General features: G+C 41.2%; 7 protein-coding genes and 2 pseudogenes across 18 annotated transcripts; 5 read left to right on the plus strand and 4 right to left on the minus strand.

The window, feature by feature from the left end:
* Positions 1 to 12,904: 12,904 nt before the first annotated feature.
* Positions 12,905 to 14,184, minus strand: LOC103722679 (Pentatricopeptide repeat (PPR) superfamily protein). Its single transcript, XM_088705705.2, has one exon. The coding sequence runs from the start codon at positions 14,086 to 14,088 to the stop codon at positions 13,048 to 13,050; it is 1,041 nt and encodes a 346-aa protein (XP_088561831.2). The 5' UTR covers positions 14,089 to 14,184; the 3' UTR covers positions 12,905 to 13,047.
* An 8,207-nt stretch (positions 14,185 to 22,391) lies between these two features.
* Positions 22,392 to 24,983, plus strand: LOC103722692 (laccase-11-like). Its single transcript, XM_039125551.3, has 6 exons — positions 22,392 to 22,514; positions 22,624 to 22,775; positions 22,851 to 23,095; positions 23,181 to 23,309; positions 23,544 to 24,467; positions 24,590 to 24,983. Exons 1-6 carry the CDS (start codon positions 22,416 to 22,418, stop codon positions 24,718 to 24,720), a joined length of 1,680 nt encoding a protein of 559 aa, XP_038981479.3. The 5' UTR covers positions 22,392 to 22,415; the 3' UTR covers positions 24,721 to 24,983.
* A 6,122-nt stretch (positions 24,984 to 31,105) lies between these two features.
* On the plus strand, positions 31,106 to 32,406 carry LOC103722693 (laccase-11-like; annotated as a pseudogene). Its single transcript, XR_015968928.2, has 2 exons — positions 31,106 to 31,957; positions 32,121 to 32,406. The product of XR_015968928.2 is annotated as a laccase-11-like (transcript).
* A 1,527-nt stretch (positions 32,407 to 33,933) lies between these two features.
* LOC103722682 (putative glucose-6-phosphate 1-epimerase) lies at positions 33,934 to 47,685 on the plus strand. Of its 11 annotated transcripts, none has more exons than XM_089925252.1 (15): positions 33,934 to 34,296; positions 34,411 to 34,524; positions 35,229 to 35,342; positions 35,961 to 36,012; positions 38,257 to 38,394; positions 41,349 to 41,447; positions 41,548 to 41,656; positions 42,078 to 42,185; positions 42,294 to 42,375; positions 42,459 to 42,648; positions 42,825 to 42,941; positions 43,031 to 43,630; positions 46,550 to 46,881; positions 47,114 to 47,189; positions 47,302 to 47,685. In XM_089925252.1, the coding sequence occupies exons 1-7, from the start codon at positions 34,070 to 34,072 to the stop codon at positions 41,566 to 41,568; spliced, it is 765 nt and encodes a 254-aa protein (XP_089781378.1). In that variant the 5' UTR covers positions 33,934 to 34,069; the 3' UTR covers positions 41,569 to 41,656; positions 42,078 to 42,185; positions 42,294 to 42,375; positions 42,459 to 42,648; positions 42,825 to 42,941; positions 43,031 to 43,630; positions 46,550 to 46,881; positions 47,114 to 47,189; positions 47,302 to 47,685. The 11 variants fall into 11 exon arrangements, with proteins under 11 accessions (XP_089781378.1, XP_089781377.1, XP_089781371.1 ...); XM_089925242.1 differs by having other exon boundaries at positions 33,941 to 34,296; positions 41,559 to 41,656; XM_089925247.1 differs by having other exon boundaries at positions 33,951 to 34,300; positions 41,559 to 41,656.
* Positions 47,686 to 48,689: 1,004 nt separating this feature from the next.
* On the minus strand, positions 48,690 to 51,801 carry LOC148715377 (pentatricopeptide repeat-containing protein At5g66520-like; annotated as a pseudogene).
* A 1,569-nt stretch (positions 51,802 to 53,370) lies between these two features.
* Positions 53,371 to 71,284, minus strand: LOC103722683 (adoMet-dependent rRNA methyltransferase spb1). Its single transcript, XM_088705715.2, is given in 11 exon segments — positions 53,371 to 54,660; positions 59,370 to 59,496; positions 59,638 to 59,783; positions 60,824 to 60,913; positions 60,993 to 61,179; positions 69,261 to 69,322; positions 69,444 to 69,600; positions 69,872 to 69,918; positions 70,013 to 70,168; positions 70,257 to 70,296; positions 70,749 to 71,284. Coding segments are annotated over 11 exon segments (2,517 nt in total). The 5' UTR covers positions 71,231 to 71,284; the 3' UTR covers positions 53,371 to 53,637.
* A 9,570-nt stretch (positions 71,285 to 80,854) lies between these two features.
* Positions 80,855 to 92,673, plus strand: LOC103722684 (Peroxidase superfamily protein). The gene is made up of 3 exons (XM_008813326.5): positions 80,855 to 81,334; positions 81,460 to 81,660; positions 91,988 to 92,673. The coding sequence occupies exons 1-3, from the start codon at positions 80,867 to 80,869 to the stop codon at positions 92,564 to 92,566; spliced, it is 1,248 nt and encodes a 415-aa protein (XP_008811548.4). The 5' UTR covers positions 80,855 to 80,866; the 3' UTR covers positions 92,567 to 92,673.
* Positions 92,674 to 95,947: 3,274 nt separating this feature from the next.
* Positions 95,948 to 97,592, plus strand: LOC103722685 (ethylene-response factor C3-like). The gene has a single exon (XM_008813327.6). It carries the CDS (start codon positions 96,248 to 96,250, stop codon positions 97,046 to 97,048), a length of 801 nt encoding a protein of 266 aa, XP_008811549.4. The 5' UTR covers positions 95,948 to 96,247; the 3' UTR covers positions 97,049 to 97,592.
* Positions 97,593 to 103,119: 5,527 nt separating this feature from the next.
* Positions 103,120 to 103,722, minus strand: LOC103722686 (pathogenesis-related genes transcriptional activator PTI5-like). Its single transcript, XM_008813328.6, has one exon. It carries the CDS (start codon positions 103,720 to 103,722, stop codon positions 103,120 to 103,122), a length of 603 nt encoding a protein of 200 aa, XP_008811550.4.
* Between the last annotated feature and the right edge of the window lie 19,537 nt (positions 103,723 to 123,259).

Here is a 123,259-nt window from a genome sequence, read left to right on the forward strand (position 1 = left end):
TATTGTCTACTTAAAAATATCTTTGATTTTATAGTTGTAAAGTTTAATTATCTAAATTATATTTATTTTTATATTCATATTTTTAGTATTTTATCTGCATCTATATTTGAATTTCTACTTATGGCTAATATTCGTATTCTCAAACAAAATTGTTGGGGGAATACGGTTTTCCCCCAGTAATACAATAACCCTTCCACCGGAAGACTATGTAGTCGACGACCCCGGACGACTGAGGTCGGCGCCCGACCCCAGAACGTCCGATCCCGGATCATCCGACCTAGAGGACTTCCGACCTCAAAGGCTTGTCTTTGTCAACCACCTGCCGCGGCCGTACCTCTCCGAGGTCCGGCCAAGGGCCATATCCTGCCACTGCCCCAGCATTTATTACACATGATCCCGGCAAATCCCCAGTTCACGCAACAATTAATGTGAATCTCCGGCCTACGCAACAATTAATGTGAATCTCCGGCCTACGCAACAATTAATGCGCGTGGCTCCTTTCATCTACGGATCCTCAGCTCTCCACGGCAAATCAGCTCGGCAGAGTCCTGTCCGCCATGATAAGTCTGATCCCAGCCTCACCGCCGACATCAACGCAATGATTCACCCGATCGCGTGACGGCTCAGGTCGTACGACGGCCTTACCTCCGACATCAGTATAATTATCTACTTGTCCGTGCATCAGATCAAGCAACGTGCCGAGCTGTACGACGGCCTTGTCCGGTCACATCGCAGGTAAACCCCCCTATAAAAGGGAACCGTGCTTCTCAAGGGCGGGGGGGGGGGGGGGGGGGGGGGGACAGAGAGAGAGAAAGAAGAAAGCACTACTGCTCCCATTTTCTTTGAACACTATTTTGCCCCCTCTGACTTAAGCATCGGAGGGCCGGCGCCGGAAGACCCGGCCACCGGCTTTTCTGCAGGCACCCCGACAGAGGACGCCGCCCGCCGACGCATCGCTACTCCCTCGCGTCCGCCGACAGCTCCCCCTCCTCGACGGACGATCGCCCCCGGGTCCAATTTTCAGCAACAGTTGGCGCTAGAGGAAGGGACCGAGTAGCGATCATGAAGTTGAGAAGCAAGGGAGCCTCCAACATCTCCCGGCGTCCCCCGCAAAGTCCTGGACGCTCCGTCCAGAATTCTCCAACTCCGGCTGACCCAGTTCCTCAGGTCCAGCCGGAACAGTTCAATGCCCTGGTACAGCAAGTCCAGGCCCTGGCCGCCGCCGTCCAAGGCTTACGGCGCGAGGAGGCTTTACCAACGCTTCCCCCGCAGGCCCAGGTCCTGCCGGAATTTCCTCCCAACGGCCCGGTTCTCCCAGGCCAGAATTTGCATGGCTCCTCCAGAGCCAACAACGAAGAGCGGACTTCCCCCCAGAGGGAGCTACCGGGGGAAGATTTCAACAGAAGACCCCAGCCTTCTGAGGCTGAGTCAGCCCCAGACCACCGCGAACCGGCGCAGATCACGGCGACAATTCCGCGGGCGGGGGAGCTCGACCGAAAAGTTGAGCATCTGGAGCTCCAGATTGCGGCGCTCCACAGCAAGAAGGCGAGGCAAGAGGGAGACTTTGAGTTCACTACCAAGTCCCCCTTCTCCCGCCAGATCGAGGACGAGCCGGTTCCCGCGAGGTTCAAAATGCCTCAGGTAGAGCCCTATAGCGGAATCACCGACCCTCTCGACCACTTGGAGAGCTATCGGGCCCTCATGGCCCTACAAGGGTCCTCGGAAGCCATGCTTTGCAAGGCCTTCCCAGCAACCCTCCGAGGGACCGCTCGGCTTTGGTTCTCTGGGCTGAAGTCGAACACGGTATCCTCTTTTGAGCAACTCAGCAGGCAGTTCGCCACTAATTTTGCTGCCAGCCGACGCCAACGACGGACGTCAGATTCCCTCTTGGACATCAAACAGAAGGAGGGGAAATCCCTTAAGGAGTACCTGGACCGCTTTACCGCCGCCACCTGGGAAGTTCGCGAGCTAGACCAGTCAATAGCCATGTCGGCTTTGAAGACTGGGGTTCGCTCCTACCGATTCCTCTTCTCCATCGAGAAGAGCTTTCCGGCCGACTTCACCGAGATGCTGGCCCGAGCCCGGAAGTACGCCAAGGCCGAGGAGGTCGTCGCCTCCAGGCGGGGAGCAATTGAGCCCGCCTCAAAGAAGCAGAAGAAACGCCGCGAGGAACGCGGCCGACAAAGAAGTCGATCTCCCCGTCGAGAGAAGAATCTCCCCCGGCTGAGGAGCCCGCCCCGGCAGCAGGGACGACCTCAGCAGAGGACCCCCCCTCGACCGAGGTCTCCACCACGGCCTCGGACGTACACGGGGAGGTACGAGAACTACACGCCTGTCAATGCTCCTCGGGCCGAGATCCTGATGGAAATCGAGGGTCGGGACTTCTTCCGACCCCCGCCTCCTATGCGAGACACGGGAGTTCCCCGTAATCCCAGGAAGTACTGTCGCTTCCATCGGGACCGTGGGCACGACACGGAGGACTGCTTCCAGCTCCGGGACGAGATAGAAGCACTCATCCGTCGGGGAGTACTCAACCGGTTCGTGAGGAACCGACATGAGGAAAGGAGGCCGGCGGAGAATACCATACCGTCCGAGAATCTGGACGGCAACAGGCCCATTGCCGGCACCATCAACATGATTGGGAGGGCCTCGGCAGGAACGGCCGCCCAGAGAGCACCTCCGAAGCGCCCACGCACTGTTGAAGTCATCTCGTTCTCGGACGAGGACTTAGAAGGGGTCGAGACCCCTCATGATGACGCTGTGGTCATCTCTATGATTATAAATAGGTTTGATGTAAAGCGTGTCCTAGTTGACAATGGAAGTTCAGCCAACGTTTTGTATTATCATGCCTACCAAAAAATGGGGTTGCCAGAAGGACATCTCCGGAGAATTAATGCCCCACTGGTTGGGTTCACTGGGGATTCAGTCCCAGTTGAATGTGAGGCTAGCTTCCTTGTCACGGTTGGCCTCGCTCCCCGGGAGAGCACTGTGAGGACGGACTTCCTGGTGGTCCGTCTGCCCTCGGTCTACAACGCCATCCTTGGGCGCCCGGGGCTAAACACCCTTCGAGCCGTAGTTTCAACCCGCCATCTGCTCATGCGGTTCCCCACCGGCCAAGGAATAGGCGAGGTCCGTGGAGACCAGCTGGTTGCCAAGCAATGCTACATGGCGGCCCACGGAGTAAAGCGACCAACCGGAGCAACGATTCAGCCGACGGACCCCTCATTACCCATAGAAACCCTCGATGCGAGGGACACCCCTTGGAAGAAGCAAGTAGAGCCCGGTGAGCTTCTTGTTCAAGTTCCACTACGAGAAAATTTTCCTGAGCTAACTGTGCAGGTCGGCTCCGGCCTTGGCGCCTGCGAGAGGGACCACCTCGTCAGCTTCCTGTGGGACAACGCTGACGTCTTCGCCTGGTCGCCCGCGGATGTGCCAGGAATTGACCCTGAGGTCATGGTCCATCGGCTCCAGGTGAAGCCAACTAGCAGACCTGTGAAGCAGAAGAAAAGGGGCTCCGCCCCAGAACGACAACGGGCTGCGGCTGAGGAGGTGGACAAACTCCTCGGAGCCGGCTTCATCCGGGAGGTCTCCTACCCGGACTGGCTCGCCAACGTAGTCCTCGTAAAGAAGGCCAATGGGAAATGGCGTATGTGCGTGGACTACACCGACCTGAACAAGGCCTGTCCGAAAGACAGCTTCCCCCTCCCGAGCATCGACCAGCTCGTCGACTCCACCTCAGGACACCAACTGCTAACTTTTATGGACGCCTTTTCAGGGTATAATCAAATCCGAATGGCGCCGGAAGACGAGGAAAAGACGGCCTTCATCACCGACAAGGGCACCTACTGCTACAAGGTGATGCCCTTCGGCCTGAAGAATGCTGGAGCCACCTATCAGAGGCTGGTCAGCCAAATTTTCAAAGATCAGATCGGCCGAAATATGGAAGTCTACGTGGACGACATGCTGGTAAAAAGCCGAGCGGCGGAACACCATATAGCCGATCTCAACGAGACATTCACCAAGCTCAGGAGATACCAAATGAAGCTCAACCTGGCGAAGTGTGCGTTCGGGGTCACCACGGGCAAGTTCCTGGGTTTCATAGTGACCCAGCGCGGAATTGAAGCCAACCCGGAGAAAATTCGGGCACTGCAAGAGATGTCGCCTCCGAAGACAGTTAAGGAGGTGCAGCGGCTCGCAGGGCGAGTTGCCGCCTTGGGAAGGTTCGTCTCTCGGTCAGCCGAGCGCTGCCTCCCTTTCTTCAAAAGCCTCAAACGGCCGAAAGACTTTCGGTGGTCAGAAGAATGCCAGCAAGCCTTTGAAGAGCTCCGGAGCCTTCTGGCCTCTCTCCCGCTGCTCACCAAGCCCCAGAAGGGCGAGGTTCTTTATCTATACCTGGCCGTCTCCCCGGCCGCAGTGAGCTCAGTCCTCGTCCGGGAAGAGGACAAGCTCCAAAAGCCGGTCTATTACACCAGCCGGGTTCTCAGGGATGCTGAGACCCGATATTCTAAACTTGAGAAGACCATCTTCGCCCTCATCATCTCGGCTCGGAGACTCAGGCCTTACTTCCAAGCCCACACAATAGCTATATTGACCGACCAGCCTATGAAGCAAATATTGCAAAGGTCGGATCGTGCGGGGAGGATCGCCAAATGGGCGGTCGAGCTCGGAGAATTCGACCTCGAATATCGGCCCAGGCCGGCTATCAAGGCCCAAATACTCGCCGACTTTATCATGGAATGTACCCTGCCGGACGACCCCGAGTTGCCACCCGTATCCGCGGAGGAAGCCCCGAGGCAGCCATGGGTCCTGCACTCGGACGGGTCTTCAACCTCGGGGGGTAGCGGAGCCAGACTCATCCTCACCAGTCCAGACGGAGTGGTGGCCGAGCAAGCCCTGCGCCTCGAATTCCCGGCCTCGAATAACGAGGCCGAGTATGAGGCTCTCATCGCCGGGCTCAAGCTGGCGAAAGAACTGAAAGTGGAAGACCTGACGGCCTTCAGCGACTCCCAGCTGGTAGTGAACCAGATCCAAGGAGACTTTGAAGCTAAAGAGCCATCCATGCAAAAGTATCTCCAAAAGGTGCGGGAACTTACGTCTGTCCTGAATTCTTTCAATATTCAGTACATTCCCAGAGCGGAAAACCTCAGGGCAGACCAGCTGTCCAAATTGGCAACCTCCCGCATGAGCGAGCTTCCCAAGGGAACAACGCTCGAGTATCTTCAGATCCCCAGCACGGAGGAACCCGAGCCCACCATGTGCATCGACTCCGAGCCAAGCTGGATCGATGGGCTCGTCTGCTACCTCCAAGACGGGACCTTGCCTCATGACGAGATGGAGGCTCGCCGAATCAAGCGCCAAGCCCCCCGGTATGTCTTGTACGAGAATAGGCTTTATCGACGATCATTTACTTCTCCCCTTCTCAGATGCCTCCGCCCCTCCGAGGCGGACTATGCCCTCCGAGAGGTCCATGAAGGGATCTGCGGAAATCACCTGGGGGGTCGGGCACTGGCCCATAAGATCCTGCGGCAAGGATATTACTGGCCCACGCTCCAGAAAGATGCGACGGATTTCGTCCGGAGGTGCGATCGGTGTCAACGAAACGCCAATATCCAGCACCGACCTTCGGCCCTGCTGACTTCCATCATCGCCCCCTGGCCGTTTGCCCAATGGGGGATCGACATCCTGGGGCCCTTTCCCCTAGCCTTCGGACAAAGAAAGTTTCTGGTCGTCTCCATCGACTACTTCACCAAATGGGTCGAGGCCGAACCCGTCGCCCGGATTACCGAGCAAAAGATGCGGGACTTCGTGTGGAAGTCCATAATTTGCAGATTCAGACTACCCCGTATCCTTATATCCGACAATGGTCGGCAATTCGATAATGTCCATTTCAGGAAATTTTGCTCTGAGCTCGGCATCGACCACCGCTTCACCTCGGTCGCTCATCCCCAGACAAACGGGGAAACCGAGGTAACTAACCGCACTATTTTGCAGGGACTCAAGGCTAGGCTTGATCGGTCCAAAGGACAGTGGGTCGAGGACTTGTACAACGTCCTCTGGGCGCATCGGACTACTTTCCGACTGCCCACAGGAGAGACTCCCTTCAACCTAGCATACGGCACTAAAGCCGTCATCCCGCTAGAGATCGGCCTTTCTTCTCCAAGGGTGGAGCACTACGACCCTGACACCAATTCCTCCCAGCTCAGGGGCAACTTGGACCTCGTTGAAGAGACACGAGAGGTCGCCCGGGTTCGTATGGCAAGATACCAACAGAGAACGGCCCAATACTACAACTCCAGAGTCAAGTCCAAGCTCTTCAAAGTGGGGGACCTCGTCCTCAGAAGAGCCGAGGCTTCTCAACCGACCGAGCAAGGAAAGCTCGCCCCAAATTGGGAAGGGCCGTATCAAATCGCCCGGGTACAACGACCAGGGGCGTACAAATTGAAGTCCCTGAAGGGGACTCTGATCCCGCGAAGCTGAAACTCTGAGAATCTACGAGTGTACTACCAATGAAACCCCATGGGGTTTAAGACAATCGGGACCATAGATTCAATCTCTTTTCTGCGAATGAATCGCCTACTTCAATGATTACAATTCTCTTCTAATGTTGGGTCGTTTTGTGATCCTCAGATTCCTCGACTGAGATAGGGATGCCCCGAGGTTCGACCGTAGAGTCCCAAACTCTCTCGACCTCGGGAAGTATCGCAGGACGATGAGACATCGGCTTGGCGCAAGATCCCTCGACTAAGGTCGGGATACCCCGAGGGTCGACCGTAGAGAACCAGACTCCCTCGACCTCGGGAAGCGTCGCAGGTCGGTAGAGCGTGCCCAGACCCACCGGTCTGACGAACGATCCCTCGACTAAGGTCGGGATGCCCCGAGGGCCGACCGTAGAGAACCAGACTCCCTCGACCTCGGGAAGCGTCGCAGGTCGGTAGAGCGTGCCCAGACCCACCGGCCTGACGAACGATCCCTCGACTAAGGTCGGGATGCCCCGAGGGCCGACCGTAGAGAACCAGACTCCCTCGACCTCGGGAAGCGTCGCAGGTCGGTAGAGCGTGCCCAGACCCACCGGCCTGACGAACGATCCCGCGACTAGGGTCGGGATGCCGCGAGGGTCGACCGTAGAGAACCAGACTCCCTCGACCTCGGGAAGCGTCGCAGGTCGGTAGAGCGTGCCCAGACCCACCGGCCTGACGAACGATTCCTCGACTAAGGTCGGGATGCCCCGAGGGTCGACCGTAGAGGACCAGACTCCCTCGACCTCGGGAGGCACCACAGGTCAGCAAAGCGCCCACAGACCCGCCGACCTAACGCGAGATCCCTCGACCAAGGTTGGGGCGCCCCGAGGTCCGACCATAGGGTCTCAAGCCCCCTCGACCTCGCAAAGAGCTACAAATCAATAAAGTCTCCCCAAATCCTCTCAACCTCGGCGGGTGCCGTCGGGTCCGTGAGAAGCCCGAGCCCCCCTTAAAGTCAAAAATGACTCCGGAGGTCGACGAGGAAGGGAGGCAACCTACTCCGCCATGTGAAGCACAACTCTGAAAAGGCAAGAGGTACATCTAACTCGACGCCCTCCTTGTCAAATTTTATCTACATACTGCTAAGCGAAATCTCATCCAACGTTGGAGTCTTATCTCGCCCCAAAGCCGGGCTTCTCCAATGGGTCGGCTTAAGACCGATCTCCTAACCACATTATGCATGCTCCGCTCATCAAGTCTCCACAATTTGTACAAAGTCTTCATAAATTAGGGCCCAACACAGCCCCCATGCCCAGACTCTGATGTCAACTCGTGAAGATAACCTCAAAGGCCGAGGTGTTCCTTACAGGCCCCAACCCCGCTCGCCTGAATCTCGGCAGAGTCCGAGGGCAATGACTATGAAAAACCTGGCGACGATGTGACTATTGGCCTAAGCTCCCCTTTAGGGGACAACTTTCTTACGGGCCTGCGCCCCAAGAGCCAGGCTCAAAAGCTTGGCCGAGCACCTCGGTAGCGACCCATGTAGGTCTAGCGCGGCCCCACTTGGGGGCCCGAAGCTCGAACCCGGTGCCATGAGAACCTAAAAGCCGAACTTGGCAACCTCTGCAACCTACGAATCCGAGCTACAAGACTTGGTGAAATTTCCTAAAGTCTAAGCTCGGAGCCCCCCCTAGCTAGCATAATCAGAGTTCGGACACTTATACACACCAGAAGAAAGGTAAGACATGGCCAAAGAACATGTCTTTATTAATATTATCTGAAGGCTCGGATACGAAGTCGAGAGTCGGCAGAAGTACCGACCTCGTTTGTGAGTGAAAAAGGCAGAGAAGAAGAATAAATGTAGAAGTGAAAGAAAAAGCTTTCATTGATGAAACGCCAAAAGGCTAAGTACAAAACTAGAGGCCGGCCTTTTACAAAGTTGTAGGCCGACCTCGTTTACAATGAACATAGAAAAAACCGAAGTCCTAAGAGGCGGCGGCTTCATTAGCATCGCCCTCGTCGTCTACAGGAATGACCTGCGGGTCTTCAGTAGGCGCGGGCTCAGGGTCTTGAGCGGGCGCGGGCTCAGGGTCTGCGGCAGGGGCCTCGGCCGGCGCCGCGGGAACAACCTCGCTGGTTTCATGAGGTATGGCCTCCGCCCTCACCGGTTCAGCTGCCACGGCTCCGGCCTCAGCAAGGTCCTCCTCGGACATGAGGGCAGCGGGGATATCGTCGTCGTCGTCGGAGCCGTACCCGAACCTCATCCTCGGACGGATCGTCGAGAGGTCGAACTGGGGGCATATCCGAGCCATCTGCTTCCGGTAGTTGTCAAAGCCCCGGAGGAACCCGTCCACAGTCTCCTCCTCTAACATATCGCGGAACTCTTCTGACTCCTTGAAGAGTTCCACTGCGTTCTCGGCCCGCTCGAGCGCCCTCTTCTCCCGGGCCTCGAGCTGCTCGATCTTGAGGCGGAAGACCCCAGCCTCGTACTTCAGACCCGCGACCTCGGACTGGGCCTCCCCCAGGCGCGCCTCCGAGGCACGCAGGGCCGATTTCGTCAACGAATGGGCGACCCTCTCCTCTTCGAGCACCTCGACCATGGCGAGTCGCCCGGCCTCGGTGGCTTCCCTTCACGCTTCGGCTTCGGCCAGCGCGGCCTCCAGCTCAGCGACCCTCTTCTTGGCCGGCTCCAACTGCCGGCTGAGTCGTCGAGTCTCCGCCTGACAACTTTGGGCAATAAACACCAGGGAGTCGACTTCATGGATACGCTGCAAAAGAGGAAAAAAGAAGAAGAAAGCAACTATAAGTAAAAAGCAGGCAGTGTATGCATAAGTTAGTAGCCAATGAGAGGCAATAGCTCACCCGAACAGTATTACAGTAGGTACTGTCGACGATCTCTTCCAGCGACGCCCTCCGGAACTCGGCCCGGTCCGCTGGAAGCATGGCGTGCCGATATACCGCGCGCGCGGTATCGGCATCGTGGAAGGCCGAGCTCCCCTCAAGGATTGGGGACCCCGGCTCGGCTGACCTCCCCGCCTGATCCCTCGGGGAGCTCGGCTCGCCCGAGCTGGGGACCTCGGGGCCCCTGCTCGGCCCGGGCTCTGAAGGCCGCAGTCGGATCACCATCGGTCCTCCCCGCTGGGCGACAGGGGTAGGACGGAGTGGGGCTGCCGAGCCCGCATCGCCGGTATCTGGCGCCCGCAGAGACCCCCGCCTCCGGGCCTCCCGTCCCGGCCGAGGTGGAAGCAGCGGCCGACTTCGACTTCTTCCGGGGCTGAGGGATGGCCCCGCCGGCCTCGGCCTCTCGCCTCTTTAGCCGAGAAAAGAGGGATGTGCTGCTAGTCGGCATGTGGGGGATGTCTGAAACCAAAAAATTTTTCGAGTGTCAGACCAGTGTTAACGAAAAGAAGAAATAGGTAAAAATAGGACGAGACAACTATTCTTACCCTCGGGGCGCGCCGAGCTCAAGCCCACGCTCGCCAAGGCGGCCTCCCGTAGGAGCTCGGTTAGGTTGAATCCTTTCCCGAGGGCCCGTAGGGAGTCCAAGACCCTCAGCTCCCTCCCCGAGGGATCGGAGAGCCTGTTGAGAGTTTTCAACCGAGGATGCCCCCACCTCGGGTTGAACCCCCACGGCACCTCGGATGCAAGAAAGAAAAATTTCCCCTTCCACTCATGAATAGAGGAAGGGGCACCCTGGAAGAGCGACATACCGCCCCGAAAGGCGAAGTATAGCCACTCTGCATCCGTCGGGTTTTTCTTTAATAAAAAACATCGGCGGAAAATGCTCACCGAGATTGAAATCCCGTGCGCGAGGCACAAGGACAAGAACCCGATGATAGTTCTCCACGAGTTCGGAGCAAGCTGTGCTGGGATGAGTTGATACTCCACCAGCAAGTTGTTCACGAACTCGTGAACAGGGAACCGCAGGCCGGCCCAGAGCGTCTCGCGGTAAATCGCGATCCGACCTGGGGGCGGCCGCGTCACCCTGTCTTCCGGCCCTGCAGTTTCGAGACGAAACCCGGGCTGGAAGAAGAACCGGGAGCGGATTAACTCCAGCTCCTCCCTCGATAAGCTCGACCCTACCTCCTCCGGACCAAGACCCATTTTTTTAGAAAATTGAAGTAAACTAAAAGATGAGAGGAGTAGGTAGGAGAAGAAGGGAAACCCTAAATAACACGGGGCAAGAACCTACGGAAAGAGTCGCCGGAAACCGCTCCGGGGACCGTCGGCAAAGTATTGTTAGGAGAGAGAATGGAGGTAGGGACGACAAAAGCAAAGGGCGACCAAATAGGACTATTAGGGCAGACTCGAGGGGCTTATATAGACCCCCCTAACGGCCCGGATTGGCGGGCTTAGTTCCCATCCCCCGTCCAGATTGCGCCAGGTGTCAACCTCGGAACCCGAAGCACCGCATTCACTCCGGATCAATATCCCGGGTACGCAACCGAGGCGCCGTCCCATCGGATCTCACGGCCTCATCATAGGCCCACTGAACCGGATCACCTTAAAAGACGAGCGGACATCACCTCCGCTCCCTTCATTTAATAAGCCTTAGGGACACGTGGAGCGCCGAGATAACCCCAGCCTCCCAGATCGTTATTCCGCCAATACGAAATCGGAAACGTCCGACCTCAGATCATGCCACGTGCTCATTTCGAAGCGCGAAACGGTGTACCTATTTAAGGAGGCGGCTTCGATTATAAGGTCGAGGCGCCACCTCATCGGGCCTAGGGAGCCTCGTTATGAGCTCGCCGTACAAAGCGATCTCGGAGATCTAAAGGGCGTAATCATCATGGCTGCTTCGAGATACGTAAGGGTGCAGACCCCGTCATAAGTCCGCTGTATAAAGCGATCTCGACGGGCCAAAGGGCGCAGCCCACGCCATAACTACCTCGAAATGCCTAAGGGCGCGGACCTCATCATAAATCCACCACATGAAGCGACCTCGAAGGTTCAAAAGGCGCGGACTTCGTTACAGAAGCTTTAGGGGTGCGGGCGTGATCCCCTTCGACCTCGATAACCACGATAACAACTTCTACTTCCCACGTCCGAGCCTGCAGCTCGAACTCGGAAGTCGGGGGTAGTGTTGGGGGAATACGGTTTTCCCCCAGTAATACAATAACCCTTCCACCGGAAGACTATGTAGTCGACGACCCCGGACGACGGAGGTCAGCGCCCGACCCCAGAACGTCCGATCCCGGATCATCCGACCTAGAGGACTTCTGACCTCAAAGGCTTGTCTTTGTCAACCACCTGCCGCGGCCGTACCTCTCCGAGGTCCGGCCAAAGGCCATATCCTGCCACTGCCCCAGCATTTATTACACATGATCCCGGCAAATCCCCAGTTCACGCAACAATTAATGTGAATCTCCGGCCTACGCAACAATTAATGTGAATCTCCGGCCTACGCAACAATTAATGCGCGTGGCTCCTTTCATCTACGGATCCTCAGCTCTCCACGGCAAATCAGCTCGGCAGAGTCCTGTCCGCCATGATAAGTCTGACCCCAGCCTCACCGCCGACATCAACGCAATGATTCACCCGATCGCGTGACGGCTCAGGTCGTACGACGGCCTTACCTCCGACATCAGTATAATTATCTACTTGTCCGTGCATCAGATCAAGCAACGTGCCGAGCTGTACGACGGCCTTGTCCGGTCACATCGCAGGTAAACCCCCCTATAAAAGGGAACCGTGCTTCTCAAGGGCGGGGGGGGGGGGGGGGGGGACAGAGAGAGAGAAAGAAGAAAGCACTACTGCTCCCATTTTCTTTGAACACTATTTTGCCCCCTCTGACTTAAGAATCGGAGGGCCGGCGCCGGAAGACCCGGCCACCGGCTTTTCTGCAGGCACCCCGACAGAGGACGCCGCCCGCCGACATATTGCTACTCCCTCGCGTCCGCCGACAGCTCCCCCTCCTCGACGGACGATCGCCCCCGGGTCCAATTTCCAGCAACAAAAATAAATATGGATATAAATATATCCAACTTTTAGCTCTATCCTTTGTCCTGACAAATCCCGCGGGAATTCTTATCTTCTCGTAGCTCTGTGCATCCTGTTACGCCAATACAAAATCATTGAGCCTTCTAAACTCTTAGCTAGAGTAGTTCTTCAGGGCTTTTAAAAATTGAGATTTCTAAACTCGTATTCTCCTGAATATACATAACTTTATGCTTTCTAGATTTGAGAGGAAAAAAGAATATTGTTACATGAATTGTTCCAGATGCTTGCTACCACGTAATATATGTTTCTAAGAAGCTAAATTTTATGATATCAGTATCTTTTACGGGCTTCTGCAACCAGTATTCTTGTGCTTCAGTGCAAACATGGCGGGCAGTTTCTTACTATTTTTCTATGTTTTTTTTTGGGTTGTATAAAAGCAATAGCCATGGTTACTGGATGCTCCATTAGTCAGCTATGCAAAACCTTGTTGCAAAGCCACAAAAAATAAAAAATGTTTCTATGATTTTGTGTTACAAATCTTCATGATACATTGCGAATAATAATATCTGCCGTTAAACAAACTCCCCACTATTCTACCAAAAAAAACGAAGTCCCCGCTAGCTCCTTTTCCTTTCTCCCCAAAGCCTCAAGACCCGATTTCCGCCAGTCTCTGCCTCACGGCGCCGGCGAGCTCCCCCTGCCCGATCGCCGCCAGTCCCTCCACCACCCTCTGCCGCACGCCGACGTAAGGCACGAACCCCCTACGCGTCATTTCCGCTACCACCCGCGCCGCCAGCACCATCTCCCCGCTCTCCACGCACCCCTCTACCACCGCCTCGTACGCTTCGAACCCCACCGCGCACCCCTTCCCCTCCAGAAACTTCACCATCTCCGCCGCCCTCCTCACCTCCCCCTCCGCCCGCATCGCCGTCACCACCCGCGCCACGGTCCCCTTCCTCGGCGTCATCCCCTCCTCCACCACCATCTCGATTAGCAGCGCCTCCGCCACGGCCGCATCATCCGCCTCCTCGATCACCGTGCAGTAACTCTCCGAGTCCGGGTCGATCCCGGCGGCAGGCATGCCGCGGAGGACGGCGAGGGCCTCGGCGGGCTCGCCGGCGGCGCAGAGAGATGAAAGCAAGTAATTGAGTGTGTTGAGGTCGAGGCGGAAGCCGAGGGGGCGGAGGGAGGAGATGATGCCGGCGACCGAGCGGCAGCGGCGGCGGAGGCGGAGATGGAGCCAGGAGAGGGGAAGGGAGACGCGGGTCTCGCGGGGAGGGGGAGCGCCGGAGCGGAGGGTGGCCTGGAGGACGGCGAGGGCGATGGAGAGGAAGACGGAGGAAGGGAAATTATGGCCGGGCTTTGGGAGGAAGAGGGAGAGGAGGGAGGAGTAGGCCGGGAGAGGGAGGGAGCGAGGGCGAAGGGGGAGAAAGGAGTGGAGGAGGTCGCCGACGATGCGGGCGGCGAGGGTCGGGGGGAGAAGGGAGAGGTAGGAGAAAGGATTAGGATTAGGGTTCGGGTTGGAGTGGAGGAGGTTGGGGATTTGGAGGTAGTCCCGGGATCCGACGGCGGACCGGATGGAGCGCTGGAGAGGGGTTTCGTTGGCGGTGGTGGTGGAGGCGGAGGAGAAGCAGCGGCGTTGCAGATGGCGAAGCAAGCAGAAGGGCCGCACCGCCGACGCGGCCATTAGGTACGCATTTCCTCCTTGTACTCCGCCTCAGGCCTCGGGGGCGTGGTTTTGGTACCCTGGCGTGATTGCAATATACCGGGGACTCATAGTGACGCCTGCTTCCGTGATTATTTTCGCCGCACGCTTTAAACCCGAACACGGACTTTAAAGTGTGCGAGGATCGCACCAATGTCCAGGGTGTTACACTTAGAACTCATGTCCACGCGAACATTTTGGTTGCACATTACCCACTGCCTCATTACTCCTTATACCAATGTTTCTTCGGGCATTTTACGAAATGGCTGGGGGTGTATCTTTCGCTCCAAAGAAGATTCACCTTCCTTATTTCGCTTTGCGATCTATACCAATGGATGGATGACAAAGTTTTGAATGGTTTGATATTTGTGTAGTGCGTGGAAGGAAGATGAATCTTTTTATTAGCATGAAAGAAACAATCCAGTCCAATATCGTAATATAAACTAATTTTTATTATTTTTTTATTATATGTTTAATTTGTACATGAAAGTAATATATTATATTTAGTTAATTTTCCATGTCCAAAAGTCGTTTGTAAAATTTGATGGGATTGGACTGGATTTTCTGTTGGAGTTATGGATTGCGCCGTTTATTTGAATAGGACTAATATCAACCTCATATTCTAGAGTTCAAAACTTTGTAGACGGAAAAAATAAGGCCTTTGTCGTTTTTTTTTTTAAAAAAAAAAACTGCAATCAATAGGCTCAGCGATAAGATTTAGCCTAAGACTGGGATGGTCATTTAGAAGAATATGGGCTAGCAGGCATAACAGGCCCAATTCCAGCATGATATTCCTATAGGCTATGAGAAAACCGAAACAGGCATTAAGTAATTGTTTTGACCCAATGTCCAAATCTTATAGTCCACAGAAGATCAAGCTGTGCAAGCTTTAGATGTTTCTTCAGCTGAAGACTTGAAGCTGACATAATCTTTACCCAAGCGGGCTTCTATCTTACAAGCCTCAGCTGGGTTCAAGCTAGGTTGATGTTGAGCTTGTAGAAAGCTAGGTCGAACACCGAACAGCTATTTTTTTTTTCTTTTTAGTTTTTTGCGACTCTGGCGCTAATTTTTTTTAAAAAAGATAAAAAAAATATTTATTTGCTTTGTGTTTTTTTCTATTTTTTTAGAATAGTTTTTTGCGAGACCTTCACATTTTTTGCAGTACTTACACTCGAAAAGAAAAGGCAAGATGATATTTTATTTTATATTAATTACCTTTTTTTCTTTTTTTAATCACGTTGGGTCCAAAGCTCTAGAAGTTCTTGAAAAAAATAATTAAAAGTAGGGATAAAAATAGCTATTTATTTGCCATTGTATTTTTCATTGTTTTTTTGGAACATTTTGTTCCGAAACTTGCCGTGAGTGTACTCCAAAAAAATTAACGTGGTATTTTCTTTTATGTTAATTGTTTTTTTATTTTTTAATAAGATATTTGCTCTACTACTAAAGAATAAATGTTAGTTTTTCTCCCTTTTGCTACCATAGATTCCTACTATTATTTCTTTAGGTGTATTATTTTTTATTTATTGGTTATCTATTGTGTTTTTTTATTGATGTTTGATTATATTATCCTTTCTAATTGTAAACATGGCTTTTATTAAAGCATCACCAAAATTAATGTTGGATGAAGTTGTCCATACATTAGCCCTTCCTCTTTCTATTTACTTAACCTTCCTTCAGAAAAATATATGTACTATACCAGATATATATCATTAACATATGTTCCCATCAATTAATAAATATTTTATTTTTTTTTATTTTTCAGACCATCCTTAAAAAATAAAGAAGTGATAGATGAAGATGAGGTAACAAAATTATAATCATCATAAAGCACTGTTGCACAATAGCATTTGTATTCTGCATGTCTATGGAGTTTTGAAAAATTCAAATATATCACAGATAGATATAGAGGTTGGACAAGTAGGAATTTGTCCAACGTTGCACGAGTATGTTGCTAGTATTACATTGAAGCACAATCTACAAAACAAAAGATCCATTATCAAGACTTTTATATATTTTCTACATAAATATCATTTCATATATTAATAAAATATGATTCAAAAATATATTACAAACTTGAGTTTATTTACCTTTATCTTAACATTTTGGATTCCACTTGCTTAAATCCGGCTCATACCCAATATGTTAATCACTTGTAAACAAATTTATTGGTCTTTATAAATCAAATTATTTTTTTTATCTTTCATCTTGGGAATTGATGAATATATTTTTACTCTATTTCTTTGCAAAGCATTAACTATAAATAAAAGGAGTTGCACTTAAATTCAAACTAGCTTGAACTTTGATATGTTAGATGTAACAACGCAGGGCCTCACCCAAAATGGCTAGTTAGAAAGTATTATTTGGGTTTCTTGATCCTGTATAAGCACCCAAGATCTCCTTGGTGAATAATCGATGTGGGGACTAAATACATGCCCGCACGGGTCCTCACATACTTCCTTCATTTAAGTGCTAATTTCTTTATTAGGCTAAGAGTTCAAATCCATTCAAATTTAATCACAAATACCACGATAGGCTTGTGATCAACCTTCATGAACCCGGCTACAGTGTCTCCTAATGCACATAGGCTATGGGTCGTGTTCGATACCATTTAACACCCAAGATCTCATTCAAAATGGCTAGCCGGAAGATATTATTTGGATTCCTTGATCCTATATAATTACCTAAGATCTACCCAGCGAATAACCGATGTGAGACTAAACACACGCCCGCACGGATCCTTACATACTCCTTTCGTTCAAGCTCTAACATCCTCGTCAGGCTAAGGGTTCCAATCCATTCAAATCTATTCACAAACACCACGATCAGCCCGTGGTCAGCTCCAATGGATCCGTGTTGCAGTGTCTTTTAGTTCACATAGGTTATGGGTCGGGTCCGCTCTGATATCATTTGTAACAATCCATGACTTCATCCAAAATGGCTAGCCGGAAGGTATTATTTGAGGTTATTGATCCTGTATAAGTACCCAAGATCTCCTTGGTAAATAATGGATGTGAGACTAAACACATGCTCGCACGGGCCCTCACATACTCCCCTCGTTCAAGTCCTGACGTTCTTATTAAGCTAAGGGTTTAAATCCATTCAAATCTAATCATAAACACCACGATAGGCCTATGATCAACCTTCATGAATACGGTTACAGTGTCTCCTAGTCCACATAGGCTATGGGCCGAATTCGCTCTCATACCATTAAATGTCACGTCCTGGATCCGGACATGATTTTTTGCGCCACAAATTCGACCCATGATACAGCCGTGCTATTGTAGGTTGCTGTCAACAATAACACGAAGCCCGTGATAACAATTTTATCTCATGAAATAAGACAAAATCTGATCAAATTTATTTACTAATCATAAAGAAGAAAGTACAGAGCATCTAAATCAAATACTTAAGTTTGCAATATTACAACCCAAACTTATTAATATAGATACTTTTAAGAATGCCTGTAACTATGCTTCAACTCTATTTTCATTCACTCTTTTCCACTCCTAGCAGCCTTAGTTATCTAAAATAAATTAAAAAAAATAGAAAGAGGATATGAGCTTGCGACTCAGTAAGTAACCATGTACTATCTTATTGGATCAAGCATAATTTTTCTAATGCCAATGCGTCATTTAGAGAATATAACAGTTATAGCAAAATAAAGCATTTCATAGATGATATACTCAAAACAAGTCATAAAGCAATGTATGCTCCAGCTATGCAAGTTCATAAACATGATAATGCAAATCATATAAAAATACTGCCATCTATCTATACTTTATAAATCCTTCTCTCAGACAGATGTGCTGCTATGATCACTATAATCCCGTAATAGAGCCGTTTTCGTAATCGACGAAATACAAACTTTAACCCATTGGCAGAGGGTCGTATTCGTTGGATGCTAGCTCCAGAATGTCGACTGGCCTCTATTTCTAGAAGCGAGTATATCTATCTGAGAGTTCATAAATCATTATTCTTTTTCATAAATCATACCCTTATATATAGGTTGAAAAGTAATAAATGGCATCATTATGCATAAAATTCATGATCATGCCACAGATATCATTTCCATGCAATTTATCATATTTATAATTCATGCCCAATTAAATATTCATGCAGGATGCAATTTGATCAAATTCATGAATCACATACAATCATATGCTTGATCCTACTTTTAAGAAAATACATCATAATAAATATAAATTTCTCGATTTCACACTTACAATTAAACAGTGATTTGAAATCAAGAAGATTTGTGCCAGGATAACTTACTTTGATTCACTTACAAATCTCTAGACCTAGATGACAAATTCACTGTACCTATCATCAGCATAGAGGATAGATTATTTACCACTCATTCATCATTTTTAATTTTTATTTATTTATTTATTGTTATTTTATTCATTTAAATATATTTATTTATTATCTTAATTATCTATTTATTTACTTATATGCTTATTATTATTATTATTATTATTATTATTATTATTATTATTATTATTACTACTATTACTACTGCTATTACTATTTATTATTATTTTTATTATTTTTCTCTTTTTATTATTTTTCTTTTCTTCTTTTTCTTCTCCCCTTCCTTTCCGAAGTTTCCCCTCTTCTTCCTTCTTTTTTTTTTCTCTCCTTCCCTCTTTCTTCTCCCACGAAGGGAGATTGGGCTCGGGAGGACCGGGAAGCGGCCGGCGGCGCCCCCGGCCGCGACTGTGGAGCGCCTGGGGCCGCCCCCGGCATACGGCGCCCCCCTGCGGCCGGCGCCCGCAGCCACACGGCCGCGCCTGCGGTCGGCGCCCACGGTGAGTCCCCCTTCTTCTTCTTCTTCCTCTTCTTCCTCCTCCTATTCTTCCTATTCTTCCTCTTCCTCTCTTCTTCCTCTTCTGCTCCCTCCTTCCAAGAAACATGGTCCTTGGACCCTGTCACCCAAAGGAGAGGAGAGACTCTTGGCCCTGCCGCATGCCTGTTGGTCTGGATGAGGTTTATTCTTCCACTGTTTTTTTTTTACGAGCACCAATATTCTCTGTCCTAATTATTAGACACTTGATTTGAAACCATTTAGTTTCTTTTTCTCGCATCTGTTCATCTCCTCCCTTGACAATGTAACTCATCTCTGCCCCCTCAGTTCTATTGTAAATATGATTAATCTTCAATAAAAACCGGATGGTTCCTTTTGCTTCTCTTTACATCAAAGAAAAAAAAAAAAACATGCTCACCAACAATTTTAAACTTTGCACCTTAATAACTTGAGGCCATACATAACAATCAAATTCTATGATTAAAGGAGATGAGCCTTTTTTTTTTTTTTGTATGTGTGTGTGTTGTGGGGGTGGGGGGATCTTTTTCTTGTGACTCCAACACTGTAATCATAATTTTGTCCCAGGACGGCGTTCTACGGGTAGTACAGGTGCTACGGTCCTGGCTTGGACCTCTCAGGTAGAGTTGGATGGTCTCGGCAGCTTTCAGCGCGTGAAGCTTCTCATTTCATAACCAAGTCTTGGATCAACCGCCGGGATTGGCTCAGGTCTCCTCCGACCCATTTCAGAAAGTTTTCTGCTTTAACCGTGAGAAGTTCAAATGATAGCGGATGGCTACAACAGAAGCTACTCAATACGATCTTGTAGATATTTTAATTCTTCTAAACTTTGATTATTTTATTTGTATAAAGTGGTGATTGTTTGATCAAATGACCGAAAGGAATATATTTGATCGATTTACTTGTGTCATGTCTCCTTTCCCTGCTATGTTAATTTTCTAGTTCCGGACCTCATCTCCAGAATAATTCAGCTGGTGTCTACATGGATGTATATTCTCTACAAGCATGTGGCAGATTTGTGTTGATTGTGTAAGTTGGGCATACATCTAATACATTGGGAATGTTGGGATGGTTGGTTTTAATTGGATAATAAATCTCGACTTTTTTTTTGAGTATGTAAAAAGTCCTACTTGAATTGCCTGACTTTTCAACAATTTTGGAGTTCGGATCCTCTATTTTACGCTTTTTGCACCGTAAAAGGTTCTACTCTTTGATGACTACCATGTTATCCAATCATAGAGATGGATGGCTATCGAACATGTCACGGTGGGTCACATCAGGTTGTATGTTATATATGCCGCATCATCCTTAAATTTAATAGCTTTCCATCACCATGATTAAATGATGTGGTGGCTATGGAGAGATGTACATATTTATGGGGTACAAAACACACATGGATCCTGACTCCAATTTAGGCTGTAAAGAGTCTGCTGCCTATTCAGAATGGATGTTTGACTAGATGCTGGCCTCAAGTTTCCTGAAAGAATCAGCATACATCATGCCTCTCTGGTCTAACCTAACCCTTACAGTCAAAATATTTTTCTTCAGTTGTACAAAAGATTAATAAAACAAAACACGGCGCTCAAGGGTAAAAATGAGCCACGCCAGGTACTAAGCTGCCCATCTTGGTTTTCCATACGACAAGGATACTCAAGTCCGACTTGAGCTAGAGTGGTTCATTTGTTAATGAGTTCAATAATCAAGTGAACTCACTTGAACCTTGTCTTATCACAAAAAAGTAAGAGAAAAACACTCAAGGGCCTATTGTTGAGCTGAATATCTTGGTTCCTTTGCAGCCCTAGTCCAAAGGAAAGGTGGTAGAAAGATGGGCAATATCTGGATTCAATGATACATATTGTGCTCCTTTTGGTGTGATTTATAATTTACCATAGCTCAAAAAAAAAGCCCCTTGGAGAGCCTACTTTTTTTAAGAAAAGACTCGAAAAAGGCTTCTAATAGTCTTGTGTACATGCTCCGGATTAGCAAAAGATTTGGCTTAAAAAAAACAGTGTGACTGAAAGCATCTACGCAAAAGACTAATTGAAAACATCCTGAGAAGTGCGTGAGAATTGGAAGATAGGAAGTTGAGATAAGCAAATAAGAGATGCAAGTCGCAAAAACGAGCAGAAGGTTGAAGGCACTGATCAAACAGCTACATTTTTTGTTGTTTCTTTTTTCCCCCTGTTCTTTCTTAATTGAGAATCTAGGTTTTAATTCTGTTTTTGTAACTTCTTGGTTTTTCTAATTGATTTTCTAACTTTTTACCCCTCTTGAAGAGAGAATGATCTTGCAACTGCGATCATTGCCGAATGGTCCTAAGATGGAAGCTTATGGTTGGTACACAGTCATGCAACTTGCTATCTCTATGTCTAGGTTGAGAGGAGTTTCTCTTACTTCATTGTATACAAGTTGGTTTGGAGGCTGATCAGGTATACCCACCATATGCATATGGCCTCCAACATTTTGGATGTGAATTGCAAAAGAAATCAAAACCATTTTCAGAAAAACAGGAACTAGTCCTGTTCATCGGATTTCTAACGTTCTATTTTAACAATCAAGCATGGTTGGAAGTAAAATTTAGAAGTAGCCAAACATTTTCCTGAACCATTTGTTCCGCTTCCAGGATCTGAGAATAACACCATCATTGAAATTGAGATCAGGATTGAGGTAAATGGGAGCTGACATGAAGTTCAAGGTAATGTCAATATCAAAATGGGATTAGCATCAGGTGGGCAATGAAGTGATTATGAAGGTCAAAATTGCATTGAGAATTGATTGGAAATTGGGTTGAAATCTGGGTTATGATGGAGATCGAGGGTAAAAACAAAGATCATGATGAGGACAAAATTGATATTCACATTAAACTCAATGATTATAGAATTAATTAAACCACTCAGATGCTATTACTGATGCATCCATTGCTTATCAGATATAAGCATCCTTCCTTCTCATAGAAGGCTTTCTCATATCCATATGAATTTTCCAGACTTCACAAAATTGTAATACAGATAAAGAAATCTACTTCGGTGACGCCTCAACTACAATCTCAAATGAACTACAACAATCTGAACTTCTCTTCGAAGCAACTCAAATACTACCTCCAAAAACACATCCGTATTCTCCACTTCCCCTCTCTCCCTCCTTAAAAAAAAATCAGAAACATTCACTATTCCTTTGTCTTAACGATTGTTCCATTTCTGTTGAGTTCTTGGCCTAACATGACTCTCAAACCTATTAGCATATAGTTTTTAGCTCCATGCTTCCTTGGCCTCCTACCACTTTCCTCCTTCATGGTCTCCATCATCACTTGCTTCCAAGCATCAGTATACAACCCAGTGGATTTCCTTACGTAAATTTGGCTCACCTCACCAACAACCTTCTCTCTTAACAAACCGATGGCGCCTCGAGCCCCTTCCACATATATAAGAACCAATCAACCCCATGTCTCACCAACATTCAGATCTACTCATTTTTAATCAAAACTATGGCCTTCTCCTTCTATGTATCCTTTCTCTTGCTGGCGGTGTTTCTTACTTTTGGCTCGCTATCCGCCGAGGCTGCCATAAAGAAGTATCAGTTTGATGTGAGTACCTTCTTGGCCATAGCAGTAAACACCATCAAAACTCAAAAGAAAAGGGAAGTTGCAGCAATAAACTCTCTCAAAATTTCTGCTTCTTCTCTCTGTGCATCAGGTTGGAGTGAAGAATGTGAGCAGACTCTGCCATGCTAAGCCAATAGTTACAGTTAATGGGAGGTTCCCCGGGCCAACTGTCTATGCCCAAGAAGGGGATAGAGTCATCATCAACGTCACAAACCATGCACAATATAACATCTCCATCCACTGGTAGTGTCATTTGGATCGATATTCTAATGCCTTATGCTCTGCTTAAAAGGTTAACTGGGGTTTTTGTCGATGCAGGCATGGATTGAAGCAATTCCGAAATGGATGGGCTGACGGTCCAGCATACATTACTCAATGCCCGATCCAGAGTGGTAGAAGTTACACCTACGATTTCAATGTTACCGGACAGAGAGGAACATTGTGGTGGCATGCTCGTATCTTATGGTTGCGTGCCACTGTCTATGGTGCAATCGTGATCATGCCAAAGGAAGGAGTTCCGTACCCATTCCCACAGCCTCATGCAGAGACGGAACTGGTGTTAGGTGAATGCAGCTAGGAGTTGCAGCATAGCTGGTGAGCTCTTTGTTCTTCTTTACGTAGCGAGCTAATTCTGATACTGGTGTGCAGGAGAATGGTGGCATGCAGATGTTGAAGAGGTTGAGAAGCAAGGCAACATGCTTGGGCTGCCTCCAAACATGTCGGACGCTCACACGATTAATGGAAAACCAGGACCTCTCTTCCCATGCTCAGAGAAACGTAAGATCATACGCTCAATAGCCTTGGTCCCATTGCGCACTAGCTTCATATCTCTGTCTTGTTCAAGCGACAAACTATATAATTATTATATTAATTATAAAATACTCTGGTGAAATGGTAGGATGAAGATTTTATTCAAAACCTAGAAGATCAGAACACATAATAGAATCGTGGTGCAAATTTGACCAGGAGATGCTGATAGCATCTCATTTCTTCTTCCGCTTCTTGTTTCAGATACATTTGCGATGGAAGTTGAATGGGGTAAGACCTACCTCCTTCGAATTGTCAACGCTGCTCTCAATGACGAGCTCTTCTTTGCAATTGCCGGTCACAACATGACGGTGGTCGAGATTGATGCAGTCTATTGCAAACCTTTCACCACCAGCGCCATAGTAATTGCACCTGGTCAGACCACCAATGTTCTTGTTAAGGCTGACAAAACCCCCGGAAGATACTTCATGGCCGCTAGACCCTTCATGGACGCCCCGATTGCCGTAGATAACAGAACTGCAACAGCTATTCTTCAATACAAAGGCGTCCCAACCACTGTGATCCCAATGCTTCCTCGACTGCCCGCGCCGAATGACACCAATTTTGTCAATGATTTCCTTGACAAGCTCAAGAGTCTAAATTCTCCCCAGTTTCCTGCTAAAGTGCCTCTTAACATCGACAGGCATCTCTTCTATACAGCCAGTCTGGGGATCGACCGGTGCCCAACTTGCTTGAATGGAACCCGGCTCACTGCATCCTTGAACAACATCACATTTGTGATGCCCAAAATTGGGCTGCTCCAAGCTCATTACTTCAACATCAAGGGAGTGTTCAGGCCAGACTTCCCCGACAAGCCGGCGGCAGCGTTCAATTATACCGGTGCACCCCTCACGGCGAACCTCGGAACATCGTTGGGCACCAGGCTTAGTAGGATTCCTTACAATTCAACGGTTGAATTGGTGCTGCAGGACACCAACCTCCTCGCAGCCGAGTCTCATCCTTTCCACCTCCATGGTTACAACTTCTTTGTTGTGGGGAGGGGGATCGGAAACTTCGACGCAGAGAAAGATCCGGCGAAGTTTAACTTGGTTGATCCACCGGAAAGGAACACTGTTGGTGTTCCTACAGGAGGCTGGACTGCAATCCGATTTAGAGCTGACAATCCAGGTTAACTTAAAAATTATTTACATGCATCCTTTCATTTCACCATCAGTTCTAGTGATCTCTTAAGCTTGTTTTATGTCCATCAACATGCATGAAATGGACTCATACGTAGCTTCATGTTTCAGGTGTTTGGTTCATGCACTGTCATCTAGAGCTGCATACAACCTGGGGGCTTAAGATGGCATTTGTTGTGGAGAATGGAAATGGACCGGAAGAATCCATCTTACCTCCTCCGAAGGACCTGCCGCCATGCTAGAAAGCTGCAGGATGAAGCGTCTACTTGCAGTCTCGATGTCCTGCGAAAGTTGCAGGAGATTTGTTTATGACGAGTTTTCAAGGATTACTCATCGTCCATTTGTGTAATTTGAGCTTGTCCTGAGGCTCTGTGCAAGAGGCCTTTTTGGGTCAATAAGATGCCCTACCGAAGATAACCAACAAGTTTTACGTATTCTTTTGTTATTGACTGTAAGGCTCCAAGTAATTATTTGCAGGACTACAATAAAAACTGTTATTCATTTGCAATTGGTTGCAGAAGCATGAGGTTGATATGTAAAAGATTGTTATGCACCTGCGGAAGTTGCAATTAGCTGAGAAATTCCATCAATGGTTTTCCTTTAGTTCGTTTATCTGACGTATTGCAATTACTCTAATAGCGTAGGTTTGATAATGTAAATAACTCTGTGCTCTAAAAGATAGCATACAAGAACATCGCTAGGAAAAAAAATCTGATGAGGCAGTAAATCATTCATTTTTTATTTGGATTCACTTTATGAAAGGCGAGAACGAAAAATGGAAATTGTTCATTCCCAAAAGTGACATACTTAATTGAAGATCCATATGTGTGGCTAGGACGACATAACTTTTATGCATGCTTATTCCTAGCACCATTTTTTTTATATATTTTAGAGGTTTTTATTGGAAAAAAAAGTTGTAGAAGAATTAGCAAATGCTAAGAAGTGCTTATTATCTTGCACTGTAACAATTCAAGACCTCACTCAAAATGGCTAACTGAAAGTTATTATTTGGATTTCTTGATCCTGTATAAGTATCCAAGATCTACCCAGTGAATAACTGATGTGGGACTAAACACACGCCTGTAGCCTTGGCGTCCTTGTTAAGCTAAGGGCTCAAATTTATTCAAATATAATCAAAAGCACCACGATCGGCTCGTAGTCAGCCCCAATAGATCCATGCTGCAGTGTCCCCTAGTCCACATAGGTTATGGACTAGGTCCGCTCTGATACTATTTGATGCAACCCATTACCTCATCCAAAATAATTAGCCGGAAGTTATTATTTGGGTTCTTTGATTCCATATAAGTATCCAATATCTACCCAGCGAATAATCGATGTGGGATTAAACACATGCCGGCATGGATCCTCACAATTACAAGATGGGATTACAAGTAAGGTACTTCCCTGAGTGAACACCCTTGTGGCACGAGCTCCAAAAGGACAGTTGGCTGAGGGGAGTATTAGCACTGCTAATGTTAACCAATGACTTTCATGTATTTTTTAGATCTTGAGTATAAGGCTTCAAGTAATTATTTGTAGGACTGTGATTAACAATTTTCTATCCATATGCAATCGGTGGCAGACTTTTGAAAAATCTGAGAGGGACAATTAGTTGAGAAATTCAATTAATGATTTTTCCTTTTAGTTTGATCATATGGCATTGCACCTATGCTAATTGTGTGCCTCTGATAATGTAAATAACTATTTTGCTCAAAAATATAATATAAAGAAAGTATAAAAACAACCGATGGAGGCATTATTTTATTCACTTTTGATTTGTATTCATTTCATGAAAGTCAAGAGATGGATAAATTAATATTCTTCATTCCCCAAGGTGATATAGTTCAAAGATTCAAAGTGTGGCTTGGACAAATTATCTTTTACAGATACTAGTTTAATCTTAGCACGATTGTTTCGTTCAATTTTCTTTTCATGAAATTTTTTCTAGGAGTTTCATTGGAAGAAGATCATAGGAGAGTTAGCAAGTTCTCTCAGCTGCTTATTATCCTTGCATGTTTATGAGATTTTTTCCTCTGTGATTGCCCAAACAAATTTCTTAAATATTTAAATTTACAAGATAACACAAGGCATTTGTCTTTGGAGCAAAAAATATGGAGGACAAAGTATTACGACTTCACAAAAAGCTCGGGCTTGACCTAGTAATGGCTCATTCAAGATCTATTCGTAGCTTGGTACATAAATAATTTGATCTTAAAACTAATAAAGACTTGATCAGTTTGATAACAAGCTCATTCATGATGTACCCTATCAAGTTCTAGCTGGATTAAACTATTCTTGCTTGAGCCTTTTGAGCAGTATGCGCGAAAAAACTAAATATTCTTGATTAGATTGGTACGAGAATAACCACAGATGTGATGATTCTAACAAGATTCGTTGTTTTGGTATCAGATTTCATACTGATGTCATATTAGTATAGTATTGGTGTGGTATGATACAGAAATTTTTTTTTGATACACTAAGCATTGGTATGCTATTTATATTAGGTATCGATATGGTACGGTTTGGCTTAACAAACTTTATGGGCATGGACATCGTTGGCGGCCTCTGGACATTCCACAGTCATCATGTGCATTGCACGTGACCGGCATATTTCTCGGTAGTTGACGCCTGAGAATCTCTCCAAACCAACTAAGTAATGGCGACGAGTGTTTCCGTTGGCCCTACTCTTCCTTCCTAACCCTAACTTCATCCAGTCCCAATTCCCATTGCTGCCGATTTTAGGTAATGTAATTGCGCAATCTTAAGCTATTCCTTTTGCTTCGATCCCAGATTTCGGTGGATTATTGGTAGATTAGAACACCTACATAAGTTCAATTGGTGGAGATGCGCTGGAACCGCCATCGCAAGCTTAGAAGAGAGAATGGATTCTCTAGGGTTCCAGATTTCCGAAGGTAATGGCAGACTTCTTTACGTTTTTCCAAACTCCACTTCTCTCTTCTTCTTCATCTTCGATTTCTTGATATTAGATTGTTCTAGGTTATTCTTTTCTTGGATTTTAGAATTTTTGATTGTTAATGCTGCTTCTTTGTGATTTTAGGGTTTCTTTTCCAAAGAAGTAACCTGGCAGTGAGGTACAAAAGATGGAATTATTGTCGAAATATTGTCCATAAAGAGATTGGAGGAGCATAAGACGAATCTAGATAAATGGTGATCTTTGAGGTGGATGTGTGGTGAAAATCCGATTGAGAGCTCATTGAGATTGTATAGTATGACTGCGAGCAAGAGATGGCCTTGCTGAAAAGTCTAAAACCCTAAGGACTTTACGCACTTTTTCTAGCCTAGTCCATATGATTAATAAAATGATCAAATGGTTCCTAAATAGCAATCAATGAGGAATATTTGAGGTGAGTGGTATTTAGTCTTCTCAAGAATTTATAATTCACTATTGTTCTAAAACTAGAGGCTCTTAATTCTTATTACTCAGACTATATTGGAAGATCTATGCTGAAGGTGTCGCTGAAAGTCTTTTCAACACTAATAAGTTATGATGTGATATATTTAGGAGAGGTCATTATTGTTTAGAATTAGAAAGAGTAAATATCTATTCCTCTTTATATGTAGCATGATATACTTAGTTACGAAAAAGGATTTAGAAGAAGGTAACTATGAGTAGCTACTATGCTGGCTGATCCTTTGGACACTCTCTTAATAACAACATGAGGTGGGATCAGAATAAATGGTAGAATTTTGAGGGGATGGCATATCTCCTTCCTTGATTTGTTGAATAAAAATAAGTCATTTTGTGTTGTATGATATTAAGAAAAAGTTTTCACTCAAAATAGCTATAAAAAAGGCATCAAAGAAAGAAAGCTGCTGTCATTAATATCCTAGGAAGTGCGTGAGAAGAAAAGAAGTCGAAATGAGCAAGTTAAAGATACAAGTTTCAAGAATGAAAAAGTTAGGGCATTGAGAAATCAGCAAAAACTATGGTATGGTTTTGCATTTCTTATTTCAGAGTCTAGTTTCTTCAAGTTTGTTAGCTTGTTGAGGTGTTCAGTTGATGTTCAAAACTTTTGATCTGTTTCTTATTTTTTGTTTTGAAGTGAGCATGGCCTTATAATCATGATAATTTCCAAAGCAATCTTAAAATTGGTAACCTATGAGCTGTATTTGTTAGATACTTGCTAGGTCTTTGTCTAAGTAGGTAGGACAAGATGTCTATTTAACTCCTGGATAGTATTTGGTTTCGACACGAAAGATTCAGTTGTACCCACCATTGAAAAAAAAACTTTTTTTTTTTTGTTTTGGCAAAGGCAGGCAAGTCTTGCATTTCAAGGCATTTTATTACATATAATTATAGTATCTCATAAAATTTACTTGCACATACTCTCCCACTTTTAGGATGTGCCTTCGCATATTAAAAGAATCACAAATCTAGAGGAGTCAGCCTTGTCCATGGTTTAATCATCTCCTACTAACAATCAAGCATGATTGAACTCGAATTGGGAGATGGCTCAACTTGAACCTGACCAATTAGCTCAGGCCTTTGTGCAAGAACAAAATCGAAATTGAAATTGTGATGAGATATCTTTCTCAAAAAGAAACTGAGATAACATTTAGGTAAGTTAAGAGGTAAAAAGGATATCTTAGTGGCATTAGCTTGAGGAGGGGCTTGAAGTAATGATCAAAAGTTTCATTTAGAAAACCTAGTTTAAGTAACTTTTAATGTTTTATTTAGAAAAAAAGGTTGGCGTAGATCTTGAATTTATAATTATGGTAGAGACTGAGGTTGAAATCAAGTTCAAGATCATGACCAGTACTCATGCTGAACTAAATAACTAGAGCATTAATTATATCCATTTAGCTACTACTATTGAAGTATCCCTTGCTTGTTAGATATATGAATCCTTTCCTCTCTTAGATGGATTCCTCATATTCCTACAAATATCTGACCTTGAAAAACTATGACATAAATAATCCATTATGGCGACTCATCACCTATTGAAACTCATCTGCTCTTCGAAGTAAGCCAGTGTTGCCTCCAAAAGTGCATCTGTATTCTCCATGACTCACCTCTCTTCCTTTTAAAATGAAAATCGAAACATTTACTGTTCTCTAATCTTAATGATAAAGATCAAGTTCATTTGAGGTTTTGGTCTAACATACTCTCAAGGCTTTAATCTTTTTTCAGAAAAATTTATTTTTAACCTGTATACTTCTCTAGCTTCCTTCCTTTTTCCCCCTTGAAGGTCTCCATCACTATTTGCTTCCAAGTATATATCAGTGGTGCAACCCTGGATATCCTCACCTAAACTAGGTTCACCAACATCCTTCTCCCTTAACAAACTGATGTTACCCCAAACCCTTTACACCCATATAAAAACAAGGTACCCTTCTCTCACCAGCTATCACTTCTATCTTTTTTGACAAAAAGATGGCCTCTTCCTTCTATAGATCAATTCTTCTTCTTGTGGGCTTTCTCGCTTTCATTTCATTTCAAGTTGAATTTTCCATTTGATGTGAGTTTATTTTAAGTTCTAGCAGCAATCACTTTCAACTTATGCATTTTCTTCTTTATTATGAATCATATTCTCTTTGGGAATCAGATTTTAGTGAGGAATATGAGAAGACTCTGCCAATTGTTACTCTTAATGGGAGGTTCCCTGGGCCAATTGTTTATGCCAGAGAGGGAGATAAGAGTCATCATCAATGTTACAAACTACGCATAATATAACATCTCCATCCACTGGTTAAATCTCTTGGATCAATTGTTTGATGCCTCATTATCAAAATAGCAATTGTTAAAAGGTGATCATGGTGCTAATGTAGACCTGGATTGAAGCAGTTCTGAAATGGATGGGCTGATGGGCTAGTCTACATAACTCACTGCCCAATCCAAGGTGGCAACAGCTACACCTATGGCTTAAAGCTCACAGGCCAGATATGAACATTGTGGTGGCATGCTCATATATTGTGGCTGTGAGCCTTTGTGTATGGTGCACTTGCGAATCATGCCAAAGGACGGAGTTCCTTACCAGTCCCACAACCTCATGGAAAAACTGAGCTTTTCTTAGGTAAGTGCAGACTAATAAACATGGCCTAGTGAAGAACAGAAGACTTCCGTGCTCTTTTACAAATTGAGCTAATTGCAGTTTTGGTTCTTGGCATTGTAGGGGAATTGTGGAATGTGGATGTTAGAGGTTGAGATGCAACATGCTTGGATTGCCACCAAACATGTCTGCTGCCCATACAATTAATGCGAAACCAGGACCTCTCTTTCCATGCTCAGAGAAACGTAAGATTAGATGGCTTAAATTCAACCTTAATGACTTTGCTCATATAATTGGTTATCTAGCTTCATGATTCCCTCTTCTTTTAACACACTTTGTATGGGATGGGTTTCTTCGACAAGTTGTTTCTAGAAAGGTATAAAGAGCTTAAGTAGGAGAAGATCTACCCAAAGCATTCAAGAGAATGTATGTTTGCACCATGAATCAAATTCCATGATGAGAAGTTAACATCTTACTATTCTTCTTTTGTTTTGGATGCATTTGCAATGGAAGTTGAATGGGTAAGACCGTAAGACCTACCTCCTACGAATCAATAATGCTGCCCTTACTGATGAGCTCTTCTTTGCTATTGCTGGTCACAACATTTCACCACCAAGGCGATACTAATTGCCTCTGGTCAAACCACAAATGTTCTTGTTAAGGCTGACAAAACTGCAACAGCTATTTACCGCTATTTACACCTTCAGGTATGCCCCAATTGCTATAGGAGTACTTCATGGATGCTACACCTCCATGGATGCCCCAATTGCTGTAGGAGTACTTCATGGATGCCCCAATTGGCAATTGCTGTAGATAACACAATTGCAACAGTTATTTACAATATGAAGGCATCCTAACTACTGTGGTCCCAATTCTTCCTCAACTACCTGCACCAAATGACACTAAATTTGTTAATGACTTCCCTGACAAGCTCAAGAGCATAAATTCTCTGCAATTTCCTGATAAAGTGCCTTTTGATATTGACAGGCATCTCTTCTATGCAGTCAGTCTAAGGATGGAACCATGACCAGCTTGCTTGAATAGCACATCACTCACTGCATCCTTAAACAACATTAATTTTGTGATGCCTAAAATTGGGCTACTTCAAGCACATTACTTCAACATCAAGGGAGTGTTCAGGCTAGACTTCCCTGACAAGCCCGTGACCACATTCAATTATACCGGTGTACCCCTTACGGCAAACCATGGCACATCCTTGGGTACTTGGCTTAGCAGGATTGCTCGCAATTCAACACTTGAATTGGTGTTTCAAGACACAGACCTCACAGTTGAGTTGCATCCCTTCCACCTCCACGGTTACAATTTCTTTGTTTTAGGGAGGGGGATCGGAAACTTTGACCCAGTGAAAGACCAGCTAAGTTTAACTTGGTTGATGCACCAAAAAGGAACACTGTTGGTGTTCCTACAGGAGGTTGGACAACAATTCTATTCTAGGCTGATAATCCAGGTGAGAAAGATCCGGAGTTATGTGCATACAGAGATAAACAGGCACTTGGATATATGGATGTTTTGCATGATTTTTTTCCTTCTTTGTTAATTCTCATGCTCTCTTAAGCTTAGGTCAGTTCCATCTTAACCTCTTTTCACAATTGACTTGTTTATCATTTCAGGTGTTTGGTTCATGCACTGTCATCTAAAACTCTGCACTACTTGGGGGCTTAAGATGGCTTTCATGATGGCTTTCGTTGTGGAGAATGGAAACGGGCCAGAAAAATCCATCCTACCTCCTCCAAAGGATCTCCCTCCTTGCTAACTGGTAGGAGGATTAGGTCTTTCCTTGCAGTTTTATGTTGTCCTGCAAAAGTTGCAGGAAGGTGTGTGGATTACGAGGTTTCGGTCTACAATCACTTTTTGTCCATTTGGTGTAATATAAGATTGCTCTGATACTCTTTTGTAGAGGCCTTTTGTGTGAATAAGATGGCCTCCGAAGAATCATTGCTTGCTTGTGTTAATGATCATCTTTCATCCGTTGTTTTGTTCTTACCCGTTAGGCGATTCATAGAAATTTTTGAGACGGTTTGGCAAGCTATATGTAAATGTACATGATTATAGATCATGAAAACAAGTTACAAGGTCATGAAAGATATCATGAAATCTAAGAATATACTGATCATGGAAGGCATTATATTGCCTGTTTGTTTTCTGTGACTCAAATTAGGAAAGTACATAAATAAAACAGTATATAATGTCAAATCGTGAAGGTTAACAGTTACACAACCATATATTATTATTATTATTATGAGATACTCTGTCTTTTACTCACCTCAAAGATTAGCCCTAGAAAAATTAGTACGGATCATATATTGAACTAACTTAGAAGTTTCACTTCATCGGTAAATTTTTCACAAACTTGTATGTTGAGGAAAGTTTTACAATGCAAAGTCTGATGTGAAATGTGGGTCTATACAAGATTTGGCAGGCATGTTATTTGCTGTCATTTTCTGCTTATCTTCAACATGTTATTAGGCTTAATACAATCAATTCTGCGCTGATAATAAAGGAACAGGAAGTCTATGTTAAGAAGATAAGTAGTATTTTTGTTGTCCTAGTTTTACATGAGCTACTCTTATTATCTTGACAACATATAGAGATCTTCATGCATGCATCTAGTGATGGCATGCATCTTTTCTCTGTTTTCATTTTTCTCCTTGATGACAGTGGGAACATATTTATTTCCTATGTAATCTGAAAGTGACAGCAGGAGCACCACCATGCATCTTTTGAATACAAATTCTCTTTCCAATGCATCAATTGCAGGAAGGGTGCCAAACCTGTGGACCCAAATCCTATTAGTAGTGATCTCATGCATTGTTTTTTTTTCTTCCACTTGCATCCGTGAATTGATGCAACTGTATAAACTGTAATTCCTTGATGCCTATCATCAAATACCAAGTTACCGAAGAGTGCACTAGGGTTCATCCCATCTGCTCAGCAATTAGATGCTCTTGATTTAAATCTTGGGTATTGCATTACCTGAATTTGATAATTATAGTGCAAGTGAGAAGAGAATTAGAATCAATTACTCGTAGTCTGAGACTTAAAATTTGTATTTGGTTGGAGTTTCATTATTTCTGTAATCCTTAGAAATGGCTAGAAAATATTATTTGGTTGGACTCAAAACTACTCAAATTAGGAGTCAAGGCTGTGATTAGGCCGATTAGCTAACCATCCTGAATAATTTTAATCATTCTATCAAAAGAATAACTTTAATCATTAATATTCACCCCTAATCAACTGACCAGCAAAAACTTTTACTCGTTATTTGATTGGTATTTCCATAATAAGCGGAATAAAGCTGTGAAAAAGGTGAAATAGTAAAGTGAAGGAGAGGAAGAGTTTTTGATGATTAAATTTATCTGACCCACTTTAGCCGATAATTTTATTTTTCCATTCTTTAATCAATATCCAAACATATTCCGACAATCCCTGCTTATCCGTCCGTCTACGATGATCCTGGATAGCGGTGCCGGTAGGTTTTCTTCGTCCGCTATCGCCTCAGTCATACACATCCTGGAGAGCATATCCCAGGATAAACATCCTGACATGACAAACCTGTCGTATGCGGCTAAATAGCTATTCCGACGATCTTTCACTGCGGCCGGCAGTCGGACCAAGATTAATTGGAAACGGTCACGCGAATAAATTTAACCGGAATAGCGATCCAAACGAAATCTTGATCCCTCGGCACCTGAGACGTTCTTCAAACCAGGCGAGAAATGGCGACAAGCATTTCCATGACCTCCTCTTCCTTGATAACTCCGTCCAATTCCAATTCGCGGCGCCATCGTAGGTGATCAAGCCAAATCGATTTCGAAAACTTTTGTTTTGTTTCTCCCGATCCTGGAGTTCTGTTGAATTTTTAGGGGACTTGGATCTCCTTCTTTGATTCTTTTGGTCCAGACCTTTTAGAACTGCCATGGCGAGCTTGGATCAGAGAACTTATCCTCCAGGTGTCCGGATTTCGGAAGGAAACGGTGGGCTTCCTAAGGTCTCTTTGAGCTCCCATCATGGCAGGTCAATCGAGTTCTTTGTCCTCCATTTTCTGTTGTTGATATTGTTCATGATGTCTTTATTTCTTGGTTTTACATTGTTTACCGATCTGCCTCTTTTTTTAGAAAAAAGGGGATACAGGATCCTGCAGAATTGTTAATGTGAAGATATGTGGTGCTGTATGCTCTGTTTATATGCTGTTTTTGAGTGTTGTGTTATCTTAATATCCTGGTTTGACTTTGGAATCCCTTTATTCTAACCAAAAAAAAAATTAGTTAGCACTAATGTGTTATGGATGGTTGGATAAAAGTAGTGTAAAATAAAAAGGAGAATTTTGTTTTGATGTAATTTGGTAAAGTTTTAGGTGTATTGAGTGTGTTTGAGGAGTGCTACAAGGTTCACATTAGAAATTAAGTGATGGACGATTTATTGAGATGGTGGTCAAACAAATCGAGAGCCATATATGGCCATTGTGATGCAAAAAGACTTGTTTACAAGTGGAAGCGTCTCAAGGTTTTTCCCCCTTTTTCATGGAGATGGAGGAGTGTTGTGGTTTCAGAAAAACCACACTGATGAATGATGATGATTATGGCCTGTGAGATTAACTAGTGATTGGAGGAGATGGATTTAGTTATATGAAAGTGAAACAATCAAAATAATACTTTTGCACACTAGTGATTGATCCCCCTCCTATACACTACTGTTGATAGGCTGTTTTTTATATGCAGTGAGGCAGAGATTTATCTCTTTGGAGCCTGTGTCACATCTTGGAAGGTTTCAAATGGAAAGGACCTCCTCTTTGTTCGTCCAGATGCAGTATTTGATGGGAAGAAACCTATCAGGTTATATATGACTTATTTTTTTGTTGTAGCTTCAAAATGTTCTTCTATTGTAGCTTCAGCATTCTCTTTTGTTGTAGCTTCAAAATGTTCTTTTATTGTAGCTTCAGCATTCTTCTTTATTTTTTATTTGACTACTCTTTTACTCCCTACCTTATGTTTTTTCTTAATAAGAAGTGCACTTAAGTTTCACTTTTTAGCCTTTTATTCGTGAGGTAGGCAGTTCACACACATTGTTGCAAACATTTGGAAGATGCAAAATGGGTTTCAAGTTTCAACTATTTTTCAATTTTTTTTTCTTTCATTGAAATCAGAATCACAATCATCTGGCCATTTCTCGACCATTTGGGTCAGCTTTATGGATCTTCATTCTCAAAGTATTCCTATCTACGGCCGCCTATGATATTATTTCAAGTTTCTCCATATCCTTCTTCACAATCTCAATCCATGTTAATTTAGATCTTCCTCTTCTTTTCCTACAACCTCCAACATAAATATTCTCATGGTTTAGCAAGCCATATGCTGTCACAATTTCTTGACAAATCTATTCAATTTTATTTTGTTTGTACCTACTTGAATAAGGCATGAACTAATGATTTCTTGATTTATGTTTGGAACCAGTGGAGGAATCCCACATTGTTTTCCGCAATTTGGACCTGGTCCTATGCAGCAGGTATGGTTCAGATTTCTAAACTTGATTTTAGTTTTTCATAAACTAACTTTGAGGTGCATGTATTAAAAGGAAATCTGTTATTTTTTTTATTTCAATAATGTTAGTGACATGTTGAAAATACATGATTGGCATGTATAGAAGCATTGGAAAGTTTTGAAAAGAATGGTTACATCAGGAATTCGAAAATGTTATCTGGGGTTAGATTCTATAGTTTTATGATTTTTAGCATACCTTGTAATTACTCAGGGTTGGGTTCTAAAATGTCGGCCAGATTTTTACGTGATTCGGTCATATTACAATTTCTGATATTTTTATAATGTTCAGAATGAAAGCCTTATTTTCAAATTCATTTTTCTGATTGAAATTTGCTTTTCATGGTTAAGAAATTCTAAGTCGGATGGAAAATGTTTAGCTTTACCAGAGCATGAGATCCCAAACAATGGCAAAAAGATGATATAACATTGGAGAGCGCGCGGGGGGGGGGGGGGGGGGGGGGGGGGGGGGGGGCGGGGGGGGGGGGGGGGGCGATGCTGCAGAAATTGTTCTTTTACTTTACCACTTTCTTGGGGAAATTGAGAAAAATAGCCTTAGTAACTGGCTGGCCCCTTTTGTATTACATCATATTGCTATATTGCTTTTGTGATGACATGTAGCATGCATATAAGCATTAATTAACATTAAAGAAGCGCAAGAAATATATGAGATATTTAAACTTTATAGGTAGTTTGCCTTTGTTTTTGGCACATATAGGTAATTTTCCTTTAACAAGCTTGGCATGTATTATGAAATGAATGTTTAGTTACGTTTAGTGTATCATTAAAGAACTAGATGATCTGTTGTCTATATTCATTGCTTAAGCTATCTATGCTAGTTGTTTCCATTTGTCAAAACAACTCATTATGTTGATTGCCTATCACATTGATAGAGTCTCCCTAGGTGACTTGTGATTTGTCTGCAAAAATTTCCTATTTAATGTGCCTACAATGTCAACCACACAACCAGGCCTTGGCTTTGCCTTTCATCCCTAAAGTATGTCCAGTTGAACTATTGGACCAAATGTTAATAGACCTAATATGTACAAACTAAGCTGCGGGAAAGGATCTATACCTATTAACCTCTGTGTCTGCATTTGGGATGCGCATAATGAGGAAAACTGTACCCTGACCTAGCCAACAGCGCCTATATGGACTTTTAGCCATAGAACAACAAAAACATGACTATAACAGGTTTCCTGACAATTTGAATAGATCTTACTAATCTTTAGTGGCAATTATTTCTATTAAAGGATACAACTATATGCTTCAAGGATCTGTCTTAGACCTACCTAGGACTCAAAGGGGCTCTCGAAGTCTTTCATGCCCTTCCGATGCCGAGAAAAATAACCAGAGTACTATATGTTCTTTTTTCACCCTTTTCTTCTTCTTCATTTCCTGTCCTTTTGTGAAAATATGAAAACTTTTGCTTGACTGTATCATGAAGTTTGTGCTTGCTGTTTCTCCCATCTACTCTACAACTATGTACTATTCACCATGAGTTAGAGAAAAGAGGGGCATCAAGCGCATGAGTATGTGTGTGTTGACGCACAAGCAATCATATGCTTGTAGTGGAAGCTCTTATTAGAGCATATTATGTATTCCATTTTTATCATTTGTCTTGATAACACCACCACTTTTTTTCTTTGTGCATTTTGGTCTATCACCTTCATGAGTAAAAATGCTCAGGGTTTTACCAGTTTGCTTATGAAGTCGGTTTCTCTTTAACTGGAAGGTAAACTTAGATAAATTAGCCCCTGTTAAAAAGAAAGAAAATAATTAAACCTCAAGGGTAGATTATTTTTCAGCACCAAACCAAGGATAATTATGAAAGCCCCTTTTAACATCATATTCTCCCATCATCATCATCCAATACTAAGCCACATGTTTACAGTTTGGCTACAATCTGGTTGTTGACTTCTTACTGATCATGCGGTGGACTGGGTTGTCCTCACATCATTAGATGTTTTTTCTTTTGGCAAGCCAAAACTAATTTGTCCCTCTATGGTGGATTCTAGTAATAATTGGAAGCTCAATAAACAAGGGTCTTGAGTTCAGGTTATCCAATGCTGGTTCTCTCCTGACATTTTGACTTCTATGATATTTTGAATGGTGATGCTAGAAACATATCTTTAGATCTCTAAACAGATCGACTTTAGATCAGTTTCTTTTCCTCGTCCATTGATTAGAAGTTTATAATCTTGTTTGACAGCATGGATTTGCAAGGAACATGAGTTGGTCTATTTCTGACTCACACAATGTTGAAGGGGATCCTGTTGTAACTTTGGAGCTCAAGGATAATCTCTACAGTCGCTCAATGTGGGATTTCAGCTTTCAGGCTTTATACAAGGTTAAATTAATCTTATGTCCCAACCTTTGCCATTCACTGCTCTTTTACATCCTATCACTCTGAAATACAGAAATCTATGTATCCTTTATTACATAGTTCTCTCTACTATGGATATTTATGATTTATAGTACAACTCTTCTTTTTTGTTAAAAAAAATACAATATTCATATTATATTTTGTTTGTCAATAATCATACGAACATATTATCACATGGGTGATGGGGCCAGAATCACATAGGCATGTCATGACTACCAAACCAAAGACTGAGAGGTGATAGCACCAAGATCTAAGACATGGCATATAAATGGGCAGATGCATCTATGCATGCATGTTCTATGTAAACTAGTTCAAAACAAGTAGTTTTGTCAAAAGTTGCCTCCATGCTTGTGTGTGTTATATGTGACAAACTTAGTATTTAGTATCATATATGCATATTTCTTATACTCATTCATTTATTCAATATATGCATGTGCAGGAATAAAGGGCTCGTTTGGTTCGCGGAAAAAGAAGGGAGGAAAGTGTGGTCAACGGGAAAGTAATGAAATGCCTCTTGTTTGGTTGGAGTTTTCAAAGGAGAGAGATGGAAAAGTTGTATTCCCATGGGAATATGATTTCCACATTTCATGGAAAAGTCTTTTCCATGAGAAACATGGGAAAGTTACTTTCCCGCCTCTTTCCCATGAGAAACATGGGAAAGTTACTTTCCCATGAGGTAGGAATCACTTTATTTTTATTTTTTTTCCAAAAAGACCCTTCAGCATTAAAGAAGCATTAAAGAGGCATTAAATACCTAATTTTTATTAAGGGCATAATAGGAATTATACACAACTTTTCCAGAAAAGTGGATGGCCAACCAAACATAAGCACTTTGAAAATTTGTCACTTTTCCATGGTCAACCAAACATGCCACAAGCACCTTCCTAGGCATTCTCTTCCTAGGAATTTGTTTTCCAGAAATCATATTCCTAGGAGGAAAAATGCTTCCCGCGAACCAAACGAGCCCAAAAGGAAAAGTGGGGATTGTATTTTCAAAAGGTGTTTGGTGTGAACTCTGCCGGGGAAATAAGGAACCATTATTGGGTTAATGGAAATCCAGTATCCAGTATGGATGCAGAAAGGTGGACACTAAGACCAAATTGAATATCCATAAAGCAACTAGAACAATTTGCCAGCTAGCTTAGTTGTTGAGATTTTAAAGATAAACATCATATGATGGAAAACATGGTCAATGATGGAAAACAAGGACACGAGATGTATTTTGGAATGCAAGAACATCAAAATAAAAAAAAATGGTGGTGAAAATAGTAAGTATAAATATGATGCAAAGCTTGGCTTAGCATTAATGGGGGTTAAGATCATGGCAAATTGATTTAGATATTATAGATGTGCGATGACTAGAGGTGGCCAGGAAGGACTTAGATTTGTTAGAAAGGATTGAAAGTGTAGGATGGGACCTTAACCCTGCATGGAAGTTATAGGAAAAGATTTTACAAATGTTGGTTTAACTAAACATTTAACTCCAAAGATTTTTAAAGATGAGATAAAAGAGAGGGAAAATCTGCATAACTTGTCCTCAGGTGCGATCCTCCACAGGCAATAGAGGATTTCTAGCTTTTATAATATGCCAATTCTATAAGTATCATTATTTTAAACATTATAAATCAGCAATAATTGATGATTTATAGGCCATATATTAACAATATTGCAACAATGAAGTTGAGGGAAATTTTTTGGTACTATGATGTAGATAGGGTGAGTTGTTGACAGGGGTAGATTCTTGGAATTTGAGGTGAATTACTGATTAGGAGCAAGGTTTGCCGTACCGATGAGTATCGCTCTATACCAAGCATACCATATGGTACTAGTACTGAACCAAAACTCAAACAGGAGAGAGGTATAGAGTCTCGGGATGCCGAACCGACCCCTGTACTAGGTGTATCGTCACTGTATCAGCATGGTACCATAACATGGTCCAGCACCGAGATTGTAAACCTTGGTTAGGAGTATGTCTTATTGTTGTCCATATGGAGTAGCTACTGTATTCTCTTTAATTTCTGAGGTATTTCATTAATCCTTTTCCTAGCAGCTCATAGTTTGTAGAAGGAATGATGCTTGTTCATTATTCGAGGCTTCACACTGATCACCGTAACACACCATTTTTCGAGTGTCAGCCAATGTTTTTTCCACTTCAGACAACTAGAAGTTTGAAAATATAAGATGAAGCACTTTTAGGTTTTAATGGCTGTTGGTAGCTTGAAATTAGTTATCTAGAGTAATGTGTTAAGTCTTACAAAAATTATTTCCCATCTCCTTAATAGCTTAAGCTTTCCGGGTCAAATGGAAAGTAAGCATAATATAAGAGATAAGGTTTCTTGAGGTTGTGGGTTCAAATCCCCTCCAAGTTAGTTATTTGTTTAATTTTTTTGGTTAAAAAGAATTATAACTTCTTGGAATCTTTCTATCCTTCCACGTGTATGGGGTCTGTTAACAGGATGATCATTGGAATAGTAGGCTAACTCCTTCGAAATACAGTTGTAGTCAATGTCAATAATGGAACTGCAAAATGAGTTCTAAAGTGAATATACTAATTAGGTTTGCCATGGTTACATGATAATTTTCCTTGGCTGCATAGAATCTTTATTTCTGTAACGAATTCAAGGAAATTTTTAAGAATGCTAATATGATTGTATTAAGATCCAACCTTGTATCATTTTGTGATTTGTTACTTACTTTGGAATGTTGGTTTCTTTGATCTTTATTCCATGATGGCTTACATTCTCAGTGTCAAAATAGTTTTTATTTGCTACGTTAACTTGTAAATAGGTAGAAATGTATCCTATGTGATTCTTTCACTTTGCAGGTTGTTTTTGGAGTTCACCTTTGCTTCATCATATTACTTTCCCATGCTATCAGTGATCTCTTATTATTCACAATATCCAGAAATTGATATGTAGGTCTCACTACACTCCAAGAGCCTCTCAACAGTCTTAACTATTACCAATACAGACAAGAAGCCCTTCTCTTTCAGCACCGCATTGCATACTTACTTCTGTGTAAGAACAAAATACCTTCAATTCATGTTAGCTTGTGCATTTGTTAGTTATTAACTTAAAAGTTCTAATAGCTCAGTCAATTCATAGTAAGCACTTCTAGTCGTTATGCAGGCTTCTGTAACAGGAGCATCAGTGAAAGGTCTAAAAGGCTGCAAGATGCTGAACAAAGATCCAGACCCTTCTAACCCTTTGGAGGGTAAGGAGGAGAGGTATGTACCAGTTCCTTCCCAATTTATGTCCCTAATAATAGCTAAAATCAAGAAATCAAATATAACAAAGTTAGCATGACTCGTCATATAAGCATGCTCTTTTTTCTAGAACTGCTTGCTTCCAGGCATCATTAGCGGTCAAACTAAAAAAGAAAATTGGAGGCAAATTTATATGGATGCTTGTTTACTTGTGTATATCTGTATATGTCCACGTTCGTGTATGTGGTATCCATGGGCTTGTTCTATGTATTATGTGCATGTTATTGTTGTCTGTGTGTGAACACATGTATAAAGGAATGCATTTGTTTGTGTATGCACATAGATGTGTATTTAATGTTTATGTGCGTATATACGTGGAAGAGTAAAAGCAGGGAGGGTACCTGATGGCTTTTCAGTTCTAACCATTATTGTTGCAATTTAGGGAGGTGATCACTTTTCCTGGATTTGTTGATTGCATCTACCTTGATGCACCTAAGGAACTTCAACTTGACAATGGGTTGGGTGACGTGATTACTATCCGAAACACAAAGTATGCACTTAGTTTTCTCCCTCTTATTTATTTCATTTAGTTTGTCATCCTTTTAGGCTATGTCTAAGCTTGCTAGTAATTGTTTCGTAATGCTTACTGCCTGTGCAGCTGGTCAGATGCTGTTCTGTGGAATCCACACTTAAAGATGGAATCCTGCTACAAAGATTTTGTGTGTGTTGAAAATGCAAAGGTGCTGACATCATATGTTCATATATATGCAAACTGCCCTATGGAATTGTTTGGCAATCTAACCTTGGTTGTTCCTCGTGTCAGATAGGAAAAGTCCAACTAGAACCTGAGCAATCTTGGGTTGCAGAGCAGCAAATTGCAATTGGTTGAAGCCAGGCTTCAGTTTTCCGAATTTGTAAAGCAATGAAGTGAAGAAAAAAAACAATAAGATTTTTAAATAATCGAAGCAAAATCAACAAGAAGACTGCTGTTTCCTTCGAGCTGTCCAGATGATGTAATTCTTATTGTCCCCCCTTTTCTCCTTAAATTGATTGGCTTACGTACGCAGAAAAATTCCAATATTCAGCATCTGTTTAATTTTGAACAAATATAAATCATACGAGTTGAACATTTTCTGTACTCACCAATGAAATAATATAATATTGGTGCTTGTTTTTGTTTACATGGTAGGGATATCTTTTTAGTCATCCTACTTACACGAGGCTGGAGATAGGGGTGGCAAAATATGACCCGACCCGTATTCGAACAGGTTTGGGTTTGGCCTAAACAGGTTCGGGTCATAAACAGGTCGATCCGTTTAACCTGTTTATTAATTGGATCAGATACGGATTTTAGATGTCCGACCCGTTTAACCCGTTTAACTGTTGGGCTGATAGATAAGGGCCACAACCCACAAAGCCCAGGGTCGGCCCAACTTTTTGCCTCAGCCCGATTTCACCGCATCGGCCCAATTACTCTCCGCCTCCGCCCAACTTCAGCGCAAGGTAAGGTCCAAATCCAACGTCCTGACGGTTCGTCCGCGACTTCTCACTTCTCCAGGTCTCCTTAGGGGGTGTTAGGGTTTGCCGTTTGTGCACCGCCCGAGCCCTATTCCTATTTCTCTCCCTCTCTCGAGTCTCTTCCCTCTCCTCTCCTCCGGATTCTTCGCCTCCCGAGCCCTCTCCTCCGGACGGACCGGACCTTCGCCTCCCGAGCCCTCTCCTCCGGACGGACTGGACCTTCGCCTCCCGAGCCCTCTCCTCCGAACGGACCGGACCTTCGCCTCCCGAGCCCTCTCCTCCGGACGGACCGGACATCCCCCTTGCTGACAACTTCCGCCTCCCCGTCGACGGCGACCGCGGCGACTCGACGGGTCCTGGGAACCAAGGTTGAAGTTGAACGGAAGAGCTCATAAAGAGGACCTGGTCTTTGGATTTGTTTGGCTCCCGCCGCCTTCCCTCTCATCTACGCGAGGTCAGATCCTCTGCTCTATCGAGGTAAGAAAGATCCTAGCTTCTCCTTAGTTAGGGTTAGGGTTTATCCTAGCTTCTTCTAGTAGTTTCTTGTATTCTCTATGGGATCTGAAATTTTGGCTCTGTTTCCTTCATTTATTTTTTAAAAAATTCTTTTTTCGTTTACAAATTTGAGTTCTTGTGGTCCTTTGAATGCTTTTTACAGATCCTTTGAATGCTTTTTAAAAGAAAAGTATTTCTCGTTTACAGACCTTTGAATGCCTTTTGGTATAAAGAGTCCAGTAGTTCTTGTGGAAGATTTGGAGGTTTTTCATTGAAATATCATGGAAAGTTTACATAGATTCTGCACGAGAATAATTGTTTTTAAGTAAGATTTTTTTCAATGCTTTTAAAAACACAAGATGCATGCCGTCATGTCATACAAAATACTGTAGTTTTCTTATAATGAGAGTGTCATTTTTGTGCTGTTAATAAAGTTTTCGGACAGCAGCTAATATTACTTGCTAGTTGCTAGCAACAAGCATACCCAATAAAATGGCATGCTAGGTCTGCCTTTGTGCTTTTGGTCTGTGGACATGTTTTAAGCTACATTTGTACTACTCCATTGTTTTGGTTAAGCAGTGTAACAAAGAGTACTTGCAGCCAATTTGACATGAAAAACCTTGGGCCATTTGTTTTGTGGCTTTTAGGTGCTACCTCATTGTTGGTTCCATCATGTCTTTTGGCTAGACATTGCTTCTTCAGTTCATGGAGTCAACTTGCTGTCTTCCTCTGCACAATATTTTGGTATTTCATATATTCCAGAAACTTCTGGACACCATTGTTTGAGCTCTCTTATTGCCAACATGATATTGATCTCGAACCATCAATTATATTACTCTGTGCTTGTAGTATGCTTGTGTTTTCTGGAATAACTTGCAATAGTTCAGTTATGAGAGAATCAAGTATTCCTGAATCAATGCTCTTTATTTATTTAAGTATCATGCTTAATTTATACTTCCAAACTTGAATCATGCCTTATATCTTGTTAATATTGCCTCTTGCTCGCATGTGCAATTAACAGACCATGTGTAGAAGATGTTGTGGAAAATCAAGGAATAAGCATCTTTCTTTTAGCTAATCATTTTCTTTCGAAATTGGTATTCTGATATAATTTTAAATTATATGATATAGATGGATAAACAGTTCGTGAATATAGAGTTAGAGTGTGATGGTGATAGGGCAAATGAATCGACGCCCTTAGGTTCTAACTTAGTTGTACGCGACTCCACACATGGAAAACGTAAAAGAAAGTTGGCTTCCCCTATTTATCAATATTTTCATATAAATGAAGCAACTGAAAAATGCAAGTGTATAAAGTGTGGTGCAGAATATTCATTTGGTGGTAAGGTTGGGACCGGAAATCTGAAACGTCATTTAGAGAATTGCAAAAAGAATCGTGACATAGGACAGATGATCTTATCACAAGCTCAAGGGTCCATATCAATGTGTTCTACTAGGTTTAATCCTGATAAATTTCGTGAATTGCTAACACTTGCAATTATTAAGCATGATCTACCATTTCAATCTGTTGAGTATGAAGGCATTAGATCTTTATTTGCTTATGTTCGTGAGGAGGCCAAGTTAGTATCAAGGAATACTGTAAAGCCTGCTTTGTTGAAATTATATAAAAAAGAGAAGGAAAAATTAGTATTGTGGCTTCATTCAATTACTTCTAGGATAAGTTTGACTTTGGATTTGTGGACCTCCATTACTACCGATGGGTCTTTATGTTTAACTGCCCATTTTATTGATGATGAATTGGTGTTACAAAAGAAAGTTCTTAACTTTCGCTTCATGCCTCCTCCACATAATGGCATATCTTTATGTGAAATAATTTATAGTTTGTTGATTGATTAGGGGATTGAAAAGAAATTGTATTGTATGACTTTGGATAATGCATCGGTAAACATCATTGACATGCTAAAGATCCAACTTAATTTGAATAATGCACTTTACTCAGATGGTGAGTTCTTTCATATCCGATGTTGTGCTCATATTCTTAACTTAATTGTACAAGAGGGATTAAAGGAGATAGATGAATCCATCTTTAAAGTTCGTGAAAGTATTAAATATGTGAGAGGTTCACAAGTTCGGAAACAAAAAAATTTTTGGAATGTGTTAGACAAGTTTCTTTGGAAAGTAAAAAAGGCTTAAGGCAAGATGTTTTTACAAGATGGAATTCAACTTTTTTGATGCTAGATAGTGCTCTCTTTTACCGTCGTGCCTTTCTCCATTTGAAATTAAGTGACTCTAATTACAAGCATTGTCCATCTGAAGAGGAGTGGGGTAAAGTTGAGAAGATTAGCAAGTTCCTACAATGAAACTCAATCAACTCAATGCTCGGCCAATGTTGAATCCAGTTTATAGTGAGATGAATCATGATCATGGATACTCCTTTTTGGTTTTGGTTTAAATATGGATGTTGTTATAGTTTGGGACTTTTTTTAGTTTTGCTTTGACTGTGGATGGTGTCATTGGACTTAATGTGTTATGTGTGGTTTCTTTTGATATTTATAGCTATTTGGTAGTTTCTTTTGATACTTCATGCTATTTTTTCCCCTGAAAAAAAAACTTCCATGATCTAGGCGTGCCATATGCTATTATTCTGAGTTAAAAGAAAATGCTTGATGTATGCAATGCTGTTTTTATTTTTATTCAATAATAGTCTAACTCTTCTTGGTGTAAGTTTTCGTTTGTTGTGGGTCCTTCATCATTGATACAATAACTAACTGGTTTGGGACCCAAAATTTTCTAACTTGGACCAAACCAGAAGTGAAGAGATTGTAAGTTTTTTAGACATTGCAGTGTGGTGAGTTAGTACCTTTCATTAAGTTATTTAAAGGAAATCATTTTAAGGTAGCTCTGGCCCATGTGAATTTTGATTCATGTATTTTGCTTCAGTTATTTTAAGGGAGAAGAAGCGCAATTTTACTGAAACCATTGAGCTACAAATTGGTCTGAAAAACTATGACCCCCAAAAAGATAAGCATTTCAGTGGATCTTATGTTTACCTAATATGATTTTTAATGGCAAACATCAAACAAATAACTTGTCTAATGCATTTGTATTCAAATCCTGGTTGTTCTTCTATTGGCTATGGAGAGGCAGAGGAACTTGGACCTTTCTTAATGCAAAAAGGTGTGCCAGAACTCAAATTCAACAAGCATTCTTGGAACAGTGGCAAGGCGAAACAAGATCAGAAAAATGATCTGCATCTGCATATTATTATACTGGTAAGCTCATCAATTTATTAATTTCTGATTCGATCAGATCAGATCAGAAAAATAATCTGCATCTACATATTATTATATTGGTAAGCTGAGATTTGCTGATGGGGCAGCATCGATGAAGATACCTCCAGCGAATTATCTGATCATTTCGGTATCCCTTACTATTTTACTTTTTTTATGGGACAGGTAAGAAATTTACAAAAATGACGGTATCTGCGTTGCTTTTTGATTGTAGGAGTATCACAATGCATGCTTGGGTATTCTCAATGGCACAGAAAACGAGCTGCACAGCAAGATAAATTTAATTGGAGGTAGGATTCTTCTAATTTTGCCGACACTGGCAAGAAAAAAAGTAGGGTTGCCGTAGGAGATGATTCTCAGATTACCATTGACTAACTTCATCCCGTTGCTGGACGATTGCAGATATATCGATGCTCGACCTCTTGGTTGTTTATGACAATGATAAGCAGCGGATTGGATGGGGCAGCGCACTGCAGCAGGGCTTTCAAGTCTGTAACTTACCCGCTGGAATGATTTACGTCCTTCTTGAAAGGGTTGACAATAAGACAAAGACATGAGCATCCATTCTCTGACTCGATGTTTGCATGCATACATGCATGTAGAAACATCCTACGTACGATTGTAATGTTTACAAGCGATGGCGCATGACAGGAGGATGGATGTCGAAGGTCTTTGTATTGGGGGACACCAGATTCACACAATTCTGTAGAAACTCTTATTGCATTCTCCATGTTGGCAGTACTACAACTACACCACCCATTGATAATAGTTGTAAAGGTTACAACATTTGGATGGATCTGTTTTTTTGATTTTTTTCTTATGCTGCTTAATGTATAAAATAGGTTGGGTTTTGGGTTGGGCTAAGGCCTAAGGCTAACAGCCTAAGAGGTTATCTATTTATTAAACAGGTTAAACAGGTTTGGTTGGGCAGGTTAAACAGATCTAAACAGGTTAAAACGGGTCGGGTTGGGCAAGTTAAACAGGTCGGGTTGGGCAGGTTAAACTGGTTAAACGGTTAGGCAAACAGGTTAAACAGGTCGGGTCGGACTGAGCAAACAGGTTAAACAGGTCGGATTGGGTTATCAGTTTATTAAACATGACAGGTCAGGTTCTAATTTCTGATCCGTTTAATAAACAGGTCGGTTCAGGTTTATGATTTTCTGATCCGACCTGCATGTGATCCGACCTGTTTATGACCCGATCCGACCCGATTGCTGCCCTTAGCTAGAGATAACCGATATAGGTCTATGATTTTGAGCGAAAGACCTTTTGCATTGCTTATGTAAAGTGGCATACATTAGATTGGACCCTATATAAATATCAAGTTGTGTTGTCTATACAGTGTCGCACATTTACATCCATTCATTGGTACATGCAGATACACATGAAAAACACACTCATATAACAATAAGCAGCCACCGTGGTAAAAAAAACATGTCATCTAGATGTTGCGAATGCACCAGCCTAGTTGAATACCCAAAAATCCAAGTGGTGCTACTTTTTGGATATATTTGTGTTCTAGTTGAGGGACTCGGAGCTTGTTTGGATATTCTTGTAAAATTGGACCGAAATTTCTATAGGAATTGGACCTGTTGGCTTGTATAGTTTATCCAAATCCAGTTTAGATTCTAGCCTTCTGGCTACAGAAAGCAAAAGAATATCTATGGAAATCTCTTTTTTTATATATGATTTGGGCCGGATGGAGTTTGGTTGATGCATGACCATGCTTAAATAGACGATCCAATCTATAAATTCTACAGAATTTTCAACCCAATTATATAAGAATAGCCAAACAAACTAGCCTCAAGTCGTATGGACTCTGAAGGCCCCAACCAAACTGCCCAATTTTCAACGAGATACATATGAAAGCCACAATTTTCAACTCTGCTCCACGTAGCCAAGCAATACTTTTTGCTATCTTCACCAATAGTCCCCGCAAGAGCATTGCCCATTCATCAAAACATGGAAACGAGTCCTATCGCGCATGATTATTTTACAACTGTAAACCTCGCTGATGAGCTTGCTTACGACGTGGCAGTCGGAGCACACCCTGAGATTCTTGACGATTCGAATTGTTGCTCCTGGTTTAGTTCTAATGAATCCAAATGCAATTGCCAACTTCTCACTGTGGCAATATTATGTATTGCTGTTTCTTTCTCCTCCTCCTCCCCCAAATCCAACAGCAAGTTTTCAGTCAATGGTATGGAACAAATCCTTCTTTCTTCAATCTCCTCAAAATATTGTCCCACTCGAGATATATCTCTTCCGTCTGTCGGTGTGACCTGTCTCCCGCAACGAACTCATGGACACATCCACTCAGGCTGGTAGAACTGCATCCCGGAAGCTTTGCAGCTCCCTTTTCTTTCATCAGATTCCTCACCGCCGCTGCTTCATCCCAGCATCCCTCTGCTGCAAGAATGCCGGCCAACTGTACATATCGCCCGCTTCGCTTCGGTTCTAAATCTATCAGGATCTTTCCTACGCGCCTTCCCAACTCATAAAGTGTCTGTGAACTCGACAGGCATCGAGCAGTGCTCCCCAGACTGCAGCATTTGGCTTTACAGGCATCGTTTTAATCATCTCTTCTGCTTCCTTCAGCAGCCCCGCTCGGCCTACAAGATCAACCATACAGCCATAGTGCTCGACCGATGGGCTCATATTGCGGTCTTTTGCTATTCTCTCAAAAATCGATTTTCCTTCCTCAACCATTCCCGCATAACTACATGCTGTCAGGACTCCGGTGAAAGTGATACCATTCGGCTTAATTCCTGTTCTCTCCATGTCGGCGAACAGATCGAGGGCTTCTCTTCCTTGCCCGTGCACCGCAAAACCGGCGATCATCGCCGTCCACATGCAAACATTTCTCTCCTTGGTATTCCTGAAGACGGCTAGAGCTTCATCCAGTTCGCCACACTTTGGCATACATGTCCATGAGAACCCACCGCAGCACCGGATCCAATCCAATTTGTTTCTTCTTTACGTAGGCGTGGATCCATCTCCCTTGATCCAGAGCTCCAAGATGAGCGCATGCTGTGAGCACACTGGCGAGGGCAACTGTATCAGGTTCTATATCCATCGCCTGCATTTCTAGAAAAAGTTCCAAGGCTTCCTTACAGAAACAGTTCTCGCAATCATCGTCGTCCACGAGATGATGTTCTTATTCTCCATCTGATTAAATAATTCGCGCGCCATCTCAATTTTGCCACTTCTTGCATATCCATTGATCATCGAGTTCCAGGAGGCCGTGTCTCTGCATGGGATCGAATCAAACAGTTGGCTGGCCGAAAGAATGCTGCCAGATTTGGCATAGACGTGGAGGAGAGAATTGGTGGTGCAAGCCTCCAAAGCAAAGCTAGTCTTAATTATATGACAGTGGATCTGTTGGGTCTCGGCTGCGGCCGATGGCAGATTAGCACAGGCCTTGAGCAAGAAGGGAAAGGTGTAGGAATTGTGTGGAATAGCTTCTTCTGCATTGCTACCGTTGGACAGGGCTCTGATCATAGTGTTCCACATGAATGTGTTAGGATTCTGAATTCTTTCGAAAACCATCAGAGCATGGATCAGGCTGCCGGCATCGGAGGCACCACACAGCGCAGCCCAGGGGCGGCCCAATACATCTGGGGGCCCAAGGCGAATTCAGTAAATGGGGCCTCTTTTTTTTAAATAATAATTTTTTTAATAAATATAAAATATTTAAAAAAATGTTATGGAAATAGATTGCTGTCAAGTACACTATTTCAACAAAGATGCATGAATCTAATAAAGGTCGACAAAAAGCCTCTTCAGTTTAATATAATTCTTGAATGAAAATATTAAAAAAAATACTTAAAAAAAAAAGGGCCATGGAACTGTTCTTGGCAATACTGTTTACCATGTGAAGCAAGAGCAGAATAGGAAAAAGGCCATCCCATGGCGCTTCACGGCCAAAAAATTTGTCCAAAAAAAAGTAGGGTCATTATGGAAAATTCACTCCATCTAATTAATAAAAGTCCCATCCCACCATCTTCCCTTCAAGTGAGTACCCAAGCAGCCCCTGCAACATCACGGGACAGCAGCCATTCAACCCCCCCTCCCTCCTTCTCTTTCTCTACCCTCCTTTTCTTTTGCTAAAGACCATCTCCCCCTTCAAGTGAGCACCGAAGCTGCAACTGCAACATCACGGCACAGCAGCCATTCAACCCCCTCCCTTCTTTTCTCTCTCTACCACCCAAGAGGGGAGAAGAAACCGAGAGGAGAAAATTAAAAGAATCTCCACCCTCCAAGAAGTCCATCTCCAATCCCCCTATCTTTCTTCCTGATGGCCCAGCTGGATCAGGAGTAATGTGAGGGAAGGAAAACCAAGACCAAAACCAAAAAAGAGAAGGGATGAAAGATAAGAGTGGCTTCAGGTGTGTATGAAGCCAACCAAATCCCTCCTCTCTCTCTCTCTCTCTCCACCCAAAACAAAACTACTGTCCCCAACTTCCCCGATTGCCCTCTGCAGGCCAGGAAACCCTCCACCTCCCTTCCATCAAGGGGGAAGACTCGTAGCTACTTCTGCTCCCGGAGGCCTTCCATTGGCCCGGGGCCTTAGGCGACCGCCTCAGTCGCCTAGGGCTCGGGCCGGCCCTGGCGCAGCCAATAGTCTGCTAGCTGGAATGGCATCTAGAATGATGCCAGTTTTGATCATTCGGGCATGAAGTTGCTTTTGTTCTTCCTTTTCTGAACATTTATCCAGCGAAGGGATGCATTCTGCCTCTGGCTTCAAGGGGATATGGCTCGTAGGGGAGAGCAGCAGAGCTGACATTGGTTTCTTTGCCAAAAGGAATGCAGCAGCTTCTGAAAATGGAGTGCAAATTTTTTAAGATATGTATAGCCCATCCGTAGTATATTCTGACAAAAGGTGTAGATAGATATTTTTTGAATTGTGAGGTGCTCTGTGGAATTGTTTGGGTAAGGTGGTTTTGCTCTCAATTTGAGAGGCCACCCTTGGAGTCCATCCGTAGTATATTTCAAACCGGCCTCAAGTGGGGGCTTCCGGGGTGATAGACTCGTGGTGGTTGGTGTCAGGTATTCCCGGACCCGCAATAGCTTGGTAATATATCTCATTATTTTAAGTAACAAAGAGGTTTGCAGGTTTTGTATATATAAGTTTTTCTTAGTTTTACGAGCTACTGAAAAAAAAAAAAAGGAAAATGCATTGGTGTTGATCTGTCTTTCCCAATTTACTTAGATTGAAGCTTATCTCAGCTTGAGGGAGAGACAATATTCCTGTACCATATATTGTAAACTTCATCATAGAAAATACTGTGAGTTCAAATTTATAATAAGACACATCCGATTCAGGGTTTCTTATTTCCTTTTATCATTTCAGATATTAAGGTCTGATTCTAAAAGGCCTCGATCGACCAGCGAGACTGTGGTCGTATTGGACTCCAATTCACTTGGGTAATACACAGTAAGGCAACCAAAGATTATGAGTTGCAGGAATTTGAAATTAGGCACCTCTGCTAAGTCTTTATAACCTATTATATCTCCAGAAAAGTAGGATAAAAATACAGAAAAAAGGAGACTAAAACTTCTAAGTGAATCCTTTTGTGAATCTTGAGCTACACTGCCTCATCAATCAACTTTTTTAATTTGTGGCCTCATTAACAAGCGGCTCACTACTGTTCTAGATGCTGGATTCTCGGGCATATATCGTTTCATTAAATTTAAACTGTATAAGTTTTGGCTACTTGATGCCATAGCTAGAGATCTCTAAGTCACATAATCATTTAGTGTGTACACAATTTAGAGATGGTAGATATATCCAATATCTTAAATCATAAATGTTGGACCTCACCCTTGGCCAATATTAACCTGATCGGATCTAAGATCAAGGATCTTAGTTATATATATATATATATATATATATATATATATATATATATAAAACCGATCTCCAATTTACGTTTGCCAAACGAACGACGGGTAACCTGTAAGCTTGCCTGAAACTAGGCATTCGAACTTGGTTTGATAGAGAGCCCAAATGGTAGCAAGACCCAAAATGAAGCTGAAGCAAGTTCTCACAATGACCCAATTTAGAGAAGAAATATCCAAAACAGTTTTAGTCCAGGAGAATGACAAACCCAACGAAATGAACAAAGAAAACTTCTTCCCCGCCCGGCACTGCCTTGCGGAGTAATTCAGCAAGTCAAAGAGAATGACCAATAAAGAATCAAGTCATAAAATTTACCAGTTTTATACAGCTGCAGGCATACGGCAAAGCATGAGGGCCCAAAAAGTGAAGGATGCAAAGAGCTATTTGCATCTTTAATTGGTCATGTAACCAAGTTGCGGGGATCTTAATAAATGTTATATCCATAATCGATCACGGTGAACCCTGTACACAACTGACATGTCTGGGAGATCTATCCTTACAACTTAATCAGAGCTCAGGTAGTAAGTAATAAGTGAATGAAAGTTCTAAATCACAAAAGCCATTGAGTATAGGTTGAACCAAAACCAATTTTCCGAGAGATGCATTAAAATCTGCACTACCAGTCATTCACATGTAGCAGCAGTTACAAACATATGATGATTAAGAACTTAAATTAGAAAAATATGCTTTGACCAAAATTGATAACGGAACACGATGAGAATGGGGTAAATAAGTTCAGAAAGCCCATGATTATGGCCTGCAAGCTTCTCCACTCGCAATGTATAGGAAAGAAGGCGCCCGGAACCAAAGTGCACATATTAGTTGGCACCACCACCTCAGCCCTGCACGGCCCCCTTGCTTCCCTTCTGCCCTTTCCCTGCCTTCTTACCAGATGATTTTGCAGAGTTTTTGCCTTTGGAACCCTTTACTTTCCCCTTCACACCTTTACCCTTCTTAAATCCACCCTTTCCGGGCCTTCCCAACCCACGAGACCTTGAATCCTTCTTCATGCGCCTGTCCACTAGCACCTTTCCTTTACCTGCCTTATTTTGAACCCTCTTCTTTGCAACTACATACTCTTTCTGAGGCTTCTTTGGCACTGCCTTCCTGTAAATCTGATCGATCATCTTTCTCTTTGATCTTTCAGATATGTCAGTCTGGTCAGCAACGGAATTTGCCTTCTGGCGAGCCTTCTCCATCTTCTTCATCACAGCTCGCTTCTTACGTGCTTTGGCCTCTGCTACTTTCTTAGCTGGGCGCGCATCAATCTCCCTAAACTGGGCCTTCAAGGCAGCAATATCCTCTCGAGTCACTGGCTTCATGGGTTGACGGTGCCCCTTCTCCTCCTCCGCAAACCACTTAGGCAAACCTTCATCATCAAACATGTACTTGTTGTAGGCATCATCAAGAATTTGTTCCCTCTGCTTCTTTCTCAACATCTTCTTTGCATATGCTAATATTTCAGCTTTTGTGTCCTCATCATCCTCGTCCGAATCATCAGAGGATGATGACGAGTCATCACTGGTTTCCATGGGCTCTGCTGGGACGATCTCAAAACCATCATCTTGTTGAGAGGGTTGTGTTGTAGGGAGGCTTGAATCCTTTGGGAAGGTGAAGATTTTCTCAGGCTTTTTAAGAACAAGTGATTTCTCCTCCCTCTCTTCTTCACTATCACTTTTTTCAAACACACCTTCTTCTGCCGCTTCAGTGAATACATGCTGACTGAACCACTGCTCCATAATTTGCTCTTGAGTTGGCTGCTCCTCCTCATTCAAAGGTACCATGAGAGGATTCTTCTCTTTGTCACTCTGATATTGATCAGAATCTTGATCAGAATGAATTACATTGTCATCACCTCCCTGCAGTAGGGTTATATACAAAGAAAAATGATTAGAAAAATGTAAATTTTAAAAATGATATTCTCTAACATCAAGGACGGCAACTGTGTAGAATCAATAGCTCGCCCTTCCAACACAGACACACTACACTCAAACAGAAGAAAAATTCCATAATGTACATCTTCATATAATATTATTGTAATACAACCAAACCTAAAATATAACAAATAGAAACATCCACAGTTTCGATTAGAGGATAACCATACCTATGTCAAAAATTTACATTTTTCCTATGATTATCCTTGATATCTGATATCATACAGCTCCCAAATGTTCTCAAAACTCGCAAAATTAAAGTTGGTATAGAGTAACATTTCTCAATATCTAAAAATAAAAGAAGAAATGCAAACAAATAAGATATAGAGCCAACATATAGCTTGGTTCCACCTGGTAGTCTAGATCAAAACTGGCTTCAGTTCAGGATTGTTTGACCAAGACCAGAACTATAGAGTTCAGTGTAGGAAATCCAATGAAACTTCAAACCATGGTCAAAAAACAATCAAGGCATTAATTGTATCAAACAGGTGAGATACAGTCACAGTAAAGATTGCCAATCACGACAAATGTACAAACTAGGTTGAGTTGGGTTTTAAAATGTCTTGAAGAAGCAAGTCTTTTGTTTGGAAAATTGATTATTTTTCATTTCTGAATTGATACATACATCCTTTCCTAGTAGAAACAGTCCAACCCCTTACTATGATTAAAAAAACAACTCTGTATTTAGGACTCATTTGGTTCGCAAGAAGATGCGCAGGCAGGGCAGGGCGATGGGGGGAATAAAGCAAAGAGATGGGAAAGTAGCTTTCCCATGGAAATAAGTTTTCCTCATTTCATAGAAAAAAAACCTATGTGGGACATAAGAAAGCCACTTTCCCACAACATAGAAATTATGGTATTTTTTTCAAAAATGCCCTTAAGCTATCATCATCTTCTTAATAGCTATTTTTAATACGTAATCTTAAACTATTAAAAATATACAATAAATATTACCCCAGTATAGACAAGTTGTGGTAATATTAATATAAAAATATATTAATAACTATTTAAAATTATCACAATATAAAGAAATTGTCTAACTATTAACGAAAAACTCAACCCAAAAAAGATTTTAATAGCTATTTTTAAATATTTAAAAATATTTTTTGATTTAAAAATATTTAAACATAGCTACTAAAAATATATTATGAATTGTGGTAATTTTAATAGTTAAAAATATAGAAAAACAGCTATTAAAAATATATTCTTATCTTTTTGGTGTTGAACCTTCAAAACCTCTAGAACTGGATGTTCCAAGTATCTGATTCTAAAAATTAAGCATATGACATTTTTTCCTTGTAGACCTTTTATTAAGGGCATAACAAGTATTTTACACAACTATTTTTTTCAGAAAAATAGATGTTTAACCAAACATAAGTCACTCTGAAAAGTGTGTTTCCTGTGCCACTTTTCTATGGTCAACCAAATATAAAAAAACCACTTTTCTAGGTATCATATACCCAGGCATCAGCTTCCTAAAAAAAACATTCCAGTGAGGTAAAATTCTTCCCACAAACCAAACGAGTCCTTAGAGAAAAAATTGAAGTTTTCCCTTACAAATGCAAGGTAGAGACTCAAAAGGCTGTAAATAACATAGAAGAAGCCTAAGAGTGTTATAGAGGCATCAAATAAATAATTAAACATAATGAAGTGAGTGAAAGAGTGATTTTGGACATACATTAAGTCTAAATTATCATTCTACTCCTACATGTGAGTTTTGAGAGTAGAATTTGACCATCTATTTGCTATACTTGTATAAAATATATGAAATCAGTGGTACACGAATTTGGGCATGGATGATATGTCTTTGCAAGATATGCAGGCAGGGACAACTCGTAAGTTATGCTCAAATTTTGGAGTCTTTTTGTTAACTACCTAGGTGCATACTCCGGCAAGGCATATCCCAAAGCATTTTGCCTAGGGCTAAGTGGCCAAGGCCCTTAAAAGGGCATCAAAGCAATCCCCTCAGCCTAGAAGAGGTGCCTATGTGGCCTAGGAAGCACAGGTGTGTCAAGTTGGTTTTATCATGTCGAGTTCCAATGACCGAGTACCTGATTCGTTAACTTAAACTGCAAAATCCACCATCCCACCCTGGTCTCTTGTCCCTTGAAGAAAATGGACGAGGAGGAAAGAAGAGGGAGCACAAGCTTTGCCTTGGCAACTAGTGGTGGCAGTAAGAACTTTTTTTCTCTCCCTTTTCTCCTTTTTTTGCTATTGGCAACTACGAGATGCATTGCAATCGGTTGTTGCTACTGCTGCCATGGCTACAGGCAGTTATTGCTACTACTGCAACAACTTTCAACAATGAAATGATGGGCATTTGAAAAGACATCAGCTATATGTGCAAATCCTTACTTCTTCCAAGGTTAATATCCTTGACCTTTGGGTGCTCACCTAGAGCTTAGGCATTGGGAGGCCTCACTATCATGTCACTCACCTACCAACATTTAGCACATATTATGCACATGATTTGTTTCAAGGAAAAAGAAATCATAGTAAAAGTGGAGAGATAGGTAGAGGTAGACTTACCCTCTCTTTCCTAGTTAAGTGGAGGTAACATAAGCTCTGAAGACCTTTTTATTTCGCTAATTTAGTTGTCTTAGGGCTCTATTAAATTCCCTTTTAATTACATTGGCACTCTACACATGCCCTTTCAATAAAAAAGTATAGCTAGATAGAGAAGTCCAATCGCAAAAGGAGAGTTCAGCTATGTAAGCTTTTTCCATTAAATATGGTAGACAGATAAATCAAAATGCCACCACCTTACTCTCCAACATTGGCTGCCTTAAGCTTCACCTAAAACAACCGGTCCATTAGTATACCATCCGATTTCCTCATGACATTGATTTATGGGCCTGTAACAAACTGGTCAGCAACGACCAACCAGGAAAGCATGACCCGAATCCAACCCTATTTTATTTTCGATCATGACTTCAGACCCAAAACCAACCCCATGCATTAGTGACTGGGTTGAATCTGGCCTAGGTTCAAGTCCATTATACGATAAAACAGTAAAGTATTTATTTACATTTAGAAGAAAAAAAATAACATAGATAAAACGGAAAAAAGAATTGGAAAAGGGTGTTAAAATGGATTGCTATTACTACTGTAACAGACAATAACTTGGTTCGCACTTATCAAGTCTTCAACATACGCAAAGAAAGCCTTGATACACAGCCAACAAACCTCGATATGGCAATTGGATACTCATATAAGATTTAAGGGATTCTAAAATTATGCATTTTTGGGTTGAGCAGAATCAAACTAGACCAGGCCGGATAGTGCCATCTAATATTTGACCTGTTGATAGACCTAATTAGTATACAAGTCGGATAGGAAAACATATGACCAAGGCCCAATCCAATTATTCAAACAATCGTATCTGTGTCCTAGACCCGACCTGTGGGTCCCAAAAAAAGGGTCAAATCAGGCCTAGACAGGTCGGGACCAGGTCAAGTTATGACCTGGCCCATTTGCGGCCCTAAATATATGATAAAATATACAATAATACAACCACTCACTTTCAATTATACTGCTCATACCATTTGCTTTAAATGATTCAATCTGGTCGAGTGGGTTGTGCAATTTTGTGATAATAAATCATTATGAGGAATATTTTGACTATCCACTTCGCTGTCTAAGCCGTAGTTTGCTATGCGAACACAAAAGGGAATAGAACCTCGAATAGGACCCCAAAGTGTGAAACAGGAAGCTATTTTTTAGCATAGAGAAAGCTCATAGGAAACTAGGAGCTGCCAAAAGAAACTCAATATTTGAAAAAGTTCTCTGCTGCTTACCCTTAAACTTTGAGCATTTTTTGTATGTTTCATAAGTCTTTTTCTCCACATTTCCCCAAGTGGAAAGTGAATGAGATCTATTTGTCATATGCATTTCCCAGTAAACATTATGTTCCATAAGAAATAGCTTCCTACGAAACTAGGAACTACTAAAAGAAACAGTTTTATCAATATCTGAACAGGTTTCTCTGCAGCTTTCCCTAAACTTTGAGCATTATTTGGGTGTTTCCGAAGACCTGTTCTACACATTTCTCAAGTGTAACGTGAATAATACATCTTTCTCATACAAAGTTCTCAGGAAACTATATGTGACATAAGAAAACAGATTTCTAGGAAAGTTCAATTCTGTCAGATTACTACATTAATCCTTCATTTTTATGTCAATTGCATCATCGTCATATCATTTTAACTAGTCAAAAGAAAGTACTTACCAAAGCAGTACATTAACTTACTATGTAAATGCAGGTAATAGTTAACACTTACTATGTAAGAATTTTTTTCTGTCTCAGTGGGCCAGGGTAAATAAAGTTCAATGAACTCAGAGGACAATATAATAGTTCTAAGGATGATATTTCATCCATATCCACCCGTAATCCTACCAGAGCATTTTGAACAAGAGGTTCAATAACCAAAATTCATGATTCATGTCGAGTACCAACCAAGATATCAAAATACCCAACCTTAAAAACCATAATACATGAGCATGCATCAAAAAAGTTTCATGCAAACCACAGCCCTCATTCTACAATGCATGAAGAAATAGCATTTGTTGTCTTGTAATCTTATTTCCTCCACATAAACATGTTTTATGCCAAGATCTTAAGTTGAAAACCTTACCTCTAACAACCCGTCATCACTAGAAATAACCAATTTTGCACGTTTGCGTTGTTTAGTGCTTCCTCCTTTTCTACTCACATATCGTTCATAAGCTTCATCAAGCACTTCCTCGAGTTGTTCATCGTACCTGTTAAGAAGTTATAATCTTATCAGTAGTAAGATTTGCTTGTAGGTGGGAAAGAGAAGAATGCATCATTTACTGAAATGAAGAAGCATAATAAAGACAGCCCACACCACCACTTCATCTCAACAGAATTCTCAACTTTACCTCCTCTGTTCTTCATCAGAGTCCATTTCACTCGAAGAATGCCCATGACCAACAGCTGCATGAGTTTCCTCACTTTCACTGTCTCGGATATCATTGCCACCTTCTTCAAGTTCTACAGAGTCAATTGCATGCAGTTCTTTCTTCCCCTGTACATGGAAGGAATGATAATAAAGCACCAGAAAATCCTCAGCCTCCATGACATTTAATTAGTTGACATGTCATCAAATCAACTATATTTTGAGCTAAATGTGTCAGAAGCCAAATTTCCACCCCCAAAAAGCAAGATGAGAGGGAATATTCTAGCACATGCTGTCTCGTGCAAGGTGGAAAACAGAGTCCTGATAGCAGTTTGGGTGGGGGGTTGGGAGGGGGGCAATATGCACAAATTAAATCCAATAGCAGCAAACATGCTCTCTATATTAGGTCGAAGGCAGACAGACCAACCTACAGTGGACCATCAAAGTACAGGTGCACATTTTTATAATCAGGTGCAAATTTTGAAGTAAAGATGGTCATATCATCAGACGTGCAAATTTTAAAATAAATTCAACCCACTAATTACCAAAACTAAATATAAAAGAGGGAAAAAAAATATTCCTAAATCCTAAACATTGTATTAAAGTGCACTGGCATTGTATTAAAGTGCACTGGCAACATATGATTACAACAGATGCCAAAATTACAGCTGAGTTAATAAAACTCAGATCTCACTCCGTGTTGATACTAGAACATGAGCCAGTGAAAGATAAGAGAGAAGCCCATGCAGAAGGCGAAATCAGGGGAGAGCCACATTGATGGCTAATTGTTAATAACAAATTTTGTCAACTGCATTCCAATATATTACTTAAGAAGGCAAAAGAACTTTCTTCTGAAATCACATTATATATGCACATATCTCTTGTAGTTCAATGATTTAATTTGTCATCATTTAACATATCTGGCAAGCCTTATTTCTTTACTTCTCAAAGATAAGCCATTCAAATCATCTGCTGCAGTGAAGGGATAAAAAACATTATTACATTGTTCCTATATACTTATATTGACAGAACAATGAGAGCTTAAAAAAAATCACTATACTTGAGTGGACTCTAACATACAAGACTATCAGAACATACACTATGCACCATCAGAAGTTACTGCAGTGAGCATAAAGAGACAGTACAATCATATGGGTGCAGTTACAGACCTTGATAGAGGAAAGAGAAAACAAATCTTGGTCAAAGTAACTATCTTCAGTAGCATCAATTTGCATTCCCATTGCTTTGCGTGCTTTATCCTGCAAAAATACAAAATATGGAAAGAGATCAATAGACAAAAGATACAACACATTACCTAAAACAAACCAATCAACCAACCTTGGTTCGGCGTTTTGCAAGACGCTTTTTTGCTTTCTTATTCTTTCGTTCCAAAGCATATGTTAACTCTTCCATTTCATTTAGTAGGCGGTCATCCTCATTGCCCTTTGTGTCATCTTCAACATCTGTAGTCTTTGCAGCAACCTTCCCAGTAGATGACAATGCCTTTCTTATGCGTAGGCGCCACCTATTAATAACAAGATGAAATTAAAAAAAAAATCCCAATTAAACTCTAGGGAATGCCTTTCTGCAAAAGGATGACAGTGACCAATAAATCAAACCAAAAATAAAAGCTGAAGTACTATATCATATTCAAAGTTATAACAGATTTATTTAGCATTCCTCTCACTTCTATGCACCTTTCTCAAGAGTATTCACACAGAACCAGGTGTCTTATCCCAACATCCCACCCCCCCCCCCCCCCAAAACCCCCGCCGCCGCCCACCAAATTAAAAAGAAAGGAAAGGGGGAAACAGGAGGAGGGGGCTCCAATCTTGAAGTTTTATGACACATGTCAATAAAGAAACCCAATCACAACAAAAAACATCATATATACTTGAGACAAGAAACAACCATGACTAATAAAAATTTCTATCCGATAGGACGTACCAGCATTCTGTTTTTTACATAGACATGTATGCTGGAACATGTTTATGCTCATTCACAATTACACCCAGCAGCCAAATTATTCCTTTGGTGCAAGGGCATATAATACCATAATAGATTCACATTGAGAGACATGATCATAGAAAATAAAGTTACCACAAGATCATCAGCTTCGATTTAATTAGATACTAAAATAACTATAACGCTACTACGATATCCTATGAATCTCATCCAACGACCACAGCAGCTAGCTTCTGTTTGCCAGAGATTCAATACCTCTTAGTCCAATAATTCTTAAAATTCTTCAAGCCATCTACCCAATACCAATGGGTAATCTGCGATCAATGTAAGTAAACCAACAACAATTGTCAGTCCATGTTAATTTATAGACATGTATGCAATGCAACACTCTAATATTGCCAGTACTTAGGTACTCTTTGGCTTGACACTTGCATAAAGAGCAAAGTGAAAATCTTCTTTATTATGCTCCTGCCCAAATTAATAACGCCAAGCCTCTAGTACCAAGAATAATTATTGGCATAAAAAAGAAAGGTTTCTAGCAACCTTTCATTTATGATAATGTTACTAGTTGCCATTTCAAGTGCAAGACAATTGGCCACTAGTGAGAAGATTATACTTGCACCAAAAAAAAAGAAGAATATACTCATCTGCCTACAACAGAAACGGATAGCATTAATTTATTCAATTTGCTTTCATCAGGGGTGTCTAAAGTTTGTGAACAATGTGTTGAAAAATCTAACCATTATATAGGTTGTAGATTGTTCGTAGTAGGAAAAAGCCTGCAGATGCACTCCAGAGTTTGTTGCCATATGATGCTGGACCTTCGACCTCAAACACTAACCTGGCTTAACCAGCTTCTGCGCGGCTGATTCAAGAGAGTACAAATCACTCCAATCAAAAGGGCAACCAGAGTGGAAAAAGGTACTATGCCTTCTCATAAACTAGCCAACAAGAACAAGCAACCCTGGACTCAAAAGCTTGCAGAATTTGGGTCTCAATTTGCTTTCCAGTCCAATACAGTGATTGTGGAGCAACCTAAGCAATTGTTGATGACATTCCAAAATAAGTGAAGACTATAACTAGCCTTTTATGAAATCATGGGGTCAAAATGAGCAGCTCTTGCTCTCAGACATAAAAAGATTTATTCATAAAAAAAAATCCACTAGATAACGGAACAGATCTCAACAAGAGGATATTCCCACAGTTACTAATGATGAAGACAAGCAAATGGGTGAAGAATCTCATTAACCATGAAGGACAACATGTAATTCCAGAATTGGACTTGCAAGACCAATGTGTTGTGCCAAGGGAGGGGTATGAAGTGGCTTTTGACTGATTCTTCCCCTCTACTTTCGAAGATCCTCCTTGTTTCTAGGCATGCCCTTCTAAAGGTGGACAGCTCTAAATCGAATGAGTTTGTTAAGATAATCTCTAATAGCCTTGCTGCCTCAGCCTTCGGTCTTGATTCTCCAAAGCCTATCTATCTACCCCTCTACTGCTCATGGCTTTTCTAAGAAAGACCTACCAAGGGGCTAATAAACCCTCCTTTACTAATAAACTCAAATTTGTGCTCTTTAAAACTTGTAATGTTAAGTGATTCTATTTCACAGTTGCATCACGTTCTTGGTATATATTCAAGGATCTTTTCCATCCCTCCCGTTGGGTTTTGAAGTCATATTCTTATCATCTTAAAAGAGCATTTAGTGGAGGTTGGCTACTTGATAAATTCCCAAGAAGCAGTATATTGTATCAATGATCCTAGCAAGCAAACTACCTGGTTACTTGGTATTATTTTTGTCTCTACGTCAAGTTAGGAACATAGAGACCTTCACAATGAAGCTCCACACATTCCAGATTGCAATTGTCCAACTCTTTTGCTTTGGGATTTCAACTATATCTCAAACTGAAAAGATTTTCCTCAACAATTTGGAAGCAAGAAAATTTAAAACTTTTCTTTAAACTCATGGTATTTTTGATCTTGGCTTCAAAGAACTGCAATTCACATGGTGTTATATTTAAGATGGATTTGCTACCGAGTGGGAGAGACCCGACAGATAAGTTGTCAATCATGCTTGGATGGACACCTTAGCAACCGGTAGTGTTCACCTGCCTAACATAGGCTTGGATCATTGTCCACTCTTGCTACTCTCAATTTGATTTTGTGCTCCTAGAAAGGTCATCTTTCAGATTCAAGACCTTTTTGTTTTATGAGTATTCATCTGCTTTGCTGGAGGTAGAATAGGCATGGCCTTCTACTGCTAAAAGCTAACCAGGATATAATTAATATAATTTAACCAAACATGGTTTGCATTTAAGCAATGGAATAAATTAGCAGGTGCTGATTGCATTGCTAAACTTCAGCGGAAGGAAATGGAAGAAGGCGAACTACCTACAGCTTACACAGAACCTTCAATCTCTTCTTCCCAGGCATGCAACTATTTAGCGCTCACCAAAACCTTTTGGAGCCAATTTCATATCATATGGCTTCCCTGTGGTGATTATAACACTATTTTTTTTTAGTTGAAATGCTATTTTTCCTTGTCAATCTAATAAAGTTACTAGTCTTACCGATAATGATCATGCGCAACTCCAATGTATTGCAATATCTTCTCCCATTATTTCAATGTGCGTTGAATCCTCCTTGAGACATGCTTCATGGAGACTTGGCACTGATTATTTTCATGTCTCTAACCAAAAAAATGTTCACCAAACCCTCCAATCAACACCAATGAAATCGAATCAACTCTCAGGTTTCTCCACCATGATGATGCACCTAGAATTCATGGATTTCCAGCTTCTTTTTTTTTCTCAAGTTATACTGGCCTTATTTAAGGGATGATATATATATATATATATATATATATATATATATATATATATATATATATATATATATATATATATATATATATATATATATACGGTTACCTTATGGTTTATTCAGAATGGTCGCATACCTTCTGATTGGAAATCAACTTTAACCCATATCCCTAAATTCTTTAGTTCTGCCAAGGAATCCCTCTTCTAACCTATTAGCATATGCACCATTCTTCATAAGATTATGCCTAAAATATTTGTTAATAGGCTTAAAGCTCTCATTCCCAAGCCAATTGCTATCGAGTAAGCTAGCCTTGTTGCCTTGAGATCCATCTCAAAAAAAAAAAAAAAAATGCCAAAACAGGAGATAATCTATTCACTTGAATCAACTAGCCCTCCTAATGCATCAATGGCTATTAAATAGATATAGAAAAGGCCAATGACAGGACGAGGTGGGACTGTGTTAAGAGTGTCCTTTTCATGCCAAATGGATCCCCCCATCAACACTATCTTTGAAATCCTAAATTTGTGTTGTTCGTTAATTGCTCCCAGTGCCAACTTCCTTTCTTCTGTGGACATGAAACGAGGTAATACTTTATAGCCTTATAATTTCATTTTATGCTCGGAGATGCTCTCCTAAACTTTCCCATTTGTATTACAAAGGGAAATTTTAAATCTTGGGATATTCTTTAGGATTCTATCAACTCTTTTACAAAACATACACTCCCCTTATCTAATAATACTATTCATTTCAACCAAAACAAGGATGGAAACTAGCTAATTTCTCTCCCAAACAACGATGGAAACTAGCTAATCTCTCTCCCCCAATATATCTCACCCTCTGTCTCATTAAATCCTCCCAAATTGTGGATGGACCTCCCCATCATCTCTCCTTCTCGTTTGCCTACTCAAGATGATCTTCTAAAATCATCACAAAATCCAGCCATTCTTAGATAGAAGATTGTACTGGAAACTTTTCCAATTTGTTCTTTTTTTAATTTCTTTATTTTTATTTGATACAATAGTTTGATTTATATATAATTTTTATCATTTTTACCATTTTATTTATAACTTTTTATTTTTTTCTAATGCCCAGTTGTTAGTACATCTAAAATTAGTTTGTTGATTATTTGAGAAGGGTCAATCTTCTACCTAGTACTAGGCCAATATTCCACCACCTTTATGCAGATGATCACCTCCACTTCTCCAAAGCCAAACTTGCTCGATGGCATAAGCTTCTAGATGCCGAAATTGAATAGTTTCCATGTTGAAGCACAAAGTAACCATAAGAATTTATCACTTTTTTTCTCCTAAGCTTCACAAGTGTTTTTAGAAAATGTTGGTGGTCATCAGCTTGACACCATGCCCTTGGAAATATTGGTTGTTCACATATCCAAAGTCAGAACCAAAAGGAAAAACATGGCTCATCTTATTGAGAAAGTAGATGATCTCCCATCCTCATTAAGCCTAACTTAGAATGCATGTCACATTCTTTGAGACAGGGCAGAATCTACTGAGTAGGATTCGATAATGGGCCTGAGTCAATGGTTACTGTGAGCATAGTTTTGACCAACAAAAACTTGTTTTGGAGTCAAAACAATCATCACAAATTTGGAAGAAGTTAGACATCTAGAAAGAGGAAAAACCAATGCCTTTGCATGCAAATATATATGAAACACAAAGGAACCTTAGAAGAAATTATATTATAAGTGCCAACAACTAGAACTCTGCTAAATAATAGTTGATATGAAGCCGAGATTGAAAAAAACAAAGTTTATTATGCACATATACAAATACTTAATAATATTGATGATATATTTCTCTTTCTTTGCCCCCCCCAACTTGACTTCACCATCCTTTGCAAGCTACACGACACAATTTATACTTTCCAACATAAGGAACTCAATTTTTGCAGTGCAAAAGATCCAAGATCACACATATTTCATGTCATTGATAATTATTCAACGCTTATTGACTAGCAAATTGAAGGAAAGCCTAGATATACAGCTAACCTTCCAAAACTTTAAAATGACTGTCCACCTACATTCTCATTAGGCATGTATTTATTGGTATCATTGCTTGAGGTAAGAAGAGATAACATCTTGCAAACCCAACATTAACCTTGATCAGTTGATTATAGAACGTGGCATAGACCAAAAAATAGGCCAAATACATGATATAATAAGAACAGGTAGTAGATGCTCTACGCTCCAAATGAAGCTCAACTTCTAGTAAAGCAAAGCTTTGTCCACTCTAACTCCCCAAACATTCCGAAATAAAATATCTCCTGACTCTTTTATATTACCCTCCTAGATCTCCAACTCCAAGACCAAGCAAAGTATTCTTTATGATTTTCACACTAAACCATCCTAATAAACAACCTATCCACTTTGAAGAGCTATTTAGATTTGACATGATTTAGAACATGTTGCTAGTTTACTCACACTACCCACCTAAAAATAGACTCTCGTCCAGCGATGCTTTTACCTCAAATAGGCATCTCAAGCATATCTAATGCTATTGATTTGGCAATGCACTTGTCTAGACCAATACGTGGGAAAACCCTGTTTGAATTTTTTTTTTTAGCTTATTCAAAAGGCAGGGCACAAGAAAAGCTTTTGTAATAAAAGATACCCTAACTTTTCCATGCAAAGAATACTTTGCTCACCTTCATGGTTCATTATATTTATGACAATTGGGCTTGCTGGAAACCCAAAGTCTTTACTTGATCCAGGATGTGTGATGTATATGCCATTCCGAAATGATCTATTAATCTGCTAATAAGTCATTTCATAGCAGTTCCATTTATCACTTTATTGTGAAAGATGATGCATCCATAGAATGGAGCCATTTCAAGCTTCAAGCTGCAATACATGCTACAAAATGCCAAGGCAAGATGCAATTCTAGGAAGAGTGCATACAAGGAATCCGGCAACGAGCCAGAGAATCTGAGATCATACTCCAAACATCACAGGCTGAATACATGCTACTAGATTTCTTTGAGTGCAAGAATTTTGGTTCCATTTATCGGTAAAGACCAATGCTGCCTCGTAGCTCACAAGACATGGTGAAGACAAATGGAGAGGACAGTTTTCAAGATATATCTGTATGAACATATGCATAATAAGCTTTTCTTCATTCAATCATGGCTTTATATCAACAACACCATGGTTCTGGTTAGCAATCATTAAATAGTTTATTTCCAAGATTCACTTTCTGTTATTATATATTTGCATGTATATTCTAACATTTAATGTCTAACCCATCTTCAGACTTGTGCTTGCTCCTTTAGCTAGCCAATATTAAGTTTTTGTTGGACACAAAGGCCACCAAGTCAATTATGAACTGTCACACATCTTAGGATGGGTTAGATAGCATTCTTGGCTAGCAAAAACAAATAGTCTTGTTAGCTAGCAAACCCGACCATTTCCAGATGGATTGCCCTACATCGAAGTATATGGCGAATAAGAGTGCCAATTTGCTAAATGATCTAAAATAGCTAAGTTCTTGGGCTCTTTCAGAACCAGTTTTCTCGAGTACCCAAAATGGATCCAATTATAAATAGGCTGGATCACATCTTGCACTTGAGATTCTTATGTCATAATGGTCATACTAGGCTATAGTTAAAGGAGAGGTTTCAATGTGTTTGAGCTCCACTGCCAGTAAGCACCACATCTCTTTCCAAAGTCTCAAGTTTTCTTCCTTTGTTTCCTTAAAACACAATGCCCTTAACTCCCAACCCTTTGTGCATATATTTCTCTGCTCTCTTGGCGCCTGTTCTTATAATGCCTCTAGGTTACCAAGAACTAAACCTTTCTCAAAGCCCCTGACAAAACAAACCTCATGTCTCTCTCCATTTCCCACAACACTCCCCTAACACACCTCTTCTTCCTCTCCTCTTACATCTATTATGAACACTAATCCATCTCCAAGTTCCCAACCCACCACCATCTTCCCCAGTACACCCAATAACAACCACTAATGGAGCAAGCCAACTATAAGCCGACCTTCTAAACACTACATAAGGTGCCTTGTTTGCCTCGGTGACAACTACTAGCTCTATTAGACCCTCTCCTTCAAAAAAATATTGACTTTAGCAATGCACCGGTACCTATTTCATTTCTCCAATCCTTCCAAAAGGGTGGATGTTAAGGATCAAGTGCATAAATCAAACCTTTAGTACAGATGTAATAGAAGAGGTCTTCTACAGGCCAAAGTTGATATGTTGTTCCACAATTGAAAGATGAGACATCAATGATTGGGTCATTAGTCCATGTAGTCCATGGATTAAGAGGTCAATGCTGATTTATGATTAACCACCAAATGTTGCTTCAAAACATGCACAGGCAGGATCATATGTATATAACCATATTTACATAATTCAACCTAGCAGTGGCATTTTTGAAATAATTAAACACATCACTGAAAAAACTCATGTATTGTCATACTCTCGCACTTATGAAAGATTAAAGATGATACATATAGCAATTTTTGATTCTCACTCAGAGTCCCTTTTCAACTCAAGAACTGATCTATCTTGACTAAAAAGATAAACTATGCATTGTCAGATTGTAGAAAGTACCTTAAATTATTAACCTTCAAGAGTGTTATAGTCAAGATAGCTTGACAACCTAGACTAAGACACGTAGTGATATGAATACATGCACATACATGTGTGCATGCTGTATATATCAAATTTCTAAACTGAAGATTTGAAATCATGCTCCTGCACATAATAAGCTTCCATATTTTCAAGATAATGTTTCAGTGCAAGCTATATTCATAATAGTATACTAGAAGTGGATAAGTGGAGTATAGACTTACTTCAAGAGATGCTTGAAGCTATTTTTATCCAGAACATACAGATCCTCGCATAAAGATTTAATCTGGTATTTTTATAAACAAATAAATAAGTAAATAAATAAATAAAATTCCATAAGACAAAAAAAAAAGCATCAAAACTGACCAACTCAAGTAACAGCTAGCAATAAGTGAGAGTGATATTACCTCATCTGTAGTCAATTCATGATCTTTGATCGATAAACAAGTTGGATCATCAAATGATAACGCATTGACTGAACCCAGAAACTCCAGTGGTTCTTCTGACCATATAAAGTCTGAAGCTAAACCCACCTTCCACAAGGTAGTATTTCCCTCCTCATACCTATATAGAAGAGATGAAGCATAATATCAACAAAATAGAAAATGAATTTGCTAAAAGGATCTTTTATCACATCGATATTGACAACAATGCACTGCCTCAAAACCAGAAAATACTTAAATATAATGACTAGAAGGAAGAAAGAAAACTAAGGTAATCTTAAAGACCGTAACAAAATAAAGTCAAATGATGGATTGCAACAAAAGTTATTGCATGATTATTTAATCTGATATGATCAGTGCAAAGCATGACGCCAACCTACAAGAAAGCTTACCCTTCACGATTTCTCTTTTGCTTTGATCCTCTAAGAACATCTACAACCTACATCATTGAATACCAATGCAGAATGATAAAAACCTTTCAAAGACTGTTGAAACATAACAATATTTATAACAGAAAACATGCATCTATATACCTTAGGGGGCTCAATAGCCCCTTGAAACAGGTGCTTCATATCAAGAAGACGTGGATCAATCTTTGCAGGGGCCTTATACCTGGAACCAATAACATAAATTTCTGCAGATGTGGATCAACTAGCCACAGGTTTAGTCACCTCAACTTTCTCAAAAAGCTGCCATTCAAATTACAGACTTAGATATGTTATTATCAACACGTGCAGGAGATGATAACCTAGGTGAGGGGGAATAAAAAATCTGCACCTTCTTGAGACAGTAGATGATGGCACTATAATCCTGTGACCTGAAAAGACATTACTTTTGGTAAGAAAAAGTAACAGACATTAAGAAACAAAAGAAAGTTCATCAGAATAGGTTAACCGATGCACCAAAATTCAGTTCTACCAAGATTAGTTACAAGAATCTCAACCTAAAGGGCAAAGAAATCAAAAATCAAGTAATTTCTGTAAATTTTTTTTCAGAAAAGATGAGTTGAACATCAAATTCACATGAAACCAGCTAAACGTAGTTTTTTTTTTCTGAGAAAAAAGAGCATCTTTTGGATATTTAAAACCAATCAAGACAAGAAAAGCACCAAAAGATCCAAACTTCACCCTATTTTACAAGTCCTATAGAAAGATTCTAAACGCAAATCAGCCCATATTAAGCAAAAAGCACATCGTGGCAGAATCCAATTATACATCAAGATCGTAGGGGAAACTTTAATTTCAAGAACCAAATGAAAACGATAAACACATAAGTACCTTGGTGACGAAGGTGCCCTTCGGGGCGAGGAAATTGGTCGCCAGGCGAAGGGCATCGATGACGAGGGACGACTGGGAGGTGGCCTCCTGCGCCCAGGCACCACCAACGTTGGGGGAGCCATCGTGGAGGACGACGTCGAAGGCGGAGCACCCGTTGGTGTCCATAAGGCGCTTGATGGCGGCGCAGCATCGCGGGGTGGTGATGTCCTCGACGAGGGCGTGGGCGCCGCGGATGGGGCAGATGGGGAAGAGGTCGACGCCGATGACGAAGGATCCGACGGGGGCGTGGCGGACGGCGACCTGGAGCCAGCCTCCGGGGGCCGCGCAGAGGTCGAGGATGGAGCGGGAAGAAGGGAGGAAGCAGTACTTGGCGTCGAGTTGGAGGAGCTTGAAGGCGGCCCGAGAGCGGTAGCCCTGCTCCTTGGCGAGATGGTAGAACTTGTCCTGCCGCTGCTTTCCCTTTACCTTCCCCATTGTCCCCTGCTCCTCCTCTCTTCTCAACCAGGGTTTAAGAAATAAATATGGAGCACCCGGCGGGGTTGTATTTGAGGGACGGCTGTCATAAGGCTGCAAATGGGTCGGGTCGATCCGTGACCCGACTTATCCGCATAGATCCGATCCGACTCGATTCGATCCGGTCCGAATTTTAGAACCCGCGGATTCGGAATCCGAACCTTTTTCTGAGTCGGGTCTGGTTTACCGAATCTGAACTCGACCCAATCCGAACGATCCGAAAAGAATGAGCAAAACAGAAGGAAACCCAAACGCCGAGCTCTCAAGCTTTTGGTTTAACTCGGGACAGATATAGCAGCAAGAAAGCCAGATAAGCAGACCCAAGATGGTTTCTTTAATGAATGGGATCTATCTCAGATATGTTCTTGTGCCAGAAAGAAGAAGAAGAAGAAGACAGGTGCTCCACACATTTGTGCTCTGAGACAGGACTGCTGGTTTGAGTTGGAAAGAAGGTGGCTTGTCTAAGGACCAGAAATGATGCTAAGTAGGTGGCTTTAACAGCACTGAGTTGGTGGTAATGGAAACAGAAAAAGAGAAACAAAATCAGGATAAAGGCTGCACAAAGCCACCTAAAATCCAGCAAAAGCTCAGAGAAATGAGTTGGCTTTGTGATAACAAGCAAGAGAGTCTCTTCGTTTTTTTGTGTGTGGGTGGTGGTACTATTGGTCGTTTTTAAGTGAATTTATGGCGGGTTTTCAAGGCAGACAGGAAGGAGATATGGGTTTCCTAGGAGCTTGTTAGCTTGCTCCCATGGCTTATTATTCTCTAAGGGATGGGAAATGCCAGCCAATGAGGAGGAAAAGCCCTAAGGGGGGTAGGGTTCAAGTGTGGAAGGATAGCAACAAGCATAGGTTCACAGAATCCAAAGGAACCTCGGCCCGTCAGGATTCTATTACACCGTTGATGCCGCTGGTGTCTCGCCGTCTCGGTAGCCGGTCTGTTTTTTTGTTTTTGTTTCTTTCTAACTTTTGAAGGGAGAAAGTGAGGGAACAGTGAACTAAATGGGCCATGCGCCAGTTTTCTGCAATGGAATTGAATTTTGGACGAAGGTCTGGGATTTGTTTTTGTCCTCCTGAGAGGGGAGCAGGGAGACACCGAGTTCCGTCCAATCAGTCATATAGATAAAAAATAGTGTGAGATGAAATTTGGCTTGTACGCCCGATTTCGAAGCGCTGTTAGAAGTAGAGCTATCTGAAGTAGAGCTTTTATAAAAAGTTGTTTGATGTTTAGCAACTATATTTCTAAAGTGATGTGGCACTTTAACATGTGTTTGATAAACAAACTGAGAAATTACTTTTATATGACAAAATTACCATAAAAGACATTGCATAATATTATTATACAACAGAGCATAATAAAACATAATATATATTGATGGAGGGAAAAGTGGACCATCCCACAAAATACAATTAAAGCACCTGAATCCGACGGCAGGTGTAATCTCAATAAGAATGGTCTCGACAAGCACGACCTCGACAAGCACGACCTCGGCAGGCATAACATGACCTCGGCAGGTACAATCTCGGCATGCATGGTCTCGGATGAGCAAAGCCCAATTAATCTTGAGCCGATCTCGACTCCACCAACAGTCAAACCGGTCCGCCTAAGGAAAGGACCACCAAATCCTCCATATCCGGGATCAAATCCCGCAATCTCCGCTACAACGGCTGTCAATATTTGAATCCGCACAATCTCAACCGATCGCCAGCTAACCCGAAATCTCGAGCCATCTAAGATAATTCATTTAAACCAAGATTTGCGCAATTACGTCCGATTGCGTGTAACCGCTACACCCCCTCCTATAAAAGGGAGGGCTCTATGGAGATTAGCTTCTCCCCTCGCCAGAAAACACCTATCCATTAAAATATCTCCAAAGTCCCTCTCTGACTTAAACATCGGAGGGCCTTCACTGGATCCCCCGGCTAAAGGCTTTTTGCCGGTCCGCCGGAGACAGTCGTCCGCCACCGCACTGCAGCGGAAGCTCCTCCTCCTCTGTTCGCGGTCACCCTCGGGTCTATTTTCCAGCAACATATATTAATACATAATATATGATATAGTATAATATTACTGTAATGTAAAATAATATTATTATAATATACTAATATGACATTGTATAGCATAACATAATAGTAATATAATTATTAGAGTAAATTAATTTTTCATAACATAACATAATATTAAATTATTTAACATAACATATTAATGTATTATGATATAATGTAATATATATTATATTTATAGTATATGTTGGGGGAGTATGGTTTTTCCCCCAGTGACATAATTACTCCTAAGAAGTCGCACAACCGCCGACCTTGGGCAGCCGAAGTCGGCGTCCGACCTCGGAACGTCCGACCTCGGAACATCCGACCTCAGAACCTCCGACCCGGAAAACTTCCGACACTCGAGGTCTATTCTTGTCGACCACCTACTACGGCCGTACCCCTCAGAGGTCCGGCCGAGGGCCATATCCTGCCACTGCCCCGGCATTTATTACGCATGACCCCTGCAAACCCCCAGTTCACTCAACAATTAATGCGGATCTCCGGCTTACTCCACATTTAATACGGATCTCCGGCTTACTCCACATTTAATGCGGATCTCCGGCTTACTCCACAATTAATGCGGATCTCCGGCCTACTCCACAATTAATACGGATCTCCGGCTTACTCCACGATTAATGCGCATGGCTTCTGTCATCTACGGACCCGCAACTCTCCACGGCAAGTCAGCCCAGCAGAGTCCAATCAACGATGATAAGTCTCTGATCTCGGCCATACCTCCGACATCAATGCAATGATTCGCCCGATCGCGTGCCACCTCGGGTCGTACGACGACCTCACCTCCGACATCAATGCAATGATTCGCCTGATCGTGCGCCGATCTGAGCAACATGCCGAGCCGTACTATGGCCTCGCCCCGTCACGTCACAGGTAAACCGACCCCCCTATAAAAGGGAGCCTTTGCTTCTCAGAGGGGGGTTGGAGACTGGACACTCTACAAACACTGTTCCTCTTCTCCTACAATTTGCCCCCCTTCTGACTTGAGCGTCGGAGGGCCGGCGCCGGAAGACCCGGCCACCGGCTTTTCTGCAGGCACCCGGACGGAGGACGCCGCCCGCCGACGGACCGCTGCTCCCCTGTGAAGACCAGCCGCTCCCTCTCTTCGACCGAAGATCGCCCCCGGGTCCAGTTTCCAGCAACAGTATAATACAATAATAAAGGTATAAAATTTTATAATTATTAGTATAAATAAATTTTTCATAATATAACATGATATTAAATTATTTAAAATATCATATTAATGTATTATGATATAATGTATTATAATATTATATTTATAGTATAATACAATAATAAAGGTATAAAATATTATAATTATTAGTATAAATTAATTTTCCATAATATAACATAATATTAAATTATTTAACATAACATATTAATGTATTATGATATAATGTAATATAATATTATATTTATAGTATAATACAACAATAAATATATAAAATATTATAATTATTAGTGCAAATTAATTTTTCATCCTTTTAATGACCATTTATCTTTTTAACAAATTATCTCTTTACTTAACTATTTGTAATGGTGACAAATTCACTATACCTATCAATATCATAAAGATCAGATTATTTGCCACTCACTTATTATTTTCTTTTTTATTTATTTATTTATACATTTACTCGTGTATATATATATATATTTTTTCTTTTCTTTCTTTTCTTTTCTTTTCTTCTCCTTTTTTTTCCCTTCCTTTTCTTCTTTTTTTCTTTTCTTTTTCTTTTCTTCTTTCTTCTCTTCTTCTCCTTCCTTCCTTTCCCCTCTTCTCCTTTCTTCTCCTCCCGCGCGGCCGGCGGCGCCAGAAGGAGCCAGGCCGCGGCAGCCGCGAGAGGGGACCAGGCCGTGGCCGATAGCACCTGCGGCAGTCTCGACGGCCGTGGCCGGCCCCCTAGGAAGTGTTCTCCTCCCGCGAGGCCGACGACGCTGGAAAGGAGCCGAGCCATTGCAGACGCGGGGGGGGGGGGGGGCGGGTCATGGCCGGCGGCGGCCACAGGAAGCAGGAGGGCGCCCCCTTCTTCTTCCTCTTCTTCCGCACCTCCCCACCGTGGGGACCTCCTTCTTCTTTAGCACCTCCCCATCCATGATGGGGACATCGTGGCCGGCGGCGGCCGTGGGAAAGGGGAGACCGACCCATCTTTCTCTTCTTCGGCACCTTCCCATCGTGGGAGCGGGGGCATGGGGGGCGGCGGCGAGGGAGAGGGAGTGGGCGGCGGTGGCGGGGGAGAGGGAAGGGGGGTGGGAGAGGAACAGGCGGTGAGATGAGCATTTTGGGAGGAATTTTTTTTTTTAAACGGATGTATTTTGGTCAAAAATAGAGCTTTCCGATAAAGCTCAAAACAACATTTTCGGAAAGCTCCAAAATGGAGCTTCTGCCAAAAAGTTGTTTTCCGAAAAAGCTGAAACAGCTTCACAAAATTTTTACCAAACACCATTTTTTATCTAAAAGTACTTTTGAAGGGCTAGAAAGTGTATTTGGCCCTCCAAAAGCTCCTCCAAACGGGGCCTTAGTAAGTCATGGGTCGCCTGTCTTTCAAGTCATGGGTTCACCCAGCACCTCATAATTATGATATGACCAAATTAAATTTGCCCAAATTCTTTTCCAAAAGCATAAAAAAAGTGGTAACATCGGACCCGGACACGGACCGACCCTAGACCCGAACCCGATCCAACCCGACTCAACCCGATCTTCAACCCGGTCGGGTCTAGGTCCAAAATTAGGATCCGATCAAAAAATTGGATCGCGTCGGAGTCACTCCGGACCTGACCCATTTGCACCCCCAACGAGACGTGTTCTTTTTTGAGCCGCTGTTGTACCAAAATAAATAAATAAAAAAAGCTCTCCCATGTTATACTATTGTCTTTTTCTCCCCTTCTTTCTATTATTGTTATGCGGGCTCCTCCAAACCTCCATAGTCTCTCAACCTAAACTAAAAGCTCAAACTCTTTATCACCTATCTCATGCTTCTCCTATCGATGGCGGGTAGAAGGGGATCTTATTTCAATTTTCAACATTTATAATTAGTATTTTGATGAATTCACATATAATATAGCCCCTCTTTTAATTTAGGGTTCTGTTATGAAATTTAGTTTCACAAATCTCATGCTTCCTATGTCAATGGAATCTGTTAGGGATATTTCAATGGTTGTTGAACATCATTAAGGAGATTTTTTTTCTCACAAATAAATTTGCATTTACAAAAGCATGTTTTTTAAAAAAATGATATTGACATGTAGAAGGAAATGCATATATTTTTACTAATAAGTATTTTTTAGCATGCACCAAATGTATATTTGTTTAACAGCCCACGCATATATCTTTTGAGCACGCTTGCATATTCACAAACTAGAATGTCTTCAAAGGATTAGAGAGAGAATACGTGAAAAATTCAAAACTAATCCTTTTATTAAGAAAAAGAAATATATATATATATATATATATATAATGATGCTTATTTGATGCACATCATTGTGTCAATTGTATGCTAAATGTAATCTACGAATTTGAGTAAATTCTATTATTGCTTGGCCCTCCCTATTCCTCTCTTCTTCGATCTTCCTCTCTACCCTTGTTCTTTTACTTTGTATTATAGTGCAATAATAACAATGGGGTTATGGTTTATTTGATCTCTACTCTCTCCAATGGCACCGATGCGAGCTCCAAACCAGGGAAAGGAGTCAAAGGGTAGAGTAGGGTGAAGAAGGAGAAGTAGTGGATCTCAGATGCGGGTCAATGGCAGAGAAAGAGGGGGATTTTATGGAGGAGGAATTGCGATCCTCTAATCTGGCCTCTCCTTGGGCCGGGGCTGAAGTCGGCTGGGACTGCCAGCTTCAGCCCAAAACGACCCTTGTAGGCTGGGCCTCACATTAGATAACTGACCACTCCTTTCAATAATTATATTACCCATCCTCCCAATACTATATCACTATAGTTATTTTTGATTTCCTCCATTATCTTAGTTTTGATTTGTATTTTATTAAGATGAATTCTTTTAATTCAATCTAGATCACTTCTCTACTCAAACTCGCTATCTACTAATTGTTTCCACAATCAAAACACAATTACGATTATATATGATAAAGAGAAGCAATCAGTCACTCACCTATGCATAGTTTTTATAAAAAAAATCAAAGAGTATAGATCTATGCCTAAAACATCTATAGGTAGGATTTCTCTCGATCATAGCATTTGTATTTATTGCTCATACAACATACATGACTTAATTGGTTATGCTATAACAAGTAGCAAAGAAGTTCCCTCACCAATCAACAAGCAAGAAGGTAGAGATCTCATGATTAAATTACTTAGAACGAATTCGGGGCTATGACTACTCACAATTTCGGTTCAATCACTCACAATACGATCACATCAATGGTTACAGATCGTATATAGCAGGACAAATTTGGATGGGTCCCACGGCATGTAATTCTGGTCAATTGCTCGACATTGGTATCTCTAGCATGAATTCTAAAATTTCACACTTAAAATGACACAAAACTGCCAATAATAAGATGATTAGAAATTTTTAAGGAACCCCTTGCATAATAGACAAATCAGAAACCATCTGTGTCCAAGTGGGCTGTCATCATTTAAACAAAAAATTGGATCTAACATTTCAACTAAATCGTATTTTTCCAATTTTTTCCTTGCATAAATCTCACAAGATTTTTTAACTCCTTCATATCTTAGAAGATTTTTAACTCCTCAAGCGATCGCAACATTGCAACCTAAATACATTTATTCAAGTCACTAAATCTGGCTAGCTACATTAGGGCTTGGGCTGTATCTTTTGCGCAAAAGAATAATTTCTCTTCTTTCGTGTTGCTAATCATTGGATTTTGCAATCTTCATTTCGAAATTTGTACAGGCACATAGAAAAAAAAAAGGTTGGATTGCTTTGAAATATGTATAAAGTGCAATCTAATAATTGAAGTCATGAAAAAATATCAATTTTTTTTTTTTTTGCGCCAAAGATACAACCTGAACCCGCTATGGGTGTGACCAATGGAATATTGCCACTTTTCAAAGTCCGGGTAGGAATGAGTAAGGTTGCAAAGATAGGTTGGGTTGACCCATGAGCCCGCTTACATCCGATTTAAAGGTCCATGGGATCGGATTGGGCTCCAAATTTGGACCCATTTCATATTTTGGATTGGATCAATATTTATTCAGTTCCAACCTGACTTGATTATTATTTGGGTCTAATTAGGTCTTCTGACCTATTATCTGATCTGATACAAGTTTTATGGTTTTTGTGTTAGTATATAATTGAACATACTTCAATTGTTGAATTGTTAAAAGGGAAAAGTAGATTAAAAAACTGAAAACCATAAACGATGAAATTTTTAATTAGCTTTGTTGTTAGATTTTTTTACCTTGTTTCTTGTTTTACTCTATGATTTATAAAGCACTAATCATATAATAAGTTGTGCAAGTTTATTTTAATTGATGGTTTAACCCACATGCATCTCTTAGTATATAGAAAATCTTTAAACTATATTTATAAACTTCATCTATGCACAATACGGTAGAAATGAAAGTTATAGTGCTCAGAAGCATTAGAAATTGTGCTAAAATTTTTAGAACCATTTAATGGTGGCATCTATCATCAATTAATTGGTTTGAAATAAATGATGCCATTATCCCATCTTCCAAGCTTCGTGATACGATTTTATTTACATGACATAGGAAATATTGTGGCAAACTAGGTAGTTGATTGATATTTTTGGATGAAAAGTTTGACTTTTTTATTGTAGATTGATACCGTGATTGCCTTAGCATTCTATCATGCTCTATTTCAATCTATTATATATCTTTAAACATAATAATTCTTATAATTTATAAGGAATGTTCGATTTTTGAAACTCTTTTTAATTGTTTCTAAGCCTTGTTGGAAAAAAAAATATTATGCTGAATGTATGATAAGATGCTTCTATAGAGATATCCATAACTTATGATGAAGCTAGGATTTTTCTTTTTTGTCTAAATTTAACTCTCACTTTAGAACTTTATATATGTAACTCGAATTTGATCCGAATCCGAATATTTCAGTTTGGGATCAGGTTATACATGGACCTGATCCGACCTAAATAATTCATTGGGTCAAAAATTTTAGATGTGGATCCGACTCGATTTTCTATGAGGTGTCTGGGTCCAACATTAAGATATAAACAAAGAACTGGATTGTCTTGGGATCACTCATGACTCGATCCAACTTAACCTATTTGCACCGTAGGAATGAGCATCTGATTTAGCTTCTATGGATCTTCTTGTAGTTACAAGCCAAAATGTAGCAAATAGACCTTCGAAGCAAAAAGAAAAAAAGAACAATATTAAGATTATCCGATGGTAAAATTTATCTCAATTAAATTATCATGGATTGTCACAAAGAAGTTAAATTCAGTGATATTCAGACTACTTCAATCTCTGCAGGTACGTTCTAAAACTTTGGTTGGGGAAAGATTTTTATGCACAATTATACTATTTTCGTTCCTATAAAATTTCCAATATATTGATTTCCACTATTATCTTACATACATTCTTTTGCAGCAATCTTAGTTTTGACTTAGTTTTCACTTAATCACAACATTTCTATTTATTCTCACGGAGTACATGATTTAGTTTGGGCATGGATCAACGGTTGACAAACGGCTAGTCTCCCGTCGTTAATGAATCGACGGATGGTGCGGGCACTTTAACTGCGAGTCGACGCTTTGGCGTGAATTCTGAAGGATATACACATAAAATTACAAAACCACCATCATTTTTAGAAACAATAAAGGGAACCTTGCTTTATAAATTAGAATCCACCTTTTGGTCCTTTTCTCAAGTGGGTTGCAATGATTTAACTAATGATTACACCAAACATTCCGTCTAAACATACTCTATTTTTTTTTTTTTTGTATAATGGTGCCTCACACACAATGGATGCGAGTGCAGCCCAAAAAATCAAAGAAGACAAGAAAATACAAGGACTCCAGAACCAAGGAGTAGTTGTCCCAAATAAATCCTTCGGAATACTTAGCTAACATTTAAACTAAACATACTTAGCTAGTGCAAGATCTCATGAGATTTTAACTCCTCCGTTAGCAATAGAACAACCTCAACACACTCAGGCTAGTCACCCACTCCATGCCATTCGTTAACTTCTACACATAAAATTACCTTAAAATTAAAAAAAAAAATTCACACATAGAATAGTTTCCTTCCGTGCCTTTGGTTCCACAGGCTACATATTAATTTGGTCCCCTCCATGCCACCGCCCACCAGGCTATGCGTGGAGTACATGTTCGTCATTCAATAAAAAATTCTAACCAACGCCCGTGATCCTTCTTTAAATCCCCAACAAATAAAAAGATCGATCCTTCCAGCCGTAAAATTTTCTCAGAGCAAAACTGCTGAAAAGTAATTTTTGTAGTATGTTATACCCTTCTACCTCCAAACGTCAGAACTGACCACCCCGCCATCCGACACGTGGATCATTTTCAGGTGGGCCCCAGGAGAATACACATCGTGCGCACCCTCGCACCCATGGCAGCGACACCATCCCCCCCTCTCTCTCTCTCTCTTTTTCCATATTTCTACCTTTCTTTGTTCACGGGCGGCAGATTCTCCTGGCAGTGGCCAACTCCTCCTTTTATAAACACAGAAAACCACGGTTCCCTTCGGCTTGCTTGGCTGTGTTCTCCGGAGATGTTTGTTTCTTGTGCTGTTGTTTCTTCACCGGGAGGCCATGTATCCGCTCGCTTCCATGTTCCTCAACTGTTTCTCTTCTTCTTCTTCTTCTTCTTCTTTCTCGTCTCTTTCTTTGGAGTTGCTCACTCTTCTAACGCCGCAAGAAGAGCCCCGGTCCAACACCAGCTCTCTCTCGACTTCTACTCGAAGACCTGCCCTCAGCTCGACCAGCTCGTCTCCTCCGTCACTTCCCGACGCTTCAAAGAGACCCCCGTCTCTGCACCCGCCACCATTCGCCTCCTCTTCCATGACTGTTTTGTCGAAGTAAAGCCAATTCGACCTCGCCGCATCTGAAATCTAGATGTGCGATGTGGCGTACTTTAGCAGAAATGCGTTGGATGGGCTAACATGCGCCCTGATGGGTTGATGTTCTTGGATCTGGATTGCAGGGCTGTGATGCGTCGATATTGATTGCACCGAGCTCGGGCGGCAAGGTGGTGGCGGAGAGGGACGTGGTGGATAACAAGAATTTGGCTCCTGAGGCGTTTGAGACCGTTGATATGGTGAAGGCAACGGTGGAGGGCAAGTGCCCTGGAGTGGTGTCTTGTGCCGATATCCTCGCCATTGCTGCTCGAGATTTCGTCCATCTGGTATCCACTTATCCTGATCTCTGATTATATATATATGCTGAGTAAATTATATAAACAATAAAACATTTGCGACAGCAATCGAAAGTACGGCAAAGATTCCAAAACTAATCACAAAATATACTCTGTTAGCACATGATTGGGCTAAAAATCCTATTGCATTTCTGGATTGGATCTATTTGCTAAGAACTTTTGTTTTTCTCCCTATAAAATTTGATCTGGCCCACTCCAAAACTATATCTAGATAGTTATGATTATAGACCTAGCTCAGTCTGTAATCCTATAATTTTGCTGGTTATGCTGTCTTATCCACGAATCAAATAAAATTTTTAGCCCAACCATTCAAATAGATCCTAATATATCTATTCTTCTTAAGAATTTCATCTATATCACTTTGGGGGATACGAGAGTAATAATATAAAGTAGAATATAAATTTGTATCGATTACAAATCTAATAAATTTATTTGTCTTAAAAAAATGCTCCATCTTTTATAAATATGCATCTTTCACCTTGCACATTCATTTGCATGACAACTTCATTGCTAAAGAAAGTTGCAGCTTAGGCTGCTGAATTATGGATGTTAGTGTGGTTACAATAGGTTTCAGTAACTTAGTTTCTATGCCAGCAGTTACATAATAACTCAGGGCTCGTTTGGTTCGCGGGAAACGAAGGAGGAAAAGTATGGTCAACGGAAAAGTAATGAGATGTCTCTTATTTGATTGGAGTTTTCAAAGGAGAAAGATGAAAAAGTTATATTCCCGTGAAAATATGATTCCCACATTTCATGAAAAAGTCTTTCTCATGAGGCGGGAATCACTCTATTTTTATTTTTTCCCAAAAAGACCCTTCAGCATTAAAGAAGCATTCAAGAGACATTAAAGACCTAATTTTTATTAAGGGCATAATAGGAATTATACATAATTTTATCAGAAAAGTGGATGGTCTACCAAACATAAGCATTTTGGAAATCTGTCACTTTTTTATGGCCAACCAAACATGCCAAAAGTATTTTCCTAACATCCTCTTCCTAAAAATCTGTTTCCCAGAAATCATATTCCTACGAGGAAAAATGCTTCCCGCGAACCAAACGAGCCTTCAGTGAGTTTCTGGCAGTTTTAGAGCCAAACTTCTCATAGTAGGAATCTATTTGAGTTACTATTTTTGGCATAGAATATCAGAGTAAAATTAAACTGCTGTTTGCTCGAGGTAAAAAAAAAAAGGTCTCGTGCTTCGTGGACATTTTGGAATTTATTCTTGGATTGCAAAAAGGAAAGAGAAAGAGAAAGTTTCCCAAATCATTAATGGTCTTGACGTAGGTATCAATTTAGCGGTATTGGACCTTAAAGGACCTAACTGATGGTCTTGTTAATTTGGAGATTATTGAAACCAGTAAGGCTTTGATGGACATACTAACGACATAGAAACAGGACCACCTTCCCATGCTAACAGGCACAGTAAGATTTGTTTATCGTCCCGAGTTTAACTTAGATAATGCTTGTCCTTGTAGAAGGCTGTACATCACATGGAGATTGGTGTAGCATTTGGAGTCATAGTAGATGACAACTGCCAGCTTCACTTTCCCCAGGTTGCCTCAAAAAAAAAAAAGGGACTTTTGGATACCTTGATGGGTCCGTGTCTAGGGTAGCACTGATTTGGTCCCAACTCTTGGGCGACGTACACGGGCTTGTCTCTTATGTTTGGGGGCTGTCCCTGCCCTTAAGTTTGCCCAAGCAGCCTCTGATCCTCTCCTACCCGTCTAAGCTCTGACAGAGTCAAAGCATGGCATCAAGGTAGGACCAACCTGTTCATGCAAATGATAAAGCACCCTTCAAGATTATTAACCCAGGTCTACATTTTATGATTTGGGGAGAAATAGATCTAGATTTTGTTTTAATTAATCTCTAACATAATGTTTAAGAGTGTGTTATCCTTGATCACCATATTTGAAACGAGATCAAACTTTTTGGATGGGAACTATTGTTAGCCACCTTGTGGCTCACATGGGTTTTTCTTTTTTTTTTTCTTTTTAATCTTTCCGTTTCATTCTATGATGTTAGTTTTTACATATCAATCACCCTCTAAATTGTCCGTCATAGATAAAAATAAGAGTGCAGGATTTTAAAAAGTATATATAAAATAATAATGCTACAGTGCAATCTAATATTGTTTCGTTTTTCGCTAGTATTAAAATATTTGTAGAAGAAGAGAAAAACAAAAAATAGAGAGAAAAAATGATTTTATTTCTTTGTTCCGTCACATTCGGTATATCTTAGAGGTTATATACACTCGTGTACGGACTCCATATAAGCAAAATAATATTAACTAATACAAGATTACACTAATAATAAAAGATATTACTGGTTGATATAAGTTGTTATGTGGTTTCTAAAATTACTCTAATAAAATCATGTTAACAATGAAAAATAATAAAGGTTGCTATAGAATTATGTTAATAAAGAAAAATATTATGGGTAATGCAGTACTGTAATTTCTAAAAGTATGCTAACATCCTCCCTCAAACTCAAGATAGTCCTATAAGTATCAAGTTAAGTTTGGAAATTAGATCATGAATGTACTAAAAAACTGACGTAATAGATGAAGAGCTGGAATAGTAGCTCAAAAGCTGACGTGATAAACTAAGAGCTGATATAGCAGCTCAGAGACTGATATGGTGGTAGATCAAGAGCCGACGTAGCAACACAAAGCCTGATGTGGCAGAATACGAGCTATTATAGTAGTTCAGAAGCTGATGTAGCATATTACTAGTTGACATCGCGACTCATAAACCGATATGGCAGAATGATGTGTCAAGTTGATGTGATGATATAAAATTTGATACGACAGAATAGAAGCTGATATAGCAGCTTAGAAATTGATGCGGCAAATCAGAAAATAACAAACTAATGCGTTCCCCAACATGACTGATTAACATAGCAAACCGGTGCATTTGTCGATATGTTTGATTGACGTGACAGACTGGTATGTCTGACGATGTGGCTGATTGACTTGTTTGATGATGCGGCAACGAGAAAACACGCAGAAGATGGCAGTTGCAGCAAGAACAGAGCTCAAATAGAAGGTAATTGATGGTTGACGATACTCGTAGACGGAGGCATTATGGAAGAGGAGTAAGAGGCATCGAACTGGATGATGAAGGAGCTGAAGGAAGCAAATAAAACTAGAGATGGAGAGAAAGAGGTCAAGCGATAGTGAGGAGAGATGATTAGAGATCTGAAGCCAAGGAGAAAAGTGGTGGAGAGGAGTTGTGGATCAATAGAAAATAAAGGATCTTCGGATATTAATCTACTATAAATAGAGGATTCGCAGATTTACTAAGAAATATGGGATCTTTAAATGTTGATTCACCTAGAAACAGAGATAGATCAACAATAGAGGTTCTTAAAGCTTGTAGACATGGCAACGACAACCACAACAAAGTGGAAAAGATAACGGACGATAAATTAGATGATCGGTGGCTCTGATACCATATCAAAATATTTTTAGAAGAGAAGAAAAATAAGAGAGAGAGAAAATTAATTTTATTTTTTTGCTTTGTCACATCCGGTTCATCTCACGAGTTATGTACACTTATGTACAGATTCCATAAAAAAAATGATATAGACTGATATAGGATCACACTAACAATGAAAAATATTACTGACTGATATAAGTTGTTATGTGATTCTTAAAATCACTCTAACAAGATCATGTTAACAAAAAAATAATATAAGTTGATACTAAATCATGTTAATAAAGAAAAATATTATGAGTGACACATGCTATTATGTGAATCCTAAAATTATGCTAACAGCTAGAGCTATAGCAAAACTATAGCACATTAATTATAATATTGGTGAAGAATATCCCATTAATATTTTTTTTAGAGTAACAGAAAACTAGTAGACGCCCAAAACAGAGATCATATATGATTAAAAACTCATTAATTTAATTTTTTAAATGATCATATTCAATCTTAAATAATTAGAAAATGTTAATGGTTGAAACAGATTTTGCGACAATAATAATAGCAATTTTTAAAATAAAAAAAGAAAATCACAATGTGAGTGCTACCAACCAAATCATATACATCATAAAAGAATATCCATATTGGTATATTAAATTTTTTTAAAAAAATATTTAAATGTTGAAAACAAAACCCCCTTCCAACAACATATATATATATATATAAAGGCTAATTTTGAGCAAGTCAATCCCGCATAAGAAAGTGATGTTGGAGCGATATGGGTGAAAAAAAGGAGAGAAAACGGAAAGGGAACTTTTAGGGTTTCGCCTAACCCTCACCGAAGGGGAAAGGGCCAATTCCGACCGTGATGGACCCTGAGAGTCTAGTTTTAGCAAGGGATTTTGTAAAGGAATCTCCACCAACGCAAAATCCAAAAGGAGAAGCGGTCGAATGACTCGCCTTAGAGGAGTGATTCAGACCGACCTTCTACCAAGATGACAAAAGAGGGAAGATTGTGGTCGCATGTGGTTCAAGGAAGGAGGCGCTTTCGTTGGGAGACCTTGAAGGCAATAGATGAAGACATAGATCCCCTGGAGGATAGGTTCAACGGGTGGTGTTGTTTTCACAAGAAGATCTTGATTGAAGCAACAACAAGGGACAATTTGCTTTATTGATAAGTTCCTTGGTTGAGGCTTCCTGATGCCAGACCAGGACGGAAGAAGGGCTGAAGCAGTGAAAGTCCAACTCAGGATGACTGTTAGTTGATGCAAAACCGGTCACGAGAAGGATGCTTTGGTGACAGATCAATCTCAGGATGACTGTTGCTGCTGCAAAACTAGGAGACAGAGGACGAGGGGGGGGGGAGAAGAGGAGGAGAAGAAGAGAGGAAGAGAGGCAGAGAGGAGGAGACGAGGGAGAGGAAGAGAGGCGGAGAGGAGGAGACGAGGGAGAAAGAGAGAGATAGGAAGGGAGGAAGAGACGTGGGGAAAAGAAAACTTTAATTACTTCATTAAACCCTAATCATGAAGATAATCCCTTATATATAAGGCCCAAATAAATACAATTAATATAAAAACCCCCTTATACAGAAATACCTCCAAATAAAACCAAAATAACACAAATAAGCTCTAAAATGAAAACAAGCCCAGAAATAAAAATAAAATAAATATGCAAATAAGATGGCGGACTAGGCGGGTAGATAATCAGCTCCGATAATCCCATCAACTAGGAGGCAATGAGTTCAGTATAATTTTTCGATCCTGAAACATAAAGCTACACGAATTCGAACGTCCATGAAGTGTCATGTCCATATCGTATAACCAAGATCTTTCTAGAATGATTTGACCTACGTCCATTGAAATGCAAACACATTAGATTTCGTCTTTATAAGATAGGAATTGAATCGAAACGAGGCATCTTTCTGATACCGAGATGGACGTCTTATCTATCCAAGTTACCTTATATGGGTTGGAATGAGGGGTAGATTTCAGGCCGAGGCGGAAAACAACTCCAGAAGCAATGGTGTTGATGCAACTTCCGCTATCAAATAGGATTTTGCACATTTTACCATTGATCTTAATAAGCGTGTAAAATAGAAAGATCCTACGCCAATCTTGTTCAATTTTAGTCTGAGCTAGAGTACACCTAACCAAATGAAGCCTAGGATTTGGTCATTCTGATCAATGGGATCCTTTTGGGATTCAGCCTGGATAAACTCTAATCTGGTCTGTTTATCTCCAAAGTCTTCTACAAAATCCTCGAGGTTGGTTCGTAGACTTCTTCAACACATTCATTCTCCTGGGTTCCAACTTCAAGTTCAGTCATTAGATAGGTCTTGGCATTACATTGGGACGCTATATGGCCAAATTTTTGGCACCTGAAACATTGGGTTTGGCTTCTAAAAGAAGGGTTGGAACTTAGTTTGCCTTTCTCTTTATCATTTGATGGGTTTTGGACAGGCATCAGGGATGTCCTACTCGGTGCTTGGCTAGAACCGGGCTGGTTAGGAGGGTTGGAAAGTGGTCTGGATTGTGTGAGATAATTTTGACTAAGTCGGGCTCCTAAGGCTATGGATCGAGGGTTGGTACGGCTCACTACAGAGATCCATAAGAAACTATCCACATCTTGAGCCAACTGGTATGCTTGGCCAAGGGTGGTAATCTCTCGAAGGATTAATTCTTTCTGGATCTTCTTGCGGAGTCCTGCCAGAAACCTGAAGAGAGTAACAATCTCCTCTTCGATTACACCGCACCTCATATGAAACTCCTTAAATCGTGCAATGTAGTCGGCAACGGTTGATGTCCCTTGAGTTAGTCTCTGCCACCTATCCATAAAGCATTGTCGGTGAGAGAATGGCAGATACTTCTCATTCAATTTTTCTTTCATATCCTCCTAGGTGGTGATAGGAGGATGCCCTTGGGTCTCACGCATATGTTCAACATTAGCAAATCATACTTTTTTATCATCAGTCATTTCGTACCACTTAAAATAATTATTTATAGCTTCTCTCCAATCAAGATATACGCTTGGTTCTAGTTGACCAACAAAAGTGGGGGCATTTACTCTTACGGCAAGAAGTAGCCGTTCGTCAAGATTGCGCTGGTGATCAGGAGGATGTTGGTTCCTAGGAAGATGGGGAAGACCTACAGGTGGCGTGGCCAAACCAAACTCAGGATAGGCTGCGATTGGGGTTGACGGTTTAGGAGTCCTAGTGTGTTGCACTAGAGCACGGACCTTTCGCTTGAATTCTTTATGGTCAGCTTGTAAAGCAGCGATTCGTGTCACGAGATCTTGCAGAACCTTGGAAGCCATGGTGGTTAAAGGGGGTCTTAGAATGAGTGAGGAGGTACTCCCTACCACTACGGGTTGGCATGCAAGGACTACACTAGTTGATGATATGACATGCAATGCTACTAATGACCCCGACCAAATCTGATGCAAAACAACCTACTAATGCAACCTACTATGAATTTGAAAATCAACAAATTTTCACAAAAGTATCTTAAAATTAAATGTTACCGATTTGTACTTTGGTTATTTCAGAATTAAAGTATGAAATTAGTCACTATAAGAAGTTAGGTTGCAAGCACGTATTACAGTCGTTCTAATTCTAAAGTAATCTAATTGATGGATGTTGAGAAATATCCTGTCGCAAGGGTGTGCTAATTTAATATCTAGATTTAACTGGTGAGTAGGATGGGTGTGGTGGTAGATGTTCTAGATTTTGGAAGTTTTACAGGAAAGTACATTTTCAAAATGGGACTGTCATGCAAGAGAACTAGAACATAATTAGATAAACAAGCCCAAAAGAAAGAAGAACCTATTACCTGTGGTGGATGCAGTCAACCAGAAGCGTCCGTTGTAGAGTCTTGAGCACGAAGATGGTGCCGGGCGAAGCTAGCTGGAGCTATGGACCTCGATCTGCAGCACAAGGACTCTTGGGCTTCTGAAAATGAACTGAAGAATGTGCTGGATTGGGCCTGAAACAGGCCGCTTGGGTTTGGGCCGCTCTCAAGTAAACGAACGCGCGGGCCTGGACTGAGAGGGAATTGGGCTGCAGCGGAATTGGGCTTACGGCCTGCGAAAGACGAGCTGGGGTCGGGCCGGTCGGGCTCGGGTGTGGCCTGATAGCACCGCTCGGCTGGCACGCGGGGGGGAGGGGTTTGTGTCCCCTAATCTCGAGTGAGAGGAGAGAGCTGGATGGAGCGGCTCGGACGAGGGCTCGACGAAGGGGCGTTGTAGGCGGTCTGCTCGGAGGAAGCAGCGGACGAAGGGGTGCTTGACGGGGCTCGGCAGTAGCGGGGAAGGCTGACCGGCGCGGCGACGCTGCTCGTCGGGGAGGGCGACGATGGCTCGGTCACCGGAGGTCGAGCAGCGATGGCTCGAGGTGCTCTGAAGAGGCGGCAAAGCCAGAGGGGGCGCTCAGAGGAGGCGACGGCATTCCCGACGGGTGGATGGTGCGGCGGAAGAAGAAACAATGGCCGATCGGGACGACAAACAGAGGTAAGGGTTTCCTTTTTTTTTGTTTTTTCGCGTGAAAGGCACGTGCTACCTTTTATTTATTTTTTTTTTTTGAACTTTACGGGTTCGGGTTATCGGGTTCGAATTTTTTGGTCGCAACCCGCTCCGATACCCGTTATCTCCAGCACGTGCAGATCACATGCACTTTTTTGGGGGGGGGGATTTGGACCCGAGTTACTGGGTTGTGGGTAACGGGTTTAGAACTTACCCGTTACCTTGACTTCTTCTTCAACCTCCCGACGGGTTCGGAAGGACATGCCGATCTCCTCAGCGGCGGCTGCGGAACGAGTGGAGGTCGCGGCGACAGCTGCAGAGACGGACTGTGGTGGTGGCCCCGGCAATGGAGCGCCGGCGGAGAGGGGTGGCCGGTCACGGTGGGTGCAACGGTGGATCTGGGGACTCCTTCCCCATTGAAGCCGGTAACTGCTCCAGGGGGCCTGAGACCACCGGTGGCTGTTTTCGGTGGGATTCAAGGACAGTGACGCGAGAAGGCCGGTGATACCCCTTCTCTTTTTGGCAGTGCGAATCGCACGGGGGCCTTCAACCCGCTCCGGTGTCCGCGGGGCGAGAGGAATGAAGAACTCGTGCGGCAGCCTGATACGCAGGATCTGAGGCTGCTCTGCCATGCACCAGGGTCCGTTGCTTTGGCATAGAGGCAAAGCACGGCTCTGATACCAAGTTGATGCCGGACCGAGACGGGAGAAGGGCTGAAGCGGTGAAAGTCCAACTCGAGATGACTGTTAGTTGATGCAGAACCGATCATGGGAAGGATGCTGTGGTGACAGATCAATCTCGGGATGACTGTTGTTGCTGGAAAACTAGGAAACAGAGGAAGAGGGGGGGGGGGGGAAGAGGAGGAGAAGAAGAGAGGAAGAGAGGCAGAGAGGAGGAGACGAGGGAGAAGGGAGGAGAAAGAGAGAGACGGGAAGGGAGGAAGAGACGTGGGGAAAAGAAAACTTTAATCACTTCATTAAACCCTAATCATGAAGATAGTCCCCTATATATAAGGCCTAAATAAACACAATTAACATAAAACCCTCTTACACAGAAATAACTCCAAATAAGCCCAAAATAACATAAATAAGCCCTAAAATGCAAACAAGCCCAGAAATAAAAATAAAATAAATATGCAAATAAAATGGTGGATTAGGCGGGTAGATAATCAGCTCCAATGCCCCCATCACCTCCTCTTACAGTTTGTCCAAAAAGAGTTATAGATCGGGTGGGGTGTGGAAGGTAATTTCCAAGTTTTGCTTTCTCCGAGCATTTTGCTCTTCGACCTCTCTTCATTGGAGGTATTGGCTAAGGAACCATGGACGCTAGCAGGACAACTTTTGGCTCTTCTAAGTTGGAGGTCGATGTTCAAACCCAACCGAACCGGTTGTCGGACCCCTTGGAACTTTGCCCAAGATTCAGTTGAAAGAAGGTCAAATCTGGCAAGAGTTCATCTACGAGGAACTGCCGGAACTTTGCTATAATTGTGGAATGTTGGGGAGGACACCAGAGATATATGATTGCCCGGCACAAACAGAAGGTCTACCTCAAAAAGAAATCCCCAACAACAGCTCCGGACACTGCTCAGAACAGTGGAGCTTGGTCTCAGCCAAAGAGGACCTCTGAAAAATCTCCCCTGCAAAAATTCAGATAGATCTGCGGAGGTAGTAAGGGGTGGACTAGGATCTCGTTTCTCTTCTTTAAGTAATGATCAGACTGAAGAGAGTGGGTATTTGCCATTAGAATTATCTTCAGCTACATCGCAAATCATGCACTCAAGGGAGATTTTATGCTCACAAAAGGTTCATCTGTTTCTCCAGCTCTATAGTATCTGCTCATGGTTGATGGGCTGAGAGTGGCTTTCATAAGGCTATGATCATTCTGCTCTTCTTAATAGCGGCTAGTCTCAGTTTATGCTCGAATAAGGACCTATCCCTAATACCAGAGAAAGGAAAAAAAAAATTCACTACTCTTTGCACAAGTTCACCGTTGGATCGTGCAATCTTCGAGATCTATGCAAAAAATGAATGAGGGAGTTCAGAGTTGATCATTTGAGATCCGTGAGAAATGTGATCCAACAATCATCATTGTAAAAGAAAGAACAATCATTCTTCGGTATGAAAGATACAAACCCAAACGCTGTCTGTATTAACAGCCACCTAAAAGCTCCAATTTTCACTTTGCTCGACAAAAGATCCAGTTGTTTTGTTAATCATGGCACTAGTTTCCCCGAGGGAATCCTGCAAAATTCTGATATTCTTTTTGTTACAACTCATAAAGCATTAATCTACAAAATTTTGAGATGCATTCTTTCTTTTTTGGTCAAACAAAAAAAAAATTATATGTGCAGGCAGGAGGTCCCTATTATCCAGTGATGAAGGGTAGAAAAGACAGCAAAGTCTCACTAGCATCGAAGGTCAGGCCCAACCTCCCCCGTGCCAACTCCACCATAGACGAGCTCCTCCGGCTCTTCGCCTCCAAAGGGCTGACCCGAGATGACCTCGTAGCCCTCTCCGGGGCCCACACCATCGGCTACGCCCACTGCGACCAGTTCGTGAGCCGGCTCTACGATTTCAAACGCACCAAACAACCCGACCCGGCAATGGACCCACGCCTCCTCAAAGCCCTTAAGATGTACTGCCCCCAGTTCGGGGGCAACACCGACGTGGTCGTACCCTTCGACGTCCAAACCCCCTTCACCTTCGACCACATGTACTACGGGAATTTGGAGGCCAAGATGGGCTTGTTAGCCACGGACCAGGCTCTATATTTGGACCCAAGGACAAGGCCTTCGGTTCAGGAGTTCGGGAGAGACAAGGCCAAGTTTTTTAAAGCCTTCTCCATGGGGATGGAAAAGATGGGGTCCATAAGAGTGAAAAAGGGGAGGAAAGGGGAAATTAGAAAGAATTGTAGCAGGCATCTTAGTTGAATTGATGGAGGTCTACAAGGGGTGTTGAGTGATTCTGAAAGTGTTGTGATTCAGTGTACATGGTTTTGAGATGATCAAGTCTCGATTTTTTTTGTTTTTTTTTTCAAGCTTAGGCTTTTGCATGTGTGAAAGAAACTGACAGATTGAGCATTTCTACTTATATGCAATGGAGGCTACCTCTGTATGAGCAGCACAGTAACTGGGCTCGGTTCGGACCCACACAAACACATGATTTTAGATCTGGACTCAATCTATTAGCTAAGTACTGGATGGGTCGGAGGACCGAGGATGACTTCTGGACCCATCAAGTCGTTCAATCTGGGTAGTTCGGTTCAAGCATGCAGCTCGTTTCCTGCTAGAGCCACACGGGCTGTGGAGTCAGGTGATGGCGGCCAGATATGGCCGTGAGGTCTCAGAGGCGGCACGGAGAGGGCGGCGAGTCTCCTTCATGTGGCGTGAGATTGGGAGGTACTTGCCGATGGTGTCGGCGAACACCAGTGGCTGATTGGCGATGGGCGGAGTATTGATGTGACTGCGGACCCATGGGTGGACACCGTCCCACTGAGGTGTTGGCCGACCATGATCGATGTTGAGACAGTGGAGGGATTGCGGGTCTTCGATCTTCTTGCCCCAGGAGATTCAGCATGGGATGATGATAGGCTACGACAGTTGTTCGGAGGACACCTAGCTGAGAGGATCCGGTCCCTTCCAGTGCCAGGTTGTGGGGGGCCTGATGTCAGGGTTTGGGGCACCTCTTGCCGGTCCAGTGTCAGACTGGGAGACCTTGCCGGGGTTATCCAGCAGGAGCATGAGCCGGGCCAGGATTACACTTGGATCTGGAGGTCCGGGCTTCACCCGAGGGCGGCACTCTTCCTTTGGAAGGTGGCATGGGATCGCTTTCCGACGAGGGCAGTGCTGAGTAGGCGCGGTTGGGGGATCCCTACGGAGTGCGGGACATGCAGCGTGGAGGAGTCGGTCGACCACGTGCTCTTCCAGTGTACGTGGGCGAGGTCGGCATGGCTGTGGGCAGGGTTCCCGCAGGGGGTTTGGTGTGGGAGGCTTCAGTTTTTACGGATGATGCAGCAATGGCTGGCCCGGCCGCAGATATGTCAGGAGGCTATTCGAGCGACCTGCACAGCACATCAGATCTGGCTGGCGAGGAACGCCCGCACCTTTGGTGAGCGCAGGGTGTCACCGAGGTTCGCTGCAGAGCTCGCGCGAGTACAGGCATTGGAGATCAGACCCTCTTCAGATAGACCTCTGACAGCTCGGGACACCTGGGGTTCCTTCTCTGCTTCGGCAGCTCCTCAGCTGGTGTTCTTCACCTGGGAGCCCCCACCCCCGAGTTTCCTCAAGGTCAACTTCGACGGATCGGTCCTGGATGGAGGTTCGCGAGGTGGTGCGGGTTTTGTGATACGGGACCCACACTCCAGAGTGGTGGCAGCAGGTGGCTGTCAGTTGTTCGGCACATCAGTTCCCGGGGCAGAGCTACGAGCTGCCTGGGCAGGTATTCGATGTGCGAGGCAGGTACTGCAGGCTGGATCGATTGTTTTGGAGGGCGACTCGGCTACAGTCATCAGCTGGATCCGGGAGGGGCTGAGGGGTGAGGGCTTAGACCACCCCTTGGTTCGGGATATTGGGAGGATGTGTGGGGTTGGGGTGGCCATCCAGGCCAAACATGTATTCAGAGAAGCTAATGGGGCAGCCGACTGGGTGGCTGCCTTCGCGGCTCATCATTCAGGGTACACCTTTTGGATGGGGGAGGGAGAGTTGCCACTGGCTCTCCGTGAACTAGTGTTTTTTGACTTTATTGGGTGTATTCGTACACGTACTGTATGAGAACCCGTTTTCAGCACAAAAAAAAAAAAAAAAAAAAAGAAATGTTCAATATCAATGTTAAGAAGGATATGTTCTATTGGCTCGTACAACCTTATTCCTGGTTCCAAAGGAGACTGGCAACTTTTCTTGGGGCTAGCATGGTTAATGGCTGATATCTCTTAGGATGAAGGCTGCAGAGGATTGTTCTCGGCCATCGAAGGGATAAAAAAGAAAACGGTGATATACATGGTGAAAATAGCTAAGAAGGAGGTGTTATGTTAACACTGATTAACATTCTTGAATAAGATGCGGTTCAATTTTGATTTAACTTTCAATCTACAAAACTGAAACTTTTTAGTTGACAAGAAATGAATCACTGGTTTTCATGCACCGAAATTGCCGATAAAAGAGGAGAGAAAAATGCAATTTGCCTACAGATTCAACAATGGTCATTATGAAATGCCAATGCGGTCAGAACTTGGACTTCTTCCTCCTTACCAGAACGGTAGCTTGCAAGGCAGGCCTCCCCATCTGCCAATCTTCTACTTAGCGCCAGGCAAAGAAGCTCGAATTCCAGCGGAATTCTAATGTGAATACAAACCACCAAATATCCTCTTTTGACTCTCGATGCTCAGAACAGTTTCAAGGGTTGCATCATACACTGAGACATCCTCATGCATTGAATCTGAAAAAATATCTACTACAACAAACATTATTATATCCATTGCCAAAGCGCTAAGTATGCCTTCTTATTGTTCATAGCTGAATAATGTGGAGAAGCGCGTGCGGTTTCCTTGACTGCCATGCCTGCTTCTCGCATGCATGAGCTCCCTTGTGTTCCTTCTAATGGTGGGAAGATCCTAAATGTTATTTTTTTCCCTTCCCAGAAGGACGTTTACAAACCTTAAGAAAACCTCGACCCCATGATCATGTATAATTAATGAATATGATCATAAGACAACGGATTAGAAGACCAGCAGCTTCTCATTTACGAGTTCCAAGTGTTCTGTTTGGCTATTCCACGGTTTTGACTATTCCGGAGACTTTATGGTAGAATATGATACACGTCAAAACCAAACTAAGAACGTAGGAGGAATAACCTGAGAGGATAGCAGCACATGAAAGGCTTCAGAAACAAGGAAGCATGCATGCCCATAGGAGAAGGTAACGCACAAGGATCTGTTCATGAACCCCAGACTCCCTCATTTTATCTATTTCCAAAAGACAACTTAAATCATATATCAAAATTTGATATAAGAGAAGGCACCTTAATAGCTTTCAAAAATTTAGCCATAAAGGTTAAATTTAGGTGTAAGTCCGCCACATATTGCAAGAAAACTTAAAAGTTTTCACTTGATACCGAAATATGCCATCCGGTTTCAAGCCCAGATGCCATTCAGTTTATTATGTCGGTACATCCAGTACAAAAGTCAACTCAGCATATCAAATATCGGTACATTTTTTATATTATAATGTTGATATCAAATTAATACGGTACTTTTTATACTATTTGATTTGGTATAATATGGTATACCTTACTTGATGTTGTATACTGATTTCGGGTATGGACGACTAACATGAAACAACGGGACAAAAAAGGTTGCTTCAACAGGAAAAAGTCAACCATATAATTTTTTATAAACAGCGCTTATTGGCATAATGATTATCTGATGCTGGAAGTCCCTGCGTACATGAGAGAAGGGATCTTTGAAACCCAAAGTTTCTTCCAGCTTCTCCTGTTCGCTGGCTAAACAAAGTTTTGAGCTGTTCAACTGCTGGCAACTCTATATAACATGACAGCAATCCAAATTTCCAACCTCCCTCCTCCAATTTGCTGTGTTTCACTCCAAATCTGCCATCGCCATGGCCAGTGCATTCGACAGGTGTGAAGCAAATGATAAGCTCTTGGAAAATGTGTGGAGTAGCTTCATCACCGAGAGTGCCCCAGACAGCTGCAGTTCTGATGGATCCCACAAGAAGCCTGCAGCTTCCCGAGAATGGGATGAAATGCCTCGTCTTGGAGGAGGGGGAGAAAATCTAGCAGTCCTACAGAGGCTTCCAAGCCTTGGCAGGTGGATATCTATGGGAGCTGAAACCTGGGATGCACTGCTCGGTGAGATTACAACCTCAAATAGCTGTGAAACTTCTCTTGATTCAGGATACGATGCCTGCTCATCTTCAAAACCAAAAGCTTTGGCGGCAGAAAAGGTTACTCCCAAGCATTTTAGAGGGGTGAGAAGGCGACCATGGGGAAAGTTTGCAGCAGAGATAAGGGACACCTCAAGGAAAGGGGCACGGATTTGGCTCGGAACTTTCAATACTGCAGAAGAAGCTGCCCTCGCATATGATAAAGCTGCTTTAAGAATGAGAGGACAGAAAGCTCGCCTTAATTTCCCCATGGAGAAAGTCGCCGAGGCTTCAGAAGGCGCTCACCTTGGCATTGAAGGGAGCACTGCTTGCCCAGTGTATGGCTGCATCAAGACAAATCATAATCCAAGAAAGAGAACAGCAAGGGAATGGGACTCTCACGATGAGGTTCCAGCTGAGCCACCAGCATGGGAGAGAAATAGCGGCATTGAAGGGAGGGGAAGCAATCAAGCAGACGTCGTGGAGTTACAAGACCTTGGTAGCGACTACTTAGAAAATTTATTGTCTTCTTTGTGATGAAGAACAAGGATCAAACAATTATTGTAGGCATGAAAATAAATGAAAATTCATATACCTGTTTAGCTAGTGTCATGTCCATGGAATTGTAAACTAATGCTTAAACAATTTTTTTTTTAAAATTTTTGGACTGTCCAAAAATTAGCACAGGTTGTAACTTTTTACTTCAAAGTGATGTAGATAAACAAAAATTTACAGTATATGAAGAGAATAAGCATGTTTGGTTGCTGTTTTTGTGCTCAAGAAGATAGTAGTTGATATCTATATGAGATGCATAGAGAACTGCAGCCCTCAAAACTCTACCAAGTAAAGAGAAGTAGCATCTTTGACATCCTACCACTCTATAGCATTAAAACGAAAAAGAGTTTGTGCTATAATGATGGTTGTACATGGGTAGTGACTGATCATGTCTGACTAGTTAGTCTGGACCTTTTTTGGTGTTTCACCTTAAAAAACAAATTTAGTGTCATTGCCATATGTAATGCACAAAAAGGAAGAGGGCAAATTGAAAAAACAAACAATAAAATCAGATAAAGGTTTATGTTTAATGATGCTAGGATTCGAGTAACAGGATTTCCACATAATGCATCAGGATGCTGTGTCGGTTTAATTGCGATGCTAGACTATCATAAACACAAATATATTTCACAAATAACTGCTAATAAACAGATCAAACTAGAAGCATGTAGACAATAGCAAAATGTAAACATGATTATGCAAGAGACTACAATTGGTATTTATATCAAACAGTCTTTCCATTGCCATTTCATCGCCTTTAATTTCTGTGTTGTATCTAATTATTGGCAAGCAATTCTAAAGTCGAAAAAGTTTCGACGAACTAATCCAAGGAAATTAAACAGGCTACACCTTTCTTACACATGAGGAATAGAAAGATCATCTGTTGCAGAAAAGGACTTCCTCATATAAAAATTAGCAGCAAATAAATCTCCCTTCCATGCAAACAGTAGGCAGGAAATCATAATACTCTGCCTGATCAACAAATTGTGCTGACATCATTTTTACCATAACGCTCTTTGAAGCAAGATTCTTCAAGAAATTCAAAAGCAAGCTAACTTATCAAAAATAAGAGATAGAATTGCACCACCTGAATCTTACTTTCTGATAAATAAACAGAGATACCTCCAGAGAGGTGAATGAATAAACAGAGACTTGTCTCTTAGCAAGTTTATGCAGGTCTGCCACACTTAGATAAGATGACTCTTAGATTTCTCCAAGGCCTAGCATATTCTGTTCAGCTATGTCCATCTCAAAGTTGAGGCTCAAGCAAACTTCGAATGATGCTACCGGCCTGTCCTCAATTTCATCATGCTTCATTAATAAACCATAGCGGCAATCAGTAAGTTGAAAAAAATGCACCAGAATAAAACATGCTATCTTCTGATGTAAGGCCTTAAACACTGATGGATAAAACAAGATTATCATGAATAACATGGTATCTTTAACTTTGAATGCTTTTAATTTGCAAACAAGTTGATTGATCCATCGGTATAACTGACTGCAAATGAATCTGCATAGGTGCAAAATATTGTAGAAATTTTAGATACAAAAGCTCTGAAAATGAACACAGATATATGCTTCTATATAAACCTTGTTAGCTTAGCTGTACACTGGATCTGTACTGTAGCTATGGCTGTAGATGACCTGTACTGTAGCTGTACATGAATTGTATATGATAGCCATCTTCACTTATAAAAGGAGAGCTATGGCTGTTCTTCAGAGATATATATGAAAAGAAGATCATTTTCCTCCTTTCTCCACGTCTCTTCCTCTCCCTCTCTTCTCTTTCAACAAACCTGATTAACCAATATGTGCTTTTAATTTTGTCGTACCATCCGTCATGGTTAAATTATCATAAATTTGCTTGATAAGATTTACGATTCCCAGTAGATGAGTGAAACATTTCATCTAGATCAAATCAGAAGTAGGAATTTTTGAAGTATATCCTGAAGTCATAGCATCATATCTGCAAGAAGAAGATGAAGAAGAATGCAGGGTTATGCAATTTGATTTAACAAATAAATGTCTAAAGCCCCATTTTGTCAATTATAAATGGTCAAGATCAAGTTGCACTGGCTCAAAGAATAAAGCCGCTTACTCATGAGTTCAATTCAATCAAAAAAAAGGAGCCAAGTACTAGAGGTCACCAATGTTGATAAAAAGATCAGCTTGAGAATAAGAAGAAGATTAAAATCCAATTACTAGAGCAGTCTCTCATTTGAAAAATAATGACTAATGTGGTTGTTTCAAGTAACCTTTTTTGAAAATCAAATTGGACATATAAACTCCTGCATTCTTTTCCTTGGGTTCGAGTGGGGGTGGTGTGTGTAAAGAACAAAAAGAAGAAGCTTTACTCAAAGTAAAGATAGAACTGTCACGAGAAAGTCCATCTTAAATGTCTGCTATCCCTCTGTAATAAAAGTGTCTATGGTCTTTCTACCTCATGCCTCTCCAAGCCATGTTTGGACAACAGCAAAGGGATAATAGATATCCTGGGTAAAGTAAAACCGTAAAACCCAGTTTCAACTTGGCCTTAATGCACCTAGGGAATTCATATTCCTAATTGGCTTATTTGCAATACTTGGATGGTAATTAATTATGTTACAAATAAGAAATACAAAGTCCCTATGCTCAGCAGGATGTTCCTGCATTAAAATGATGCAGTTTATGAGTAAATCTACAACCCAAACTCCTTTTCAGAAGTTTAATAGTGCCACAATTAAGCATCATTGAAATGAAGGATGAGAGCATCACAAGGCCCATACCAGGCATTGTCACTATATAAACTGTTACAAACAACAAAATTCGAGAATTTGATCAAAGATGGAAACCAATTACGGTGCTCTTTTTGCAGCCTAAATTGGAACACATGATTCCCTTTAGTGAATGCACTCGTGTTGTGAATCGCATATAATACTTTTGTTGCATCTTAAAAGCCTAGTTACCTCGAACGAATACTCAAATCGGTACATCAGGTGAAATCAAAGTAAGTTTTCACCCGGTTCGTCTCTTCCGTCGCGGCAATCGCCGTAGGCGTCGTTGCGACGATCCTTCGAGAAGGTTCTCGATCCGTCCTCCCACACGAATCACCACCCTCGCGAAAGACTTCTCGTCCGCAACCACCTGGTTATTTATATAACGAAATCGGGCAAGCGAAATTTAAGAAGGAAAAGGAAGTTAATCGTTTGATCAGAAGCCGACGGTACGGATCATGCGGAATGGGAAGAAGGGATTTTAAACGGAGAATTTTTTTGGTCCTCCGAAAATACTTTTAAATGAAATAAAAATGCTTGGTAAAAATTTCGAAAAGTCGTTTTAGTTTTTTAAGAAAGGTAAAAACAACTTTTTGGAGAAACTCTATTTTGGAGTTTTTCGAAAAAGCACTTTTAGACCCAGTTTGAAGCTGTTTATTTGACCAAAATATCCGTAATAAAATCTAACAATTATACAAAATGTCCCTTTATAATCATGAAAATCTACTAGAAAATTTATTACAGAGATAAATAGTTATCAAAAGGATGAAAAATTAATTTACACTAATAATCATAATATTTTATATTTTTATTATTGTATTATACTATAAATATAATATTGTATTACATTATATCATAATACATTAATATGTTATGTTAAATAATTTAATAATATATTATATTATGAAAATTTAATTTACACTAATAATTATAATATTTTATATCTTTATTATTGTATTATACTATAAATATAATATTATATTACATTATATCATAATACATTGATATGTTATGTTAAATAATTTAATATTATATCAAAATATTATGATATATTATAATAATATTATATTACATTACAGTAATATTATACTATATTATATATTTATATATTAATACATATTATATTTTATTATATTTTGTTGTATAATACTATGCAATGTTCTTTATAGTCATTTTGTCATGCCAAAAGTACATTTTCACTTTATTTACTAAACACATGTTAAAGTGTTACAGCACTTTAAAAATATAGCTATCAAACAGCAAACAACTTTTTATAAAAGCTCAACTTCAGAAAGCTCAACTGCTAAAAGCTCTACTACCAACAGCTCTCCAAACACAGCCGAAGACTTTAGTTTCCATGACATCACATTGTGTAACGTTACAGTCGCAACGACGTTCCTATTAGTGGCAAAAAGTTGGGGCCCAGCATACAAGTGGCTGATGATGCTACATCCAAGTCATCTTATGGAAATGCGATATGAAATATTACGTGCACGTTAAAATTTTATTATTATTTCCAAATTCAATTTTTAAAGACAAAAAATAAAATCTTGGTGATATCCATCCAGAAAGCTTTTTTTTTTAAAAAAAATAATTTTATTTTTATTTCTTGCATTTCACAATCTTTTGAATATAGAATTAGCAAAACAACCCCGCACACTTTATATTTCTTTTGATTCTTCAAATTCTTCAAATGCTCTAGTAGGAGAATATAGGACCCAACTATCTCCATAGAATGATTCTTGAGAACTAAGTGCAAGCCCATTTCTATAGTTGGGTTATACATTACATGCAAATAAGAGCAAGGCTTATTTGTTGAAATTGATTCTTTGTTACTCATATACCCAAAGTTATTTCTTTTTTCAAAGATTATAGGAGTTTGGTTTCTTTTGTTAAAAAATTTATATAACCTATTTGTAAAACCCTTTAACAGGATAAAATATGTGCTATTATGATAATCTAAGAAGAACATTGATATATAACAAAAAAAAAAAAACTGTCATGGGCACTCTTTTGTTTAGAGAAAGGAAACGAAGCGTACCGACTATATAATTAACCAAAACCAAATTAAAAGAGATGCAGTGTCCCAATTCGAACTATTACAAGAAATACCTAAAAATAGGACTAGGGGCTAACACAAAATTAATTGTGAGCAGGGTGGAGCCAACTTGCCTGAATGGCCAATTCACTTGTAGGCATTGTTTCAAAGTGGTTTAACATTGGTTCAGCATGATTGCTTATGATGGATGACCACTAATTTAGGAATGGCGATGTGATAAGATATGGTCAATCTGCACTTATAATCTTGCTCCTTACCTTCCATAAAAAAAATACAATCTGGTCCTTTTGGACTTGCAAACTCATCGCAACCTTACGCTAAAATGCAATTCGAGCATTGACTGATGATATAAATTAATGATTCATGCATTTCATGGTTCATAGCTAGGGTCTATGTTCTCATAGTTGTGTGTTAGTTTGAATGTTTTCCTAGTTTTAACTTTGTCCCATGTCTATTCCATCGCATGCCTGTGGTTCTGTGGCTCAAAGGTAACATTGACCCATGCATCTGCTCACATTTGCTTAATGCACATTGTCAATCAACTTCTTTTTCATGAACCGGACACAACCTGCACCGAATGAAAACTTAGATGACGTTTCTCTAGATATTCACACTTTTAACTAAACTTAAAATGCTTTGTGTAACCAGAGGGACCGAGAGGGAGGAATCCTTTAGAGAAGGATTGGTGAATGAGGATTTGCAAACATGCCCAAATACTCAAGAATATAACTAGAATGATCATTATTCATTAGAGAGAGAGAGAGAGAGAGAGAGGATATAAAAGAGAAAGGATTACTTAAATAGATTTTTTTCAAAAAAAAAAAAAAAACTTTGAGATCGAAAAGGATGATTGACTAACATGATTTACTAGTTTGGTGAATTTCAACAGAAGTAGGAGGCAAAGTAGCCAGCATGTAAAGCTTCTGGCACCCAAATCCAAAGCCTTACTCTCTCATCACTGCCTAAATCTAAAGCCCAACAGAACTCCCTCAAATACCAATTGTAACCTGTCAAATATCAAAACCATATCCATCTCAATCACTCCCTCAATAATAACATTTTCTATTGCAAAGCTCACAAGAACTCGTGTCCATCCTGGTTTGGCTAAATTCTTTCGTCTCCCAAGTCCCCAGCTGAGAAATTCTCCCTCCTACTTCTGTTATACGCACCAAAATTTATTAGTCGCCGCATAAACATAATTTTTCCCACCATCAAGCCGCGTTGCGACGTCAAACAGCGTTTTACTGCCGACCGGAAACGCTCTTTGCACCTTCACCCGCTTCGGAGGTCCGAAGCAATCTCTCCAGGCAGTCAGCCCCCAAGTCCCGAAGCTCCACCGCCCCGGCCCTGCCGCCCGCCGCCACGGCCCTGCCGCCGCCGCCGCCGCCTATCGCAACTCCCGGCGGGAAATTCAGCAGCGCCTTGGCCCCCCGCATCCGAAAAGCGGCGCGGTCATACGCCACGGCAGCCTCTTCAGCGGTGTCGAATGTCCCGAGCCACAGGCGAGCTCCATGCCGCGACGAGTCGCGAATCTCCGCCGCGAATTTCCCCCATGGCCGCCGCCTCACTCCCCGGTAGTGCTTCTTCCCGACGTGCCCGGTCGGCTCGATGCACTTCCGAACGAATCCCGCATCGCCCGCCACTGCTGCAGGGGCCGGTGCAGCGATCGCGGTCATCGCCGAGGCCTCTCGAAGAACCTCGAAGATAACCATGTCTTGGGAGTCATTCTCATTGAGTGGGAGGTGGCCCCGGGAGGCTTCATCCTTGGTCACTACTGAAGAGCAAGAGGAGGAGGAGGAGGGCGATGGAGGCGTGTCGAAGGCTTCTTGTGTGCAGGGAGCCATGGAGCATGCTCTATAGCCTTTGCCTCTTCCCATAAGAATAATGGAGTTTTGGTTCTTCTCGCCGGTGTATGGACTCGTATTCGGGTTTGTGGGAGCACGGAGGGTAGAGGTATTTGAATTGCTTAAGGGAGTTGAAAGGAATGGGGTGAAGGTATTCTGGAGCCCGTTTCAATAAACTTTAGTCATGGAAAAGGAAAGTGGGAGGAACTTGGGGGGGTGCTTGTCCTTTTCTTTCACGAGGGAGGACATCAATTCGCCTTTGATTACTTTGATACCGTGAGAGAGAATGCCCTTTTACCTGTCTCCACGAGGCTGGAAGAAGAAACGAAACGTGCTGGAATTATCTGATCCAAAATAAGACCAAAGAGCAGCTTAATCCACATATTGGATGTCCTTGTCTTGGCTCCGCATGCCATTACCTGTATGTGTTCACTATTGTTTCGTTGACATTTTAAATGCTTCCACTCGACGGGCCTGTTTGGGTTGCTAAAAAGTTGGCTTTACATCCACGCATTATTCGTTATCAGAAAGATTTTTCTTTCTCAATTTTGACTATGCAAAACGTCCTGACTCATCTGTCTCTAGGTTTCATGGAATATTGATGATTAAAAACCCCAATCTTCACCAACTATGACTATATGTACTCACCTACCTTTGATACGAATTTATTTAATTTATTTCTCTCTTCCAAGAAGAAAAATAAGATAAATGATTCACTTGAAAGCTGAAATACATTTATTGAGTTCATATATAAATAATAAAATTATTTAATGAAAGCTTAGATCTTCAATGTCTTATATCAACATACAAAATTCCCACCATCTCTAGACTACATTTAAGAGATTCACTCTAACAAGATCTCAGCCAAATGTTTGATTCCTCCATTTCTTAGTAATCTTTACATGAAGGGAAAAAGATTTGGTAGCAAATGGAGCATTTAAAAAACCTTGCATAACATATTTGTATGAAAACTTTTTGTTACCAAATACTACTTTATTTTTTTTTGGTCAAAAAAAAAAACCCTCTTTTTTTGCTAGCAAGCAACAAGTCTAGACCTTGGATAGTTGAACTCTTTTAGATCTACATGATAGCTTTTTTTTTTTTTTTTTGGATACAAATCTATATGATAGTTTAACAAAAATAAACGGAGATAATAACTAAAAACAAAGATAAAAAGGAAATACTGCTATATTTGACTGCCCAGAAGCATCCAGAAGCAGGCCAATTTTGGTGATGGGGAATCTAGATATTTCATAGACAAGCCAATAGGAAGATGTCCGCTTTTCCCTGGTTCGGTCGGGTCGCCCGGTCGGGTCGGGAGGGATGAGGTCAGCGATGAGGTCCAAGTACCGAGAGCGCTCCGTTGATTGGCGGGAGCGCTCGATGGTTCCGGCCGCCCGGGGGGGTCCGGACGTGGCCCTGGCCCTCTTCGACTCGTCCAAATTGACGGGCCGCGGGTTCCACCTGCTGCTCTCTCCGAAGCCGCCATCGTTAGGCATGAGACTTGGGTGCCATCCCCATTTAGATGCATTCATTTCCCATGCAAACCGTGGAAAGATATTACGAGGCAGTCAAAGCCGACGGCCCTCGTGTTTGTGACAATGGAATGGAAGAGATTCAAAACCACCATTTTATGTGGAAAGATCTCATTTGCACAATAATGAATCATTTTTTTAAGGGTTGGGTGAAGAGAAATGCTGGAATAGCGGACAACGTTTCTGGCACAAACAGTTTAGATTATTGTATATTGCGATCACGTATACAATAGTTATGTAGCTACTGGAATATTTGATATTTTTTAAATTGTTACATTTTTATCAATGAGAAATTCATTAAGTATGACATGAGGAGGGATGATGGATTTTGTATCATGAAGAGAACCCATGTGACGCGTGCGAAAGAGTACAAATAGTTGTAAATTTCTCATTTTTTTTTCATATTTTGTTTGGTTTGAAGTTTAGACTTGTTTATTCTTTTGATTCCTCAGTAGACTCTTTTAAGGGAGTTGTTGATCTGAGTTGTTTTACGGTATCAACACTATCTTGATCATTGAGCGAAACATTTGAGAGAGAACATTGAACAATATTCCTGCATGATTATAGAAAATCTATGGACCTGATTAAAAAGCTCAAATAGAGCTAAAAAATCAATCTAACTTATGGTTGGTCGATGGGGATCAAATTTGGGTCTAAAATAGCAGAAAGTGTGGCTTTTGTTGGGAATTAAATTCAGGGCTATGCTTAAAAGCTACTTATGTTTTGAGTTTCTTTTAAGAGCCTATTTGGGGTGATTCGTCGAATCCAGCTAAATCGGGAGGGGAAAAGAGCGCCGGAGGGGGAAAAGGAGGCAACGAGGGAGGGCAAGGGGTCAAGGGCCCCAATCCCCATAGGATGTATATATATATATATATATATATATATATATATATATATATATATATATATATATATATATATATATATATATATATATATATATATATATATATATATATATATATATATATATATAAGACTTGGAGAGTTCTCTCTTTTTGAGCTCATTTGGTTCGTGGGAAGCATTTTTCTTCCTAAAAATATGATTCCTGTAAAGCAGATTTCTGGAAAGAGAATGCTTGCAAAAGTACTTTTGGCATGTTTGGTTGACAATGGAAAAGTGACAGATTTTCAGAGTGCTTATGTTTGGTTGACCATCCACTTTTTTGGAAAGGTTATGTGTAATTCCTATTATACTCTTAATAAAAATTAGATTTTTAATGTTGAAGGATTTTTTTAGAAAAACATAAAAATGAGATACTCTAGTCCCTTGACAAGTAGCTTTACCACCATCAAATTTGGATCCAGCACGAGTTATGATTGGTAATTAGAATGCAATTGCCTACCTGAAATCCTCAAGTCTCACTCTGGCGAAAGCTATTTGCTACCAATGAAGTTTAAAATGCGATGCATCTCGCTGTTCTCTCTCCCTTGAAGGAAAAGGAAGAACCATATGCTATCCTCACCATTTGTTGATATTTCTGTGAACAAACTATAACTTATCCTTTATTGCATACTGGTCTGTTGAATGATTTCTAAAAACTAAGGTTCTGGTCATCTCATCATGATCACATGAATACTCATATGCTGGACGAAGCATCTTCACACTTCATGTTAGAAGCAACCATAGTTAAATTTTTGGCTTGACAGCCATTCTTAACGTGTTAAGAATGTCAACTATGGTTTGCTGCATCATTGAAGGTAGCAAGTCATTATAATGATTAGGTACAAGGTGGTTGGTTTCTTCGCATAAAACTATGTTGCTAGCTGCAAGCACATATATTCTCCTTGAAACAACCTACCCAAATCATGATAATAGTGACCAATAATAATTCATGAAGAGAAGGATATTAATAACCATTGTTATCCATAAAAGTAACCATCTAAATTCATACAAGTAAGCACCTAGCAATATACGAAACAAGAAACAATAATTTCTGTGCAAAATATAAACTTGTAGTTGATTCAAAAGCAGTGTTTGCGTCCATATTTATCAATAAGGCCTACATCAAAAAGCTATCCAATACATAATATCCCCAAAAGATACACAAACCCTCTGTACCCAACTTAGCTACATCCCACTTTGAAACTCTAAGCAAAGGGTTAAAACATATGCCCTTCTATAGTCCTCTGAAAGACTAAAAAAGTAATCAGTCTCCAGTGGGTCCATTGCAATTTTTCTGTCCACCTTAAAATCTCATATTGAGAAAGATTCTGCACCTTCATCACCTCAGACACCACTGCCATTCTTCTATCTGCAGTTTCAGACTAATGCTTAAAACATTGAGTCAATTTCTCAATATGATCCTCAGCAGCTGCCATCATGCCTACTAGCTTAGTTATCTAAGATGTAAGATCTCTCACAACCTCAAAGGCCTCATGCCTATATTTTTTAGTTCTGGTTGGCCTACTTGGACTTGCAACTTCAATATTAGTAGCTATCTAGGGAGTATTCATGTTGACGTTCTGATCAACAAAATTGCTATCTGCTTCTTGGCTCTCATTGATAGCTGATGGTGTATATGGATATTGTTGCTCCTCCATCTTTATTTCTTCAACAGCATCTGCAGGTGCTTCAGCTCCCATCCTAGTAGCACGATCCCTTCCAAAGACATTAGTCAAGTTCTCAAAGTGAGGGAAAGGCTTGTTCCTCATACCTTGAGCATTTGGGTGCATTAAAAAATAAAAAAGTAACACAACATGTATGAAAGGTATTCAAAGAAAAAATAAACAAATTTATAATGCCAATTTACCTTAACCCATTCCTTGAAGGTATCTACCTCACAGGTCACACACTTGTTGATGTCATCCCACCCAAATCCACTGCAGTTGGTTTCCAACATCTCTGTAACAGCATTGTATTGCTTCTTCAAGAGCTTGACCCAAGACTCGATATGTGGTGTTGCTCTTAGTCCACACCCAGGAAGCTTCTCTTCCATTAGTCTCTCCAATTGTTGCAAATACCCACTCCTAAAAGTTTCATTATCGCCCCTCCAACCTTTCCGGTTTACCAACTCAACCAATACCTCAACAAGCTTTGCATCCTCCACATAACCCCATTTTTTGTTGCACTTTGTTCTTTTGTTTCCTGTTGATGCTTCTCCAGTTATTGAGGTGCTCATATCTATATTCACAATCTCATATATTATAGATATACATTCACATTTTTATATATTATAGCTATTCATTCACTGATGGTGTGCGTGCAGAGGGCTAAGCATAAATTTCAGAAAATTTTTATGCGGAAAGAACAAGTTAAACATTTTAACCCAAAACATGCTTGATATTTTAGATATTTTGACTCTGATACCAGTCGAAGACAGTCTTCAACTGCACATCATATGTGGCGCGGGCTCAGTCCCAATACATAGGGTGACACCCGCGCGTGTCTATTAAAGCACTCATCATATGAGCTCCCGGGTGGAGAGCCACGCTTCGTCACATTATCACGCGTGAGAGTTTTCGGAAATCAGATAGTCTCCACTAATCCTTTGCTTTGACACCAAATATCACAAAGCCCTCAGATCTCGAGGATTGTGTGATTCAAATAAATATGCATAAATCATAACTTCTTGTGATTTGAAGATTGAGATCATATCTCAACCATAAAAGAGATCAGATCTCTTACCTTTAGAAGGGGGTTCCTTCAAGGATGCTTCGCAGCCGCACAAGCATCCGGCCTCGATGACTTGTCCACGCGAAGCTCCGGAATGATCAGCTTTCCGGGGAGTGCTACCTCGCAGGGAGGCAGAAGGTTGGCTGAAAGGGAGAAGAAGGAAGAAGATGGACCTTCACAGCTCAAGAACTCCTTCTTGGGCTTTCACCTTTAGAGCTACTCTCTCCTCTCACTCTCTTTCTCTGGTGCTCTTGATGTGTTAAGAAGAAGGAAGAGGGGTGGCCTATTTATAGGCCAAGAAGAGGGTGAGGTGTCCCTATGAGGTGTCCTGCTAGGACACATATCACACATGCAAGAAAAAGAGGTGTCCTGCTCCGCCATGTGTCACGCATGCAAGGGGGTGAGGTGGCCTGGAGGGCGATCGATGTCATGGATGACCCATGAGGCAGATGAGGTCATGGATGACATCAGGAGGAGTGTGAGGTGTCCAGGCCCACTACATGTCACACATGCAAGCAAAAGAGGTGTCCTGCTTCGCCATGTGTCACACATGCAAGCAAAAGAGGTGTCCTGCTCCGTCACGTGTCACGCATGCAAAGGGATGAGGTGGCCTGGAGGGCGATCGGGATGTGGGTCCCACATACAGTATGTGGGTCCCACCTAAGCAGGACGTGGGTCCCACATACAGTATGTGGGTCCCACTTAGGCAGGACGTGGGTCCCACATAGGGAAGGAAGTCCTAGTCATACTAGGATCATAATTGATTTTAATCCAATTTGATTCAAGCCAAATCTGATTTGGTTGGAGGCAAATTAGACATTTTCACCAAACCAATTTTGGTGTCAATTACGGTTTTACCAATTTCAAATCATATTTGAATTTGGTTAAGCCCAATCTCTATTACTCAATCAAATTGAGTCTAATCAGTGATCCAATCACCAATTAACTTCTCCAAACAATAATTGCTTAGGGCAATCAGTCAATCACATTGACTATTTTACCTCTAGACGATTCTAAATCATCAATCAGCCATTTGATCAACCCAGAAACTTCTAAGCGTGTGACCTCACAGGTTCGAACCTAAGCCGGTAGTACAAAAATACTTTCTGCACTAATCGAAGTAACCATCTAGCAATGGAACCCGACGACCGAATAGGCCAAATAGATGCAAAGCAACATTCTAGAACATATGGACTATGGTTACCGCATAATTCATCCTCTTGACCAGAAAATGCCCAAGGTGGGTTCAGAGTCTGTCTACCCTGAAACGATCCATCCGGAAATATGTTTCAATTCAATAAGTCAAGTGATAGTGATTTAATTTTTTATGGCCAGGGTACTACTTAATTGAAGACACAAGGCATTCACCCTTATTTCCAAGAGAGGTCAATCCCATCTTGATCTGCAACTGACTTCCACAAGTACTTGACTGGATCCAGAAATCTTCCGTCGCTGGATTAGAAATCCAGGTAGTCCGACACCAAAGTACAGTGAGTTGCTTGCAAGCCACCGGTTGCAATCTCAGGTCTAAAGGATACATATACCCATATCCACTCAAAACAACTCTTGACAAGAGAGAGTCTGTCAATTGGTCACGTTCAGTGAACGTACACTACTATTCACCTGTATATCATACTAGTATCTCTATACTCTTTGGTTTGGAAGACAAACAACAAATATGATACACAATGACCTACGTCCGATAATACTATCGTCCTATTAATAGTATATCATACGGTCATGAACATTTAAGGACCTGTGTGACAAAATCATATCTCATTACACAAAGCAGTCATAAGGACTTCATCACATCGGAGTTTATGAAGATGTTCTGGTGATGAATCAATACCATGTTGTTTATAATTGATTCAAATACATTTACAATCAACAATTGATTCGATTTAGGACACAATTCCCAACAATTCTCACTTGAACTAAAGCCAATCAGTACAGTATCGTATACCCATCTTCAAGTAATGATGGTCAAACTCCTTTACACTGAGGGCCCTAGTGAATGGGTCGACTAAGTTATCCTTCCCGTCAATCTTTTGAAGATCAACGTCACCTCGTTCTACTATCTCACGAACAAGGTGATACCTGCGCAGAATGTGCTTGGTGCACTGGTGTGCCTTTGGTTCCTTAGCTTGAGCTATGGCCCCAGTGCTATCACAGTATAGTGGAACTGGTCCATCAGCGGAGGGTGCAACTCCAAGCTCAGCAATGAACTTCCGTAGCCACACAGCTTCCTTCGCCTTGCACACAGAGTCCGCTATAGTAGTCTGCTTGGAACTCTTCCAACAGACAGCCCCACCATATAAGGTAAAAACAAATCCAGACACACTCTTGCTATCATCACGATCTGACTGGAAACTGGAATCAGTATATCCCACAAGTTTCAAGTCAGAATCTCCATAGACCAGCCACTTATCCTTAGTATTTCTCAAATACTTGAGGATAGATTTTACAACGGTCCAGTGGCTCTCTCCTGGGTCAGACTGGTACCTACTCACTATTCCTAGCGAGTGTGCCACATCCGGCCGTGTACATGATGGACCCCACAGCCGAAGCATAGGGAATCCGATGCATACGGTCTCTCTCTATCGGAGTTGACGGACAATCTCTTTTAGAGAGGGAAATTCCAGAAGCTATCGAAAGATAACCCTTCTTGGAATTCGTCATGCTGAAACTTTTCAGCACGGTTTCAATGTACATAGATTGGGATAGACCGAGCAACCTCCTAGATCTATCTCTATAGATCTTCATCCCAAGGATGTAGGATGCTTCTCCCAAATTCTTCATGGAGAATTGTAATGAAAGCCATATTTTTACTTCCTATAGTGCAGCGATGTCATTTCCTATTAGGAGAATATCATCCACATACAGTACAAGAAATAAAATTACCATATCATTAGCCCATTTGTATATGCAAGGTTCCTCTTCGTTCTTAACGAAGCCATAAGTTTTTGATAACCCTGTCAAAACGAATGTTCCAACTCCAAGCTGCCTGCTTTAGTGCATATATGGACTTTTGTAGCCTACACACCTTAGACTCATCTGCAGAAATAAAACCTTCAGGCTGTATCATATACACCTGTTCCTCTAAATCTCCATTTAGAAAAGTAGTTTTAACATCCATTTGCCATATCTCAAAGTCCAGATAGGCCGCAATCGCAAGCATGATCCGAATGGATTTCAGCATTGCCACAGGCGAAAACATTTCGTCATAGTCAATACCATAATGCTGACGAAATCCTTGGGCAACCAGATGGGCTTTATAGGTTTCCACCTTTCCGTCTACGCCTCTTTTTCGTTTGAAAATCCACTTACACCCTATGGGTTTAAATCCTTCGGGTGGGTCAACCAATGTCCATACATCATTGACCTTCATGGACTCCATTTTAGATTCCATGGCTCCAAACCATTTATCAGAGTCAAAGCTTTGCATAGCATCCATATAGGTGACGGAATCCTCATCATTCTCATCGAGAGCAATGGGATCATCGTTCCGGACAAGAAAACCGTAGTATCTATTCGGTCGATGCGGTACTCTACCAGATCGTCTAACGGGTGCAACCTTAATGGGTTCTGAGTTTGATCCTATCAAATCAGACTCTAACGGTTCAGTTCTAGTTGTCTGATCCTCTACCTGTTGAACTTCATCAAGCTCAACCTTAGAGCTGTTCATTCCTTTACCAAGAAATTTTTTCTCCAAGAAAACAGCTCTATTGCTGACGAACATCCTTTGTTCATTAGCCTAGTAGAAATAATACCCTTTGGTTTCTTTTAGGTAGCCGACAAAAAGACATTCTTCCGACCTAGCTTCCAGTTTGTCTGCTTTCAAACGACGGACATAGGCTGGAGACCCCCAAACTTTAAGATGAGAGAGAACAGGCTTTTGACCGGTCCATATCTCATATGGAGTTTTAGTCACAGATTTACTGGGAACTCTATTAAGAATATAACAAGCGGTCTCAAGTGCATAACCCCAAAATGATAAGGGCAAAACTGTAAACCCCATCATGGACCGGACCATGTCCAACAGAGTCTGATTTCTCCTTTCAGACATGCCATTATGCTGCGGTGTTCCGGGAGAGGTCCACTGAGAGAGAATCCCATTATCCTCCAGATATGTCAAGAAATCACTGGAGAGGTATTCACCACCTCGATCAGATCAAAGTATCTTAATACACTGTCCAGTTTGTTTCTCTACTTCATTACGGTATAATTTGAACATTTCAAATGATTCATACTTGTGTTTCATAAGAAACACATACCCATACCGAGATAGGTCGTCGGTAAATGTAATGATATAGCTGTATCCATATACATCCGAATGTACAAGACCTAATATAGCACCGGCTCATATACCTTTTTCAGTAAAAGGTGACTTGGTCATCTTTCCAAGAAGACAAGACTTATAGATAGGTAATGATTCACAATCATTAATATTTAAAATATCCAGTGAGGCCAACCTGTTGATCTTGTTCTTGTTAATATGACCTAGCCTACAATGCTAAAGGTAGATATCAGAGACATCATCAGATCTAGGGCATTTACTTGTAGTGTACATTACACTAACAGGTTGTGACAATAAATAAATGCTATTGTTTAATCGTTCATTGATTACTGTAACACCATTCATAATGATATCACAATAATCCTTCTTTATACAAATTTTATAACCGTCTAAGGCCAAATGACCAACGAAAATGACATTCATTAAGAAACTAGGACAATAGTGACATTCACCAAGGGCAATTATGTGAGAATTTGAAACAATTTGAATTTACCTAATGCTAGAACTGGAACAGTTCTTTCATCTCCAACATTTAGGAATTTCTTATTGTTACATTTGCAAAACAAACGAGCCATAACTGCCATAAGCAAGCAGTTATTGGATTTAGGACACAATTCCCAACATTCACAACCTCACAGCATGATCTTATATTTGCATTATCCAAATGAACTATTAAATAAGAATTTGGCATAACACAAGATTATAACATAGCAAGAAAAAGATTAAACCAGGATTACAACATAACACATAATGTTCATACAAATGTTAAGAGCCCCAAATATTAAACACAACAAAGATCCCAATTCTTTCCTCAAATTCTATTATGCTGCCGCTCTTCAAATATTTGGGCAGCAAGATTAGCCCTGAATGCCTTCCAAGATGCAGATGACTCAATATACTCAATATATGCACCATGCTCATGTGGAAAACTGCCATGAGAGCACTCCTTCTCATTGTACAAAGCCTCAATAGGATCTACAGACATCTCTTTTCTAATATAGTTGTGTAGCAAACAACATACAGAAATGATCCTACACATTGTCTTAATAGGGTACCAAGTATTGCTCCTAAGGATTGCCCATCGCATTTTTAATAGGCCAAAACATCTCTCAATTACATCCTAGCTTTTGAGTACCTCATGTTATAGAGCTCCTCTGGTGTAGTGGGTTGATGACCATGTCTCCACTCATTGAGGTGATATCTTTGACCTCTAAATGGAATTAAGAAATCTTCAGAATTTGTGTACCCAACATCGCACAGGTAGTAATAGCCTACTCATTCAAAAACATGCAAAAAAAGTGAAATCAAAAAAATTTATCTATCCAACTCATGCAAGTAAAAAATAGCTACAATATTAGACTTAAAATTACCTTGCGGGACTTTTAATCCATTTCTACGAGAAATGGCATCCCTAGGGACTCTATTATCATGTGCTGACCCCTCCCATCTAAGTAGCACATAAATAAACTGCATATCTTGTGAGCAAACACCAAGTACATTTGTAGAAATCTCATTCTTTCTCGATCGATATCTAGGTTTGTCCTTCTCCAAGACCCACACTCTAATATGGGTACCATCCAATGCGCCTAGACAATTCTATAATGCAAGTATGAATATAATAATCGGTACTTTTAACAATTTAATAGGCCAAAATATTAACTTTAAAAATGTAAAATGTAATATTAACTCACCGGAAACCACATCCATTTCTCATCTATTGATCTTTCTGTGACAGGCTCAGAATTCTTTAGCAAGTGTCTATGAAGCCTCAAGATAGCATTCAAGACAGCATTAAAATGCTTACTTACTGTCTCACCCAATCTACGAAAGTACAATTGCATAACCCTATTTTTTGAGTGATGGCAAGGAATATTGCAACCATCTCTTCCACTTGAACATTTCTATTCCCCTCCAATTTGCCAATCGATTTAAGCATTTCACAAAGCTTCCAAAATGCCCTCCTATCCATTCTAAGTTGATCGGTACAAATTTGATCACTCTCCATTATTATAAGCCTAAGATTAGTTATTCTATTCATCATCCTCTCATCAAGTGTTCTATCAAAAACATATACCATTTCCCTAGAAATCCTAACATTTACTCGTACCAAGGTTTCAAGAATCTTGGCCATCATTGCCATTATCATCAACCTCATCTTAGTGTATATGACCAAAATGGTACTTATCATCTTCTTCATTTTAGAAACAAATAAACGAGCCATAACTGCCATAAGCAAGCAGAAAGTATTACAACAAATAATTAAATCATCTACAAATATGTTGGTTTTGATTGATCAAAATAAGGGAATGCATAGACCAAAAATGTTCACTCGCAAATTTAGTTACATTCAGTTAGTTTTCATTGCTGTAGCATCTAAAGGTGCCGAGGCACTTCGACAGGAGGTTGATGTTTTGACATGGACTTAATTTTGTGCCATTGAACAAGAGAGGAAACCTTTTGAAATCTACTTCAGGTACAAATATTTCAATGCTACTGTGGGCCGCTCACTCAGTATGGGATGAGACACATGCGGGCATTTGCAAACTTATGCAACAGAGGCATCTCCAATGATGCAATGGTGGAAGCCTGTGTTAACGAGGCAACAAATACTTCTCCAACGATGCAACAAGGCATCTCGAGGAAAACTCCATAGAAAACACTCACAGATCCATTCCATAAATTCCGCTACACGAAATCCTATCAACCAAACAATACCCAACACCCCCAAACCCAACAAATCTTCCCTAGAAGAAGCAAAAAGGGATTTTTATGAGAGAAAAAAGCCCCCGATCTACCACTATGGAATCCCAGAATCCCAGAACCTCCAAAAACAAGAAAGAAAATCCCTAAAATCATGATATTCCTGCAAATCCTTCATGAACCTTAAACCATAAATCCCACAAAACAAAAAAGATGGGAGATCTTTATCAAACTACGACCATAAAGTCCGCAGAATCCCCCAAAATCGAGAGAAAAACACCGAATCGGAGAGATGAAACCCAACTATCCATATAAAGATTAAAAGGTGCAGGGAAAAAAGAAGGCAAAAGGAAATCAAAAACCTAACCCTGAAAAATAGATTGCATCATGATTACCTCTTGGATTCCAGAGGCGACTGTTAGAACTCGAATTCCTCCCGAGATGAGCCCCCAAGGTTTTTGTCGGAGGTTTTCATCGGAGATAACACCCCGAGATTGAGAGAGCGAAGTGGGAAGGAGGAAGATAAGCAGGCTTGAGTTAGTACGATGGAGGAGGGTTTGAGAGGAGGGATCGCGAACGATGGATGGTCGGTGATAGCTGAAGGGCTTTTTGGAAGAAAAAAATATTTCGATTTCTGGCTCACGGAAAAGTAACTTTTCTATATTTCTCATGAAAAAGACTTTTCTATGAAATGTAGAAATCATATTTCCACGGAAATGCAACTTTTTCATCTATCTCCTTCGAAAAATCCAACCAAACGATCCCTTTTTTATCTCCCCAAAATTGGGCATGCGCCAAACTACCTCCTCTAGACCAGGATATATAAAAGAAAGATCCGATGATCTCCTTCTCTCTTCTCCAACTACATCCCTCTCTCCACTTCTGGCATTCTCTTCCTCTTCCAATCCTACTACATCTAGTGGATGTGACAAGCCCTAAAAGATAAGCCTAATAGCGAGATACAAAGAGAAATGCCTTCATCTTGTCAACTTAGGTTGGTTGGAGGGGCCAATTATAACAAGCTTGGTAGAGCAAGGGTCTCTATTCTCTGCTCTATCCATTTCAAATTGTTTAGATTAAGACAATTTGATATTGGTGCTGAGATTGGAAGATTTTAGAAGATTGAAACATCTTCTTTTGCTCGAGGCAATGACTCAGTGGCAAATGTACTTGAGTTGATTAATTTATATATTGCAGCTCGAATAAGATTAGCTATGGATATGTTAATAGTGGATTGATCCACATTTTTGGTTGCGTGGATCCACCATGATTAAGCTTGTCTAAACTTCACAGAAATGATATTATGGTACAACAAAAAAATCTAACTCAAACTAAGTTTTCAAATTTCGACAGGACAATGGTGAGAAATAATTAGTGATTATTTGCAAAGTTAGCCTTATATAAAAAAAAATGAAAGAATAATAAGAATATTATTGCGATTGCTTCTATTCAAATTAAAAGGAAATAATAGAAATTAATAGAAAGAATGCTCCTTTTGATCTTTCTCCTGTCCGCATGATAATATATTGTTTAAGCTAAGATGAAGAATGGAGTTATTAAATATCACTTCTGTGTGATGAATAATGAAAATTCACAAGTCATGACCTTTATTCCTGTTATATAACAATTATCATGACAATATAATGGCTAGACAAATCATTACTTAGTACTAATAAAATTGATGACTTTATACTGTCTATAGCGGCCAGGACTTACGCTGCTGGACCAAGGGGGGTGAATCATGATTAATTTGAACCTTTTTTATTATTCTTTTTATGTCATTTTGGTTTCTATTATGCTTTTGCCGTCAATTTCAAGCAATCAAAGAAGGAACGGAAGCCCCCTGCCTGCTTTCCGATGCGGAAAGGATACACGGTAATCTTATCCCCATTTAGGGTTGCCTAGCAGAAAATGGGAAACAAAATGGAAAGACAAAACGTTTATAGCATGTGCTAATCACTCGCGTAACTTAACCTGAAAGTGCGTCCTTTGAAGTTATTATGATGGCTGCAATTGTGCTACAATGGCAATTATTTTAGGCTCTATCACAAACTCAACCTCCAACCAATTGACAGGGCAGATTCATGTCTGAATTATAGATCCTAGCAATTGTGGTTGGGCTCAAAAACAAACCTGAATTTGTCATGACCACTGCCTTCCAATTAACTCCTATTGTTTGATAATTGCTATTAGAGATGAAAGTGGATTGGATAATATCCATTCAGATTTATTTTCATATTTGAATTTATCAGAATATAAATAAAAATTTGAGCATCCGACTAATATCCATATCTATATCCATATTCATAAAAACAAAATATATATGAAAATGGATAGATAATTATCCGATCTATATCCGAATATCCGATCCCATTTAAAACCCTATTTAATTTTATATAACACTCGTGAGCCTTTAAGAAAAATAAATGACCATATTAACTTGATTTAATATCCACTTAGTAATATTTTTGATTCTATGGTCATAAAGTTTAATTATCCGATTTATATCCATATTTTGTGGCGGAATCCGTGCGTGGAAAGAGATGGGGATATCCGATTTGTATCTATATCTGTTTAAAACAAATATGGATACGAATTTTTGCATCTAACTAACATCCATATCCATATCTGTATGTCAAATAAAATAAATATTGATATGGATATGATAGTATTCGATCCGATTTCAGCCCTAATTACCATAGCGATATTGTATATTTCTGTTAATTAAGATGGCAGGGACGTGTTTAGTTGCATCAAAGTGGCCGAAGCAAGGAGCGGCTACTTCGGTCTAGGCCTGTTAACGAGCCGAGACGAGCTCGGGCTCGGGCTTGACACCGAGCTCTGTATTGGGCTCGAGCTCGAGCTTGCTTGGCAAAGCAAAAGCTCGGGCTCGGACTCAATTCGGCTCGTTAACAGGCCAGCCGCCGACACCATCTCCTTCCCACCCCGACGAGGAGCCAATATCCCCACCAGGATCTAGGGACTATCAGATTCCGAAGCCGCCCCCGAAGTATTCTTTGGAGTTCCACACCAAAGAAAACAAATTGGCAAATGGGAACAGATCCGAGAATAGAAGAGAACGAGAACCACATCGGAAGTCTAGGGTTTGGGAGGAGGTGCCTCTCTTGGCCGGCGGTGTCCCAGATCTAGGCCTTGACGCTCTTGTGCTGGACATGGGATGTGGCTCTTGTGCTGCTCGGGCTTGGCTCAGGCTCTTGTGTTGGGAGGAGCATACATTGGTCCCCCAGTTAACGGCGCCTCTTCCTCTCCTTTTTCCCCATCCCTTCCTCCTCACCCTTCTCCACCACATCCCTCCTCTTCCACTTCCACTTCTCCTCAACCTTCTTTTCCCCCTCCTCCTCCTCCTCCTCCCCTTTCTCCACCTCCCTGCTCGCCTCTCCTCCGGCCGCCGCCCCCTTCATCGTCAGATCCCTCGCCGCCTCCCCCTCCACCAGAGGAGATCCGTCCTCTGAGCTCTTTTTTTTCTCCTCGAGCATTTCGGAAACCATCGGATCAAAGACGACAAAGAGAGTGCGTAAACCCAAGAGCCTAGAGGAAAGTGCGGACAGTGTGAGAGTTGAGGGTTTTAGTCTTGGACTGAGGTGGCGGGGGTCGAGGTCCTTGGGGAATAGAAATGGCCAAACAATTAATGGGGCGACTCGTGAGCTGCTCGGGCTCGAATTTAAACGAGCCTCATTTTGGACTTGGGCTTAGGCTCGTTTGACTAACAAGCCGAGCTCAAGCCAAGCTTTTACCGGGCCGAGCCTGAGCAGCTCGGCTCGTTATCAGGCTTACTTTTGTCAAATAAGGTTCTGAGACAATTCTCTCGATCCGAGAGTTTCGATGTTTTGTTCTAAAAGTAGCAGAGCAGAGGAGGGAAGGGCCATCACTGGAGTTGGAGAGAGGGCAGGATCGTCATCGAAGGGACAGTGGAGTCCAATGCCATTGCTGTAAGTGGCAGGATCCACTAAACATGCGAAATGGAACATTTATTTATCAAGTTTCACCTATTTATTTTAAGAGTAAATTACAAAAATCTTTCTGAGATTAGGGATAAATTACAATTACACACTACGCTTACCTCCTTGAGGTTTATTTTTATCCAATACTTCAACTCATAACTTAACAGAATGTTAATCAAACCGTTAAATTTTAATGAGACTCACTACCAGAAAACAAACGTATAGTGACGGAAAACTAGTGACGGCCCGTTATCAGTCACTAGTTGTGATGGATTAGTGATAGATAGAAATTTAATCACCGTGGTGTGAACTTAGTGACAGACTGGTCACAGAATACGCGGGTAGGATGGGCGCCCAAACTTAGTGACCACCGTAGTGACGAGGTATCTGTCACAAAACTGGTAACCGAAATTGCAACAAGACAGTACAAATTCAGCCATCACAAAAATCGTAATCCAAGTGTTATATAAATTTTTAAAAGATTATTTTTGGCAGTGATGGGTTATCGATAGAAATTTCCATCACCAAATTTAATTTTTAATTCCAAAAATATTAAAATATTATTTTTGAGTAATTATAAATTAAAACAAAGGTAAAAAGAGGAAAATCTAAAATAAAACTAAGTGTACCCGCCGCCCCGCCCAAATACCTTCGATAGCCCAAATCCCAATCGTTCTCTAGAAAACCCAAATCCCTTCTTCTCATGCCCAAATCCCATGGCGCCGGCCACAAACGATGACCCATTTGCACCCCTAGTGATTAATGGCAGTAACAGTTTGGAATGCTCCGCCTAAGGCTAAAAATGGGTTGGATTTTATCCGACCATATCCGTTTCCATATTTGATTTGGGTTGGATTCAACATTATGCAAAAGTCATTTAATATGTCATTCAAAATAGGCATCAATATGTCCTAAATCCATCAAAATCAAAGTCCAAAAGTATGTCATAGAGATCAACAGAGAATTCAAATGAGTCGACTCATTGACTGTGCCTCTTGAAGAAAACATGCCAGAGTCAACTCAAACTTGTCCTTTTTGTTTAGGGGTTGACTCAAGTTTTTCAAACAGAAAACTTTAGACTTCATCTTTGATCTCCATGGATTAGATTAAGATCATTTTTTTTAGAACATATCCAATGAAGTGTTTGCAAAGAACTTATGATTTTGTAGTGCTTCATTTCTACTGATTTTTCTTGACTTATAGAACTTCACAATTAAGCCAACATCATTAGTACACAACATCATCTCAAGTATTTTATAATCATCAAAATTCATCCTTTAGGATTGATAGATCTCTATGACATACTTTTGGACTTTGATTTTGATGGATTTAGGACATATTGATGCCTATTTTGAATGACATAATAAATGACTTTTGCATAATGTTGAATGTCTTTGCTATTAATGATATTATTATTATTATTATTATTATTATTATGAGCCAATCAATGTACCAAATGTATCAGGTTATTGGAATGGGATCAGTGACCCAATTTGGTTACTGAATTGTTTACCAAGTGTTGTGACGTGCAGCCATAAACTTAGTGACAGGATTTTGGTTACTAAAAAATAATTTTCCTTGGAAGTTGTGACAAATTAGTTACAGTAACCTTGTCACTAGGTCAGTGACGGAATTAATGACAAATTTAATAAGAAAATTTGTGACTCTGTCTGTGACGACTAAATCTGTCACTGAAGGTTGTGACAGCTCAGTGACCAAACTTGTGACCGAATGCTGTGACAAAATCAGTGATCAAGTTACCTTCATCACTAACTCAGTGACTGGTTAATGACGAAAAATATGTAATTTCTTAAATATTTAATTCTTTGATTTGTAACGGCTTAGTGACGGCGGTTCTGTCATGGAGTTTAGTGACGGAAATCGCCGCCGTCACTGAGAATTTAGTAACGCGTGTTTTTGTAACCAATTCAGTGATGGGAGCTCCGATCACAAATCCATATTAGTAACCAGAAACACGGTATAGTGACAGAAATCTCCGCCACTATACGCGTGTTTTCTGGTAGTGACTCAAATGCCACATCAGAAATTTTTTAAAAATAACCAAAATAACTTACAAAAAAATTTCTAGTATTTACGTTTATTACACTTACACCCAATATTTTGTAAGAACTTATACTTACACCCATTTAAATTGTCAGCCTTAGTGAAACTATTTATCTATTATAAAAAGTCAAAATTACCTCTATAAGAAAATAAGGCTCCTCTTTCACTTTTTCGACTCTCGGAACTCTTTGAAGTATTACGTCTTTAAGAGTCTTCTTCTCTTCAAAATTAAGCAGCTAGCGGTTCTTTCCTACTTCGCCACCCTACCATAGGCGTCCCTTTCCGATGAGCGACCAACAACAATATTTCTTTCCAACTGATATCCAACGACCAGCATCCTTTCCGACCAGCATCCGTTATTCCTGATCAGATTTTGTTCTCGCTTTTTCGTCTAGCACATCATAAAGACTGGAGATGTCATTATATTATTTGCTAATTTTGAGTTTTACTTGTCCAATATTATAGATATGATTTCTTAACATCGTTGCTATGAATGAGGATTCTTATATCTATATATGGAGCTATAATAGCTCTAGCAACCTATCATCTAAATGATCCAAATCAATACGTGCGTGAGATTTTTTTTTTTAGGGTGCATCAGTTGTGATTTCATAGCCTGTCTCAAATCATAGATAAACTGGCTCGAACTATAAACAGGTTGGCTCAAGCAATAAAACTTTTGATATTAGTTTCTTACAGCAAAAAAAATTAGAGGCATCCACTTGCTCGAGAGATCTAGATTGCTTTTTTCTTGGCACATGACTTTTTTCTGATAATTTATCAAGATCAAGCTCAGACTCATGACACCTCATGACTGTTCTCCTCCTTGGATAGATGTTAGACACTTAAGGCTAGTTTGGTTTTTTTTTAAAATTTTTTATGATGTGACATTTAAGTCTCATTAAAATTAATGGTTTGGCTAACATTCTGTTAAGTTATGGGTTAAAGTGTTGAATAAAGACAAAAATCAGGAGATAAGCGTAGATTTTTTAAATCATTAGATGTAAGTATAATTGACCCCTAATCTTAGAAGACTTTTTGTAATTTACTTATCACTCAAAGACAATTTTAATTTTTTATATAAGGTAAATGGGTTCAATAACACCATTAATTTAATTGGGTGTAAATATAGGTTTTACAAACTAGTGGGTATAAGTGTAGTAAATATAAATTTTAAGAACAGTTTTGTAATTTACTATAATTTTAATTCTAATGTGAAACCCAAACTCCAGGATCTCTCCATCAAGCTTAAGATTGTATGGTTATATATCTCCACACTACTCAAAGCTCACTTGTTTTTAGATAATACTATGTTATACTATGTAAAATTGGACATGTGTTCATGAAATAAATGAACAATGAG

Source organism: Phoenix dactylifera, chromosome 1, assembly GCF_051530095.1.
Source record: "Phoenix dactylifera cultivar Ajwa chromosome 1, Ajwa_hap1_PhDact_Kaust_v1.1, whole genome shotgun sequence".
NCBI lineage: Eukaryota > Viridiplantae > Streptophyta > Magnoliopsida > Arecales > Arecaceae > Phoenix > Phoenix dactylifera.

Coding starts and splice junctions, on each gene's coding strand:
- LOC103722679 (XM_088705705.2), bottom strand. CDS start 14,088: ATGGCCGCGTCGGCGGTGCGGCCCTTCTGCTTGCTTCGCCATCTGCAA.
- LOC103722692 (XM_039125551.3), top strand. CDS start 22,416: ATGGCCTTCTCCTTCTATGTATCCTTTCTCTTGCTGGCGGTGTTTCTT. Junction 22,515..22,623: donor TAAAGAAGTATCAGTTTGAT/GTGAGTACCTTC, acceptor TCTGTGCATCAG/GTTGGAGTGAAGAATGTGAG. Junction 22,776..22,850: donor TATAACATCTCCATCCACTG/GTAGTGTCATTT, acceptor TTGTCGATGCAG/GCATGGATTGAAGCAATTCC.
- LOC103722686 (XM_008813328.6), bottom strand. CDS start 103,722: ATGGCTCCCTGCACACAAGAAGCCTTCGACACGCCTCCATCGCCCTCC.
- LOC103722682 (XM_089925241.1), top strand. CDS start 34,070: ATGCGGCTAAATAGCTATTCCGACGATCTTTCACTGCGGCCGGCAGTC. Junction 41,448..41,558: donor CATTGCATACTTACTTCTGT/GTAAGAACAAAA, acceptor GTCGTTATGCAG/GCTTCTGTAACAGGAGCATC. Junction 42,186..42,293: donor ATTACTATCCGAAACACAAA/GTATGCACTTAG, acceptor CTGCCTGTGCAG/CTGGTCAGATGCTGTTCTGT.
- LOC103722684 (XM_008813326.5), top strand. CDS start 80,867: ATGGCAGCGACACCATCCCCCCCTCTCTCTCTCTCTCTTTTTCCATAT. Junction 81,335..81,459: donor TCCATGACTGTTTTGTCGAA/GTAAAGCCAATT, acceptor TCTGGATTGCAG/GGCTGTGATGCGTCGATATT. Junction 81,661..91,987: donor CTCGAGATTTCGTCCATCTG/GTATCCACTTAT, acceptor TTATATGTGCAG/GCAGGAGGTCCCTATTATCC.
- LOC103722685 (XM_008813327.6), top strand. CDS start 96,248: ATGGCCAGTGCATTCGACAGGTGTGAAGCAAATGATAAGCTCTTGGAA.